At 35.4% G+C, this 144,179-nt stretch overlaps 3 protein-coding genes and 2 long non-coding RNA genes across 5 annotated transcripts; 3 read left to right on the top strand and 2 right to left on the bottom strand.

Moving 5' to 3' along the window:
- Nucleotides 1-46,601: 46,601 nt before the first annotated feature.
- On the top strand, nt 46,602-50,314 carry LOC149547962 (uncharacterized). Its single transcript, XM_089794212.1, has 3 exons — nt 46,602-46,807; nt 46,900-46,996; nt 50,198-50,314. The coding sequence occupies exons 1-3, from the start codon at nt 46,602-46,604 to the stop codon at nt 50,312-50,314; spliced, it is 420 nt and encodes a 139-aa protein (XP_089650338.1).
- Nucleotides 50,315-52,107: 1,793 nt separating this feature from the next.
- Nucleotides 52,108-52,426, top strand: LOC149547961 (uncharacterized). The gene is made up of 2 exons (XR_016354436.1): nt 52,108-52,220; nt 52,348-52,426. It is a non-coding gene; the product is annotated as an uncharacterized LOC149547961 (long non-coding RNA).
- Nucleotides 52,427-52,546: 120 nt separating this feature from the next.
- Nucleotides 52,547-52,986, top strand: LOC149547960 (uncharacterized). The gene is made up of 2 exons (XR_016354435.1): nt 52,547-52,621; nt 52,749-52,986. It is a non-coding gene; the product is annotated as an uncharacterized LOC149547960 (long non-coding RNA).
- A 38,331-nt stretch (nt 52,987-91,317) lies between these two features.
- On the bottom strand, nt 91,318-92,785 carry LOC149547959 (uncharacterized). Its single transcript, XM_089794820.1, has 2 exons — nt 92,403-92,785; nt 91,318-92,317 (listed from the first exon to the last, which is right to left on the bottom strand). Exons 1-2 carry the CDS (start codon nt 92,676-92,678, stop codon nt 91,607-91,609), a joined length of 987 nt encoding a protein of 328 aa, XP_089650946.1. The 5' UTR covers nt 92,679-92,785; the 3' UTR covers nt 91,318-91,606.
- Nucleotides 92,786-93,530: 745 nt separating this feature from the next.
- LOC149547958 (uncharacterized) lies at nt 93,531-139,466 on the bottom strand. The gene is made up of 11 exons (XM_089794211.1): nt 138,739-139,466; nt 98,718-99,082; nt 96,222-98,603; nt 96,064-96,129; nt 95,850-95,968; nt 95,370-95,639; nt 95,192-95,284; nt 94,406-95,092; nt 93,916-94,312; nt 93,740-93,814; nt 93,531-93,613 (listed from the first exon to the last, which is right to left on the bottom strand). The coding sequence occupies exons 1-11, from the start codon at nt 139,464-139,466 to the stop codon at nt 93,531-93,533; spliced, it is 5,265 nt and encodes a 1,754-aa protein (XP_089650337.1).
- Between the last annotated feature and the right edge of the window lie 4,713 nt (nt 139,467-144,179).

The following is a 144,179-nucleotide window of genomic DNA, read 5'->3' as shown; positions in this document are numbered from 1 at the left end:
ACAAGCAGTCAAAGTCAATAGACCAATCCATCTCTACCATTTTTAGTGCTTGTGGGGAACAATAGGTGGCAATTGGGTCCAAAACCCATATATCTCATTTGTCCACCCATTCAGTTGACTCACAGTCATCACAATTTTCTTCTACACATGATGGACAATAGCATGCCATTTTTTGTGTGTGGATACTCCATGAACCTACATCAGAGCTTCTAAAAGAGTGTAACTCGCTAGATCTTGTTAGTGTGCAACAATCCTGATATGGTGCAATATTAGTATTATCTATTAACCAAAAAAATCTACGAATCGTAGACTCACCTTCCTTACCTGGACCCATTGTAGCGTTACACCATTGGACGATGGATTTTGCATCTATTAATATTGCTCCATCTTTGTACTTTAGTTCTTCACAAGCCAAGGCTCTTTTAATGCATGCGCCTACACCATCATGCTCTCCCTTGCCATGACCAGCCTCTATGAAATTCTACATATATTGAATTCTACACAACTTATGCATCCTGCACAGCCAATAGAACATCCATGCATTGTTGAATTGAGATGTGCAATTGTCTGACCAAATAATGTGCTGACGATATGTTATGCCCTTGTTAGCCAAATCTCCATAAAATAGTTGAAAAAAATCATGTACGAACTCCATAGAATGTGATCAATCATCGCTGATGTAAAAATGGTACTCCTTCAAAATCTTCCTGTCATCCTTTGTACTTGTAGGTGAATGCATGAATGTTATGTAAACAAATATGGAAACCTGTTGAGAAGTATAATACTTTGCTTGCAACTCATTTTGTAGTTGTAGTGTGTAGTTCTCTACGAAATCTACAACCAAAACAATGGTATCCAATGGAAACATATCCTTGCACAACTTAAATTGCAAATCCATCCATCGAGCTCTATGGGTATGCTTTGCATACTCGTAAATAATCTTTTCACAAAAAATCTTCATGAACTCATACACTGGAATCTTTTCAATGACTAAATCACATTTTTTACCATGTTTCTCATATTTTAGAGCATATGTCACTATCTTAAATTTTTTGTAATCTACTATTTCATTTCCAATTGCATGTGTACTATCCATATCTTGACAAGTTGATAAAAGTTACAAAGAACCAAAAAATAAGCATGTACCATCCAAGCATGATGTCTTGTAAAATTGTTGGCCATCCCCTATTTCACATAAAATGTTGGATATGAATTCCCTTGAAGATTTTGGTGGCTCATTCATGTCACAATCCTGCAAAACAAATTGAGAATGCAAAAATACACATATATGCCTAAAAACATCAAAATGGTTAAAAAATTCAATATGTATCCTACAACAAAAAGTTGTGCATGTGTGATTTATCTTCACATAAAAAGGTTTACCCATCTCAAAAAATCTTTGACTTATTCGAATTTGAGGATACATACCAATAAATTTTGCAAAAAATTGTGTCTGATTTGAGTCCAAAAAATGTTTCGCATGTGGGTTGCAATTTTGGCTACCAATCCTCCTTCTTACAACATCTCTTTGATTAGGGGAAACACGTGTGATATTTTTTCAAAAAATTTCGATCAATGATTTCAAGGCTTCACTAATTTCTTTATCCTTTCACGATAGTTTACCAGTAAATGTCCATAACTCATTTTTTGTTGGATCTTCCAATCTCTCACACATTAGCATGGCTCTCCTTAGAGTACCTCTACCAATTTTTAATGTTTTGCTTCTCTTTCTCATGAGTCAAGCTTTCTTCATTTGGCTACTTACTATTCTCAATGTAAGTACTCATCTTGTGATATTACTATCTTTGGTGCATGATTTAGAACCCACTTTGTCATAAGCACTCATTAGATTCTTTACAATGCTTTTTCTATTTGAATCGTCCATTGTTATTAGCCCAAGAATCTTCATGATAGGCCTAAATTTCAAATTCTTCATCATTTCAACAAATAATTGGCATTGACCTATAATATTTAATTCTTCAAAAAATAATCTCCACATACAATTAACTTTTCTTTGACAAGTACACTTTCCAATCTTGTCAGGCATTGATTTCAAAATGTTAGTATTAATATCAATCAAATATTTTGGTGTTCTAAAATGAACTCTAGAAGGTGATTTAATCTCTTCAATTCTCTCAAAATTTTGAACATCAATATAAAGTTGAGTGTATTGCGTACCTTGAACCAAAGATGATGTGCCTTGGCAATAAGATGTAAAAAATGGAATATCACCTATTTGATGTGTTGATGTTGTGTTTTCAACATGACATGATGGAGTGTGTATATCGTCGGATCTACAAATCAGTTTCTCTTCAACATGAGAGGATGATATGAGTTCAACATTGGAAGATGGTGTAGCGGACGATATGACTCCAACATTGGAAGATGGTGTAGCTTCACAATTCAATTGTCTTCTTGAGCGTAACAGTCTCATTTGTTCTCTTTGTTTCTTTGTTCTAGTGGTTCTTGATCCTCTTCGAAAGTCAATTCTTCATTATTTCTTTGCAATTTTCTTTGTTCTCATTTAATCTCTTTTAATTGTCAAATCTCTCTCCCTATCTTCATTTGTTTGAGTTTTTGGTTTCTTCCTTGACATGATGATGATTTCTACATGTCAAATTATTCAAACATCTGAATTACTTAAAATGTGTAAATTAAAAATTATTCAAATACATATAAAAATTATAATTATTTGAATGAATACACAATATATATCAAATGACTTGTCAAATTTCTAACCATTTCAAAATAACATTTCATTTAAACATACAATTTTCAATGAATTCACTATATATTAAATAACATGTCAAATTATAATCAAATTTGTATCTATATATCGACAAAAAATATTTAAAATGGATTGCACTAACCTTTTCTATACAAGGAATATTCAAAAAGTCTTCAAATTGCGTATCCAATGAATGAATTTGATGTTTGCTAGCTTCAAAAAGTGTTGAAATAGTGTTTTCTACTTTGAAACACGTGATTTCTATCAGAATAATAGAGTGCACAACATACCAAAAGCAGAGAATGGATGAAATGGGTCCCAAAGTTGCTTTTTGACCATTTTTAGGTGATTTCATATAGTGCATATGCACTATGTGAAAACACATCACTCTCCATCCTCCCTACTCTCTATCCTCTCTACTCTCTCTCTCCCTACTCTCTCTCCCCTCGCCTATCCCCTACTCTCTCTCTCTCCCTACTCTCTCTTCCATCCCCTACACTCTCTCTCCCCCCTCTCCCATCCCCTACTCTCTCTCTCTCCCTCTCCCTCTCTCCCACTGCCTACTCTCTCTACATCTCTCACCCTCTCTCCTCTCCCATCCCCTACTCTTTAGATCTCTCACACACACTCCCAATCTCCCTCTCCCACTTCCTACTATCTCTCTCTCTCCCGCATCCCCCTACTCTCTCCCATCGCCTACTCTCTCTCACATCTGCTACTCTCTCTCTCTCCTATCCCCTAAACTCTCTTTTTTATAGATACACACTCCCATCACCCCTCTCTCTCCCCCTCTCCCACTCCCTCTCCCATCACCTACTATCTCCCTCTCTACTCTCTCTCTCCCCCATCCCCTACTCTTACTCTCTCTCTCCAATCCCCAACTCTCTCTCACACTCTCTCCCATCCCCTACTCTCTCTCTCACTCTCTCTCATCCTTTCACTTTGTCTCTCTCATCCCATACTCTCTCTCTCTCTGCCACCTCCTACTCTCTCTCACACTCTTTTCCATCCATTTACTCTGTCTCTCTCATCCCATACTCTCTCTCTGCCACCTCCTACTCTCTCTCACACTCTCTCTCATCCCTTACTCTCTCTCTTTCACAGACACACACACACATTTCCATCCCCCCTCTCTCTTCTCTCCCATCCCCTACTCTCTAGATTTGTCACACACACTCCCATCCCCCTCTCTCTACTCTCTCTCACACTCTCTCCCATCCCCTACTCTCACTCTCTCTCTCCCATCCTAGTCTCTCTCTCTGCCACCTCCTACTCTCTCTCACACTCTCTCCCATCCCCTACTCTCTCTTACTCACACTCCCGTCTGCCCTTCTCTCCTCTCCCACCACCTAATCTCTCTCTCCCATCTGCTACTCTCTCTCTCTCTCTCTCTCTCTCTCTCTGGCTACTCTCTCTCCCCTCTCCCATCCCCTAAACTCTCTCTTTTGTAGATACACAGTCCCATCCCCCTCTCTCTCTCCCCTCTCCCATCCCTTACTCTCTAGATCTATCACACACACTCCCATCCCTCTCTCTCCTCCTCTCCCACTCCCTCTCCCACTGCCTACTATCTATTTATCTCAAGTTATCTCTCTCCCTCTCTACTCTCTCTCTCCCATCCCCTACTCTTTCTCTCTCTCATTCCCAACTCTCTCTTACACCCTCCCATCCCCTACCCTCTCTCTCACACTCTCTCTCCCATCCTTTTACTCTATCTCTCCCATCTTGTACTCTCTCTCTCTCTGTGCCACCCCCTACTCTCTCTCTCTCACTCTCCCATCCTTTCACTCTATCTCTCCCATCCTGTACTCTCTCTCTGCCACCCCCTACTCTCTCTCACACTATCACACTCTCTCTCTTTTACAGACACACATACACACACACACTCCCATTGCCCTCTCTCTCTCTCTCTCTCCCATCCCCTAGTCTCTAGATTTTTCGCACACACTCCCATTCCCCTATCTCTATCTCCCTCTCCCTACTCTCTCTCACACTCTCTCCCATCCCATAGTCTCTCTCACACACTCTCCTTTCCTTTACTCTCACTCTCTCCCTCTCCCACTGCCTACTCTCTATCCTACATCCCCTACTCTCTCTCCCCTCTCCCATCCCCTACTCTCTCTTTCATAGACACAAACACTCTTATCCCCCCACTCTCTTCTCTCCCATCCCCTATTCTCTAGATCTATCACACACACTCCCATCCCCCGTATCTCTCTCCCTCTCCCTCTCCCACTCCCTCTCCTACCACCTACTATCTCTCTCTCAAGTTCTCTCTCTCCCTCTCTACTCTTTCTCTCTCTCCCATCCCCTACTCTCTCTCACACTCCCATCCCCTAATCTCACTCTCTCTCTCCCATCTCGTACGAGCTCTCTCTGCCACCACATACTCTCTCTCACACTCTCTCCCATCCCCTACTCTGTCTCTCTTACACACATTCCCATTCCCCTCTTCTCTCCCTCTCCCACTGCCTACTCTCTCTCCCCCATCCCCTACTCTCTCCCCCCCCTCTCACATACCTTACTCTCTCTCTTTCATAGACACACACACTCCCATTCCCCCTCTCTCTCTCCTCTCCCATCCCCTACTCTCTAGATTTGTCACACACACTCCCATCCCCCCTCTCTCTCCCTCTCCCACTCCCTCTTGCACTGCCTACTATCTCTCTCTCTCTCTCTCAAGCACTCTCTCTCCCTCTCTACTTTCTCTCTCCCATCCCCTACTCTCACTCTCTCTCTTCCATCCCCTACTCTCTCTCACACTCTCTCCCATCCCCTTATCTCTCTCTCTCTCTCTCTCTCTCTCTCTCTCTCTCTCTCTCTCTGTACAAGCTCTCTCTACCACCTCCTACTCTCCCTCAAACTCTCACACTCTCTCCCATCCCCTACTCTATCTCTCTTATACACATTCTTGGTATTCCCACCCCGCTCTCTCTCTTGCACTCCCTCTCCCACTGCCTACTCTCTCCCATCCCCTACTCTATCTCTCTTACACACTTCCATTCCCCCTCTCTCTCTCCCTCTCGCTCCCTCTCCCACCACCTTCTCTCTCTCTCTCTCTCTCTCTCTCTCTCTCTCTCTCTCTCTCTCTCTCTCTCTCTCTCTCTCTCTCTCTCTCTCTCTCTCTCTCCTACTTTCTCTCTTACACACACTCCCATCCCCCCTCTCTCTCCCTCTCCCACTCCCTCTACCATTTCCTACTCTCTTTCTCTCCCATCCCCTACTCTCTCTATCTCTCTCTCCCCTCTCTCATTCCCTACTCTCTCTCTTTCACACACACACCCATCCCCCCTCTCTCCTCTCTCATTTCCTACTTTGTCTCTCACTTTCTCTCCCTCTCCCACTACCTACTCTCTCTCTACTCTTTCTCTCTCCCATCCCCTACTCTCTCTCACACTCCCATCCCCTAATCTCACTCTCTCTCTCCCATCTCGTACGAGCTCTCTCTGCCACCACATACTCTCTCTCACACTCTCTCCCATCCCCTACTCTATCTCTCTTACACACATTCCCATTCCCCTCTTCTCTCCCTCTCCCACTGCCTACTCTCTCTCCCCCATCCCCTACTCTCTCTCCCCCCTCTCACATACCTTACTCTCTCTCTTTCATAGACACACACACTCCCATTCCCCCTCTCTCTCTCCTCTCCCATCCCCTACTCTCTAGATTTGTCACACACACTCCCATCCCCCCTCTCTCTCCCTCTCCCACTCCCTCTTGCACTGCCTACTATCTCTCTCTCTCTCTCTCAAGCACTCTCTCTCCCTCTCTACTTTCTCTCTCCCATCCCCTACTCTCACTCTCTCTCTTCCATCCCCTACTCTCTCTCACACTCTCTCCCATCCCCTTATCTCTCTCTCTCTCTCTCTGTACAAGCTCTCTCTGCCACCTCCTACTCTCCCTCAAACTCTCACACTCTCTCCTATCCCCTACTCTATCTCTCTTATACACATTCTTGGTATCCCCACCCCCCTCTCTCTCTTGCACTCCCTCTCCCACTGCCTACTCTCTCCCATCCCCTACTCTATCTCTCTTACACACTTCCATTCCCCCTCTCTCTCTCCCTCTCGCTCCCTCTCCCACCACCTTCTCTCTCTCTCTCTCTCTCTCTCCCATCTCCTACTTTCTCTCTTACACACACTCCCATCCCCCCTCTCTCTCCCTCTCCCACTCCCTCTACCATTTCCTACTCTCTTTCTCTCCCATCCCCTACTCTCTCTATCTCTCTCTCCCCTCTCTCATTCCCTACTCTCTCTCTTTCACACACACACCCATCCCCCCTCTCTCCTCTCTCATTTCCTACTTTGTCTCTCACTTTCTCTCCCTCTCCCACTACCTACTCTCTCTCTCTCTCTCTCTCTCTCTCTCTCTCTCTCTCTCTCTCTCACTACCCACATTTTCACACTCTCTCCTATCCCCTACTCTCTCTCTCTCTTTCTCTCTTACACACATTTCCATCCCCCCTCTCTCTCTCTCCCTCTCCCACTCCCTCTCCCATCACCTACTCTCTCTTCCATCCCCTACTCTCTCTTGATCTACTCTGTCTTTCCCCTCTCCCATTCCCTACTCTCTCTCTTTCACACACATGCACTCCCATCCTCCTCTCTCTCACTCTTCCTCTCACACTCTGTCTCCCATCACTTACTCTCTCTCTCCCCCATCCCCTACTCTTAATCTCTCTCTCCTAACCTATACTCTCTCTCACACTTCCTCTCTCTCACATCCCCTACTTTCAATCTCACTCCCCCATCCCGTACTCTCTCTTTTCCACCCCTACTCTCTCTCGCACTTCCTCTCTCTCACATCTTGTACTCTCTCTGCCACCCCTACTCTCCCATCATGTACTATCTTTGCCACCCCTACTCTTTCTCATTTCCTCTCTCCCATCCTATACTCTCTCCCCTCTCCCATCCCCTACTTTCTCTATATCTCTTTCTCTCTCTCACACACACATAGCCATTCCTCCCCCCCAACTCTCTCTTGCACTTAGTTTGCAATTTAGGTTTTAATAGTATGCGCACACTATAGCGCACATGCACTATTGCAAATTTAAATGCTTGTAATAGCGCGTGTGTGCTATAGGGTGCACACACTATTGAAAGCTTTGTATTAAAATCAAGCCTAAGGCTTGGTTTTACCTTGGAGATCCAACCCAAAGGTTTGGAGTTTATAAATAGGTCTGAGATGTGTTTTCCAACAAACATACCAAAAAATGATTGATTTTTCTTGTGTGCTCCCCTTCAAGATTCCTCATGGTTGGGTATCGATAAGATCAGGTTACATAGCATTATAGGTGTCTGTGTTAGCTATCTAACCATATAATTTATTTTTAATTTGAATTATTTCAAGCCTTTCATCTATAATTTCTTTTGAATGTATGTTCATTTTTTGTCAAAAACCACCATGTACTAATTGGGCTATAGATTTTAGCTCGTTCATCAAATTTTGCAACAACTTAGTTTTTTAGAAACTAGACTCCATTCTACACACTTTGAAAAAAATAAATAAATTTTAGATTAGTTTTCAATTATTTCTAGAGGTGGAGCACACAAATATTTCACGTTTTTGGGATGTGTCTAGTTAAAAAATTCATTTTAAAAAATACACTATAAAATTACCCAAAAAATCTGGTATAAACTACATAGTGTTAAGTAACTTTTGACCAGAGCGATTATAGAATTTCAAAAAAAAAAGTTGAAATTTTAGGGGGGCCACACTTTGTACTATGTTATGTTTTTTTGGAATAAATAGTAACACTTTTTGAGGCCCCCTTTTTTGAGGACCTAAAACTAAACCATTTTGAAAAAAAATTAGTAGTATAGAAACTAGATTCAAAGGACTACGACTTTTTTTTTTGTCATATCTTAAAATTTTGAGTGTAACTATCTTCAAATTCTTGTTGAAGTTCAAAATTTGCAGATTTCAGGAAAAAGGTGTCCACTTATACCCCCCTTTTGGCACCACAACTTGGTGCACTTACCCTTGATTAAAGATGTTGTATTTGTAATCACCTAAAAATGGTCATCTAGACTATTAGCCCCCTTTTCAACATTTTGGCTAAATTAATTTAATCACTTACCTAAGCCAAATTGCTAATAATCAATTTATTTGATTATAACCTATAGTTTGACTAAGCTATCCTAAGTTCATTATTTGATTAAAAGAACATGTCCCCTTTTAATTAAATAAAAGACCCCATTCTTCTAACCCACTTAAAGTGCACACATAAAGTCCTTTTTCTATTTTGCAATTAAAAGAAAAGGCTTTGTGACTTTTGTCTTATATGACAAGTCAACTTATATTCTATTGGTTGACTTGTGTGTGCACATGGATCACTCCTCTTTTCAAATTCCACCATTGATCATCCACCATCTTTATCTTGATCTCTACTGTCCATACGACTTTAAAAGGGAGAGAGCTTTCCCCCTCAAAGGATCCATCCTCATTTTGAATATTGTTATGTTGCAGGTTTTCTAATAGGTTTCTTTGGAGATTTGTGGAGAACTTCTATTTCTTGTCTACATTCTCTCATACCATGGCATTTTAGCTTAGATTCATGTTGCATGTTAGTTTAGCTTCTATTTTGCAATAATCTATCTCACATAGCTTAATATTTGGATTGTAACACTCTCATCCATGCTTAGAATAGCTACACTTTTCATATTCATTCTAGCTTAATCTTTAGTTGCATTGCATTCTTGAGGAACTCCTTGGGATATTTGCATTCTTGCATCTTGTCTTTGGAATCTCCCATTGCATGGTTTACTAGCAAGAAGAGTATCTCTAAGGCTCATCTGAGAGCTTTCTTATTCTTGAAATATACTCTCTTACACTCCATGGATAGGGAGCTCTAAGCCGGCATTCGAACATTTCAAACTCATGGAATCATTTGGATAAAAGGGTTTAGAGTGGGACACAATCGAGTGTACATTTTTGGCGCCCACCGTGGGGCTTGAATCAAGTTTCTAGCTCCATTTGCTTTCATTTCTTATCTCTAATTTTTTACAGTAGCATATTGGATCTAATCAAGTGCTTTTGTAGAATTATCACTTTGGTTTTAAGGCCAACCCATAAGTAGATTGGTTTGAAGGCCAAAAACTTAGTTGATTTAAAGATTTGATCATATCTTTTAAACCGCTTGGAGTTTGGTTCTAAAATTTTTTTGCAGGTTGAATATGTGTCCAACATGTCTCAGTCCAATTTTCAGAGCATTTTGACATGAATTGCGAAAGTTATGATATTTTCTTTGTTTTTCATAAAAAGTCATTTCTGGTCGCACATCAGCATCATTTTTAGAAAAACTTATGTTTTTGGAAAGGTTTTTCAATTGTAATTTGAGTTCTTTCTTTGTGTTTTGAATTTTGAGGTCGTATTAAGGATCAAAAATTTGATTTGATAAATTTGGCCTATTTTGACAAAATTGGTCTCTAGGGCACAAATGAGGAGATTTTTTTGAATTTCTTATATTTTTGAAAAGCTCTCTAGTTTTTAGCAGGGGTCTATTCTTTGAATTTCTCTTTTTAGATCCAAAATCATAGCAAACAAGTCCAATCTTATTGACTAGGTCAAAATCAAAGAGTAAAAATGAGAGCATTTGTGATTAACTTGCACTTCCTTTGCATGCACTTGGTTGGAAGATAAATTGGATTTTTGAGGCAAATAACCACTTTTTATTGCATATTTTTATGTTATTTCACACTAACTTTTGGTTCTAACAAATTGTGATTGCAGGTTGCCATCCTTGTGAAAAAAATTGAAACATTGCACAAAAAGAACGCATGTCAAAGCTTCAAATGCACAAGGGCTACTAATGATTGTTTGCAGGGCTGCCCAACGCATAAAAACTTAATTTTGCTTGTTCTTTACTTTAAATGTGTGATATATACTAGTTGTTTATTTTTAGGCACATTAAAACTTACAATTGGGATCTTTTGGTGATAGGAGAGTATGCTCTTCACCCTTGTGGTGAATCAGAAATCTTGACTTATCATTTGGTTTCAAGAGTAAAAGGCAACTAAATCTTCTTGGTGTGTTTGGGAGAAAATGATTGGAATAGGAGAGTATGCTCTTCACCCTTGTGGTGAACCAAAAATCTTGACTTCCGAAAGTTGATCCACTTTGTTGAGTTAGAATCCTTTAGAGGGCCTGCTCTTGGACAACCTAAGAGGAACGACCCAAGTGGGAACAAGCCGATTACCTAGCTCTTCCAACCCACTATAAACTCAAGGCTACCAAGGACACAAAAATTTGGTAGATGTAATGTTTTTCTTTGCCTAGTGTGATCGCCTATGGGATTTCGACCATAGGGAGATCACTAGGCAAGAATGCTTAAGGTACTCTTGTGATCGTGAGATCGGTTACTCATCGGAAGGTGAGGTGTCTCATAATTGGGATCAAGAGGAACACTATGAACGAAAGCCCTATCTAAACACCCTAAGTTAGTAACTACCCTTTTTAGCCACTCAACTTCTTGGTGCAAAGATCGATCCTAGTGGACTACCCGGATCACCTCAAGATTTTACACTCACCATATGTGTTCCCTTGGTTGTGCTTATGGCACTTCCATGACAAAGCCAATATCTATTGTGGAAAACCACTTGGTGTGAGGCAAAGGAGCATCAAGCATGGGCCAAGTTGTTGAGTAATGAACCATGACTTCTAGGTAGATATTGCTTGATGTGTTCTCGAATGTGTTAAACCTGTGAAAATTTTTTGAACATACACATGATGACAGTTCTAGGAATTTCTTTTAAGACCTCACATATGCTTGTATCATGCAAGGTTGCTTTGTCCCTTGCTTGATTGTTCGAAGACTACTCCATGTGTCACTATCTTGCTTGGAAATAAATTGCTTTTTGAACATCAAACTTGCTATGCTATCAACTATTGTTAAACTTTGTCAACCAAGTCAAAACATCAAATGCAAACATTTTTTTGTGTTGCTTGCTAAGGGGAGTCTCATCATTTGATTTTTATTTTTTATGTCTCTAGTTCCTGAACATGCTTAAAGTGACTATTTGGTCTTGGTGCTCTTGGTCTTTCTATCTTTATGGTCTATGTCCACTTGCTAGTTATATTTTTGCTGCAATGGTTGCCTTGATTTCTTGACTACACTCTTGGGTTGGAGAGTTGTTCACTTGTCACCCTGCTTGCTCTATCTATTTGGCTATTTGGGCATCTTGCCTAGCTATTGACTTGAGTCATTGATGTCGTAAGTTTCTTGGGCATATTGTTTGACAAGTCACTTTAATCTGTCTCTACTATCTTGGCAAGTGAACACTCTACCTCCTATAGTTTCAACATCAAGTTATCTTCTAGACTATTTTATGCTTGGCTTTGCATCTAAAACTATGGGATCTAAACCTTGTGCTACCAAACTTCAACCGAATCTAGGTGATCATGATATCCTCCATGTCACTAAAGAGTTTCAAGATCTATATGTGCAATACAAAGAACTAGAAGAGACAAATGATCTTTCTTACCTTCATCTCTCTACGCGCATGACATAAATGAAGTCTAAACTTGAGAAAAGGTTAGAGGAGAAGATTGCATCATTACATGAATCTTCCTTAAGGTCTTTACATGCATGTGAGTCACCTTCTTTGAGGTCATCCTCTTCTTCTAGGTCTACATGCTCTACTTCAAGACATCAAATGTCTTCATCTTCTAGATCTAAAGACCTTTGTAGAGAACAAGCACTTGAGCCTATGCCAAAATTTCATGATGGACCTATCTTTGACGAAGATAATGATGAAGACATGAACGCATGCTATTCACTTGAGAAACAACAAGAAGATCCTAGACATATTTTTGAGAAGACTTTTACTCCCTTGGAACATTCTTATGATGACATTTTGCAAACACTTCTTGAAACTAAGCTCATCATGCTGCCTAAGTCTAGCTCCTATGGAAATCCTTTCTTGGATGCTTATTGTGCTTATCATCAATCTAATGACCATGCTACTTTTGATTGTATAGAGCTGAAACATAAAATCCAAGACCTCATTGATGATGAGATTGTTGATCTTGGAACCTCTAGTGACTCATGTGGTGAAGATACTTCTCTTGAGCAATATTACATTAATGAACCTATGTCTATTAGCGGCTCCATTACATCTTCCACTTCTTCCAACACTCATGCATCTCCCAACACTTCAAAGCTTTCCAACATGCCTCTATCAAAAAAGGAACCTAATGCTTTCGACATTGACTACGTGTATCCTCAAGGGCTACCTCTAAAAGAAACTCAAGCTAACCTTTACTTGGTTGCAAACCTTTTTCATGCTACTAATCCTAAACATCCTCAACCTTCATGCACTACTATGCCTAATCCAAGCACTACTCCATTCACTCTTAATTCTCCCTTGTCCTTAGAAGTGGCTCCATATCAAGAGGACTCTCAAAAAGAAAAAGCTATAAATGTCAAGAAAGATCAAGATCAAGCACCCTTTCATCTCTTTCAAGATTTCCCCCCTCCATATCCTATATCTTGTCCACCTCCTAAGTGTGATGAAGATACCACTTCCATTATCTACCTTGAGCTTACTAAAAATTATGAGAAAAGTTCTCTTCATATGCTATCCAAAGCTATTTGTCAAGATCAAAGCATCCCCTCATGTTATACTTCTCCACATCCACTTCAAGATTGTGCTCAAGCTTCAAGTGCTTCTATTAAAAATTTTATTCCTATCAAAGGTACTCATGAGTCTATTGATGGATTTGACCATGTTGCTCACTCTAAAGATGTTGATATCCCTTCCCACTATCCCTTTGCATCTTCTAAATCTATCCTTGGTCCTTATCCATCTAAGCTAAAGCATTCAAACCTTACATCCATATTGGGGCCTTATGTTCCTCCGTCTCCTACATTCACTCCTAGCTCATTCCCTAGCGCTCCTATAATACCTCGAGATCAACAAAGACACTCATCCTTGATGACTTTTCACCCATCTATACATTTAAACCAATCATATCAGCCTTATTCATCCACAAATCCCAATTCCTTTAGAAGTGAGAACAAACATAAGAATCCATTGAAAAATGAAGATCACTATGTCCCATCTAATCGACATGTGAATGCTAAGAAGGAAAATGCACAAAAGAGACTACAAAGGTCCACTATTAAGAGAGCTAAATCAAAGCAAATGTGGGTTCCTAAATCCATCATTGAAGAAATGCACTCTCAAGCACCCAAAGAACAAGGAAAATCTAAAGCTATGTGGATTCCCAAGTCTCTTTTAAAAGACTTGAATATTGAAAATACTTCAAAGTTGACATTCAAGCTTCCAAAGGCTTCCATTCTATCTCCTTCCAAAAATCTTTCTAAAAATATTCCAAAGCCTTCCACTCCACTTTTTTCCAAATCTCTTCTACCACCTCATACATCTAAACCTCAAGCTACTTCATCCATGATTCCTCCATCATTCCAATACCCTTCAAGGTGTGTGAAAATGTTGATCTTGTACAATATTTCAACTACCCTCATGAAATCCTCTAAAGCTTACACTAACTTTCTATACATGAACTATTATCCTCCATATACTCTTCCTACTACCATATCTCTTTCATCACCCTATCAACATCTTTGAGCATACCTTTCTATGGTCTTGGCTTATCATGACTTATCTTTTCTATAGGAGCACTATCTACATTCAAACAGCTTGAGCTCTTTCTAAAAATTCAAAAAAAAATAGAAAAAGAAATAAAAGCAAAAAATAAATAAAAACAAAAATGCGCCTTGGTGAAAACCACTTCTTGTGGCACCTTGGTAGCAAAAGTAAAGAAAAATAAATTCATCCTATGGTGAAAACTACTTCTTGTGGCACCTTGGATAAGTACCATGATGAAAACCTAGCAAACAGGCGTCATGTGTAATTCTTCCACCATCCATCTATCCCCTCTTCTCTCTTTGATCTTGACAATGTTGAGCTATCTTTGCATATTGGCTATCTTATCCATGAGAGTTTCTATTGTGCTCTTCCATTCACTCATAGCCTCTATCTTGAGCTTTATTCTTATTGCTCTATCCCATTTCTATACTATCTAGTTTACCCCTTGGTCTTGATCACGATAAATAAAAATGGTTCTTAGGTCTCTTGACATGTCTACTCTTTTGGACTACACGCTTTCATGCTATCTTACTCATTAGCTTCCATCGCTTATCTTATATGCTATCGCACTTGTTGGCTTCACCACTTATCCTACATGCTATCTTTCTCATTACTTCCATTGCTTATCCAAAACATGCTTCATATGACTATTTCACCTCTTTCCCTAGCTTGGGTACTCTTGAGGAGTCAGTCCTTGAGGATCACTTCCACTTGCTTCACATTCCTTTCTTATGCATCTTTTCTTATCTATCGGCTTGTTTCTCCATCGTGTCTTATACCTTGCTAGACATTGGGAGAAAATGATGTGATCTTGCTTGAGAACTAGTGATCTCTAAATTATTCTAAAAAATCCAAAAAATCACATATGATCTTGAAAAAAATCCTAAAAATAAAAAAAATGTCCTGAAAAAAAGATCTTCTTAGTGAAAACCTAGCAATAGGCACTTTGATGTATCACCAAAAAATTGAAAAAAATCCTAAAAAAATTTGTCAAGTGGTGAAAATTTGGAAACAGGTGCTACTTGAGACCCTTGCACCTCTGTCTATCAGTCTCAATCACCTATTTTGCTACACATTTCCTAGCTTGGAATTGTTTCTTGTCCTCATCTTGGGGGCACAACTACTTAGCCTATTGAGGTATTCTTGTGCATTAGGGTTTCTTTGACAACTCACAAAATAGTGTTTCTCAACACTACCCCCACCCACTTTGACATCAAGTGTTTCTCAACACTTTTCAGATAGTTTACCTACAGTCTCTGATATTGTGATATTTCTCACTATCAGAATCAAGTCTTGAAGAAATGGCCAAGTGACTTACACACACACACTTTAACACTTAAATGACTGAGTTGTGTTGACCTTTATCTACTTTGTGTGCTGTCTATGATGATTTCTTTGCCATATGTTCCCTCCCTAATAGTCTTTTGAGGATGTCATTAACTAGAAGACTGGGGGCATGGGACATATTTTCTTGATTTCTGCTTGTGGGTATACTTTGTTTGTCTATAGTGTTGTAAGCATTTATGCTTGTCCTATTCAACATTTTGACTTACAAATGTATCATCCTTGACTATTTTGCAATACCGCACTCAGGGTTTATCCTAGCACTTATGCTTTGTTACAGGTGTAATCTTGCTAAATTAAACTTAGAGAATCTAATCGCGTAGTTATCTTGACTTACATGTCTTTGATGCTTAGATTGGATTTCCACATACCTATTTGATATCGATCATATTCATATCCTCATAGTTATACTAGTGATGGTTGTATGATCTCATGATGTCCCTAATAAATGCTCAATGATGAAATTAAGAGTCTAAATGCTATACACTTCTTGTTGGTAAACCACTTTTCATATTAGCTTGAATTTTAGGTTCATTTTCTAGCTTAGTCTTGCATTCTTGCATATGGGGAGAGCTCTCTCTTCATCTTTTTGTGGACATATCAGCTAACTCCTTTCATGTATTTCTTTATTTTCTTCTTGTTCATGTCTTTTCACCTTCTTAATCTTTCACTTCATCTCTTTTCTATCTTATCATCAAATTATATAAATTTTTGACCTCTTAAATAATTTCAACGTCCTAGATTCATTTTCGAGATCAAAATCCAAATTCGAGTTCATCTTGATGGTCAAAATTGTCTTTTAAAATTTTACTTTCTTCTGAGCAGTTAGCTGACCTTTTGAGGTCTAATCTCTGAATCATCACTGGGGCATCTTCATTTATTCATGTCTTCATCATTTCCATACTTCATATCTACTTCAATTCACTGTTTCATGTCTAAAATCACCTTTCTACTTGTTTTGACCTAATTTTGATGCTATATCCTTCAAGGTCAACTCTAGTCAAACTGGGGCATTTTATCAATTTTTTTATAGACATTCTTGGGTTCTAATCATCTATCTGTCATCTTGGACATTGCTATATTCTAATTTTCTCATGTCTAGCCAGTTTTTGCATCCCCTTACCTCATTTCAATTTCGATCCCGAGGGGGTAGAAATACTCTATTGCTGATTGTTACAGCTATCTATTTCTTAGGAGCATTTGTTTGACCTTATCACTTGCTCTTGATCTATTCACTTTGCTAGGTGTTAGAATTCTTTTCGGATCCTAACATCATCTTCCTAGTGTTCAGTACTACCGCTATCAGGCTATGCATTCAGGACTTGCTATTTATTTCTGCATTTCATTTTTTAAAATCAGATATCTATATCTATCACCACCTACTTGGCTTTCTATTTTCTTTGACGTAATGTGTTCCCAGATCGATCACACATTATTCAAAGAGGGGAAAATGTAATCACCTAAAAATGGTCATCTAGACTATTAGCCCCCTTTTCAACATTTTGGCTAAATTAATTTAATCACTTACCTAAGCCAAATTGCTAATAATCAATTTATTTGATTATAACCTATAGTTTGACTATGCTATCCTATGTTCATTATTTGATTAAAAGAACATGTCCCCTTTTAATTAAATAAAAGACCCCATTCTTCTAACCCACTTAAAGTGCACACATAAAGTCCTTTTTCTATTTTGCAATTAAAAGAAAAGGCTTTGTGACTTTTGTCTTATATGACAAGTCAACTTATATTCTATTGGTTGACTTGTGTGTGCACATGGATCACTCCTCTTTTCAAATTCCACCGTTGATCATCCACCATCTTCATCTTGATCTCTACCATCCATATGACTTTAAAAGGGAGAGAGCTTTCCCCCTTAAAGGATCCATCCTCATTTTGAATATTGTTATGTTGCAGGTTTTCTAACAGGTTTCTTTGGAGCTTTGGGGAGAACTTCTATTTCTTGTTTACATTCTCTCATACCATGGCATTTTAGCTTAGATTCATGTTGCATGTTAGTTTAGCTTCTATTTTGCAATAATCTATCTCACATAGCTTAATATTTGGATTGTAACACTCTCATCCATGCTTAGAATAGCTGCACTTTTCATATTCATTCTAGCTTAATCTTTAGTTTCATTGCATTCTTGAGGAACTCCTTGGGATATTTGCATTCTTGCATCTTGTCTTTGGAATCTCCCATTGCATGGTTTACTAGCAAGAAGAGTATCTCTAAGGCTCATCTGAGAGCTTTCTTATTCTTGAAATATACTCTCTTGCACTCCGTGGATAGGGAGCTCTAAGTCGGCATTCGAACATTCCAAACTCATGGAATCGTTTGGATAGAAGGATTTAGAGTGGGACACAATCGAGTGTACAGTATTATAATTCAAATTTATGAAATAAAAAATGCATGTGCACTCAATTTTTTATCATAATAATTTTAACCATATCTCCAAATTTTCATAGATATTCAAGTTTAGGTTATCTTGAGGAAAAAAAAGTCAACTTTTGAAACCTTTTTTAATCCCTTATTTTCAAGCTTTTATCCAAACTAGTTTTTAAATCATTTACAAGAATCTTAATCTTTTATCATGAGATATGTTGTCCAAGGTCTAATATGATGGCTAAATAATTTTTTATTAATGTTTTTACTAAGGTTCAAACAACCTTTGAGTTTTTATGATTTTGGTCCTTATGCCTTAAGAAATTCAATGTGCTTGCATATTTAAAAGTTCAAGTTGACATTGTTAGAGTTCATATCTATGACTTAGTGCTCAAATGCTTGTTGGGCTAGTATACCCATGGGAATTGTACCCCTAACAAGATATTGAGCTGGTGGATTAGGAATATTCATGTTAATATGATATCTTCACCTGAGATGGGATCCCTCTTTTGCAACCTTAGGTAAATTGGGCTAGACTAAAAATTCCATAATGACCAATTACAAAGAAGAGAAATAAATTGAATTTTATCCTCAAAACTAAAAATTTAATATCACATATTTTCCCTTGTTCGTCATTGATTCTGAGAGATAAATGGATTTACTCTAACCCTTGAGCAATAAGAGAACATTTGACAGTAGACCAATTTGTAAATGCCCCAAGATAAAGAGACTTTGAAATATCCATTACTATGTGGGAGAGGATGATGTAGTTGAACCTTAGAAAATTGAGTAATAAGCCACGAGATTAGAACCTAACTTTCACGATTGCTTCTTGTGCTTCAAATATAAGCAACTAGAGATCAACTCTCTCATTTGGTATCAAAGCATGTTTATTGAATCTAGTTAAAGATTGAAAAAACTTACAGTAGGGAATTGTGAATTATGGTCTTTGGTGAATGATCAATTATATCAAATACAACTCATGTGCATACTCCATTTTGACTATTATTATTCTAGGGGCAACATAACATTCTTAACTTTACAATTAGATCATTTAGAACCATGGGTATGATGGCACTGATGACTAAGTTCTAGGTAGATACAAAAGAATTAAAATGGATAGACAATGTTGTGAACCTTGAATGAACTTCTTGTATAATATCTTTCTTCTCTCTGTTAACATATTTAATAGAAGTAGATCTAGGTACCTCTCTTTGTTTTCAAGCTAAGTTAGTGTGGACATGTATATATAATTGGTCTTAAGAAAGTGTAAATATGTAGGAGTTTGAAATTAGGGTTAGTATTAGAAATTAGGGTTACAATAATCAAGTTAGGGTTAGAAATTAAGGTTAGAGTTTGAGTTAGGGTTAAAGGGTTACATGGTTAGAGTTATCTTTTAGCCCGGTTATAGTTAGTTTTAGGGTTATGTCTAGACATTGTTTATGTTTTCTTATGATCAAGTTAATGTTGTTATGTATTTATACATATATAATCTTTACATGTTCTTATATGATGTACATTCTTTATGTTTGTATATAATCAAGTTATGTTCTTATAATTTAATTTTATTAATTAAATGTTGTAACATGTATTCTTTAGGTCATACGTTCTTTATATGTTCTGATGTATGTATGTATGTTATATTCTTACCTATACAAATTAATGTACATTCTTATATATGTATAATTTAGGATCTCCCCTTAAGACATGTCATTGAATCTAGTTAATTATATACTTAGATTAAGGCATTAAGAATGATAACATATACATAAACATGAAAATTGAAAACATACATGTGTCTACATTTAACATGAACATATTTACATGTACATTTATAAAATAAAATATACATTAATCTACATTCTTATGTATAATTTAGGATCTCCCCTTAAGACATGTCATTAAATATAGTTAATTACACTTAGTTATAAGACATTACGATCAATAACATATGTACATATAAAAATGTGAATATTGAAAACATGTACATGTCTACTTTTAACCATGAACAAATATACATACGTCTATGTTCAAAATAAAAAAATACATTTTAATCTACATTCTTATGTATAATTTAGGATCTGGACCCTTAAGACATGTCATTTAATTACACTTAGATTAAGACACTAATATGAATTTGACATATACATAAACATGAATATTGAAAACATACATGTCTACATTTAACATGAAAATATATACCTATATCTATGAAATAAAATATGTATATTTTAATTTGCATTCATATGTATAATTCAGGATCTCCCCTTAAGATGTATGCCATTAAATATAGTTAATTACACAGTTTAGATTAATGCATAAAGATGAATAACATATACATAAACATGAATAAGGCATTAAGATGAATAACATATATAGAAACATGAATAAAACATATACGTAAACATAAAAGATTAAGATGTATTAAAAAATCAATAACATGTACATTAACATTAATAAATTTATATGAATATTGAAAATATTTTTCTAAATTTTATTTTCTACACTATTTTTTTTTAATATTTTTAAATATTTTTCTAATGTTTTCTAATTTTCAAGACTAATATTTTTTAAAATATTTTCTAATATTTTCTAATGTTTAAATCCTAATTTATTTTCTCGTAGTTTTCTAATATTAAATTCTAAACTATTTTTTAAAAATATATTTTCTAATATTTAAATGTAATGTTTTTTCTAATGTTTTTCTAAATTTTTTTTCTAATGTTATATTATTATAAATTTTCTAATGTTTTTCTAATTTTTTTCTAAATTTTTTATTTTTATAAATTTTCTAATGTTTTTCTAAATTTTTTTTCTAAAATTTATATTATTATAAATTTTCTAATGTTTTTCTAATATTTTTTCTAAATTTGTTTTCTAAATTTTATATTATTATAAATTTTCTAATATTTTTCTAATGTTTTTCTGAATTTTTTTTCTAAAATTTATATTATTATAAAAAATTTAATGTTTTTCTAATTTTTTTTCTAATTTTTTTTTCTAAATTTTATATTATTATAAATTTTCTAATGTTTTTCTTATATTTTTTCTAATGTTTTCTAAAAAAAAAATTTAATGTTTTTTATAATGTTTTTCTAATGATTTCTAAATTTATTTTCTAATGTTTTCGAAATTAATATAATTAAGTTTAACATAAATAAACAATAAAAATATTAAATTAGCATTAAAATATGCTTTTAAAATATTTAAAACATTAAAAGCATTAAAATATGCTTTGAAAACATTAAAAAATGCTTTGAAAAATTCAAAAATGCTTTAAAAACATTAAAAACGTAAAAAACATTAAAATAATAATATATAGACATACTTGAAGACAAGAATCTGAAGGAAAATGATGGGGTGACATTGACAAAAAGCACATGTTCACTCCAACCTTTGCTTGAATAGTGAACGCCATAAGAAATGAACAAAACGAATAAAAATAACATTTTAAAACACCAAAAGTCGACGTTTCATATGTTCGCAATGAACATATTTATTACTAATGTTTGCTACAAACATACGTAATCATTGTTAAATATGTTTGTTGTCAACACAATTTAAAATGATGTTTGTAGCAAACATATTAAGTATGTTCGCTGCAAACATATGGTAAACTTGATTTTGCATTTTGCAATTTTTTTCTGTTTTTGTTCGTCCCACTAAAGTGGAACCCATTATTGTGGGTTCACCCTGTAGTGAAAGAGATAAGTTAGGAAGGAAGAGAGAAAAGGGGGAGTGGGTAAAAGTTAAGAGGTGGATATAGATAGTAATTAGTGTGAAGAGATGATTTGATGGGAGGAGAGATGGGTGAAGGAGAGAAGGGGAAGGGAAAAGATGAGGTAGAAAGTGAGAAAAATGATAAGGATTTTAGGTGGACAAATAAATATGGTAATTAGGGCATAAAATTTATAGATATGAGAGAGAGAGAGAGAGAGAGAGAGAGAGAGAGAGAGAGAGAGAGAGAGAGAGAGAGAGAGAGAGAGAGAGAGAGTAGGGGTAAAATGTGATTATAGGAAGAGGAGAAAGATACATGAGTGAGTGGGATAGATATGATGTTGATTGAGAATACAATAATTAGGGTGTGGAATATATGCAGATGGTAATGTGGTGTGTGTGTGTGTGTGTGTGTGTGTGTGTGAGAGAGAGAGAGAGAGAGAGAGAGAGATTACAACATGGTAAAAGATGGATGACCTATGGTGAAAGAGATTAGTTAGGAGGAAAGAGAGAAAAGGGGGAGTGGGTTAAAGCTAAGAGGTAGATATAGATAGTTATAGTGAGAAGATATTATTTGATGGGAGGAGAGATAGGTGAAAGAGAGAAGGGGAACAAGAAAGATGAGGTAGAGAGTGAGAGAGATGATAATGAAGGATATTAGGTGGACAAAGAAATATGGAAACTGGGGCGTAAAATCTATAGATACAGTGATGGAGAGAGAGAGAGAGAGAGAGAGAGAGAGAGAGAGAGAGAGAGAGAGAGAGAGAGAGAGAGAGAGAGAGAGAGAGAGAGAGAGAGAGAGATGGTACAAAATGGAAGAGATTAGTTAGGAGGAGAGAGATAAAAGGTGGAATGGGTGAATATTATGAGGTAGAAATTGATAGTAATTAGTGGGAAGAGATGATTCAAGATGGGAGGAGAGAAAGGCGAAGAAGGGAAGGGGAAGAGAAATGATGACGTAGAGAGTAAGAGAGATGATAAGGATATGAGGTGGAGAAAGAAATAGGGTAATTGGGGCATAAAATATATAAATATGTTGATGGAGAGATAGAGAGAGAGAGAGAGAGAGAGAGAGAGAGAGAGAGATGGTGAGAGAGTATGATAATTGCTATGTTTTGTTTATGAAAACCATGCATTCAATCCAGAAAGAACCCTAGCATAATCGAACCTAGTTCCCTCTCACATAGAAATAAAATTACTCTTAAGTACTAAAATAAAATCTTTCTCTACACTTAACTAAAAATTAAACATAACCCTAAACTAAACTATATTGAATGCAAACCCTAATAAAACCAAAAAATAAATCATAACACAAAACAAAATTAAAACCTATTGATAAACAAAATAAAGCCCAACGCTTATAAGTCTTAATATTAATACTAGACAAAATTCAATAAGAGTCCCTAGGATTAAATAATTTTGAAATCTAACATTAAACCCAATCATACCCTATTTCTTAGCTTAATTCAACATAGTCCTACATGAAGCCAACTTAAAGTCATAATCATAAATGAAAATGAAGTATAACCCTTTTCATAATTGAATATTAAGACAAACTATAACCTAAACTTAACCATCAAGCCAAATATAGCATTAAAAAAATACCATATTATACCCTAACTTTAAACCAAATCTTATCATAACATAAGCATAAATTATATTATATGATAATTTGTAAAATTTAATTCTTGGTACTTACCCATCCGATGTTATTAGTCTTATTATAATTGAAATGTTAATAAAAAAATATAATCAATACATCATAATAGATATTAACATTATTAATATATACAACTTGTAAATATATTTTATTTTATTTCTAAATAGATCTATATAAAAATAAATAGTTAATTTAAATTGAATTTATATCTGTTATTATAACTATTATAGATATCTTAAACAAATCTATCTAAAGAAATGTCGATAGATATCCACTACAAAATTATTAAAATTTAATTTACTACAACCACAACTATTATATTTCCCTTATCTCTATTTTTTTTCACTAACTTTAGCTTTTTATTTTAATTTCTCAAAAAAATTGATGATATATATATATATATATATATTTTAAGAAATATTTAATGTGATGTTTATTAAAATATTTTTAAAAGTATATTTTGATTATAATAAAATTTAAAATTTTGACATGTAGATGGTTGTCAAATTTAATCTAGCAAGATAAAAGTTAATATTAACACACTCACACCATCCCACTCTACCTTTCTAACACATTAATAATTTATACAATAATTTATATTCTATTTATTTTTATTATCTATAATTTTTATATTTTTTATTCTACACATTTTTATACTTATTATTAATCTTATTCAAAACAATTATTGTATGTAATAAAAAAACTTATTTTTATTAAAAATTTATATACGTAATTTAATTATTCTCTATAGTTTAATATCTATATTTTTAATTTATATAGTTTACTTTTACTTTTTAAAAATATTGTTTTCTTAAATTATATTTTATATTAAATTTTTAAAATAAATTATTATAATTTATATTTGACAATGTATATTATATTTTTTAATATTGGTGTTAATTTTGATGTGGCCACTATTTAAAATGTGAAGCTCTCTATATAATTTATGCATGTTTTTATTTTTATTATTTTCATAAGTCTCAACCTAACATAAAATTTAATTTTTGATGATCAAAAGCTTGAAACCATCAAAAGGAGCTTCCATGTGATGCAATTTTTAATTTTTAATTATCTTTATGAATATCTAAGATGTTACAAAAATGTAAGCTCATATACTTCTACAAAATTGGATGTCTCATAAAAGCACACTTATTTGTAAATAAATCACAATTTTCTAATCCAAAACTCATTGACCCATGTTTGTTTGACTCAAAAACTACACAATAATTGTGATCACAATTTGACTTGATGTAAAATTTAGAAATATCTCTTATTTATCATAAGACATGACTGTAATTTTATAACACAAATTTCAAATCAATATTTTTCCATTTTTAAAACATTTTTCAAAGATTTGGCAGTTATTTTGAGCACTCTTTGACAAACCTAGATTGGTTCCTACTTTCAATATGGGTGCTTATATATTAGTGGGTCATCTGTAGCTTTCAAAAATTTCCATACTTCATATTAAAAAATGGGACAAGGAGGATAGTCGCGTCCATCAAAAACTACAATAAAGATGGCAACGGCTATCCAGGCAATTTGTCCAACTACCTAGATGCCCCATCCTCATGCCATCTGATGCATGGCATCCTGCCTCCTATAGGCATCCTACGGCCATACTCTGATAGAGCATGACAGAGGGAAGTGCGTGGACCGCTTTGATAGCTAGTGTGGTCCCAGTTCCTTTCGTCGTCCGTCTCCATTTAGAGAGTTTTAATTATTCAACATTTAAACAAATCCCACCCAAAGGTACGGTGAAGATAGATAGATAGATAGATAAAAATTTAACGTCTACGAGGCTAAAAATAGCCTATGGGACAGCAAGACAACTCAAGCAGACTTAAGTAGCACTGTTCGCTTCTTGTGCAAGATGATGATGAGTCCACCCAATTGCTCAATGTACTCTTCATTGAATAGGTTATGCCAAAAACTGTCACATATAGTATCTGCAAATTTATCTCTGCTACTTTTGTAGGCCTCACATTCTAAAATAAAGTGTTGTTCAGTTTCCACTTTCCCAGAATTGCAGAATCTGCAAATTCTTCTTCCCAAGCCTCCTCTATGGGACAGCAAGACAACTCAAGCAGACTTAAGTAGCATTGTTCGCTTCTTGTGTAGGATGATGATGAGTCCACCCAATTGCTCAATGTACTCTTCGTTGAATAGGTTATGTCAAAAATGCCCGTGAGCCGGCCGTGACCTTTTGTTCTTTATTGGATTTCATACGTATATGCTCCCTAGCCATCAGAGAGTAATCTTGCCACTCGAATCAGGTTTTCCTTGGAGTTTTGAATATGAAGCGCTACCAACATAATTTCGTTTCGTGGGTTTTTTTTCCTACAATTGATGGTTTCTGTTTATGAGAATGAGTTCTGCAGTGGGAACAATGAGAACTTCAGACCAGGTTATGGACATCCATCGATTCGTAATGGAAATGCCTCGTTAATGTAAAATGTGGGCATCAAAGCATGGGATCTGTTTGAAATAATTTGTCAAAGGAAATGTCATCTCGTCCAATGCGATATTTTCCATATTCACAAGATATGCACAAAATACATTTGTTGAGGAGGATTCATAACTTTTCAATCGAATTTAAATGACAGATTACACAATCTTTCACAACAATATCTCCGCTGCACAAAAATTAGAGCTTTGGTGGATTTCCCTTACAGGTATATAATATAAAATATTATTGCTTTCAAATAAATTTTAATTTAAATATGAGTACCCATTTAGAATAAAATCAGAGCTTTGGAACAACATGTGGATTTCCCGTACAGTTATATAATATAAAATATTATTGCTTTCAGATAAATTTTAATTGAAATATGAGTACCCATTTAGAATTTTATAATTTTTAAGTGTTAATGTAAGTTAATGTATAGATTTAAGTAAGTTAATTTAATTTTTATATTTGAGTTTTTCATTATTAGTCCTTGCCTTATAGGCAGGAGACTGTAGTTTTCGCCTAGTTTATGCTACTACTTTTTTGTGGAAAAATCTCAAAACATTAATGAATATTACATGTTTATCCCCAAAATGCATATTTTCTATATTTTAATGCTATTTTTTAATTGGTTATGGCAAATTTTGCTAATGGTTCTAAATAATTTAATTTTTTTTTAAAAATTGATTAATATTATTTCATCCATGTTTACTATCTATTCAAAGTAAGACTGTCTTAAATGAAAGTGGTGCATCATGCAACCGCCAAATTGGCCATTCCCCAAAATTTGTGATTCATCATTAATATGTTGAATTCTGTAACCAAAAAATATATAAAGATCAGGAAGGAGTTACTTTCTTCAATGTTGGCACTATATTGATTTAGGAGGCCAGATAACTATATTTGTTGAACTCCATAAGAGTTTATGATTTCATTTTATAATCTGTCCTCTCTAAAAAACTGTGTAACCTTTTTGTTTGTATTGTGCTTTCTATTATTGTATTTGCCGAAGGCACATACTATTGCAATCACTTGTGCATAACAAGTGATTAATTCTTCCTACTTCAACCAATGAAATGTAAGTATTTTTTATAGTTAAGTTAATCCTTTGATTTTTTCTAATGTTTATATGTCAAATCTAAATTTGTAAAATAATGAAAAATATTTTAATTTAGTTTGATTGGCTCATATTATTTGAGTCTTATAGGAGCAGATTTCTAGGAACCACTACCCATATTTAAGGATGAAATATATAAAATATGAAACACAAGACTTATATCAAACTCATAAAACTTATCAAATAAGTTTTTAGCTATAATAGTTACATATTATAAATTCAAAAAAACCTTTATGTTAGAAACTATTATTTGATATATGTATTTTGAATTATAATTGTTTTTAATTTTAATAATTTAAAGATAAAAATTCTAACATTACACTTATATAATAATTTTTTTAAATTATAATTTTTTTTAGAAATTATTATTCTTCAAATATTTAAATATGTGTGAAGATAGTTTTTTTTAATCTTAAAACATATTGATTAAATTATATTAAATTAACATCATTCACTATTAAATTTTTATTCTTAAACTATTATAACTTACCCCAACTCATTATTTTCTAACTATTAAATTTATAATCTTAAACTATTACAATTTTCGACAAATACAAGCCACTACATGGCACTTGTTGTTTTGGTTTTCTAAATAACCATATTGTAAATAATATATTTTTCTTGCTTTCCTAGGATACGAATTTTTCATTACTACATTCTGAGATTTCTGCCAGTCATACCAGGTTTGAAGAGTTAACACCAAATTTTGTGCACAGATTAATGTTTCTGCTAATTTGACTAGGTTATCTTCATCATGTTAAAAACTGAGTGAGGCATCTTTCATGGGAAAAAGGGTTTCTATTTTTTTGATGACTTATATTATTGATTTTTTATTTTTGGGTACCTTTTCAAATGTAATATGCCAAACTTTATACTTCATATGCTTTGGTTTTTTACTCTTAAGTTCTCATTTCTTGCCCAGCCCTACCTTGCATTTCAAATAGCTCATCTACGACAGCCTGTGCTCTTTTGGTGCCATCGACCATGAGCTTTCCTAATGACTCATCAAATCTATAAACCAAAGTGTTCCATTTGGTAAATATTTTTATAGAGCCATTGATCTGGTAGCTTTGTCTAGAGCCAATAAATCGAATCCCCTCTTTAGTGTAAGAATAGGACAACTGATGTTTATGCTAATAACAATCAGGGTCGTCAGAAATTTGACATGAGAAAGAAGTCCACATTCAATTACTCACTTGTAGTAGCGTATCAAAGTTATCAAGTTTTATCACTAATCTCGTCAATATGATAGTTCTATTTTTGTTTGAAATTTCCCTTGAAAAAATAAAGTGGTCATTATTATTCTATAAATGTATAATGATTGAAGAATTTGAGTAAGAGGACAACTGGAAGTATACCTGGGCTTATGTAGGCACGTAAACCGCTCTGAGGGTTTCGTTTGGTTGCTAGGTATGTCTTTTAGTTCTCATATTATTTAAAGATCCTTTTTATGATTTTTAGGTTTTAAGAGCTTTGCTTCCCCACACAATTGTAGCAGACAATACGTAATTTTCAGAAAGCATAGAAATATTCTTGTCTCATCAATCAGAGGTTCTTCCAGTTTGCAGTCACAAAAGGGGTGCGCTAGCTGGGCATGAGAGGACATGTTTGTGATATCTTTTCTTTTTCACAATCAATAACTCCTCTAAATAGAGGAAACAACTCACACCTACAGTTTCTAATCTTTGTATTGAAATTTGTTGACTTCGTAGGTGAGCTCTTTGTAGATTTTTGGGCAATATGATTGGAATTTTACAAAGCTCTTCCACTATGACTATATTCTTATAACAATGTAAGATACAAATACTTTCTCTTCTTTGTTTCTTATAGTTTTGCGAAGTTATGGCTTTACAAAACTTTCTTGCAAATATATTTGATTGACGAAGTTTTTTTTGCAAACTGCAGATGTATTGACTGTCCTAGAACTGGATGCAAGCAAGTTCACTGTGCATACTATTATTTTTTATAAATAGAAAAAATATTGGAAAACTACAAACTTATGTCTATATCTTTTGGCATTGAGGGTTTCAATGTATTTTGTGATGCTTCTTTTCTTCACACTTAAAATCTAAACATACATAAGATTATGCCAAGATGTAATAGCATAATCCAGATAAATTTTTGTATTTTAAAAACAGTTCCATTTCCAGGTGTTTTTTGTAAAGTTTTGAAAACAACTCCAAACAATGAATATATGTTCCCCTACACTTCTTTGTAGTATCTCTATTTTTTTTAGACCACTTCTTCCCTTTTTTTACTATATCTATCTCCATTAATTTATAAGAAGCTTGCAAATTAATATATATGAACTGCATGAAATCCGCACTGGAAATGACAGTGTACAACAACCCACTAAGAATATAAATTTTACTTAATATTTCTTGGAAATTCTGATGTACACAAGTTTCATTAAAACTATGTTTACAAGTTTTTTTGAAGGACCATCTCTTAGTTCTCCTCTCTGTGCTAGTGCTGCCACTTATCTATTTATACAAGCTGGGAGTGAAATGAAATGAAGAAATCTATCTATTGTCTCTTACTTGGTCGTGCCTCTCTTTCTTTTCCATCATGTTGTATGGTTATTACTCTTCTCTGTGCTTTGAAATATAGAAAAAAATTAGTTTACTCTTTATTTACTAATTAGTAGAAACTAGTGATTGACTTAGATATTATCAAATAGCTTCAATTAGCACATTGTGTTAAAAATTGCTGAGCAATCCATATTTAATCATTATTTGAAATTATTGACATAAATGAAGTTGTATTTCTCATGCATTTTCTTGCTCTTCTCTGATGTTTACCTTGTAGTTTTACTGATAAAAAAGCTATTGTTTAACATAGATGTGTGGCTCTTCAACTTTATAGGCCTCAATAAATCTGTACTTAATATTCATAGTAAAAATTCAATTTGGTTTCTCAACCAATAAACAAAAAATCCCCAGCTCGCATATATGACAGATTATATGATATTGTTTTTCCAATTTTACCCATCTTAGTAAAGCATATTTGCAAGTTTTATTCTAGCTATCATATATTGTATTACAACAGCTGCATTAAGAAATGTTCAATATTAATCATCTAGGTTAGCTATTGATTCATATGGACCCTCAGTGATAATACTGGAGGAACTGTTAAGATCACTGGTTTGAGTCACAAGATTTTTAGAAGGGCTGACACTTTTGATGAAGCTAGCAATATCACTGCTACCATGGGCAAGGGTAAATATGTTCTTTTTAGAACTTTCCTTGATCAAATGCATAGTTTTGTGATTTTATATACTATATGATCTGAAATTTGAGTCATTTTACAGGGCTTTGCAACTGGATCAGCTGCCTTGGTACCACCTGCATTGTTAATATATTGCTTCCCAAATCACAACATGAGATGACTGTATTTGTTGTTAATATCATTTACTAATTACCTTACATTGGCTTTTGCCTTTTGGCACACTGAATTCACTCTTTAGCCGTGCAAGTTCTTTCTTAGCTCTAACATATTACTTATCTTTGACGAGCACTCCTACTAGGGTAAGATCTCCATTCTTCTTTTTGAAAAAAGCCAGCGTTTATCACAAGCATTTTCAACACTGCTCCCCAATGGCCTAGAGGAGGGTCTAGAACTTTACAGTCTCTAACATGGCATTGTATTGGAGGAGGATATGCACCACTTTATGCAGGAGCATAAATAACTATTTTTCAAAGTTTCTTATGTGCTCCCCATCAATTCCTCACAAATTTATTCACAATCCTGTGTATCCAATTCATTTTTCAACACCAAACTGTCACTTCAAAATGAATAAAAAAGGATCAGAAATAATTTAAAGCCTTCCATGTTCTGAAGAGGCCTGAAAGGATCAACAACTTCCCCTAAATTCAAAAATTATAGAAACAATTTTAAGTTTCTTCAAGTTGATTGGGAACATCCAATTTAATGTCTCGGACAACTGAAACAATGCAATAAATAGTAACAAAATTTTAGTTTGAGAATGTAAAGAAATTGTAGGCATGAACACACCATCACCAATGATTATGCCTCCATAGAAAATTATAGAAAATAAAAGTACTAAAATGGAACACATATGTTTGGCCAATTAAGTACAGGCTTTACAAACTAGACACAAGTCATTTCAAAATATCTAAAACTTGGAAATAAACAATGGTCCAAAGTTAATAGAAGGTGAAAATGTTTATATTCATTTTCTTAAAAACAATCGTAAATACAACAGGGACTTACATGTTTTATGAAAAATGTTATATATTGGTTCTCAACTTTTCAAGAACTTTATGAACTTAGGATGGTTATGGGGCATATGCACCGAGTTGTGGTGCCAAAAAGGTGACAAGGAATTTTTTTTTTCCCTATTTTAAAAAGCGCATACGCGCTTTAAAAAAATAAAAAGTATATATGATGGGCTGCAAACCCGCAGCCCATCATTTTCATCAGCATTTTCTTCTACTCCTACAGCGAGCAGCGCATACGCACTAGTACATTTTAGATCAAATTTTGACCTTTATTTTCGACCAATGCTCTTAAAATGCTTGATAAATAATTTATTTTTTGTTTTTATGCCCGAGTTGGTCAAAATTTCAACCAACTTGGGTTCACATAACTCATTTATGCCCGAGTTGGTTGAAATTTCGACCAACTCAGGTTCATCATATGAAAAAAAGGGAAAAACAAGTCGTCATTTTGCCGCCGGCCGAAGGAGGGTTTGTCTGCATGTGCACCACGTGCGGGAGCTCTTTGAGGTGAGGTAAGTCCATGTTGTTACCTGATCTGGTAGCATATATGTTTTTTTTTAAAGTGATAGGCTGCATCGTTCATTAAAACCCTCAATATTTTCATGCTTTGGAGATATAGCACTGTATCATGCCAGATACTTTTAATGCTAGAATTTACATCGCTCAGTTTCTCAGTTCATACGAAGTGAATATATAAAGAGTTGGCCATATTTATATAACTTAATGTAATCTGATTTTTTATTTGCTCCGGACTATTTTTTAAAAGATTCCAAATAAGATACATCTTTCATTGCATTTGTTAGCTTTAATTCTTAAAAACCTCGCAAGTGGTCTGCCTGCTGCCTCTTAAGGCCATTAATTTGTGTTCTCTCTGTAATTTATGAAGAACGTCCTTTTGTTTTTAATGATCTGAAAGAAACGAAGGGAAAAGGAAATAAATTTGATAGGATTGTAAGGTTATGAGGCGTGGGAAAAGGTGGATCCCCTAATAAGTAGCATTCATTAGCTATTGATTGTGTATCTCCCATTACCAGAGGAAAGGAACCAATTTTTGACACCATTCCGCAATACATGCTATAGTTTGTTATTAAGGTTTACACCTACTCTATTCTTTACTCTTAACAATGAAAGTTTGACAACTAGTTTTACTCAATCATTTTAGTTTGGTTTTCAGACAAAAGGGAAAATAGTCATGGTTAATCTGGCACGAAAACAGGACAGAATGTTGGATCGGCTCTCAAGAAATAATTTCAAGGAGGTGAAGATATGAAGAAGATTATGATTGTAAGAAATACAAAAGCCCCATTGAAGAGTTGCTCACTGAAGGAATACAAGTTCTAGTGTATGAAATGGAGAAGCTCCTCAACAACACTAAATCTACTTATATTCAGGCAAGCAAGGCCATGGCTTCTACTCCTCTTGATTTAAAAGGAAGGAAAAATAGGATGTAAAATACATCTCAATGGGAAAATTTTCTCTATATTGTAGTACATGGTTATTTCCATTCTGCCATATATCTTTGGTCTTGACCTGACAATTAAAAGATTATGTTAACTACTTACCTAGATTCTTCTTGGAGGGACCAACCAAAGAAACTAGAGATTTGATGAAGAGCTCTCTTCCATTCCTCGATAGTGTTTTCATCCTGTCGCTCTAAATGGCTGCAATGCTTCTAGAATGCCTGAGCGAATGCACCTCATAAAACAGAGTATCAAACATCGTAGGGTTGCACGTCATAAAACAAGGGAATTATGAAGTCGTTCGATCTGCACATCCATGTTGCCTCTTCTAGATCCATTGGGGAACATTTTGAAAAATATTTAGGTTATGCGATGCCTATGCTTCAGAGGGCAACATTCATGCAAACAACATGCAATAACCATATTGGATTGGTGAGGCATCCTAAAAGAACATCTGCAATAGAAGCATGCTCACTTTCCTGCTTATGCAATCATTCTGACTTCAATGTCTATGATTGTATTGAGAGTATCGAAAATGCACTAAATGATTAGAAATGAGTCTTGGACTTGGCAAGGATAAACTAGCTTAGGACTTAGTAATGCTGAACCAACTCAAGACTTGGCAAGGCTAAGCCAACTCAGGACTTGAAAAAAATTCAACAAGACTAGCTAAAACTTGGTAGGACTCGACAAAAAACAAGTTTCTAGGAGTTTTATCTTAGATGATTTTCATGCACCACTAGGACTCGACCAAGGTCACTCAACTAAGAACATGTTAAGAGTTAGTGAGACTTGGCAAGTCTAGGAATTGTGCTTAAATGCATCTACAAGAAGTTAAAATAAAGAAGTAATAAGTTTTGTAGTTTCTAGGCCTTCATGAAGATAGATATGACAAAGTGTGGTGACATTAAGAATAAAATGAGGCAAGCATCTCGAATCAAGGTTACAGAAGCATTTTAGATCTACCAAAATCTCTATATAAACAATGGTACCCACACATATAAAGCAAACAAGACACTACAAAAATAAAATCCTCCCAAATTTCCACTCCTAGAAAGAACAATGTGACACACTTTTAAATTTATAAAAAATAGTGCTTAGTCTCAACTTATAATTTTTGTAAATACACATTCATCAACTAAGTGGGATCCATAAACCATGAGAACAATGATATTGAAGATGGTTGGGTCCAACTATGTTCCCATTTACAACATGTCAAAAGTATTGGAAGCCAATTTGAGGATGAAAAAATTCAAAGGGAGGTCCAAGCGATCTAGATGTGTCAACAATAAATATATCCTATAATGGATTGATTGCTCACCTCTTTGCCAAAAAGAGATGAGGAGAGAAACCTCTAGATTGAAAGACGATGAAACCTCTCCAAAGAAATGTCAATAGACTAGAAAATAAAAGTGACCTTAAAAACCAAGAACACCAATGCTTGGAGGACCCAAGGAGAATCTCCAAAGAGGAAGGAAATGTCAAAAAAGGATGAAGCATAATCACCTATATATTGAAACTTATATACAAACTAAGAGAGTTTGAAGATATTCTTGAGGCAAAGGAGGTGGGGTGGAAATTTTGGTTTAGATGGCACGTCAAGGGACCATCTATTTTCACTAAATCACATGTTAAAGCTTAATGGTTTGAACCCTCCTAATCCATGCCTAATAAGTAAACCCCAAGCAAGGATCTCAAACGTCTGCACCATTTAGTACCATGGTTATTCATTGCATTAAAAATCATTTGTTCAAAGAGATATCTTGGAAATGTACCAAAAAGCATGGACATTCTAGAATGGAGAATATGGTGTACCCATACAAAGACAAGACTTAAAAGCTAGTTTCCTTGAAAGAAAAGAACCAATGACTTGAAATCTCAATAAGGATAAGATGGTGCAAGATCATTTGGACCTTTTGTGCATTCCTACTAAACGTTGTTGCTAATCTGGTTGAATGTTTATATGTTCTCTTTGTTGCAATTTCTTGGGTTCTCTTTATTGTTGCAAGAACTATAATTGGATATTATCATTTCAAACTTCATGTCTACTTGCTCTTAATGGGATAGTTCTGCAAGCATAGCCTATGAACTACATGACCTTTGGCAACTATTATGATAGCAACAACTATACTATTGAGCATTTTAAAGAATGTTAGGCAATATTCTAACTGTTGACTATGAAGTTGGTATAGATAATAATATTTATTACCTACAATTATCTACAACTAATATTAGTGGAGGTTGAGTGTAGTTGTTGGCATCTGATCATATTGACCATGTATGTAGATGACTATACTATACATGATAAAAAGCATTGAAAAAGATGGGTTACTTTTGGTGGAATTATAAGCCAAGAATCCTGCCAAGGTAGATTAAAAATAAGAAAAGATAGAGGTAACACTGAAGGTAAACAGTGATATTATCAATTATGGTGTTGAAAGAACGACAAGGGTTGTTAGAAAAAGAAACTGAGGATGATGTTATTTGTTAACAGTATAGTACATAAAATAAGGGTACTAAAGTCTGGTGACCTTGTATGCTGGTTAAGTGCCAATAAATGTAGTTGCAACTAGATTCATGGATCACAACTTGTAATTAGAACTTGAGTTTTGAATACTTTTATGTTATGTTGATCTTGGTTGCTCAAATGAAACGCAAGTTATGAGTTATTTATATTCCTTCTTTATGTTAGAAGAGATTGTGTGTAAAGAGTTACTTGAAAGGTGGCCTTTCACTTAGTTTTTCTTTGATTGCATTAGAAGTGATGGGTCTGCATTGGGACCCCAATGTATCATAAATGAAATGTGGAAATAGCTTATCTTGTTTTTATTTACATTAGTAGAGCTGTCTACCTTATTTAAAGGACCGAAACTGGCGTTACATTTAAAGTCCTTGAGAATATCTCCAAGATGTCAGCAAAAACCCTACCAATAAAAAAAAAATTTCTTCCAATAGGAATTACTTTGGCACCCTGACATTATCAATTAAATGAACAACAATACACTGCTAAACTAGTGATTGAGGAGGAAATCAAGTTTTTGAAGTTACAATAAATCATCAATTGGAAGATACTCAACTATTTTAAATATACTAAAGCTTGCTCTTATCCTAGAGGCTACCCAAGCTACAAAAGTGGAACAATACAACCTTATAGCCAATGTAGCATGTCTTGTTAATTTTTGCCAATATTAATGGCTTTAAGGATAAAGCATCACTTTGTTGAGCTGAGAGTGAACACACTCAATTATTCCACCTAGAAAAAAATTAAAAACAATATTATCACACTAAAGGATCTAATCTATTCTAGGAAATTAAAAAATTCCCCAATTTGTGATCAAGCTAAATATCCCCAAATCCTTTCATAGACTCAATCCATAACCAATGAATAAAAGTTGAAACTTTTTGGGCATTTTGTTTCAATAAATTGGAAATGAAATGGCTAAATAGTTGCATATGCACAAAGTTACCATTGATGGGGAAATGAGACAATCTATCACCTTCTCTACAAGACTCCAACCAAGAGATCCTTTGAGTCCCTGTCCATTTATACTAAGATCAGAGAATCTATATATAGCTTTCCCTCTAGAGCTCCAACCAGAAGATCCCTTGAGCCCCTCATAGGAGAATCTATGTAAAACCTTGTATCAAGCCTAGGAACAAATGAAACATAATGGCATGCCAACAATTGGAGAAGGAATCAAATACTAAAACTGATTCATTCTTGTAGACTCGGCCTGAGTTTAAGACCCACCTTGATATCTTTAAATCCTTAGATCTGTGTAACCAACAATTCATAAACATTAAACTATGGGTTTTTTATTTCAATCAGTCAGCAATCAAGTGGATAGACTATTGCACCTACACTCCCACCTACAGAACTAAGCTTAATGGAGAAGTAGGACAATTTTTGCTTTCTTTGAAGAACTCAAAAAAGGATATGTCTAGGCCCAAATTCTGTTTATAATAATGTGGGAGAAACTATGTAGAACAATTCTTGAAACTAATGAATAAAAGAAGCAATACAACACCCAACAATTAAAAGAGGAATCAACCACAATAAACCATAAATTTTCTAATAATACTTTCTTGTTCACTACTGTATTCTTGAAACTTCTAAAGAGATCAAACACCTTGACCAAATTCTACAAATTTATAAAATAGATGTACAAAACCAATACAAAAAAATCTATTATCAGTTTTACACAGTAAGATGCAAATGGGGATATATAGAATACACCATTAAAAGATACAAATGTAGAACCAATGTGGGTTGATAGGAGATGTTGTCACATACATGCAGAATATCTCCACCAAACTAGAAAAATACAAGTCAGGTGATGCAAGCACAACTCCACTAATCTAAAAAAAACTAAGACACACGATGCAAGTACAACTAAATGAATGTTGTAATTCATAAATTGAGGAGTGATGATTGTGTGTTGATTTAATGTATTTGGAAGTGATGAATGGTAAATGATCATAAAAGAATTTCTTCTTTTATATATTATTCGTGGAAGGTTCAACACCTGTCATAAAAATTGAATCACCACTTTAAATTAATATGTTATTCCCCAACTTTATCTCCCTTGGATGCCCTCCTCAAACAAAACCTCTTCTTTATATCTTACAATGTAAGAGTCACTTCTGTTCACCACATGTGCCCCTTGCATTGGTCACAGCCTTTCACAATTACTACCCTTCAAATAAGGTCAAACTCTTCATCATTGTTGACCAAATGAAGGTACTTCCTTACTATCTTCCCCTCCCTTCTTCCATCAATCCTTCCTTAATTCCTATGCTCCCTTTATGCATATCAGAACTGTCTTATATCTTAGGCCAGAATTTACTATGGTTATCTTATGATTATCCAGTCTTCCATGCCTTCAAAAGAAGTCTTTCCCCGCTGTTTATATCTAAGTGAGCCTTTTAGACAATTTAGAAGCATTTTTCTACATTTAGTTTATCCTCATCCTCTTTTTATTAGTATTGTTGCATTTATTTTATGCATCTTCATTTATTTTGGGGATGATGTGACATGAATAGTGGATGTATATTATTTTGAATTTTACACGTGCGATCCGATAGATTTTATTACAGGCATTTCTGAATCTTTGTTTCAGCATAAAGAATGGTGAAAAAACTGGCAATGACTCTGACATCCCTCTTTGTTATCTAGCGATGGCAAAAATTGGAACCATTCTTAATGAGATTTACAAATTGAGCCAAGAATGGTCCAAGTGTCTACAAGTGGGTGCTATGAGTAGACTATGCAAATTCAGCTCTGTTTCCTTCCTTTTGCTGGTGTTCGGTGCAGGTTTGCATTAATTTAGAATACTGCACAGGTAGTGATTGATTGCTATCATTGAGATCCCCTCTCAAGTAATAAAGAACTGCACCAAGTTTTCTAGCATACATTTCCATCTACAAGTCACCTATGCCTTGTATAACTCTCAAAGGTTTTGGCATGTTAATTGTAGCCAATCTCTCTAAAATCTTACTTTAATTTGATCTTTCCATTAAGATTCCTTAACATATATAGTTAGAATGTACAAAATTCCTAACCTCTTAGCTGTAGCTCCCTAGAGACTATCAATTCTTTATTCTACTTTAAAACTTTCCATATGTGATCTTGAATCTTCTATAGTTATAGCATGCCCAAGAAGGTATTCATGTCTACATTTTTACTTTACATTCTTCTTGAAATATAAACATTAATAATTCTTCCTATAAGATAATCTTCAAAAAGACTAAACTTTTGAGCCTAGATAGTAACATACACAACCTAGAAATAATAAACCTTGAGAAAATTGTAATGACATCATTTACTAGTATGTTGCATATCCTTTTTGTTAATAAAAAATGGTAGTGCTAATCACCATAGTTTTTAAATAAGAAAACTGACTAAATACTCTAGAAGAAGAAACCATTGCATCAGTTGACAATAGGATGGACAAAACCAAAGAGACTGAATTTAATGTGAAAATAAAATATGTAAATGGAAAAAAAATCATCGGCTATAATATGAAACTATCTTAACAATGAGCTTTGAATTTTTGTGTCTCAAAAGTCAAAGCATATGAAAGTGATACTTTAACAGTCAAAGGACTCTACCAGTAACACAACTAAATTTTGTATGTTCTCTCTCCCTTCTAGCATGTAGCATGATGGTAGAAGATATTTCTTCTATTTAGAAAATTATAACACTTTCAACTATTTTATGAATTCTAAATTATCAGATCAAACTTACAAATGGACAAGATGTGGGGCAATTCCAAGTATAGTGACATTTGATCCATTGGAGCCAAGTTTTAAATTACAATTATACTTACCAAACTAATCCATGGACAAGAATCATTATAATTTATGAGATGATGTTCTTCAGCAGTTGTAATTAGAAGTTAAATTCATGTATCTCTAGGATTCGAATACCAAAGGAGGGAATCTTATTCCTTAGTAACCCCATGATCTAACATGACTTAAGTTCAAGTGGGATAGGATGAGAGGTTAACTTCATAGTTCTGAAATCCTTTGCCTAGGTACACTAGTTCAACTGTAGGAAAATCCTAAGATGTTGGATACACCTCTAGTCAAGGGTCACACCAAGATGACAAGAGTTGTAGGATTTGACTGATAAGGTGTAGGAATCTTACGCTAGTGGCATAGTAATAGAAATGGTTAAGTTTATCGTAGTGCCTATGTGGCAATATCGTGGTGCCTAAGTGGCATAGTAATTGTAATGTGCGCCAGTCACTTCCAGGAAACTTTACAATGCAGATCTTTACTAACATTTAAGTATACTATAAGTTGATCTCTTGTGATTGTAAAGGCTTTTGGTCTTTTTCAAAAGTTCCCCGAAGGATACAAAAATTGTTTTGTAATTGGAACCTTTAAACTTCTAAATCAAGTAACAAAAAAATGAGATTGATTGTTTCTGTCTGTTTATCCATTGTGTAATTTTATATGGAGTATTTGGTTTTCTTCATTATCTAGCAAGCACCACAAAATTTTTTAATGAATTAATGTCTTTGAATAAATGAATTAATGATGGTACTTCTGATTCTCCAGCTCTAGCTAAATCAATTCTAAAAACTCAAAAAAGGCAAATGGTTCTAATGCTGTAGCTATAAGTCTTACATTCAAAATCAACAACAAGGTTTCATACAGAATAGTACTAAAAGGTGTGTTTCTTTTTGGGGTTCAAGTTTCAAACTGCAAGTGCACATATTTGTATATTAAATTGGCACCTTTTATGCTCAAATGGTTGCTGATCTTTGTTTCATGGCTTTCTATTCCAGCACATAGTGCAATTGTGCTGAAAGCAGAAAGTATAGAAGATAAAACAGAGTGGGTTAGCAAAATTATGACCTTATTCAACCTTCAAAAGGTGTATCAATAGAAGGACCAATATTATTGTTGTCTTGATCTTATCCATTATTCTATACTAGGTATGTTTTTTTGGTAGAAGGGTGATACTGCACATTTTGCAAACATCTACGCCTTCTAGAAATTATAGGATCATTTTAGTTACATTTGAAAACATTAATCAAGAAAAACCATATGTGCAGATATAAACATTAATCACATGATGTCCAATTTATTTGTAGATATATTTTCTTGTGAAGAAAGACCACGCCTGACAATATGAACGCTGAACAAAATGAGACAATGGCTGCATTGTGGGCTCAGTTTCGAAGAAAACTTAATAAATGTTATTGTCCTTGCAAGAAGTGTAAAGGCTTAAAGACTCGAAGAATTCTAATCACAACAGCCCAGAGTCATTGTAGGCAACATGGTCATGTTGAAGGGGGCCACGATTTTTGTCCATTACTGAATGTGGATTTCCTACTGGAGGAAGATGGAGGTGTGAATATCCAAGCTGAGGATAACACTCTCATGGAAGAAGATGATAATGTGCTAGAGGACATGATTGAAGAAGATTGTATTGGGGCAGGTGATGAAGAGGCTCACAATGATGGTACTCGCGAATCTGATAATGATGATGAAGATGGTCTTGATATATCTTTGCTTGAAAAGGCACACGAGCCCTTATACGAAGGCTCCCAAACAAGTCTACTCTTGGCTATAGTGTTGTTGGTGAACTTAAAGGTTATGAATGGTATATCTAATGTAGCAATGTCACGTATGCTAAGGTATTTCATTTTTGTCATTTTCAATGTTAGCATACAATTACTATTCATTATATTAACAATGCATATTTGTTGTTGTAGGTTGATTAGTGAGTTTTTATTACCACCATCAAACATTTTGCCTCGTTCGTACCGAGAATTATCTAACATTATGGATTAGATTGGAATGAAGTATCAAACAATACATGCATGTCCTAATGATCACATTCTATATCATAATCAATATGAATTTGCAGCAAAATGCCCTGATTGTCATAGTAGTAGATATTGGTCAGATCAAATAACAAAAAAAGTGCCTCACAAGGTTCTTCGGTACATTCTCATTATTCCACGTCTTCAACGATTATTCAGGTGCGCTACCTTGGCACAATTTATGGATTACCATGCACGCAATAGAAGTCAGGATGACATTATGCGAATGCCTGCCGATGGTTTTGCATTTAAAGAGATAGAAGAAACATGGTCACACTTTAAAGAAGAACCTCGTAATTTGAAGCTTTCATTGGCAGCGGACGGTGTCAATCCATATGGAGATATGAGATTTGTTTACTCAGTGTGGCCTATTTTTGTTATTAATAATAACATTCCTCCTTGGATGTCCATAAAGAGGGAGCACATAATGTTGTCAATGATTGTGCCAGGTATTTTTATCATTTTATAGTTATCTAAATTAATTTATAAATAGCACATGAAAATGGTCATAATAATAATGTAATGTTTATGTTCATTCAATTGCTAGGTAAATACCAAGTGAAAGATATGAACGTGTATATTGAGCCCCTGATTGACGAGTTGTTGAAGTTATGGAATGGCATCACTATGTATGACATCTCTAGACCGATAGGACATCGACAATTTCAATTTCATGCAATGCTTGTATGGACAATACATGATGCCCCTGGGTTAACTCATTTTTGTGGTATGTTATATTGTTAATATCACATATTTTTGGTCTGTTATAATGCTTACACATTACTATCAAATGTTTAAGTTGCGCATGATAATTGTACATGATCCACTTCTACATGATCTTGTAGGTCTTCAGACAAAGGGAAAATTTGGATGTCCAGTTTGTGGTCCGAAGATGAAATCTCGTCATTCGAGAACTTTAAGAAAGCAGGTGTTTGATGAATTTAGACACTTTCTCCACAGTAATCATAGGTATCGAATTGCTGAAAAACATCTTTTCAATGGGAAAGAAGAGACATCATCAAGGCCACGAAGAATGACACCTCATTTATGGAAGTTGGAATATGATCGACTAAATTGTCGAGGTAATATCCAATTTTTCGTCCGAAGTTTAAAATTTGTATTTTGATATTGTCTTACAGTTACTAATGTTGTAATTGATGCTTGTGAAGGTCGTCAAGGCATCAATGACCAACTTCCTAGAGGAATGAAAAGTTATCCTACTCAATTTAGTAGGTTACCGTACTACAAGGATCTCCCAATTGCGCATTTGTTTGATACTATGCATATTGGAAAGAATGTAACAGAGATACTATGGAAAATGTTGGATGGAAGGCGTGATAGAGAACAAATTGCCAAAATTTGTACCGACATTCATGAATCCAATCATGCACTAAAAGCTTCCATTGAATCAAATAGCAATGGAGACTGCATAAATACAAGCGCCCTTCCTTGGTTATTAACGGAGCAACAAAGTGATGCATTAAAAGAAGTCATAAAAAAAACAAAATTTCCAACAGGGTTTGCTGCAAATATAAGCACTCTTCTATCAAAGAAAGGTGATTTTGGGCCTGGGTTGAAAACACATGATTGGCATACCTTCCTCAAGGTAAGTCATGTTCTCCATTTACAGTATATTTGTAAGATTGAATGTACTAACTATTGCATTATTTAATAATATATTGAAATGATCATTTTTAATGATTGCAGTTCGTCCTACCTCTATCCCTTCCACAACAGTTTGACAACAGTATTAAACAAGTTATATATGATCTTGGAAAATACACGAGGTTAGAAGTGTTTTTTCTTAGATTTGTAGATGTCTCTTAAATCTATTGTATAATTTTATTTGAAATCTCATTTATGTGGTTTTGTGTGTTGAATCTCTTTTAGGTGGTTATCATCTAAAGAAATTGACAAAAAAGACATAAAATACTGGAAGAAAAAAATTCCACAGCTTGTGTGAAATGCAAAATTGTTTACCTCCAACCTTTTTCAATGCTCAAGAACACTACCTCATACATCAAGTTGAGGAGATTGAATTGTGTGGACCTGTACAAGCTAGATCAATGTGGATGGTTGAGAGGCACTTGAAATTTATGAAGGGCTTGGTTCAACAAAGAGCACGTCCTGAGGGTTCTATGAGAGAGGGATATATGATATACCAGACCATGGTGTACATTACTGAATATCTTCCAAAGTTTGCAACAGATATCCATGTAGATCGCATTTGGGATCCCAACTCTAATGAAAAATTCGAAGGGGAGTACCTGAGGGGGAAAGGTAGATTGAGGAGGGTGACAGGTAATTATAAGTTTTTTTTTTTTGTAGTTTAATAATTATTATTCATTATCAATATATATAAGTTGTTTCTAACTAGTGTAATTGTCTTCCTTATAGTTGGTCGTGAGTGGGATGCACTGCACTTGTATATTGCAAACAATCTTGATTTGATGACAGTGTGGATTGAGCAGTCTCAAGAAAATGGTTGCTCATTAACATGGGATGGTGTTGTATCGTTGGTTAAAGAAGCTCATCGTAATGGAGATCCCAATGTTACAGAAATGGTACTTGATCTAATATATGGCTTAAGAGATACAAAGGTATGCATAAGATTAGTAATCATCACACATAAGTTTAATATCAACTCACAGATCGATGCAAATATTCTTGACATGTTTGAATAATTGCAGGTCAAACACCACAAAGCTATGTACTACCATGGCTATAAATTCCACACCAAAAAGTCAGATGAAACGAAGAAAACGTGTGATTCTGGGATAAGTGTTGTCTTCGCGGTCACCAATATTTCATCTAGAACTGACATACATCCTCAACGATCTGAAAATCGATACTATGGCATTTTGGATGATATACTTGAGTGTGACTTTAATTCATTCAAAATAGTTCTATTTGTCGTCAAATGCTTCAAGTTACGACTGAATCGAAATGATCCTGATAGGACTATTATTGAACATTATAGTGGATTTACTATGATTAATACAAGGTCATTTGAGCCAGTCGGAGATGAGCCCTATGTTCTTCCAAGCTAGTGCAAGCAAGTGTTTTATTTTGGTGTTCCATAGAAACTAGGTTGGTCATTTGTTGTTAGACATGACCCAAGAGGAAGGCCGGTAAAGTATAATGTGATCGAAGAAGAAGAAATTGAAGAAGCAGAAGAGGAAGTAAATGATTATTAGGAACAACAGTTACCCAGTGGTGAAGATGAAGAAGATGGTGATTATTTTGGTCATGCTGACAATAATGGTGATAATGATGATGACGATGTTGATGACGATCATGATCATGGCGATGATGGTGATGATGATGATGGTGATGAAGATGATGATGACGAAGATGAAGATGGTGATGATGATGATGATGATGATGATGACGACATGGATGAAGATCATGATGATCAATGAAATGTCCAGCTAGGATCAATGTCAACTATGATGGGGTTTTGTACGACCAAACTTTTCTTTGTAAACTATATGTGCACATATAAACATTAAGTAGAACATGTCAAAAAAAATTTAGATATACACATTAGTTACACTAAATTTTTAACTTAAGACAAATGATTTACATATACAATCTACTTTATTATTAATATTTTTTTTTGGTAAGTCTATTACTTTGATTTCGCTGTTGATTTCTAAGAGTTACTAATTTTTTTCATAGGGCGATATGGATGCACCATCTCAGACACCTTCAGTAGAGGTAAACATTAAATATTATAAATTTAAATGTTAATATAGAAACAAATGTCATATTATTATGTTATTTTCTTTATGGCTTTGGAGTTGTTTTGATGAAATTTTACTGATATTTAATGTCACAAATGATAGGAAAAAGCTAGAATGACTGCTAATCAAATGCGATCTGAAATACGAGCTTCATATCTACATAACATCGCCCTTAGTACTGAACCTGTGTTCATCACCCAGCAAATCAAGCAAAGATACACTGATGAACTTGTTAACATTATCATCGAGGGTGACAAAAGTGAGGAGAAAGAGGCACTGAGAATGGAATTGGGCCGTAGAATCCAATCTTTGCAGGTAAGCAGTAATTCGACTAAAGCAATAATAGAAGTTCAATAGATATGAATATTTTATACTATCTTATGGATCTTGATCTCTAATTTTATGTGTACTTGTATAGACATTTGTGCCATTTGTGACATCACATGGTGAACATGGTGATGGTCGTTGCGCACAACCTTCGTGTAAGTAGCACTTTGTTTTCATCAACATTATAACACTTACTTTTTTTTTGTGGACATTTCTAGCTAGTATCCGATTTGATCTTTATCCATTGCAAATGTCTTTGCTAACAATATTGTATTCCTCAGCTCATTATGATGTGCGAACTCCTCCTTCGGTTGTCGGTCCACTATTGCCTAGTGCATTGTCGGCAACAAGGGCCATGCAAACATCTTCATTTATGCCCACTAGAACTGGTAAAACCTTGTTTTGCTATATTTTGTAATGTATTTGTACAAGTTGATGAACAACAAAGTAGTATATCAGTGCTTAAATGATGTCTACAGAAGCTTGCATACACACAAACACATGCATACACACACCATGCATACATACATACATACATATATTGTACTACGTAGGCAAGATTTTGTGCTACTTTTTGAATTAATGTTTCAGATTCACATGGAAAAAACAGTCTAACCTTTGAATCCAAAAGTAAACTGAAACATCATTTAAAAAATATTTTTTAATTTTGTATTTTATGTTTCTCTACGATGTTTCTGTACAATGTATGTGCATAGATACTTTTATATTCTTGAACTGTCACTGTGATAACAGACCATGGACCATTGAAAGCTATCCTAAACATAGATGATTAAAAATCACACATTATCTTATCATAAACATAAACAACAATATATCATGAATTCTAAAAATATGGTATCTTTAATACACTATTTGATTATCCTGAATTAAATCCTTAATGGAATGGGAGGAAAAAACATTTTTTCTAGTCAATTTCTTCAATTTGATTATATCCATAAGTATGCTTTAATTCATTTGGTGTCTACTTTAATTGTCACGATGTTTCAGTTGATAGACTAGCAGAGAGCAGTACTGGTGAAGTTGATCCATTTCCTGGAGCAGTTCGTGTCATTAGTATTGGTTCATATGAAGGGACATTATTGCTGAATAAGAAAACTATGTTTCCGTTAAGAGAACGAAAGCTTCCAGGTGCTTTAAAATTGTTTTTATTTAAAGTGTAAAAAAAATCTATTTTTATATTACTCATTTTGGACTGATAAATCCTTTATGTTTTTGTAGGTAATAATGTTTTCTTTGAACATCTTTTTCATATGACATTGAGACTATTCGGACCCACCATACATAAAAGGTACATAGTTTCATATCATTTCTACATAATTTTTCTTTTCTTTCATTTACTGTAATATATTAAAGCTATTGATCTAACAATCTATTTGTTTTTAAAAAGGTGGAATTTAGAAACCATGGAATTAAAAAATCAGCTCATTGCATCTTTTGATGAGAAATTTGGAAAAGACATGTTTGACAATGGCCTACTTCTCAAAAGAGCAGCAAAGCATACAAAGACTGTGAGGGATCAATATAGAAGGGCTCTTAAGGATAACCCAAAGTACGACCGTCCAGCTATGATTCCACCAATGGAGTGGAATGAAATAGTAGAAGATGCAAAGGAGAAAAGGCAATCTGAAGATAGAGGTAATGAAGCAACACAAGGCAAAAAGAGGTATGTCATGATAGTATTAAGTACATTGTAATCATGCACTAATTATTCATATTTGTAAATATATAATCTAAGATGTTTGAAATTGTTCATAGATTGCAGGACACATCCGTGGCTACAAAAGCGAGAGTAGAAAAGTTTGGCCAACACAAACTTGGCTCTGGTGGCTATATGAATCTCCAGTCTCGAGTTGTAAGTAGGAGCAATGATATGAAATAATTTTTTTTAATATAATGTTGCAAACAATTTTGTTTAGTGAAACCATACATACAAAACTGATGATATTAAGCAAAAAATACAGGGCACAGAATTCAATGTGGAGGTCACAGATGAAGATAGAAAACTTGCCTTGAAGGAAGGTTATAAATTCATGGCTGCACGCCTACTCAAAGAATCTATAAGCCTTGCTCAAGAATCCAGTTCACCAAATGATATCTCACAGGTAATTTGGTTAGATGAAAAGTAAATGAAATTGAATAGTTGATCCTTTTCTTTTTTGGTATTAGTTTTGAACGTAAATTGACTACATAACAATGTGCATAACATTTTATTGCAGCCTTCATATCCTACCACAGAACATGCTCGTGACGAAGGCCATAATGTGCATTATAGTGGTGGAGGTATTAATTTGCTATTGGAAATTAATTATGCAATCAGAAATATGAAATGTTCTCCTTCCATTTATTGTCCAAGCATGCTCTTATCGAAACATATATTCTATGCTCATTGTGCAGATCTTTTAGAAAATGTATTGTTTAAAGACTGATATTAGTTTGTGAGCCATTACCACCAGGTCTTCAGATCGTTGAGGCTATTTTACTGTATGATTTGAAAATCCATAAGTATAGTTTTCATCACTGAAAGGTGTGTCTGTGTTGCTGCTCAATTCCATTGCAGTGTACATGAGATTTTGTTTGTTTGAGCTGAGACTTTTCTCTTGGCTATTTGTTGTTTATTAAATCATAGTAGTTTGCATTTCTTGTATTATGTATTTAGGGTATTCTTGAGCAATGAGAACCAGGTTTATAGATTGGCAAGGCAATTTATTATATGATTTGGATCATTCACATAGTTTTGTTCTTATTTCTCTAACACTACTTTAAAGATTATCTCTGGTTGCTGAAACATATTCATTATTTTAAAAGAGGGATTTTTAAGCTTTTGATCAGTAGTTGATAATGATTTCCAACTCTGTACTTTGATAAATCATTTGTTCTAACAAATCTCATAGAGTAAATATTTTGATATTGCTATCATGATTTAACTGTGTAGTATTTGAGTCAAATTTATTGACTCATATTTCATGTGCAGTGCTCAAAATGAATCCATCACTCATGATAATATTTTTTTGAATATTTCAGAGCATGTTGAACATCATGTCGAAGGAGTGGAACATGTTCCAAGTGTTCAACATGTTGACGTGGCAGCGGATCAAAATGTTAATGTACATGATGTGGCATTGTCAGGTAAGAAAAATGCATGTTATGTTGTACTAGTACTTAATTATAGACTGGTAACAGTTAAAAAAAGAAAAAGAGTATGCCAATTTATCCCGTTCACTTGTTCTTGCAATAGAGCCCCCTTTAGTGCAGCAGCCTCCTGCTCCTGCAAAGAGAAGGAGCCATCATAATTTGACATTACACGTGCTAGAAGAGGAGGAGAATGATGCAGATATGGATGCTCCTATGAGCACTTTTCTTAAGAGAGCTCATAAAAACAAAAAGAAGAAATGATGTTTTAAAAATCTTCTTTCAAAAACCTTGTTGGATAATGAAAGAACTTTGTTTTAAGTAATTATGTATGAATGATGCATATTAATACTGATTTTTATCTTATGTTAATGAATATTGTTGTCTTAATGAAGTCTTGATTAGTATTGTGTATTAATGAATTTTATATCATATTAATGAATGTTATGTGATTGTATTGATTGAATGTTATGGTTCATAAATGGATGAATGAATCAATGAAGTATGTAATTAGATGATAATGGGTACTTTAGATTGATGTTAGGGGGAGGGGGTGAGGCTAGACGAGCTTCCACCTTCACGTGGTTGGCCTTGTTAAGTAGAGAATATTATAGTATTCTTGAAACCAAGTGAAGCTCAAACTAACATAAAATGGTCACTTCGCATGTGGTAGGTCTATAATGATCCACGACTACTGCTGCCCATAACATGAATTTGTGAAATACATTTTGATATCACCAATTTCAACACTCTATTCGAAGCATAGGAGTGTCCTATAGTCTTAACATGAATTTTGAGTAATGCCTCAGTCCAAATTGCCTCAGAAGATGCTGGAAGAAGCCTGCACAAGTCTGAGACTATGAACTCTCCCCGCCTTGGCCAAGAAGAACTTGCCAACTCTCTACTATTATGGAAAACTACAGAGTGGTGTGGCTAGTCTGCAACCAACCAATAAGTTCACAATTAAAGGAGTGAGCCTTCCTTCACCAAGGATTGCCAAGCAACGATCTCAAATGTACCAATTTGATCAATGCTCCAATCCTTATTGAGAATCTTGTCCCAATCAATCTCTAGATGAAATAGGGACACAAAGTGACTAGTCAAATGGTGAATAACACCTAAACGTCTGAAACTTTCATCCTTATATCTTCCAAGGTCACTCCAGTGAATTCCAACCAGTTCCGTTGCTTCTTGTTGAGAAATCCCAACATTGACACTGAATCGAGATTGATCCCCAAGACCAATGCATCACATGAAGAAACTACATTCCCAAGTGCCATAACAAGCGCAATGCACTCTTACTCTATGATGCAGAGGTGGTGTGTGGTATCCATCTTCTTCATATGAGATAGCAAATCCATTCATTTAGCAACAACTCTTTACTCCAATGTCCCCTCAAGGACTTACCTTCCACGCTACCCCAAGTGCACTTAGAGTTTCCCAAACACCATAACTTTTTCCAAGGCTTCAACCTTCATTCTTCCTTTGTGAATCGTCTCCTCGTGGCCTTTCCACCATGTTCCACCCATCCATTCATTTTGGACAACTAATCTCTTACCCAACATTCATATCTAGCCTTAAAGCTAGTAGCCCTCACCAGTCACTAATTTGGATTTCTCTCCAATAGTTCCCAAACAACTACAGAAACTAAAACCTGATTAAGATACCCTTTTGGGATCTATGCATCCTCCCTAAGTTTCAATATCAACCCTTTTGGACCATACCCAAGATCCGATACCCCTAGCCATAGGCCTCATAACGTTTACATGAACAATGATGCTTTCACAATGATAGGTGATAGGTGACTACTAATAAGTAGGTGTTGGGAAGGCTTCTCGGAATATAGTGAAATAAGTATGATACTATAAGGCTAAGATATCGAGGTGTTTGGTTTTTGGGCGGATGCAAGGGTGTTGATGCGCAGATGCTTTTGGAGGAAGCGCATTCCCTGCCTGAGGATACATGCAGGATTCTTGGGAAAGCAGCCAGAGAGAATCAGGATAGCATCTGGGCGAATCTGCAGAGCATCGAGCTTGTTTGAGTGTCCAGTCACTTAAGTGACTTAATAAAACATGTGTTTAATTGTTTTTTAAATTATATTTTTTCTCCTTTTTGCCCCAAAACCATAAAATGGCCCTAATATAGGCCATTCATTGCTCATTTCTTTGCAGACATAAATTATAGAATATATATATATATATATAGACACACTTAAAATCCTCAAAAAAAAAAATCCTTGCATTATATATATAGATAGACGCACTTAAAATCCTCAAAAAAAAATCCCCGCATCCCTGCATCAAAACCAGCATTGACAACTTAGCTATAAGACATTGATTGCTCTGGCATCTAACCTCTGACAGAGGCCAAATCTGGAGTGACTTGAACTTAAGTCCTTCGACTTGCTGCTGAAGTGCTCTATTGAGCTATTAGCCAGCCTTCTATGGCCAGCCTATAATTGATCTGGTGTGTATTGCTTGGAGTGAATCTTCTTAGGCTACACCGGAGGTGCTTGGCCCTCCTAACCTTGCCTGACTCTGATACAATGTTGAACTTTCACAGACCAGCTGGGATTTGAACAACTGATCATCAGTCCAGCAGTTGCTTGTTTCCAATATACACATAGGACATTACCTGTCCCATCCAGATAGTTTTATAGGTGTTCCATCTCAAGACAGACTTTCTACACGTGCACTTATCTTATGCATTAAGCAAGATATGAGAGAACTGTGTTGGTGATAGAAAATTGGAAATCAAAAGCTTCATTCTTTCTAAAATTAAATTTGTGTGCGCCCAGGAGATTTGACAAATTTGATTATGTTACACGCCGTGCCGAATTTACTGGTAAATCTATCCAACAATAGAACATGTTGAGAAACATATTATTTGTTCAATGCTGCTAGTTTGATAGCTTGTGGTGCAAAGAATGTGGGGAAATTGGCATCTGTCTGACCCTTTAAATAGTTGGGATGCCTTGGCAGAAAAAGCACCAAAGAAAATGAGCTCATGGAAGCTTGATAAGTCTTTCCATATTTTCATGAAGTGAAATCTGTTCATTGGAGGACTTGATTCAAGGTCTAAACAAATGATTTTAAAAGATTCTATTTACTCCCGAAATCTGTTCCCTGCATATATTGAATGGCATGTATGGAAAATGCTTACAAGCCTGTTGATTTCATGTGGAATTGGAAGCTTCTGAGTGGAAATTGACTTGGGTGTAATCTTTATATAGTTTGAACTTTATATACTCTTTGCCATCAAGAAGAAAGCTTTATGTACTAATGACATATATGGTGTAGTTTTCTTCTGAGTGGAAATTGACTTGGTTGTAATCTTTTTCTTTATATTAAGCAAACAAATTGAACCAAGTAAGGGGTATTAATAATATACTTTTATCTTCACAAGTTTGCATCATTCATATTCACAGTTAGATTGGTGTTCAAGGAATGTGTACAGTGAACTGCAGCTTCTGTTTAAATTCCCAATTAAGTGTTTATTATTGTTGCTGCCATAATTAGAATGGTGCTTGAATATTTTATGGTTAACTGCTTAATCTGTTAGAATTCGAAACTAAATTATTACTAGTTGTGTTCACAGTTTGAAGAGAGTATACTGTGCTTAGATTAGTATTGACTTCTGTATACTAAACAGTTCTAAACTATTAAATCACCAGTTCTTGAGTTTCCCATCAGAACATTAATTGAAAGAGTGCACACTACTGAGATTAGTAATGAATCTCCACATTTAACTTTTGCTTTAACATGACTAGTTCATGCTCGTGTTTTTCAAGGTATTAATACTTCTTTGACCTTGTATTATGCTAATCTGTTGATAGGTGAACGTTCCAAAAACTAAGAAAACTTTCTGCAAAAACAAAGCATGCAGAAAGCACACTTTGCACAAGGTTACTCAATACAAGAAAGGCAAGGATAGTCTTGCAGCCCAGGGTGAGTCTTTCCTTTTGTATTATCTAGATATAAAAGCCAAAGTTTTTCTATTTTTATTTTTGCTTTTTTGTTTTATTTTGGGGTAAGACAGCGAAATTAGATCACTGGTTTTATTTCATTTTTTCAGGAAAACGTCGGTATGATCGAAAACAATCAGGCTATGGAGGCCAAACAAAACCTGTCTTTCACAAGAAAGTAAGCAGAACTTTATGACTACTAATATGATTTGCCTTTATAATATTATGATCTTCTAATGGTGGACTGTTCGACATATAAAGCCCTTAGATTAGTAAATTCACGATTCTGTTATTTTGCAAATGTTGTGGGCAAAAACAACAAAGAAGATTGTGTTGAGGTTGCAATGCCAGTCTTGTAAACATGTCTCACAGCATCCAATCAAGGTAAGTTGCTATGAGATTTTCTTTTTCAGTCTCAAATTGGTGTTTGATGGCAAAGAGTATATAAAGTTAAAACTACATTATTTTTACACATGAGTACATGCCTTTATCATATCTTTTTGTTTTGCAGCGATGCAAACACTTTGAGATTGGTGGAGATAAGAAGGGGAAGGGAACATCCCTCTTCTAGATGAGAGGTTATTTCTGCATTTGATTGAGTTGTTTACACTGTTTGTATCTGATACAAAAGCTTTTTGGAGTGTAGTAGTGAGTTACACGGAAGCAATCTATTGAAGATACTATTTAATTTTTAGTGAATTACACGGAAGCAATCTATTAAAGATGACTATTTAATTTTTAGTGAGTTACATGTGAGTAATGTTTTGATGCCAATTAAAAAACTTATAATTTATTTGCTTATGAGTTGTTTGGTTTGTCACTCTGATTAAAGTTCCTTTTTATGTATGGTAACTGAGGACTTGTGCATTTTGTGAGAGGTCTTCTTGTGGAAGTTGAAATTGGCAGTTGGCATATTCAATGTTTGAGTCAAACCGATAAAAATGAACATTTATCTTCCCTTGGACTAGTAATCCATTAATGACATAAAAAATTGCTTCTTCAGATTTTAACTCCACCTTCCACAGTGATCTGGTGAAAAATTGCTATTGATTTGGCTCAGACTATTTTTTCAGGCCATTGTGTCCTTACTTTAGACAATAGACTTGGTTGCACTTATCTAAGAATTCAACTATCAATAATTTTAATAATCAATGTTCTTGTTTTAACCATACTTTTCAGTGCACTCCAAACTACTGTAAATTAGCTTGCATGTGGCTTGGATTCACCACTTTCAATTATAAAACACGTTGACTTGAAAAAGCCACATTTTGCATTATCAAAACATTTTCTTATAACCGAGCTTGAGCAAGGCGCGTAGTGATCATAAACAATTGTGGTGAATTCTACCATTGAATTTGCTAGTCTCATTGAGAATATAAGGAGTTGAGGACAGATTAATTTTGTTTGTTGTATCGATTTCGAGCTATGGTAAGTTGGAGACTTTTAGATTACTGGATTGCCAAAAACTTAAGGAAAGAACTTTAAGCTGTTCATGTAAATGTTTCAAAAGTACAGTGCCTGTAAAAAAATATCTTTGGGCCTTCAAATGAATGAGGGTGTTCAAATGCAAGATCCCAAACCCCCTCAAAGTTACAACAGTGACTTCTTCTTCATTCAATGCCACAGGAGCCTGTGATTTTGAAAGAAAGTTTTCATCAGACGCTTCTTCAAGAATTGTCTTAGTTTCATTTCCTACTTCTCCTCCAAGCTAGTTGGCTTGATGGAAGTCCTTCCCTGCGACCTCTCTTACACTAAGTTTGCAGATTGGACAACATTATTGAGAAATGAAACTGTTTCTTCTTATTATGATTCTGTAATCTTGCATGGCAATAATTTCTTAGATGACTTCTCGTACTACCCAACAATGATTGCCTCATATGTTATGGTGATTTCTCAGTAGGTACAAATGCAATCAATCAAATCACAAGAAAGATGTTAATCAAGAGCTCCGGTTGATTTGATGCAAAGTTTATTACTTTATATCTCTCCTGGCAACCACCCAATCTACTCCAAATGATCAGCTGAGTCACATAGGTAGCATTCATATCGTGGCTGAGCTATCTACACCAAGCCACCATGAATCTTTATCTTCAATCTAGAGAAGTCAATTATTGCAGAGCTTTGTCATAGCATTGCACATCCACCCAGCAAGCCCAATCCCCCAATAGCATATAGATCCATCAAACCCAACGATACATCTCCAGCTCAGCACTGTCGTGTCATCCCTAAAGTCCATTCAACAAGTGCTTGGAAAGATGAGTATTTCTCTTAAATTTGCATCATCTGCAAGCATCTACCGTGTTCATTGCAAATCCTCATCTTTAAATAGGGAGTGCTCAGTATATTCTACTGCGCCTTGAAAGAAATCATCTCAATGTTGATTGTACTAGACATTTGATGTGCAGAATGTTCCCAGAACATTGTTTCAGCAGATTAAGCACATCATGTGACATTTCCTTGAAGCAACCATATTCAAGCATCATGTGATCCAAACTTTGATTAATCTGCAATGCCAGAACAAACATCAAACATTGACCACATTTGGTGCTGACTTGAGCACTGACATTAATCAACCATTGGCATTCTAACATTCCCAAGTCGTGGTGCCCATGAGCATTGACATCGAACACTCTCCAATATCTCTTCTTGGCATTGTCCATCTTATCTCCCTCCAACCTTCAGCATCATTGAAGTGCAAACAAGAATGTTGAACATGTTTTGCATCTATCACAACATTGATAATTGATTGCCTAACTCGCCTGAGTTTTGTAGTGTTCAGCAACCTGAACATAGATTGGGAGCTACAAGTGGTCCCAAAATGTGCCACAGATGCTAAGACATCCATGCGAAGAGTGAAGAAGCATTGTATATACATTCATGAGTGACATAGACTTCTGATTCATCATTGAAGCTTTCCATCCTATACTATGACCTACACAAGTACACGTCCAAACATTGATCTCACAACACTGTGCAGGAGATCTGAAACTTGGGACATGTGCTCTCACTTCCTTGTCTCACCACCTATGCTCCAAATATTCATAATAAGTTCAAGTTTATCAGCAATCCATTTTTTATTCAACTTTAGTCCTTCGAAAGACCCCTAAGATCGAGTGGCTCTCATATTGCAATTTTAAGAAGGTGTTGAAATACTTCCTCTAATGTTAATGCCCTTCTTCCATTATCACTTCATGAAGTTATTTTCATATAGGACAACTAGAATCCTTTTCACCTACCAATTGACTATCCTACTGTAACTTTTATGTCTCCCAGATTTTGCTCTGATACCAGCTAAAATGAGATAGTTGATTAAGATGATAAGTATTGTTCTGCAAATATGATGATCTTTGAACTGTAGGAAGTATGTCACATTTATTGATTTCAATGTGTATCTTCCCATCAGGAAAGCATATATATATTATATTCAATAGAAACTTTAGGATCGGTCATGGCTCTTAATTGTGAAAGGTCACGATTAGTTGGTGTTTAGTAACTCACTGAATCCAATATAATTGATCCATATACAAGATATTGAATATATATATTATGCACATGATTCAACTTACTTAGATATGAAGCTGGTATAGTTTCAGACTTGTTATGAAGATAATCTGACCGAAGCTGTCATATATCAACAGATATGAATATCACAACTAGCATAGATGTCACTTTCAACTTAATGTTCATAATTCTTCCTACATAAATGTCATTACAGTTTTTGTACTCACCCATTATGGTTCTTTATGAAATCAGTTTATTTGCATGCTTCTCAAGTCACCAATGCTGCTCATCAATAATTTATCGTGTAAGGCCAAATCCTATGAAATTTTACCCTTTGCCAAACTATATGATTGAAGATCAATGCTGGAGACAGCAACTTTTTAATAATTTCGTAGTATCAAAAGATTTCTACACATCTACATGTTTGTCAATTACGCACTCCACTTCTTTATCAATGGTATAGTTAGTTGATTAGTTGCTTCATCATTGATTTCTCTAAAGTTTATATACATGGTGTAGGGAAAGGGCTCTAACGAAATAGGATAAGTCAATGTTTTTGTTTAATATTGATGCTTGTCCAGTTTGAAAATCTCCTGCTTTGAATGGCATGGCTAATGATCATTGAATCGCCTTTCGCCTTTACATTGCATACACCAAGTTTTTAATATGCATTAAGACTGAGAAGGGGACATGTCCCTTTTTTGAGCTAAAAATATTATTATATTAGCAATTTAGTTAAGTTGACCAAAAGGTAACTATAATTGGAAAAACTATATTAAACCAGGTTGGCTTTCCTGCTTATTGGACTTACAAAGTAATGAAATGTGAAGTTATGTCATATTTCTTGGCTTAAGTCTGACTGGGTTATATGTTCATTATACAATTTAATCTTTCATATTATTATTTTGTGTGCTTTATTGATTATTACAATAGCATTTGGGTGCTTTTCCAATATTTTTGTTAGAAAAGTAGAGCACATAACAATTTGCTTGATGCATTGATGTCGTCTTTTCTTATTTTAGGAAGTTCAACCATCAACATCAGGAATTGGGCCATTTTTCAGTAGTGCCCTTAACTCTGCAAGTACAAAAAAAAATTTAGGCTATACACTTCCTTCAGTCAATGTAAAAGAAGAATCATTTGTAGAGCCTCTGATAGGTCAAGTCAATAGTCCAAGCACAAGCTTTAGTTGGTATAAAAGTAACAAAGCTGGAACAATCAACTTGGTGACATGACTTGGTGGGCTTGGCGAGCCGACCTGGCATGCGTACTTGAACAGTAGACTTGGTGAGCTGACTTAAAGAGTCAACTCGTTGAGGTGACTCGATGGGGGTGACTTGGTGGGCTGACCTGGAGAGTTGACCTAGGGTGGACTTGGTGAGAAAATTTAAAGAGTTGACTTGGTGAGCGTACTTGAATTGTCAGCTTGGCGAGCTGACTATGAGAGTCGGCTTGGCAAGATGATATGGTGAGTCGACTTAAAGTGGCAACTTGGTGGTGCAAGTTGGTGAGCTGACTTATCGAGGCCACTTGGTGAGGCGACTTCGCGAAGCAACTTGGTGAGTTGACCTACTAAGTGTACTTAAAGACTAACCTTGATGAGGTGCTTTGGTGGGGTGAATTGATGACAAAACTTGGCGTGCCAACCAAGTGAGTTTACATGGTGAGCGAGCTTAGAGAAGCAACTGTATGGGGCAACTTCGTAAGCACACTGAGTGAGCTCACTTGGTGGGGCAAGGTGGTAAAACCATTGGGTGAGTCGACTTCGTGAGCTGACTTAATGAGTCAACTCGTTGAGGTGACTGGGTGGGGGTGACTTGGTGAGCTGACCTGGAGAGTTGGCCTAGGGGGCGGACTTGGTGAGCGAACTTAGAGAGTCGACTTGGTGAGCGTACTTCAATTGTCAGCTTGGTGAGATGACTTGGCTGGGAGCCAGCTTGGCGATCTAACATGGTGAGTGGGCTTAAAGTGGCAACTTGGTGGGGCAAGTTGGCAAGCCGACTTAGCGAGGCCACTTAGAGATGTGATATGGCGAGCTGACTTGGGGAGTAAGCTCGATGAGCAGACCTAAAGATTGACCTTGTTGAGGCACTTTGGTGGGGTGACTTGATGACCGAACTCAAAGAGTCAACTTGGCGAGCATACTAGTGCATTTGGGTTCATTTTTCGACCTTCATTGATCAAATTTTCGACCAAATTTGACCAACCCATTGGTCAAAATTTATCTGGTCAAAATTTTGACCAACTCACTGGTAAAAATTTTTTCAGGCATTCTATAAAACAGTCACATGTCTTGCGTATGATATGACATTTTGCATGTATCCTGCACTCTCTCTCATCCGGCTAATGATGGATTACGTAGAGTGATCTGAAACCATGATGCTAAAAAACACACAATCAAATCCAAAATGAACATGCACTACAAATGGATTGTGGAAATCTAATATTGGTAAAATTGCATGCATGTCTACCAGGACAATCACAACTTAAACATATATTTGTCCTGGTAGACATTCATGCAAAATTAACAATATCAGATTTCCACAATCCATTTGTAATGCAAGTTCATTTCGGATTTGATTGTGTGTGTTTTTTAGCATCATGGTTTCAGATCACTCTCCGTAATCCATCATCAGTTGGATGAGAGAGTGCAGGATGCAAGCAAAATGTCATATCATACGCAAGACATGTGACTGTTTTATAGAATGCCTGAAAAAAATTTACACCTTTCTGTTGGTAGAAATTTCTACCTTCGTTGGTCAAAATTTTTGACCTTTATTGGTCGAAATTTCTACTTTTTTTTGGTTCAACTTCTTTCACCTTCGTTGGTCGAAATTTCTACCTTCATTGGTCGAAATTTTCGACCTTCACCAGTCAAAATTTTTGACCTTCATTGGTCAAAATTTCTACCTTGCTTGGTCGAAACTTTCGACCTTCATTGGTGGAAATTTCTACCTTTATTGGTCGAAATTTTGACCAATTCCTGTCAGAACTTGCAAATGGCAATTGAGGTTTTTCGACCAACGTATTGGTCAAAATTTTGACCAACATAAGGTTGGTCAAAATTTCGACCGAAAAAATTCCGACCAATGGGTTGGTTGAAGTTGGTCGAAGTTTGGTTGAAAATTGGGTCAAAATTTTGACCATTAATGGTCGAAAAATGTACTAGTGACGCGAGTTGAAGACTCAACATTTGCACCACCATTTACCAAAATACCTCCTCGTCAACGAAATCCAAGACCACAAGCGCACCCACGACGACGTCGTAAGTGATATAAACCTAAATTTGCATTGTTTGATATATTTTTCATATTGTTTTGTAAGTTTTTTATATTCTTTTGTAGGGTTTTTACAAATTTCATTTAGATTTGTTTATTTATTTGAATTTCAATTGATTTTTTATCAGGAAATGTTCATAATCAACCAGAAAATCCACAAGAACATCAAAACCCTCAAGAACCCCAAAACCAAAACCCTCCTCAAGAAGAAGAACAAATTCCACAACCCGAACCAATTGCAAGACCTCCACCAGGCACACAAGAAAATATAAGAAATGAAATAGAGAGAGGCAAAACTGAATTAGAAGGAATCATTGCTCGGTTGAAAGAATCCGGACAAACCAATCCAATGAGGGCTCAATTGGCATCATCCCTCGAATCCATTAACACTCAAATAGCCTCAGTTAGTGGTTAGTTAGATATTTGGCGAGCTAAGAGGGATGAACAAAAAAGATTTTATGCAAATAAATTATCATATGAAGATGTTAGAAAAAAGAAAATACCAAAAGGTAGTATATGTGCATTATTTAGAAAACTCGGTGAGAAAAATACTATTAGAGAGGGTACTAAATGATTCCCCATCCATTGGTGCATACATGATGCTATTAGAAATAATTTTTGGGATAGATGGTGGATGGTTTTTTATGCCCCTTCTTGCAACATTCACGAGGTCCCCATATATTTTTTGAAGAAATTATATTGTGAGTTTGTCCTTGGGGAGATCCCCAATTATTTTGATATGTTAGACTCCCAGGGTAGAGGTGGTGGGTCATCATTTGAGAGGCCAGGAGCACGTCATGACCCTAATGTAGTTAGGGCAGCCGTGGTCCATCCACAACGCGAGCATGTGATTATTCCTTCAGTTGTGAAGGAACATGTAGAGGCCAGCACTCTAGGGACCATTAATGCTTTGACACAGACCCTCATCCATTCCACAAGCCCATTAGTTGAGGGGGAGCTTTCTATATGTCGTGGTCACATGTGCACTTCATGCGGATCCCTATGCACATTTGGCACTCATGTCGAAGATGGTGCAGATGATGGGCTTGTCACCAATCAGTTCCTGAACGAGACATTTGACATTGACACACAGATAAATTACTAATTTGATCACATTTCATACGTATAGTGAATGATTAATTAATTAGGATTTATTGACATTGTTCAAAATTTAGGGTCAAAGTGTTCCTGGGCCTAGCAACGATCCTCCAGGCCCATTTTTTGTCCCTTCGACGAGTCCTGAGGTATGTATCAATTTAATCATTTTAATTAATACATATATTTATTACGTAATCATATTAAGGATTGACCAAAAAAAATATGCATGTGCATCAGTTCTCCACAGGACCCTCAACCTTTACCACAGACGTAGAGCCAAGACATCATACGAGGTTCACACAGGTACAGTTGTTTCATGTTAATTTAATTCATTTGATTATATTTATTCCATGTTTCATGTTAGATATAACATGTATTGTATGACATGCAGCTCATGATGTCGGACACACCTCCTCATCTGCGATAGTCTGTTGATAGTAGAGTGGTCGCAGCTGTGGCTAGCACACAGCCACTGACGGAGGTATGAAAGATTTTTCTTCATTTTAGTTGTTGTTTATAATAGTTAATCTCAAAATTTCTAATGTTATTTATAAGTGATTATATTTATTGAATTTTTGTAGGGTCTTGTCACGCCTGATCGTCCACGAGCATTTGAGGTGGACTTACAGAGTGACTATTTGTTGGCGGTAAGAAAATAATTAATTTTGTGAGTACATATATTTGATTTCAATGTATAATAAATATTGATTCATATCTACTTTCTTTGTATCAGTTGGACCTGGAGAAGAGCCTCAACAAGAGGTCAAGTGAGCGTGTCAAGAGGGCCCTGTCATCTCCACTGTCTCCCTCCACACGACGGCAGAGGACGTCGAGAGACTTGTTTCCTTCCCCTCGTGGGAAGGAAAAGATGTAGTTGAGATATTTGATACATATATATAGAGACTTGTTTCCTTCCCCATGTATATATATAGGCATCTGAGAGACATATTCTATACACATTTGATGTACGTATGACATTCTATATTTGATGTATGACATATTTGATGTATGACATTATTGGTTAATATATGATATGTTTGTTCATATACGACATTATTGGTTATCATAATATATTATGTGTTTGTTAATGTATATGACATTATTGGTTATCATTTTATATTATATGTTTGTTCATGTATGACGTTAAATTAGATATGTTTGTGTATGACATTAAATTAGATATGTGCATGTATGAAATTAAATTCAATTGCTAGAGAGTTGCCATTATGTCTACCAACTAGTAGATGTTCTTTTTTGCTTTATTAGTATTTCTCAAAAATTGCAAAGAAGCTATTTCTGGTGAATAGTTGTAAACAATTGTGATCATCGACTTCATGTACTCATGGCTTTGGCTGCGAACACTTGTAACTTTGGCTATAAGCATCCATGGCTTTGGCTATGTGCACTAGTGGCTTTGGCTGTGAGCATTTATGGCTTTGGTTGTAGGCACAATATAGCCTCAACTATAGGTTGTCTTTCTTGCTGCATGTCGAAATTACCTTCAAGAATATCATTAGTCTAAGATCATTACAATTAAAATACTATGACATAATACCTTGGAAATAATAGTCTTTAACCCATTACTTTATTTGTTAAAACATCATGTAGTATCGACTGTAGTCCTTCTACTCAAATATGTTTTAAAAAATACTTAGTATGGCAAAGAAATGTCTATGGAAAGCTTGTCAAATAGGATATTGAAGAACTAAATGTGGATAGTCATTAGTACCCATCAATAAGAACACAGACATCTTTCTCAAGCAAGCCATATGACATTAGCAAGTAATTTATAAATTTCCTTTGCAAATAACTAGAAGATGTTATGAATCTTAATACAGAGTTAATCACGAACTCATTATTCCATCTAAGAAGCATATATCACCCTAAGCCAATTAACCGACAGGATAAAAATTAATTCAATTTCAACAAAATTTTGAGTATAACAAGCATCTTAGGGATTCTTACAAGAATTAACACGATGTTCACAAGAGCATTACAAGTTCTTGTAATGCTATTTCACATATTGTAATCATATTCAGTTTTGAATGGCCATTTGTGTTACAAGCATAAATGTTCTTTAAGGTCTTTTAATTCTAGACATGAATTTTATTATGAAGTTTTTTTATGACAACCCACTCAATGCATATATTGTTGTTCCACATTATGCTAATTTGACTTTCATTGGTTGATTTGGGTCTAGACATGACGTTATTCACTACCTTTTTTATATATTATTTTTTTGTAGTGAGGTTCTGGCCTGAATGAATGTATTAATCATCGAAGTTGTGAACCTTGGTCGAGATCCTTACAAATATATTTTCAAATTGGACCTCAAATAGTTTTCTCAGTCACCCCCTATACACAGATACTGAAATTGTAGTTAATTACAAAATTAATACTGAATTAACACAAGTTTAATTAAGAAGTATTATGTTCCTCAATAGGCTAGATTATTATTGACCGGGAAGCTTTATCTTAGAGCAGTTGGTTTCCTAAATCTTTAGTGCAATGACAGTCTTATGGAATGTGGAATTAGGTCTACTAGCTAAGGAACATTCTTTAAAAGGTAGAGGAAACTCAAGACTCACGTGTTTCCAATCAATATAAATGTTTAAATCGCTTCTCTAATTTTTTCTATTTATGATCTTCTTAAAACTTAACTTTCTAAATGCATTGATGGGGAAATAAAGATCTTCTAGGAACTAAAGGCTAATCATGTTTAATACTTACAATTCTCTATTTTTATCTAATAATTTAAAAAAGATTGTACAAGTGTTTTGAAAGAGCAACACTTGTCACTAACATCATAAGAAGGAATATCCAAGGATACTTACCACTGATCCCCCACGACCAAATTCAAGAGAAAACAAAATTCCACTATTAAAGAGATAGTAACAATGATCATCCCTACTCTCTCCCTTATCACAAAATGATTACCATCAAAATTTGCATTTCCAATTGTGTCATGTGCGTTGAAGTGATAGTAACATTTTCACTCTCTTACCTAATGTCTCCCATTTCTGAAACTCCTGGGGAAGGGCAAGGCCATCTTCTCAGTACTTCAAAATACAACGAGTTCCATTTTTTCACATATTGATAATCGTTGACTTAAAGTATAGTCAAAGTATTGACAACCCATAGATATGCCCCGTCAAAGATCGCAGCCCTGTGGCATTTAGTGACCCTTAGGGACATTCTGGTTCAGCGTGCCTGAGAACGTTCGAGCACTGAAGGGGACAGGAAGAGGTTGGGGATAGGGTTTACCCGGCCACCCGGAGCTAACGGAGCAAACAGTTTGATCCCACGACGAAAGATGAGAGAGATTTAGCAGTTGGCAACTTTGTACTAGCCAACACTACAAGTTTCAGCATCACCCGAGATGGCATTGTAGAATGAAAACGAAATGTGATCTCCAAAAAGAGAGAGAGATTATTGTAGGTCTCTACAACACAGTCCTGTAGGAATTGGAATCTCATCCATATCTCACACGAGCTCCGAGATATGCCCCGTCAAAGATCGCAGCCCTGTGGCATTTAGTGACCCTTAGGGACATTTTGGTTCGGCATGCCTGAGAACGTTCAAGCATTGAAGGGGACAAGACAAGGTTGGGGATAGGGTTTACCCAGACACCCGGAGCTAATGGAGCAGACAGTTTGATCCCACAACGAAAGATGAGAGAGATTTGGCAGTTGGCAACTTTGTACTGGCCAACACTACAAGTTTCAGCATCACCCGAGATGGCGTTGTAAAATGAAAACGGAATGTGATCTCCAAAAAGCAAGAGAGATTATTGTAGGTCTCTGCAACATGGTCTTGTAGGAACTGGAATCGCATCCATACCTCTCACAAGCTCCGAGATATGCCCCATCAAAGATCGCAGCCCTATGGCATTTAGTGACCCTTAGGGACATTCTGGTTCAGTGTGCCTGAGAATGTTTGAGCACTGAAGGGAACAGGAAGAGGTTGGGGATAGGGTTTACCCGGCCACCCGGAGCTAATGGAGTAGACAGTTTGATCCCACGACGAAAGATGAGAGAGATTTGGCAGTTGGCAACTTTGTACTGGCCAACACTACAAGTTTCAGCATCACCCGAGATGGCATTGTAGAATGAAAACAGAATGTGATCTCCAAAAAGTGAGAGAGGTTATTGTAGGTCTCTACAACATGGTCTTGTAGGAATTGGAATCTCATCCATATCTTGCACGAGCTCCGAGATATGCCCCGTCAAAGATCGCAGCCCTGTGGCATTTAGTGACCCTTAGGGACATTCGGGTTCGGCGTGCTTGAGAACATTCAAGCATTGAAGGGGACAAGACAAGGTTGGGGATAGGGTTTACCCGGCCACCCGAAGCTAATGGAGCAGACAGTTTGATCCCACGATGAAAGATGAGAGAGATTTGGCAGTTGGCAACTTTGTACTGGCCAACACTACAAGTTTCAGCATCACCCAAGATGGCATTGTAAAATGAAAACAGAATGTGATCTCCAAAAAGAAAGAGAATTTATTGTAGGTCTTCGCAACACGGTCTTGTAGGAACTAGAATCGCATCCATACCTCGCACGAGCTCCGAGATATGCCTCGTCAAAGATCGCAACCCTATGGCATTTAGTGACCCTTGGGGACATTCCGGATTGGCGTGCCTGAGAACGTTCGAGCACTGAAGGGGATAGGAAGAGGTTGGGTATAGGGTTTACCCGGCCACCCAGAGCTAACGGAGCAGACAGTTCGATCCCACGACCAAAGGTGAGAGAGATTTGGCAGTTGGCAACTTTGTACTGGCCCACACTGCAAGTTTCAGCATCACCCGAGATGGCGTTGTAAAAAAAAAATGGAGTGTGATCTCCAAAAAGTGAGAGAGGTTATTTTAGGTCTCCACAACATGATTCTGTAGGAACTAGAATCACATCCATACCTCGCACGAGCTCCGAGATATGCCCCGTCAAAGATTGCAGCCCTATCACATTTAGTGACCCTTGGGGACATTCTGGATTGGCGTGCCTGAGAACGTTCGAGCACTAAAGGAGATAGGACGAGGTTGGGTATAGGGTTTACCCGGCCACACGGAGCTAACAGAGTAGACAGTTCGATCCCACGAGGAAAGGTAAGAGAGATTTGGCAGTTGGCAACTTTGTACTAGTCGGTATTGCAAGTTTCAGCATCACCCGAGATGGCGTCGTAAAATGAAAACGGAGTGTGATCTCCAAAAACTGAGAGAGGTTATTGTAGGTCTCCAAAAAGAGTGTTTAAAAATGCAAAAACAGTGGGAGGTCCTTTGTATGGTTTGGGAGTTTGACCGTTAAAACTAGAAATTGTCCTAGTAGTAAGTGCTGGTAACAGTTTTGAAATTTGATTGTTGAGTGTTGAGAAACCTCAAGTTTGGGATTTTTCTTGTTGGTTTGAGTCTATAATAACCATTTCCATCTGAAAAGTCGAGTGTTGAAACCATTTAAGAAGTATTTGCATAGTTTTCCCTAAAATTTGAGTGCATAAAAAGGGGTATGTGATTGCTCCCAAGGTGGATTTAGTGTTTTCTCCAAACAAGAGTTGAATTTTATGTTTGAAGTCATCTAATATAACCAAAGAGAAGGTGTTTGAACCATTTTGGGGTTCTAGAGACGTTGCAAAGTAAGAGTTCTAGAAAGCCCTAGGGTAAAGGGACTAGAAAGGAGGGTTTTGTAAAAACCATTGTAAAGTTGATCATGAGACCAAAAAAATAGAAGAATCCTTGCATTTGAGTCATTTCTTAAGACTTTCATGGGTCATGGGAGTTCCAAAAGTCAAGGGATTGTGAGTTGCTTTGTAAATGGCCTCAAACTAGGCCTAGTTGGCAGACTGAAATAGCCAGTTTTGAGTGATATTTTACAAAACAAGTGTAGTTTTTTTTGGATTATATTTTAGAGTGAGGAAAAGGGTATTTTAATCACCCAATAGTTTAGGAAGTTCTGTGGAAAATTTTGGAGAAAACAACAAATTAGTGACTGGCAAGGGCTAGTTGGAACAAGCCTAGAAGAGGCAAAATTGAGAAAGTGTAAGAGATGAGTTGCTGAGAGTGTGCAAGAAGTTGGAACATGTTAGATGAGATGTTTTGAGATGATCCAAGGTGTTGAGGCCATGATATGATGCCAAGGACGAGTTTTGGTACTTGCGTAGGGTGTTCCAACCAAGCTACAAATGCATAGGATAGGACCTTGTAAGGTACTTGCAAATTATGGTTCTAATGCCGACAAAATAGAACTCCCACCAAACTTGGAAATTTACCTTATCTTTAATGTCAAGGACTAAGTTCAATATAAAGGGCCTACATTCATAGAAGGACAAACAAAATCAAAGGTTGAAGAAGTCACTATCCCATTATAATCTCAGCCAAAAGCTGAAAAGGTTATGGATTCAAGAATCAAGAAGAAGACTTGTCATGGCACCTATATGGAGCATCTTATCAAATGGAAGGATCAACCAGAATCTGAAGTAACATGGATAGATGAGAGTGATTTTGGAAAGAAAGGTATTCCTACGAAATTCCTTCAGATTTATCCACCATGAGTTCTTTGTCACATGGGGAGAATGGTGCAAGAGCACCTAGTGAGTTTGAAAATTTTGGCCTAGTTGGGGCTCTAGACCTAGTAGGTCAAGTAAGAAAGAAAAGGACATCTATGATTTGGGTTGGTGAGTGGAGTCTTGTGATGATTAGGAGAGTTTGGAAATATCAAGTTGAGGACCATATAATAACCCTAGATATTGCATTGGGGTTTGTGCCCAATTTTTCCTGGTAGAGAGAAAATGCCTTCATTTGAATATTGGGGTGATTGAAGTTGACATAGTCAATTGGTGTGCATAGATCCTAGGGAAGGGGATAGTTGGGAGATATCCTCTTGGGAATAGGGTCAAGAAGAAACCCTATAGGATTAGAAGAAGTCATTGGTTAGTTTGGGCATTGTGGCCTAAACTAGCAGGGTGGGTCTCCTTACATTACTGTTGGTTAGAGAATTCCAATTTTTATTTGTTCAAGGCTAAGAGACATATAAAAAACTACATTTTCAATTATGATCTCAAGGCCTACATGGCAGTCCAAGTACATGGATGGATGATGAAATAATTATTCTTGAATTGGCTAGACCACTTTGTAAGAACAATTCCATGTGGGGTGGTTCTCTCAAAAAGGTGTCTTCTAGTATTTGATGATCATGGAATCCATATGACATGGAAAATAATTGATAAAGCAAAGAAGTTGGGCATAGATTGTGTGTCACTTGTAGCGTATACCATCTATAGGTGTCAATCATTGGATGTTAGTTTTTTCTCACCATTAAAATCTTACTTAAAACATATTTGGAATGTGTGGTTGGCTAGGAACCCTCAAATCAATATTGGTCATGAGGAGTTAGGAATGTTATCTAGCAAAGCCTCCAATTTGGCACTTACACCCGATAATATAATGAGTGGTTTCCATAGGATAGGGATATGGTTTTTGAATAGGGAGGTTTTAGTGAATGATATAGGCCCAAGAAAGTGCTTCATTGTTGAAGAGGATGGAAAATAGGGATCTAAACCACAACCCACAAGTAGTGGATCAGAAGAAACAACTACTATAGATGATGTAAATATTGATGAGTTGTAAAGCGAGGGGGAGGAAATCACTATTGAATCCTTCCTAAAAATCAATGGCTTATTAGATGAACCAATTAACACTTTGTTGAGGAGTTATGGACAAAATATGAAGGGACTAGGTACAATTGCACCTAAAAATACCCAACCAGAAAACTTGAACCAGCCAGTGGACTATTATAGGAGATAAAACCTTGAGCATACAACAAACATTGATATTAGATTAAGCTTGCTAATGCAAGATTCACAACCAGATTGGTTGTAGGAGGTTGTCACAAACCTTTGGTAACCAAATACTTGTGGGGATGAAAATGTTTCCCTTTTAATTCCATCCCCACCACATGTTGACCCCAAGGACGTCATCTAATGCTTTGCAAATGGTGGCAACCATGATGAAATAAATAGTTAACAATTTTTTGATACCCAGGCCCAAAATGACTATGATGGAGATGTTGATTTTATACATTACATGCCACTAGACAGAAAACAACATAGTGGTTTACCCAGTAGATTCCTATAGCTACCAAAGAAAAGGATACAAAATTCTAAGGAACAAGAGAGACTAAGAAGTTATTTGAGGCTAATGCACTTTACACAAAGGAAATATTCTGATATACCTTTACATGAAGAAATATTTGAGGCTAATGCCCAACATACCTCTTCTCCCATAGCATAAATCACATTCTGATATGTTCAATGCTCTAATCCCTAGATTAGGAAATATTCTTACTTAATAAGTGTAACCCCAAGCATTGTCACCATAGTTGGCAACAAATGGTGAGAGTCCCAATCAACTAGTGAAAAAAATGACTAAGTTGATGGAGCTGAATCCTACATTACACACATCTCCTAGTAGTGGACAGGAGGATGTTAGGATTGGGAGCATAGCACCTATTCCCTTTCCCAATTTTATGGACAATTGATGGGAACTCAAGTAGATGGGAGAAATTCCAATTTTTTTGAAGCGATAAAGTTTTGTGATGTATTTAGAATATCTAAGATAGACTTATTTTTTATGTGAACTAAACCATTCTTACATTACTATTTAAATGTATTTGTATTGTTATAATAGTTTGATTGTAGGTCATGGTGTACTACTAGCATACCTAAAATTTTAATTAATTTTTTTGGTACATTAAGTCGAGAGATATCTAATTTAAAATATGTAAAGTTTAGAAATATAAATAGTTCATCATAGAGATATTATAGAATTAATTTATTTTAAATAATAGAAATAATCATAACAAATAGATAGAAATAAAAAATAATAATTTTATACAAAAAGTTTTAATTTATTTTAAATAATTAAATAATAGAAACATCATAGAATTAATAATTCAATATAATCATAACAAATAGACACTAAACAATCCCAAATTCAAACATACGAAGGTCCAACTAGAATAATGACTTTAAATAACCAAATACCAAAGCCAAACAAAGGAAATGGGACTTTTACCTTAAATGAATAAATTACATGAAGAAGGGTGGCTGGTTGTTTGGAAAGCTACTTATTTTTCTTCTCTCCCTCCTGTCATCCAAGAGAACATGCAATGAAAGAAAAATATCGTCACAATAAGAAAATATGAAAAATATTGTTCTAGCTTTAAAAAAATTGGAGACATCAAAACATAAAATCTAGATTCTAAACAAATCAAAACATAAAATCTATGATTTAAACTAAATCTCATCACTTACACATCATAACAATACGGTCCACCTTAGTCATGTGGACAGTCTTGGGGAAGAGGTTGCAACAATGTATTTGGATCCAGTTGATCACTCTTTCTCTCTCTCCCTCTCTCTGTATTCAATCTAATGAGCCAACTAGATCTGCTCGACATTTTAATGTCTCAAGTATTGCCTCGTGGTCTGACTCGTGAACTTTTCAAAGATTCTTATTATGTGGTTTTCCACCATATTTTATCAAGTGGACATTTGATGCGACAACAAGATTTGAATAATGAAGAATCTTCCTCTCTGTTTGCCAATCCTCGAATAACCACAAGTTAGGGTTCTTCATAGAATATCGTCTAAGTCATGTGCCAGTTACAACCACCGCACCAACATGGTACTCTAAACATTCACCATCTATAACCGAGTGATCCAATTTTTGTTTGGTTTGAACACAACGACACAAATAATAATCTATCCCTTCTTCATTGTCTTCAAGTGCAATAACAGCAAAAACATGGCCTGCAGTGACAAATGTACAAAATGTGGTCATTAATTCAGAAAATACTTGCGTAAAAGTTATAAGTTACATATTGAAATTACAAAGATATATAAATATATATATATTACCAGGTTGCACTAGATCAGACAAGCGATCAAAGTCAATAGACGATTCCATCTGTACCATTTCCAGTGCTTGTGGGGGACGATAGGTGTCAATTGGATCCAAAACCCGTATATCCCATTTGTCCACCCATTCAGTCGACTCACAGTCATCCCAATTTTTCTCTGCACATGATGGACAATAGCATGCCATTTTTCGTGTGTGGATACTCCATGAACATGCATCAGAGCTTCTAAAAGAGTGCAACTCACTGGATCCTGTTAGTGTGCAACAATCCTGATATCGTGCAATGTTAGTATTATCTATCAACCAAAAAAATCTATGAACCATAGACTCACCTTCCTTACCTAGACCCATTATAGCGTTACACCACTGGACGATGAATTTTGCATCTGTCAATATTGCTCCATCTTTGTACTTTAGTTCTTCACAAGCTAAGGCTTTTTTGATGCATGCGCCTACACCATCGTGCTCTCCCTTTCCATGACCAGCCTCTGTGAAATTCCACATGTATTGAATTCTACACAACTTGTGCATCTTGCTCAACCAATAGAACATCTGTGCATTCTTGAATTGAGATGCACAATTGTCTGACCAAATAATGTGCTGACGATATGTGATGCCCCTGTTACCCAAATCTCCATAAAATAGTTGAAAACAACCATGTACGAACTTCGTAGAATGTGATCGATCATCGGTGATGTAAAAATGGTACTCCCTCAAAATCTTCCTGTCATCCTCTGTACTTGTAGGTGAATGCATGAATGTTATGTGAACAAATATGGAAACCTGTTGAGAAGTATAATACTTTGCTTGCACCTCATTTTGTGGTTGTAGTGTGTAGTTCTCTACGAAATCTACAACCAAAACAATGGTATCCAGTGGAAACGTATCCTTGCATAACTTGAATTGCAAATCCAGCCATCGAGCTCTATGGGTATGCCTTGCATACTTGTAAATAATGTTTTCACAAAAAATCTTCATGAACTCATACACTGAAATCTTTTCAATAACTAAATCGTATCTTTTACCATGTTTCCCATCTTTTAGAGCATATGTCACTGTCTTAAATTTTTCGTAATCTACTATTTCATTTCCAATTGCATGTGTACTATCCATATGTTGACAAGTTGATAAAAGTTGCAAAGAACCACAAAATAAGCACGTACCATCCAAGCATGATGTCTTGTAAAATTGTTGGCCGTCCCTTATTTCACATAAAATGTTGGATATGAATTCCCTTGAAGATCTTGGTGGCTCATTTATGTCACAATCCTGCAAAACAAACTGAGAATGCAAAATTACGCATATATGCCTAAAAACATCAAAATGGTTAGAAAATTCAATATGTATCCTACAACAACAAGTTGTGCGTGTGTGATTTATCTTCACATAAAAAGGTTTACCCATCTCAAAAAAACTTTGACTTATTCAAATTTGAGGATACATTCCAATAAATTTTGCAAAAAATTGTGTCTAAGTTGTGTCCAAAAAATGTTTCGCATGTGGCTCGCGATTTTGGCTACCAATCCTCCTTCTTACAACATCTCTTTGATTAGGGGAAACACGTGTGTTATTTTTCCAAAAATCTTCAATCAATGATTTCAAAGCTTCACTAATTTCTTTATCCTTTCGCGGTAGTCTACCGCTAAATGTCCATAACTCATTTTTTGTTGGATCTTCCAATCTCTCACGCCTTAGCATGGCTCTCCTTAGAGTACCTCTACCAATTTTTAATGTTTTGCTTGTCTTTCTCATGAGTTGAGCTTTCTTCATTTGGCTACTTACTATTGTCGATGTAAGTACTCGTCTTGCGATATTACTATCTTTGGTGCGTGATTTAGAACCCACTTTGTCATAAGCATTCATTAGATTCTTTACAATATTTTTTTCATTTGAATCATCCATCGTTCTTAGCCCAATAATCTTCATGATAGGCTTAAATTTTAAATTCTTCATCATTTCAACAAATAATTGGCATTGACCTGTAATATTTAATTCATCAAAAAATAATCTCCACATACGATTAACTTTTTTTTGACAAGTACGCTTGCTAATCTTGTCAGGCATTGATTTCAAAATGTTACTATCAATATCAATCAAATATTTTGGTCTTCTAAAACGAATTCTAGAAGGTGTTATAATCTCTTCAATTCTCTCAACATTTTGAATATCAACATAAGGTTGTGTGTATTGCGTACCTTGAACCGAAGATGATGTGCCTTGGCAATAAGATGCAAAAGATGGAATATCACCTACTTGATGTGTTGATGTTGTGCCTTCAACATGACATGATGGAGTGTGTATATCGTCGGATCTACAAATCGGTGTCTCTTCAACATGAGATGACGATATGACTTCAACATTGGAAGATGGTGTAGCGGACGATATGACTCCAACATTAGAAGATGGTGTAGCTTCACAATTCAATTGTCTTCTTGAGTGTAACAGTCTCATTCGTTCTCTTTGTCTTTCCAATTCTTCCTCTTTGTTTCTTGGTACCGGTGGTTCTTGATCCTCTTCGAAAGTCAATTCTTCATTATTGCTTTGCAATTTTCTTTGCTCACATAGTAATTTCATTTTATCTCTTTTAATTGCCAAATCTCTCTCCCTATCTTCATTTGTTTGTTTTTTGGTTTCTTCCTTGGCATGATGATGATTTCTACATGTCAAATTATTCAAACATTTGAATTACTTAAAATGTGTAAATTACAAATTATTCAAATACATATAAAAATTATAATTATTTAAATGAATACACAATATATATATAAAACAACTTGTCAAATTTCTAACCATTTCGAAATAACATTTCATTGAAACATACAAATTTCAATGAATTCACTATATATTAAACAACATGTCAAATTATAATCAAATTTGTATCTATATATCAACAAACAATATTTAAAATAGATTGCACTAACCTTTTCTATACAAGGAATATTCAAAAAGTCTTCAAATCGTGTATCCAATGATTGAATTTGGTGTTTGCTAGCTTCCAAAAGTGTTTGCCACCTTGAAATAGTGTTTGTTAGCTTGAAATAGTGTTTGCCACCTTGAAAGAGTGTTTGTTGTGTTGAAACCCGTGATTTCTGTCGGGATAACAAAGTGCAGAATAGAACAAAAGCAGAGAATGAATGAAATGGGCCCCAAAGTTGCTTTTTGACCATTTTTAGGTGATTTCACATAGTGCGTACACGCTATAGCGTGTACGCACTATAGCGCGTACGCACTATGTGAGAACACATCACTCTCCACCCTCCCTACTCTCTCTCTCTCTCCCTACTCTCTCTCTCTCTTCCTACTCTCTCTCCCCTCTCCCATCCCCTACACTCTCTCTCTCTCCCCTCTCCCATCCTTTACTCTCTCTCGCTCTCCCTCTCCCACCGCCTACTCTCTCTATCTCTCTCACCCTCTCTCCTCTCCCATCCCCTACTCTTTAGATCTCTCACACACACTCCCATCCTCCCTCTCCCACTTCTTACTCTCTCTCTCTCTCTCCCCCATCTCCCTACTCTCTCTCACACTCTCACATCTGCTACTCTCTCTCTCCCATCCCCTAAACTCTCTCTTTTACAGATACACACTCCCATCCCCCTCTCTCTCTCCTCTCCCATCCCCTACTCTCTACTCTCTCTCTCTTCCATCCCCTACTCTCTCTCACACACTCTCTCCCATCCCCTACTCTCACTCTCTCTCTCTCCCATCCCATTCTCTCTCACTGCCACCTCCTACTCTCTCTCACACTCTCTCCCATCCCCTACTCTCTCTTACACACACTCCCATCCGCCCCTCTCTCCCATCCACTACTCTCTCTTTCTTGGGCTGCTCTCTCTCTCTCTCTCCTCTCCCACCACCTACTACCTCTCTCTCTCTCCCTCTCTACTCTCTCTCTCCCATCCCCTACTCTTACTCTCTCTCTCTCTCCAATCCCCAACTCTCTCTCACACTCTCTCCCATCCCTAACTCTCTCTCTCTCACTCTCTCTCATCCTTTCACTCTGTCTCTCTCATCTTGTACTCTCTCTCTCTCTACCACCTCCTACTCTCTCTCACACTCTTTCCCATCCTTTCACTCTATCTCTCCCATCTCGTACTCTCTCTTTGCCACCCCCTACTCTCTCTCACACTCTCACACTCTCTCCCATCCCCTACTCTCTCTCTTTCATAGACACACACACACACACACACACACTCCCATCCCCCCTCTCTCTTCTCTCCCATCCCCTACTCTCTAGATTTGTCACATGCCTCCTATCCCCCTCTCTCTATCTCCCTCTCCCTACTCTCTCACACTCTCTCCCATCCCCTACTCTCACTCTCTCTTTCTCCCCCATCCCATTCTCTCTCTCTGCCACCTCCTACTCTCTCTCACACTCTCTCCCATCCCCTACTCTCTCTCTCTCTCTCTCTCACCCCCATCCTGTACAAGCTCTGTCTACCACCCCCTACTCTCTCTAAAACTCTCACACTCTCTCCCATCCCCTACTCTATCTCTCTTATACACATTCCCATTCCCCCCCTCTCTCTCTCACACACACTCCCTCTCCCATTGCCTACTCTCTCCCATCCCCAACTCTATCTCTCTTACACACTTCCATTCCCCCTCTCTCTCTCCCTCCCACTCCCTCTCCCATCACCTACTGTCTCTCTCTCTCTCTCACTCTCTCCCTCTCTCTCCCATCCCCTACTCTCACTCTCTCTCTTTGCCACTCGTACTCTCTCTCACACTCTCTCCCATCCCCTACTTTCTCTCTTACACACACTTCCATCCCCCCTCTCTCTCCCTCTCCCACTCCCTCTACCATTGCCTAATCTCTTTCTCTTCCATCCACCCTCTCTCTCCCTCTCCCACTCCCTCTGCCATTGCCTACTCTCTTTCTATCCCATCCCCTACTCTCTCTATCTCTCTCTCCCCTCTCTCATTCCCTACTCTCTCTCTTTCACACACACCCATCCCCCCTCTCTCCTCTCCCATCCTCTACTTTTTCTCTCACTCGCTCTCCCTCTCCCACTACCTACGCTCACTCTCTCTCTCTCTCTCTCTCTCTCTCTCTACTCTCTCTCTGCTACCCCCTACCCTCTCTCACATTTTCACACTCTCTCTCTTTCTCTCTTACACACATTTCCATCCCCCCTCTCTCTCTCCCTCTCCCACTCCCTCTCCCATCGCCTACTCTCTCTTCTATCCCCTACTCTCTCTTCCATCCCCTACTCTCTCTCAAGCTACTCTATCTTCCCCCTCTCCCATTCCCTACTCTCTCTCTTTCACACACATGCACTCCCATCCTCCTCTCTCTCGCTCTTCCTCTCCCACTCCATCTCCCACCACCTACTCTCTCTCTCCCCCATCCCCTACTCTCAATCTCTCTCTCCCAACTTGTACTCTCTCTCACACTTCCTCTCTCTCCCATCCCCTACTTTCAATCTCTCTCCCCCATCCTGTACTCTCTCTTTGCCACCTCTACTCTCTCTCTCACACTTCCTCTCTCTTGCATCTTGTACTCTCTTTGCCACCCCTACTCTCTCACATTTCTTCTATCTCCCATCCTATACTCTCTCTACCACCCCTACTCTTTCTCACTTCCTCTCTCCCCTCTCCCATCCCCTACTTTCTCTCTATCTCTCTCACACACACAAATAGCCATTCCCTCGCCCCACCCCCCCTAGCTCTCTCTTGGTTTTGGTTTGCAATTTAGGTCTCAATAGTGCGTGCGCACTATAGCGCATGCGCACTACCTCGAATTCAATAGCGTTTTAATAGCACGTGCGTGCTATAGGGCGCATGCGCTATTCAAAGCTTTGCATTAAAACCAAGCCTAAGGCTTGGTTTTGCCTTGGAGATCCAACCCAAAGGTTTGGAGTTTATAAACAGGTCTGAGACGTGTTTTCCAGCAAACATACAAAAAATAATTGATTTTTCTTGTGTGCTCCCCTTCAAGATTCCTCGTGGTTGGGTATCGATAAGATCAGGTTACATAACATTATAGGTCTCTACGTTAGCTATCTAACCATATAATTTATTTTTCATTTGAACTATTTTAAGTCTTTCATCTATAATTTCTTTTGAATGTATGTTCATTTTTTGTCAAAAACCACCATGTACTAATTGGGCTGTAGATTTTAGCTCATTCATCGAATTTTGTAACAACTTAGTTTTTAAGAAACTAGACTCCATTCTACACATTTTGAAAAAAAGAAGTTTTGATTTTAGATTAGTTTTCAATCATTTCTAGGGGGAGCACATAGATATTTCACGTTTTTGGGATGGTTCTAATTAAAAAATTCATTAAAAAAAATACACATTATAAAATTACCTGAAAAATATGGGATAAACTACATAGTGTTAGGTAACTTTTGACCGGAGCGATTAAAGAATTTCAAAAAAAAAGTTAAAATTTTAGGGGGGCCACACTTTGTACTATGTTATGTTTTTTTGGAATAAACAGTACCACTTTCTGTGGCCCCCTTTTTTGAGGACCTAAAACTAAACCATTTTGAAAAAAAATTAGTAGTTTAGAAACTAGATTCAAAGGACTACGACTTTTGTTTTTGTCATATCTTAAAATTTTGAGCGTAACTATCTTCAAATTCTTGTTGAAGTCCAGAATTTGCTGATTTCAAGAAAAAGGTGTCCACTTATACCCCCCTTTTGGCACCACAACTTTGTGCACTTACCCTATGTGTTAATCAATGTTTCCTATTATTCAATACAATGAACATCTTTGTAGGGAGCACTTGCAGCTTAAAACATATTGTTCTCAAAATTCCCTTCCTAATTTTATTTTAGTTTATGGCTCAACAATTATTTGTTTAGAAATAGTTCAAATCAATGGCTTACTATTTGATTATCTAACCAAAAGGCAAGGACTCTAGCTCTAGCAGAGCCCTTGTTAGGTATATTTTTAGAGTCAAATTTAATAATTTGATTTAGTTTTGTACTTACAAAATCATTTTTTGAATTTTGAATTGACATTTTTAATGTGTACTTTTCTTTTTTTATTCATTGGGACTATTTTTTCTTTATTCATTATAGAAATCAACAATATTTATAAATCATGGGCTTGTCCCTTTGGTGAAATGGTGGGGCTTCTTGCTTGTAGGGCCTACAACCAAGGTTCAAGTCCCCATAGGGCCATTCTCTATTGTGGATCTTAATTGAAAATGTTTTTCCATTGACCCTTGGTGAAATAATGGGGCTTCTTGCCTATAGTGCTTACAACCAAGGGTTAATAATTTTTAAAAATCAAAATTTTTTGAAATGAAGCTCCCACCCACGTCTCTGAAGCTCCCACTCTCGTCATTGTTGTCGCCTACACAGAATGTGGATGAGCCAGTTTTTCCTGTGTTGCCTCTACAAGGGCCTGTGCCTATTCCTGGCCCTGGCCTTGTCACCTCTGCTTTGTTATCGCCTTTTGCCCCAATCTTTGGGTTGCACGGCGGTGCCCTAACCTCTCCTCTGGTTGTTCCTGCTGGGTCTATGACTAAGGCTCGTAGATCTACCTTATCTTATGTGGATGTTGCTACCTACGAGGCTAATTTAGGTGGTCTAAACATGAGGTCAGGTTCCCAAGGCAGCTTTAGGGGTTCGAGTGCGTGGTTGGGGTCCAGAAATTTTGTGCCAGTTGTTGTTAGCAACTCATTGATTCTGGAGTTAGAACCAACCATTGTTGAGGATATTTTTGAACAGTTGGAAGATTTCTCCTCTTTGGTTGATATTTTCCACTTCAAGGGTTTTTGGCCCTCATTATTGGACTTGCATGCATGTATTGGTTGTGTATGGAAAACCTTTATTTTAGGTATAGCTAAGATATACCCTGTTGCCAGGGGGTTTTTTATTGTGTAGTTTAACTCAACTAAAGATAGAAATGCTATTCTTCGTCGAGGTTTCTCTTGGGGTAAGAAATTTCCCTTGATGGCTAAACCCTGGTTCAAGGATTTTGACCCATTGACGAAATCCTTTAACAAGCTCCCTTTGTGGGTCAGATTGTTGAATCTTCCCCTTCACCTTTGGGTGGATTCTGTTATGGAGGCAGTGGGGGAGGTCCTTGGGGATTTCTTGCTTGTAGATTCTGCTTCTTCCAATGTGTATCGCATCACTTATGCTCGGATCCTAGTTGAGGTTGACATTTCCAAGGGTCTCATAGCAATGATTTGTTTGGCTTCTCCGATTGGACCATGGGTCCAGTGTCTTGATTATGAAGGAATCCATTTCCGTTGCAGGAAGTGCCCCAAGACTGGTCACCTTGCTGCTCATTGCTCCTCTGAAAAATCTAGACCAAAAAATTCTCCTTCTTGGTGGAAGAATGCTTCGGATGATCACTACACTGTTCGCAAAGGCCCTACCATTGGGGATGGTGTCTCTTCTCTGGACTCTTAGGTGGCTGCCATGCCTACTATCCCAGATGGCTCTCCTGCTACATTGGAGCCCACCTTTATTCCACCCTTGTCTATGGATGCTTCCTCTATTGATGTTTCTTCGGTGGAGGTGGAGTTTGTACTTCTTACTCCCTCTCTCGCCCCAATTCTGGATGTTCCTCCTGGTCCTACTGGGGGCCAGGACCCTGTTCCCCTCCTGCCCTTGCCCTTGTATTGGACTTTCCTCCTGGTTCAATGGGCGTCCAGCTAGCTTCGAGCTCTTCTAGGGAGTTTGTTATTTTTTCGGATTCCCCTGGGCATTCTATTTCATCAGGGGATTGGACTGCTAAGGTAGACAAGGTGGAGGATGGTTGGACTACAGTGAAAAGAAAGAAATCTTGGCCATCTGCTCCTCCTTTAGAAATGAATCTTCGATCATGCAGGGGAGGCTCTAATTCAAAGGGAAAATCATGATGTATCTTGCCCTACCTCCTTGCTGGATCTTTTCTTATGGCTGGTGATAGACTTTTTTATCACCTTGGTTACCCTTAGTTTGGGGGGTGACCAGTTCTACGTTTGTTTGTTGTACCTTTGGTCTATGCACTCAATGAAAATCTTTAGTCTTGTACAGGGTTTCAGGCACCCTTCAAAACCTGTTTTACCTAATCAAAAACAATATTTATAAATCATTATTTCATTAAGAATTGTGTTCTCCTTATTCAAATATATAACAATATGTGCAAATTTTCAAAAAATATTAGACTATTTTCTTATAATAATACATATGATTTTGTTCTTCCATTTATTCTACCAATTCTAAGTGTTTGACTCTTTAGATCTCTTGTAATGGTAAAGAAAGAAAGGAATTGTGAACTATAGAATAGTAATGAATGTTTTTACATGTTAGTTTAAAGTAAGAAAAATAATAATATAAAGCAATAGCCTTAAAAATTTTGCACTTATTCACCTCAAATTGAAAAAATAAAGGTAATCAATTAATCAAATTTGAATTTTATATTTTAGAAAGGTATGAATCATGTTTGTGACTACAAATTAAAATGTGGGTGGGAAACAATCAACCTTCAATGAATAATGGATAGAAGAATGAACGTCTACTTATCTCTTCAAGAAATAAGAGGTGAGGTGATGCATTTGAGTGTGGATGTATAAGGAGAAGGTTGGGGCTAAGTATCAATTTTTATGTATTGCAATACATAAAGGCTAGGGAATCATGTCTAAATTTACACAAAATTACAACTAAGTGCAAGATCATGATAAAAAAAATAGAGTAACAACAAAAAATGTATTTGACATAAAAGCGTTAATAATGTAGATGAAAAATTCTTGAAGTTTATAGCTAAATTTTGAATTCTCCAAAGAAATATTTTTTGATCACATATGATTTAAGTGAGCGAAAATTCTAAATATTATCAAAAACATGAAAAATCACGTATTTAGTATTATCCTTTAAAAAATCACTTCCTTGGCCTATAAATTGATATTTATGTTTCAAAACTAAATTTAATTAAAAATATGATTTATTGATAAACTTCTAACAATTCTACAAATGTAATTTGTTCATAATTTGAATTTTAATATTGAATTATTAGTCTTACATGTAGTATGTCTATACCCTCAACAAATAATTTTTAGAAATATTATTAACTTTCAAACCATTTTCTCATTGAATTTAATTCCAAACTTGTTTCACATAATAAGTTTCACATAATAGGTTATGATGTCAATGATTTTTTAAAATATACATTATTTCACCAGATTAGGTTGTTTTAAATATAATTTTTAAATATCTTCTAAAAGATTAAAAATTGTTTAAGAATAATCATTTGTATAAAAAATATAAAAAACAATAGTGTTTTAAAGATGTTGTACACAAAATGTAAAGTCTAAATAAAATATAAACATCTAAAAATATGTGAAAAGTAGATAAATAAACTCACATATATATTATATAAATTTATTTGATTTTAGTATGTAAAAAATATAATTTTATATTTTAAATCTAATATATTATTTTATAAAAACATTTTTATGTTTTAATATTATTTAATTTACAATTTGATAAAATAACCAAAGTTATATTACATTTGCAATTCATAGAATTTAACATAAAGAAAAAATATAAAACTTAAAAAAATATAAATAAAAAAATTACAAATTTAAATAAACAAATAAAAGAAAATATTAAATTATGTGCACAAGGCAAAAACATTATAAATTTGTCACTTCAATGCTTTGCACTCTGCGCATATCTGACATACTTCCCTCTGTCACGCTCAGGTATGAGTACGGCCGCAGGACGCAGAATGGAATGAGGAAGCATGAGGATGGGGGGCATACCCAGGCAGGCGTGTCTAAATCCTAAACTAAAACGCATACCTTACCATGGTGTCATTTGTAGCTTTCGAAAATTCTCGTACTTTTTGAGTATGGTTCTACATTCGATAATGCTCTTCTTCGTACCCGCTTCATTTTGCAGACAACCATTGGTGCAGCACAAAACGGGGTGACATTTCGTATGGTGGCAAACATATCGCCTTAGTCACTCTGTACACTCCCCTCTCCAATTTTGGCACTAACAAACAAAAGCCAAGTTAAACCTGCAGTCATTAAGAAATACCGCCTGACATATTTCCCATTATGTTTGGGGATTTGAGATGAGGGTTTGGTAGGTTACTTGTAGGTTAACCCACTAATATATCAACGATTCTACACTGTCACATAACTAGTTGATTCAAGAGACCTTGTAAAGCTTAGGAATCAACCATTCTTCACGATTGACAAAGCTGACTCTCATCGAAATCAGAACAATTCTAGGCAACAAGGTCACTAGTGTCCACCTTGTCGTACTCCCTTTGGCAAAGCTGACTCTCATCCAAATCAGAACAATTATAGGCAACAAGGTCACTGGTGTCCACCTGTCCATGGCTTTGTAAAATTAAAGCTAAACAGCACCTCAAATGGTAACTTGGGTAGCTGCTTGATGAATTAGATATTTTGATTGACCACTAACTTATTTTTGTTTCCAACTGCAGTAACAATGAACCAGAGATCTCTGCCTAACCACATTATACATCTAGGTCAAGTATGTCCAGAGTGTTAGGTAGGAATCAGGGGTATATCCATTCTTGTTTATTGTATTGGCAGTTTAGTTCAATTGTTGTTGGTCTCCATCAGCTGTTGCTTCAGGGTAGCTGATTTTTTAACTATGCTATTTCATAATTCTAACCCAAAACCTCTTTTACCCATATAATAAAATCAATAAACCAGAAATTTCTGTCCTCCCTAAAAAAGAATGGCATCTCAAAGCTTCTTACTGAAACTGGTTCACAAAGTTGTTTTGAAGGTGTAATAAAGACTTGTGTCCCTAATTGGAAGCTCAATTTTGAGCCAACAAAAGCCCTGATCCTTGCAGGAAAATTCATAATTTTCTGATCCTTGCAAAGCAGTTCATAATTTCTTTTGTTCACACTTTTATGGAGAAAATCAAATCTGTTGACCTGCATGCAAACTTTCAAGTCCACTTGATGAACAAAAAGATAATTAGTCTTGTGCCCAGCATCTGAGATAACGAGAAGACTTCATTTGAAATCCCAATTGAAGAAAAAGAGGCCAGCATCTGCATCATAGAAACCACCTGTGGGGATGCTTTAATTAGCTAAAACAAAATATGTAACAACCACGTCAGTCACATGTACCAACCATGACAGTAACAGGTCAAACAATTTGAATGAGGAAGGTATTGACAAATTAACAAATGCATTAGTTAAAAAGGAAAATATTGATAAATCAACAAATGTTGTGTTGCATAAAAATGTAACTAAAGGAAAACACATTAAGCAACTAATGCACATTCCTACATTATCATGCAAAACTTCAAAATATGAAAGAAGACATGTAAATGAACAACATAAAACAAAAAAAGAGTATAAACTATCAAAATACCACTATGCAAACCTTATGAAATCATCAAGTGATTGATGATTTCACATTGTTGTGGGATGTGGTTGCTCACAAGTCCAGCAACATAACAATAAGGTAGATAGTGCTTCATGAAAATGAGGAGAGGGCTCTCCTTTTATAGGAAAATGGATGGCTGAGATTAATGCAAGATGGAGGGCTAAGATCCCTCAAGATTGATGAGGTGTCAATGAGGTGGAGGCCAAGTAGACTCCAGGTGGATTAGGGTTTTGACTATCCAAAGAGGGCAATATGCTCACACATGTGTGAGCAACCTTTGATGGTGACATGTCAATGACAGGTGTAAGAGGTGTGAGAAGCATGGCTTCTCACACGTGTGAGAGAACTTGATTCTCATGCAAGAGGACAAGTGTACAATATTTAATTCCTAGTGGGATTAGGAGGGAATTAATTAAGTAAATGACATACTTAATTAAAGTGAAAGGGATTAGATGCAAGTGGGAATTGGTTAGGATTTAAATAAACTTTAGTTTATTTAAATCAAGGTAAGGTAAACATAATTAAATAAATGTAAAATTTATTTAATTAAGGTAGGGGAATTAAATAAATAATGAATATTTATTTAATTGGCTAGGAACGGGTTTTGGACAAATTTAGGTGTCTACATTTTGTCCATCTTTGATATAGCATTAGTAATGTTATATCAAAGAAGAATAAAATATAGTGGCTGAAAGGATAAGACTAGTAGCATGATGCCCCAGTCATGAAAGGATGAGGAAGGATGACGAGGGTGGAGGGGTATGCCCCCTCGAGAGGACATGCGGGTTAGAAGAACACGGATGTTCTCTCGAAATGGAAGGAAGATGGAAGGGGGTTATGCTGCAATGGTGTGAACAACCTAAGTTTGATATTGTACTTAACACTATGCACCAAAGTATGAGGAACCAAGATGACAATGTGTCTAGTACGTGATAAAAAGGGGTCTAATACAACCATATGCCTTATGAAACCATGATATGGAAGACCATGATTCCTAGGACAATAGGATGCAAAGACCATGATACATGTAAAAAATGCTAATGCATACAAGTAATCAAGCAACCATGCACAAAAGACCAAAAGCAAACCACCATTTTGCCCCTAGTCAAGCTGAAAACCCATGAATGGATTGATTGATGATGATTGATTAAGGATGGCAAAGCTAATGCTAAGCGTAATGCACATCCAAGGATTGGGAAGGATTCATCCCATAATAATGATGTTTGAATTTAATAAATAGATTATCAGCTAATCGGGTAAAATTGATGAATTGATTAGGGATTGATGTACAAGATTGCAAAATTAGATTGATTGAATTAGTATTGATTGCATAGTTGATATATTTTTTGATTTTTTGATTTTATGGCGGATAGAAGAATGAACATGGATGAGAGTGGAAGAATAGATGTTGACAGGATGAAAAATGATGAGAGGAGAATAGATTTGATGTTAAAGAATTAGAAGAATTGAAAATTGATTGAATTAGAGGATAAATGAATTTGATTGAATTGAGGATGAAAGAATTAGATTGAATGTGATATGAACGAATAGAATGGATAGAAATGAATTGATTAGACGAATGTGTGAGAGAATGGATAAAATGAATGGATTGAATGAATGTGAGATAGAATGAATAGAATGGAACCAATGACAAGGGAGAGTCAAGGTATGGTAAATGGAGGAAAAACAACGTGAGGTGGTGGATGACAGGAATAGTGAAAGGATATGAGGGGCCAAATGATATGATATCAGAAAATACGGAACCAAGGACCATGTTTCAAAGGAGTACAAATGCCCCATACCAAGGATAGGAAAATGGAAGAAAAATGTGGTGGGAAAGGATGCATGAAAATGAAAGGATAGTGTAAAGGCTAGCATGTGCTCTTCTAAAGCATTATGAACATTTTGTTATTGTGCCTCTAGTATTGATCATGAGCATGGGTATGAAAGTGGAATGAAGAAGGGATATGTGAGGGAGGGTATGAAAAAGGGATAATGATATGAAGAGTATGAATGAAATGTGGGATATGAAGGGGATGAAATGGAAGGGATAATCAAGATCAAGGACATATGAACGACGAATGGAAGTATTTAGGAGTATGGAGGGCAAATGGATGAACTAATCATGAAAAGGATTATGGGATACAAGATATGGAGAAGGATGTCAAGATCAAATATATGGAAGAATTATGGAAGTATATAGGATAATGGATGGATGATGCGCAGGGGATATGGAAGGTAAGCATGAGTGGATGGAAGGAATAGGATAGTCAAGATCAAAGATGGAAGCAGAATATGAATGGTAGATGGAAGCATGCAAGATATGTACATAACTGTACTATGGCCAAAGCTTGCCCCCAGTGTAGAGTGCAAGTGGAAGAAGGAAAAGTTAATGGATGAATAAGCGGACGTGGAAGATTATGGATACATGATAGGAAAATGAAGGGAGGACTCGAGCATCTATTTATATGGATGGTATCCCTTGATATTCTTCTTTTTTAATTTTCAAGGAATTTTTACTATTCGCTCATAGATGTTGGTAGGATGGTGAATGGAGGAAAATGACTTATGAATGGGTGGGAGGAAGATATGGTTGATGGATACTAGGTTGGAAGACTTGTGAAGGAAGTGGAAAGATCTTCATTGGCACACACCTTGAAGGGTGATGGAAAGGAAGAAATTGTGGAGGATATGTAAGCTTGGATTTTGGGATATAGGCACCCAAAATGGAAGAAGGTGACAATGGATTTAGGATGGTGGATTTTGGGGCATAAGGACCCAAAATGGATGTTGAAGCCTTTGGATTAGCAGAATTAGATGCCATTTTGAATCTTTCTTTGAGATTCATTGCTACATTAATTAGCTTTGGTATCCACAAAATTTTTGCATTTTTGATTTTCAGCCTTTGTGGCCTTTTGATTTTGCTTTGGATCAGATTTTTCTTTTCTTGGACATGTCGTTTAGAGGGGACATGTTGATCCTTGGGCTTTTGTGGGTTTTTAGCTTTATTTTCTTTTTCTTTAGCATCCAATTTGTTTCCATTGGTCATAGTATGGGTGCATGAAGATGAATGGGATGGAGAGCGTATGGATGGTGAACATTGGCAGGAAGTCAAGGATGTGTGCCTTTGTTGATCTTTAGGAGCATGAGGGGATGAAGGGGAAAACATGGATATGGTAGATGGATGTATGCAAGGGCCCAAAATGGATGGAAGGGATGAAGGGTTTGGTGGTGGAATATAGGGATCTAAAAGGGATGGAAGATAAGGACCTAGAATGGACTTGGAAGATGAATGATGGGAAGCTTTAGGTTTGGATAAAGGAATTTTGGATTTCAAAGGAGTGGAAGGCATACCAACATCTTGAAAAATTGTTTCTTTAATGGGATACTTAGCATTTTCAACACAAGATGTGAGTCCAGGTATATGGGGTTCATGAGTGGATTGCATAGGTATGATAGGATCATGTGGAGGATTAGGATCATGAAGGGGATGATGAGGGCTAATAGGCTCGTGAGATGGAGTGGGATCATGAAAAGAAAATGAAGGGGTTCTTTGATCTTGACTTAGAAGAGGATTATGGAGTGGAATGCATGGATCGTGAGATGGAATAGGATCATGGAATGGAGTGGAGGGAATAGAACCATGAAATGGATTGATTTGATCTTGACATGGAGGAGAGCTAGTGGATGGAGTGGAAGGAGAATCTGCATGAAGTGGAGGATTGACGGAGGCTAACTCGTGAGATGGAATGGAGGGAGGAATGTGCATGGTACATGGAATGTCTTGATCTTGGTTAGGAAGGGAATCATGAGATGAACTAGGGGGGATAAATGGATCTTGAGGGATAGGGGAAGGATGGGATGGAGAAATGCTCGGATCTAGAGGAGAAGAGGAATCTATAGTGACATGCTTTGGAGGAAGAACTTTGGGTGATTGGCTCTCTTCATTTTGTATTATACATTTAGCCAAGAATTTACGTGAGAAAAACCCATTATGAGGTGGGGATGATTTTTTTGGAGGATTAGGATTGTGTGAAGGTGGAACTATGGTTAAGGGATTGCATGGAGGGTTGGGGGTGGATGGGACATGAGGACTATGATCTTCGAAACATGGGGGAAGAGGACACATGGCATGGAAGGTGGCCTCTTGTTGTTGTCTTGCCAAGAAATAATTCTTTAATTGTTCAATTTCCATGGCAAGGGTATTTGTGTTGGAGGAAATGTGTGAGCTAGGAATGGAATCGTATGTAGTGGAAGGGTAAGGAGGTGGATTTTCCTTGTCAAAGGTAGAGGAATAATGAACATGAGATGGATTAGATTTGGATATGAAGTGTGAAGGATGGATTTGATATGTAGGTTGAACGGGAGGTATAACTCCATATTGTCGTTGAAGATTGTCAACCATTTGATTAAGTAAATTCAAATCCATGGATGTTAGAAGAAGAGTGATGAAAGATTTGATGATGAAGGAATGAGATATGAACTTAGGACTAGGAGCGAATGTTGGACTTTGTGTTGATTTCATTTGAATTAGATTTGATTGAATTTGATTTGATATTGATATGATTGGATATGATATGGATAAGGGTTTGATTTGATTTGATAAAAACCCTATGATATTGCGAACAAGTGAATGTTAGATTTGAATGAAAGTCCAATGTTAGTGATAATGCTCCTATGACCAAAGTAGAAAGATGCAATGCAAAGTTGAATTAGAAGAAGATGAATGAAATTAGGAAGATGGATTATGGAGGAATATGCAAATGGATTGAATTAAGAATTGATTAGAAAGGAATGAATTTGACAAGGGATTGGATTAGAAGGATGATGATGTGGAGGATTGAATTAAGAATGCATTATGAGATTGGCAGAAGAAACTGAAGTTAGATGATGATGAATCATGACTAGGATGAAGATTAGGAATTAGACTGAATGACGAGGAAATGATTTGGACAAATGGAGATGATTAAGACGTGGAGGAATGGTTTGAATGATGAAGATGAGATGTATGAGGGTGATGACTCTGATAGAAAGAGGAAGTGACGTGGAATGATGTGGACAACTTGACTAAGGGGATTTGAACCAAGACTTGTTTTTGTTGTTTTTGAAATTTGTTTTTGATTTTTTTGGATTTTATGAACTTTTATGATTTTTTTGGATTTTTATGTTTTATGGTTTTTTATGGGTTTTTATGTTTTATGATGTTTTTGGATTTTTGCGTTTTATAATGTTTTTGGGTTTTTTAGGTTTAAGATGCAAAATATATACAATAAAATATGTACAAGGCAAGTTTAGATGGTGTTTGTCCCCTTCGAATGGGGAGGTTTTTGAACATTCAAGCACGTAGAACACACCAACAAACCTATAAGGTTGCAACTAGGATATACAAGGTTCAACTAGAGGGCATCTTCGATATACACAAGGTACGTGAGGCCCAAATCTGTAGATGAAATAAAATACTACCACATAGCCGGGGGGGGGACGGTAACCCAAATCTCCTCCTTCACTTCCCAAAGGTATAAAGTTCTTTGGGGCTTAGCCAAGACTGACAATATTTTACTTCCAAGAGAGGTGTCTTTCGATTCACCTCCTGATTTTTATACTCCGCCAGAACGCTGGAGTTGAGGTCATCCCAAGGGGTGATGAAATCCCCAAGCAGGCCTCCTAAAAAGAAAAACAAGACCATTTATTTCTTGTGCACCCAAGATCACCCGAAGGCGCGAGGGGAGAGAATACGTAAGTGGCCTTGGGGTTCAAAAAGACACGCGTTCGTTCTCAAATGAAACTTTAAGTTATGTAATCTACTTGAAGACACACGTGTTTAAAGCATACAATGTTCTTTCCAATTTGAAAACGTGGTCAACGTAAATGAAATGCGAATTCGTCAACAAGAAAGTAAATCGAGCATGTACATAAGCAAAATTGCTGAAAATGATATCAATTTCCCTTAAGGCATTCAAGATTGTGTGATTTCGTTTTAAGCACCAATGCCAAATGTTGTCTAGCCTAGGCATACATGTCCATTCCCTTAAGGCATTCAAGATTGAATTTGATTATTTTAACGTTTAACCATGCATTCAAAGATGAGTGTTTAAGCATACACGTTCATTTCAAAACAAAATTAAGGCAAAAAATTGCAAGCAATATGAGCAGTGAGAAAAATATCCCTGCAAAAAGATAAGTTAGTGCATCAAAACTATGAAACAACCCTGCAATGAAAAGGTTAGCACAAAGTTTGGACTTTGACAGAAAAAACAGAGACCTAAACTACATCAAAATTTCATGAAACCAATATCATCATGACGGGCTCGGACTCAGGTTTTCGGCAATATTTTGTTTTTAAAAAACGGAGCTCGTATGCTCAAGTTATGAGCAAAAACGTGAAGGCTGCTCCTTATGGCTTATAAAGCATGTGGACTGCTGATGCAGTGCTGACATCAGTGACCTGCGAGGTTAAATTTCGACGGTTAGGAGAACGTCAAGCAAATTTTTTTTTTGTTTTGTGATGTTTTTTGCCTGAAAAGATAAATGGAAATTTAGATTGTATATTAAAAAAAAAGATAAATTTTATTGTGTAAAAAAAAAAGATGAAGATATAAGTACTAATGACAAAAATAAAGAATTTTGTTTTTAAACAAGGGTGGCAGGAGGGTTTGAAATGGCATAGTCTGGGAGCGGAGGTGGCTCAGCCAAGGATGGGAGTTGTGGGTGAGCACAGAGAGGTGGCGGCGTGGCCGCAGGGTTTTGTGGAGCGAGGAAACGCAGAGCCGCGTCGTGGAAGTGACGGTCGCGGGCGTAGAGGCAGCTAAGAGGCGTAGCAGCGGAAGGAGCAGAGCGGAGGTCGAAGTGGAGTTGCGGGGAGGAGCAGCTCGGCCGGCGGGGGACAGAGATGGCAGAGGCAGTGGCTGCAGGGTAGCCGCGGAGGAAGTCGCAGGAGTTACAGGCGCACAGGAGTTTTCGAGCGGCGGAGCGAGCAGAGGGGGTAGCGGGCAGTGGCTGCTTCGGGCCGCGGCTGCGGCGGACAAAGTGGCGAGGCTCGGCGGAGGGGTGGCCGTAGGGTAGCCGCGGAGGAAGTTGCAAGAGTTACAGACACGTAGGAGTTTCCGAGCGGCGGAGCGAGCAGAGGGGGTAGCGGGCGGCGGACGAAGCAGCGAAGCTCGGCGGAGGGGTGGCCACGACAGTGGCATCGCGGGCGGTGGCGGGAATCTTCGGTGGCGCGAGGGTTGGAGAGGATTTTCGTCGGGGGCGCAGAAATTGCAGCGGGCCGCAGCCGCAGGGGCAGCACTCGCAAGCGCCGCCACTGGTGGCGCCTGCAGGAGGCTGAACCTGCAAAAAAAATGCAGGTTAAATTTTTTGTTTTTTTTTTGTGTTTTAAAATTTTATTTTATTTTTTTTTTTAGATTTTTTTTTTTTTTAATAAATTTTTTGACTTTTGATTTTTAAAATTTTTTTTTTTGTTTTTTTGAATTTAATTTATATATATATATAAAATCAACAAACAATGCTAACCCCCCATTTTTTTAAATTTTTTTTTTTAAATTTTTGATTTTTAACTAATCTAACCCCCTTATATTTAATTTAAACTAACATATATGAAACAAAATAAGACCCCCCTCTTACTTTTTTTTAAATTTTCCTAATAACGAAGAGGATATTCAATGTATATGTACTCTAAAATTTGAAAACAAAGCAATAAGCAAGATATAAAGTGTTTTATGTCAAAAAACTTCCCTTAGGTCCTCCAAATGCAATGATGGGCTCCTTGACTTGATTAAAGGCTCCTCATGAAACTTGATCTCCAAATGCAAGCTTTCAACCTACAAACTTGAAAACTCACAAAACACTCAAAAACACATTAGATCGTTAGTTTGAACCCATGAAGTGGCTCCCACCGGGCGTGCCAAAAATGTAACTAAAAGAAAACACATTAAGCAACTAATGCACATTCCTACATTATTATGCAAAACCTCAAAATATGAAAGAAGACATGTAAATGAACAACATAAAACAAAAAAAGAGTATAAACTATCAAAATACCACTATGCAAACCTCATGAAATCATCAAGTGATTGATGATTTCACATTGTTGTGGAATGTGATTGCTCACAAGTCCAGCAGCATAACAATAAGGTAGATAGTGCTTCATGAAAATGAGGAGAGGGCTCTCGTTTTATAGGAAAATGGATGGCTGAGATTGAATGCAAGATGGAGGGCTAAGATCTCTCAGGATTGATGAGGTGTCAATGAGGTGGAGGCCAAGTAGACTCCAGGTGGATTAGGGTTTTGACTATCCAAAGGGGGCAATATGCTCACACATGTGTGAGCAACCTTAGATGGTGACATGTCAATGACAGGTGTAAGAGGTGTGAGAAACATAGCTTCTCACACGTGTGAGACAACTTGATTCTCATGCAAGAGGACAAGTGTGCAATATTTAATTCCTAGTGGGATTAGGAGGGAATTAATTAAGTAAATGACATATTTAATTAAAGTGAAAGGGATTAGATGCAAGTGGGAATTGGTTAGGATTTAAATAAACCTTGGTTTATTTAAATCAAGGTAAGGCAAACATAATTAAATAAATGTACAATTTATTTAATTAAGGTAGGGGAATTAAATAAATAATGAATATTTATTTAATTGGCTAGGAACGGGTTTTGGACAAATTTAGGTGTCTACAAATGTATTATTTAAAAATTGTGTTTTAACTATAGAGGAAACTCTGTAGTTGAGCACGTTCAGGCTGGAGTAGTACTGGGATGGGTAACCTCTCGGATAGTCCCCGTGCTTCACCCCTGTGAGCATCACCTAGATCCAATGAGTTTGACTCAAAATCACAAAGATAGCAATATCACAATCATATTTTCCACAAGAAAAGTAAATCATGGATACAAGAGCAAGTAAACAGGAGAAATCCATGTACAACTATGAAGAACAATTAGCAACAATATTTTCCAAGGCATTAGCAAAATAGATATTTGAACATTTAAGGCAAAAGTCTGGCCATTGTAAATACTGAAACAAATAATGATAGAAATCAAGGGGAGTGTGGAGCTCCGAGTGGTTTCTCCCACAGAACTGATAATAACGTATAAGTACTTCTAATCAGCAAAATTGCTATTCTTAGCATATATAATCTTAGCCTCTCGAATTTTGTAGGACCACTCTCACAAGAGACAACTCTAACCAGTTAAAATACGGAAACAAAAAGCTGCAACTTTAAATCTGTTTTCTTCTGCCTTTGTTCGCCTTCATTCCTGTGGATGCAATGGCCATGGGAGATCCCCCGCTTCACAGTAAAATCTAAACCTCTGAAAAGCTTGTATGCCCGCCATAGACACATCATATCTGTCCAATGCTGATTTCAGTCTCTCCCAACTTCTTAACTTAAACTTCTTTTCCTCGGCCTTCTTTTCATTCTTGTTGACCTCATGGGATTCCACCTGCTCTTTCAGCAGGTTTACTTCTTTCATAAGAGCATCCAACTGCTGCTTCGTTTCCTCCTTTATTTCTTTCTTGAGGGCATCTAGTTCCATCAACAATGATTTCTCTAATTTATCATTTTTTTCTTTCACAATTTTGATGAAGTCCTCTGGTCCTGCCACTTCACTGTTTTTAGGAGAATCTCCACCTTTCATGACATCATCAGTTACTGATATCATTTCGTCATCGACAGCTTCCTTCAATTTCATGCACTCTATGTTGCTGCTTTCAGGAACCTCTGCATTTTCAGAATCTTTACCATTCTTCTCTTTGACATCTACTTCTGGTTTCTCTGTTGGTGGTTCGTTATTTGTATCGCTTCGATTACAAGGTTTCGCAGCTACCTTTTCGCTCTTTTTGCTTTCTTTCTTTATGCAGTGCTCAACGATCGCTCGTAGCGACGGTCCAATGGGCCCTGATTCTGAATTTGATTCTGACTCCGGTTTATAGGTTTTGAGAAGATCAATTTCATTCCATCTCTGCTAAAAAAGGTGAGCGGAGTTCATGAGCTTCATTGGAATCAAATGGTTTTATATATGTATATAAATAAACTTATGCATGTACCTTTACAAGAATATTTATGTTGTCCTCAAATTCCCAGCAGATGAATATCCAAGTAATCAACTGTACTTGCCATCCATCCAAATGCTTGGTTTCATTGTTTATGATGAAAATGTTCCAGACCAGTCGATGGTAGGTAAGCAAGCGCTTCCACTCTCGAGGCAACTTTCGGAAATTTGTAGCCATCCTTTGAAAGTGGCAAAATGTCTCTCGCTCTCCTTCACTGTATCTTAGAAACAGCAACTCCCTTATAGGAATTACGGGATTTGACTCTCTCATACCTTTGTCACCTGCTTTGCATTAGTAGGCGCAATTATTATTAAGGAAAGCAGTGTGAATTGCAAAGATTAAAATTATAATTGTAAAGCAGATTTGATATCAGAATATTGTAAATCTGAACGAGCATACTTGTTCCATTTGTGCCCTGAATTCCTTCAAATGGTTGTTTTTTTGTTAATTATTGTTAGTTGAACAGCTGTTATTTCTGATTCGAAAATAGCAGTAGTATTTATGGGTAGCTTGGACAGTTGTTCGTCCTTATCTAAGTATAGCAACATTAGTTATGGGTAGTTTGGACAGCTGTTTGTCCACTTGCCAAGAATTAGTAAATGGTTGTTGCAAGGATAATTATTTACTGATTTTAGTGATTCCTTTTTGGACATCTTGCAACCAATTCTATAATTGGTTGTCGAGTTGTCTTAATATCAGCCGTTGGTTTGATTTAATTTAGGCCGTTGGTTTACCAACAGGAGTAGTATAAAAGGAGGTCAGGGGGCATTTGGAGAACGATAAGTTTTGGAGAAACGTTTGTAATGTTAGCAAAGGCGCAGTGTTAGCGTGGGGATAGCAGTGGGGAATATCAGCGAGAGAAATTAGGAGGTTGTCAAAGTTCTGCCAGTAAGAGGCAAGGAATTTTGTATCTCTTGATTTGCTGAAGTTTAATATAATTTCTCATTTGTAGAACTGGTTTTCCTTTAGGGATTTTTCTAGGGACAATTTGTCCGAAAATATTGTGTTCATTGTGTTGCGCATTTCTTTCCATATTTTATAAGTGAAGTTGCAGTTGTGTTATTTTTCGATATTAGCTGGGAATTTATTTTCAGCAGTTTAATAATCGTTTATGATAGAAGATTAATAATCAGTGACTGCAATAATTGATTTTTCACATTTTTCAAGTGCACCGTCAAGTGGTTTTACCGAGCTACTAGCTTCTCCTAATAAAAAAGTAGTGTCTATCAGTTGCTCCGTTTACAACATTCAAAAAATACAAAGGAAACATATCCTACATTGATATCAGAATATTTTAAAAACTTGTGGACATAATTGAATTCCATCTATACCTTGAATATCTATGGCAGTTTCTTCTGCTGGTTTCATTTGTGATGGATTGTCTTCTGGTTCTGCTGAGTTATTGGCTTCTTGAGGAAGTACAAAGCAATTGCAGTCAGGTGCTCTGATTAAAACATTAAGAAATCGCAAAGCATATAGAAATCGTTACTTTTATTTCATCTCTTACCTGAAATAGGACTAGTCACTGACCCAAGCATTTCTTCAAGAATATCACTTTCCAAATATCCCTTTGATCGTTCTAATGGAGAAAAGAGAGCATTGTATGCTGCATCTATTTCTGGTACAACGGAATCAGCTTCTGAATCAGAAAGCCCTCCAGTATTTAGTTTTTGGAACACTCCCAAATGCCTATCCAAGAAATTCTTAGATTGGACTTCACTGGGGTCGGGGAGGTCTAATGGCAGTTGTATTATCTTTTGTAAATACTTGTCTGCTAATTTGGTATCTTTTAAAGATTTATCTCCGTGTCTTTTCAGTATTGCCCGTTGGATCAGTCCCTTATCCATTCCCAGAACTACGCTGATTTCGCAGACAGCTAGTACAAGATTAATTGCCGACAAAACCTGCGTCCCATTAATTTTTTTTTATCTTAATACATTGTCAATGGCATAGGCTCTTAATTTTTTGGGTTGAAATTAAATTTGTAATAAATTCACCTGAAGAATGACGGATTCCTGGCATCGATCGAGATCGTCAACAAATACAATTGTTCTAAGATCGGCACTGGGTATCCAACTGGCTATGTTCTCTCCACTGTATGAAATAAAGCAAGACGCAGGCCCTGTTATGAAATCCCATATGTAGGAAGCAGCGGAGCATAAGGAATAAGGTTTTCTGCTGATTTCCTTTTGCAAGAAAGTAATATCTGCGATTACCCGATCCTGATATCCAAGATTTGCAGAGTGGTCTGGAAGTTTCATATAATTCATTAATTGAGTACTCACTGGATGCACAGTGCTCATCACTTTCTTTACCAGAGTCCATACCATGATGACCACGGTTAGAGGAAAAGATGCGTATTTTAGCTGCAATGATTCCTTGACCTCGTATCTATCCAGCAGCAGCCATAAGATCCAGGTAAACGAGGCTGCCAATAGAACCGCGAGCAGGCATGGGAACACAATTTCAATCAAGATGGCCTCTTTCTGCTTTCTCCAAGTGTTTCTCACACATGTGCTCAACCATTGGGCATCTGTCATTATTCCTTCCATTCCCTTTGTAATTTCCACTGCTATGCCCGCCAGCGCTTCTGATTCGTTCCTATATCTCCAAGCGTTATATCGGACTGTTAATATAGCAGGCACCTCAATTTCGGACACTGATTGTTGACCCTTCACTTTAAACTGAGTATAAAAAGTGAGAAACAGTTAACAATAGAAAATTACTACCACGGATAACAACAAATGACAACACTGAAACGTTTCTTAAACTAAGATGTTTACCATGCCACTGCTACCCATAGCAGCTAGTGACTTAAATATATGATGATGCTTAGACTTGTACTCATTCAAAAATTCTGGAAGCGAGTCTCCTTCCTAGTTAACAACCACATTTAACACAGGGTTAGCAGAGATGGTTGAAGAAGAGGAGAAATATTACTTTATAAATTTACAAATTTACCTTATTTGGTTTGTCTTCTACTGTAGATTTTATCCATCTCCAACATTCAACTATCTTGTTCTTTAGAATCTGAAAACAATTAGTCTTTAATTTCGCATCACGGAGCAATAGTTCTACACTTTTTTGAATCTGGCGGTATTTCTTTCTGCCCTTATCGGTATGCTCTAAAATTTGAAAACCGGGAAATCTTGAACTTGTCGTTTGAGAACTTGGCATTTCAGATGGCAATAACGCCAATTGTGCAGCTGTCTTCAACAAAACGCCCTCTGTCTGTATTGATTGAAAAAAAATTAGATGATGATGCACTTTCTTTCATTTTAATGTTGGATTCCTGAGTGTGATTCGAAATGATAATGTATTTCAGAAAATTATCTAAAGTTTATAATAGATTGTAGAAATAGATTGTCGAATGAAGTACGTTAGGCTAAACATAAAAATTGAGTAAGAAATAAAAATTCAAATCTATGATTTTGAATTTACCTGCACCATTAGGCTTGATTTTCCCATACCCCAGCTGCCGGAAATGCCCACCGTAATAGGAGGTTTTAGATAAGGGTTTAGAAGCAACGCGGCAAGACCATGTGCAAAATCACTTCTTCCTGTAAAATTAGGGATAGACACTGTAATTAAGCATGCTCAAAGAGTATATCTCAGTATCGTTTTTAGTTAGAAAAGAAAACGGGTTATATTTTACCCAGATTATCGGATATAGTCGGCGTATCATTTCCCTGCTCTGCAATACTTTTAATTTGCTTGCAAACTGCAAACAAGCAGGCGCATAATAATAATATAATATTGGCCTCATAAATATATCATTAAGCTGTAAACAAAATCTGAAGTTTATTGGAATACCTGTGTCAACATTACGTCGTTCATCCTTTCCAGTTAAAGAATCTCTCCAGATCGTATCTTTAATGTCGTCGATTTGAGCACCCCTAGTAAGCAATTCTTTGGTCATCTGAACATCACCTACACATGCAGCTATTCTTAACAGATTGTTTTCCTTCGCTGCTGTTTCAGTGAAATGTTGCTTCTGTTGTAAAAGAAAGTCTAGGAGAGGGGAATCCCTGAGATGTTGGTCTGCAGTGCCTAGCCCAGCAGCGAAAGCCCACAGTAAAAGCAATCTTTTTTCATCAGATCCACATTTCATTAACAACAAATTGGCAACTTCTTTTCCATGCTCTCCAGTTAATTCTGATTGCACTAAATAGTGGAATACCGTTCGGCCATCACAATCTCTCTCGAGAAGGGGATGAGCTCCCCAGTGCAACAAAACTTTTATGATATCCGCGTGTCCCCCTTTTGCGGCTTTATGAAGCGCTGTTTGTCCAAACACATCTGTTGAACTCACATAAGCTTTAGGCTTCTTTGACTTTCTCAAAAGTAGATCAGCTATGTGCATTCTGCCCTCTGAAGCGGCCACATGCAGTGGTGTGAGGCCGCTGTGGTCAACAATGGAATCAACATAATTTGTATTCCAAAATAGCAATCTCGGACAGAGATCATCGTGGCCTGCTTTAACTGCTTCGAAGAGAGCTATTCGCCCATCGCTATCTTCTTTTTGTAGAATGTCTTCATTCATTATATAAAGCAAATTACAGAGGTCTCCATGTCCTTTCATGGCTGCAACGTGGAGAGCCGTTTTACCCATATCATCTTGTTTGGTGACCCAATTCTTCTTCTCCTCCTCGCTTTTACATTTCTCGAGCAATGATTCAGATAACTTACGTGCCTTGTATGCATCTTGACACATAGAGGCGTAATGCAAAGTAGTTTGGCCCTGCTCATCGCAGGCAAGTGGATCTGCTCCGCTCTCCAAGAGTTTATTCACAACTTCTGTATTTCCTTGAGAGGTAAACTCACGCAGGAGCTTTGCAGAATCCACCTTATTAATAAATGTGTCCAGCGCTTGTTGAGAAACTGACAATAGCTTCACCATCAACTTTATGTTGTTTTTCTTGACCACCATATCCAGAGGACTCACCCCATCCTTGTCTTTCCAAGTAACCATCTTCGCCCAATCTTGAGAACTCCGCACTGTATCACTGTCGCCTTCCCCAATGAGCACATCGACAGTATCTTCACACCCTCTCTTAACTGCGTAGTGGAGGGGGAGGCGGCCTCTGTTGTCTGCAACATCGGGCCTTCCCCCGTATTCAACAATCATTTTACACATCCTTGGGTCAGCCTTATATCCATCACACGCCCAATGAAGAGCAGTCATTCCGTCTTCGTTTGCTGCATTGGCGAACTGCTCTTTTGAATCACATTTGTCGAAAAGACTCCTCACGATTTCCATATTATTGCTCCATGATATAGCATAATACAGAGCCATATTCTGTTGGTCTGGGCCAAGGTTCGCTTGTGGCTGTGCGCCCCACTCTAATACCCTTTTCACCACCGCACTGACCTTATCCCGCGCTGCATAAATTAGAATCTTGTTGAGAACGTCGTGATTTGTAGCTTTGTCGCAGTAGGCGAAGGATGTCTTTCTCAGGGTATCATTAAAACGTTGCCTCTGATCACTTGCTGCATCCTTGCATGCCTGTCTAAATATCATTCCCCTCTCAGATCCTACATATGTGGAGAGATGAAAGAGTATGGCGGTGGACATAATGAAATCCCTTCGGCTTCGTGTCTGACACCCTTCATTCTTCCATTCTTCCATCAGTAAACAAAGACTCTTATTTACTATGAGCATTAGAGAAAAGCAAGAGATGATGTGCCACAAAAAATTCCAGATATCATCTGATGTGTCTCCGCCTTGAGAGGCAAATTCCCGAAACCAATTCACTTTAGAATATTCCTCATCCTCACTTACATATGTGCTCCTACGTTCTATATGATTAAGAAAAGTTTTCCCCAGGATCTTCTTATCGTCCTGACTGAACTTGTCCCAACAAGACTTTCCTATGCTAACCATCACTTCTTTGACTGACTCTCGAGATAAATTCTTCCTTGTCGCTTTCAAACTGGCAAGTTGCTCTTCTCCAAGTATTCTGCCCATACGACATATCACTCTGTTCATCTCTGCAAATGTAGTTCTACCGCTGAAAGGTATGTTGCCCTGTCTGACATCTAGTGAGTTAAAAAGCTCTTTTTTCTCCCATAAGTTGAAGAGCCAGTATACAACTTCGTAATTCCAGTCTTCAGCGCACAAAAGTAATGCGACTCCTCTTCCCTTGTCGGTCAGGGAAACACCTTCATAAATGCACCCCGCATTATCTAAGTTACCTGAACAACATTTTGTAATGCTAGTTGAGTGCACCAGGCACCAATACACTCACCTATCGCTTACATCTGAAGTTTCAAAGAGAGTATATAAGCCAGGCAAAGAAAAGGACATACCCGAGCTATATCTCGCTGATGGCTGGACTGGTACAAGAAGCATGTGTCCCAAGCAGCTTCTGAAGTCATCAGACATTTGGAAGTGATAGCCAGGGCCGCTTATCCAGCCGTCGAGAAGACGAGCTCTCTCCCATTGCTGGAGAATGCCCTGCTGCTTAATCATCTCAAGGTTGTGAGATGCTTCCTGCAAAGTCGCCAAACGCCAGCCTGGTTCAGTAGAGTAGTTCCTCTCAACTTTCTTCATAATGCAAGGCACGGCTTCTATCTCAGTAGCCATCCTGAGCTTAGCCATACAATTCTGAGCTTCCAGTGTTTTAATGGCAAATGCTCCACGCCTAATGATTCTTCTGATTGGAAAAGAAGAGCTAACAAGTGCAGGAATTCGAATAAACAGCAGTATTTGAGACCCAAATTGGGCTCAAATATCACAATCTCATAATAAATTCACTTTTTAAGTTGTAGACCACAGTTAGGTGAAGCAATTATGAATAATCGGTGAAACAGTAAAAGTAGAAGCTTGCTTGTGGAAATGATCTGTTCAGTTCTTTTGTTTAGGCTGATAGTGGATAGTAGATAATTAATTCATCTTCTAACCTCCTTCCATAAATTAATTATCTTACATATCTTTGATGATCTAGAAAGGATGGGTCCCAACATCAATTCTTGTTAGGTACCCATTTACAACTAGTGACCACATTTCATTTCCCCTCATCAAGTGGAAGGCCCTCCTATGTAGTGTTTCTATTATTGCTGCTATTGATGAGACCATATGAGGTTGTCGGGAGTTGTCCAAACATAACACTTGTTTTTCCACATAAACCAGTCTGATATGAAACATAAATGAGGGTGCGGGGAAAGAGGAGCTAATGGCAGTCATCCTACAAGAGAAATCTAACAAAGTCTTGATTCATCCATGCCAAATTTCATTTCAAATCACCAATTTCATTTGATATTAGGTTTAAGAGTGAGAATAAAGAAAATTAAGTGACACAGTGGTACAGTGTGTCATCGATATCAAGGTTAGTACGCTTTTTTCGCTATTCTCTATTTGTGACTAGGTGATTTCTTGAGTGAAAAGCAAATGAACATCACATCTTCAGTGCGCTCAGCCATATAAGATACATTGCACCATCACATGTTTACCTTACTTCTACAAAAAGAAAAGTAACTAGCAATTGTACCTTGGTGTGCAATGGATACGTCAAAGAGGTATGTAAGATTAAGACTAAAGAGGGAATTTTTTCCTCTATTGTTTGTATGCATTTGTGTAATATGCTGAAAAAGTAAACATTTCCCAATTGTTATTATGTATGCAATGAAAGTCTTGATGGATAAGCAACATCTTTAATTTAACCATCCATCTATTTACATAGATCCAAACATGAGTGAAACATAACCTCTGAAGGACACAATCATGTGTCATTATCAATAGGCTTGTGTTTGCAATAAGGAGGGAGAGAGAGAGAGAGAGAGCGGGGGGGGGGTTAAGGAGATAAAGAAGGAGAAGTATTGAAACATTTGTTTATTTTTCATTAGTTAACTTGTCATTACACAAAAGTATTTTGAACACAAGAATTTATTTACTTATAATTCTTTTTTTATCACAAATGTCTATATCTCGTTCCAACAGTCCCATATGTGTACCATCTTTTTAGTACTAATGATGGACGTCCACTGTTGTAAAGGTCTCATTTTGATAGAGGCTAGGAGTATGCATGAAAAATATTTGTATTGATATCTTATTGGATGCATGTGGATATAATAAAGGTACAAGTAACAGAAAATGATTTAAGAACATTCAAAATTAGAACAACGTTGTCGGTGGATGAGAATGGTGAGTGGAAATGGTGTGTTAATGTTTCATCTTAGAAATGAAAGATAAAGAGCAGAAAAAAAAAATGAATGCTAAGACACAACTATTTATCTTGGGAAAGCCCTCCAACTTAAGGGAAGAAAACCCAGTGCCACAGTAAAATTATTTTATTGATGAAAAAGTAGAAGTTTAAAATACAATATGCCCAAATATAAGGCTCAAGCTAAAGTAATATTCATGAAAAAGAGATGTCTATCTCTATCACACTTTAATTCCTCCTAAAGAATATATAAAATTGCCGAGACCCTTCACTATCTTGTAGTTACAAAGTCAAGACCCCTCTGTTGTGTTACCTTTTCGTTGGCTTAACTCTTCGTTGTCTACACATAGTCTCTTCACTAGCCATTATTAAAAATTCTTCACGATCTCTCTCTCCCACCACCTACTCTCTCTCTCTCTCTCTCTCTCTCTCTCTCTCTCCCATCCCCTACTCTCTGTGTGCCACCTCCTACTCTCTCTCTTACACTTCCTCTCTCTCCCATCCCCTACTCTCTCTCTCCCCTCTCCCATCCCCTACTCTCTCTCTCTCTCTCTCTCTCTCTCTCTCTCTCTCACACACACACACACACACACACACACTCCCATCCCCACCTCTCCTCTCTCTCTTGCTCTCGCTTTTCCTCTCTCCTTCCAAATTTAGGTCTTAATAGTGCATGCGCACTAAAGCACGTACACACTAATGTGTGCAAGTGCTATTAAGATCAAAATTTAAAAATCCTTTGAATAGTGCATATGCACTATAGTGTGCACGCGCTATTCAAAGCTTTACATTCTACCAAGCCTAAGGCTTGATTTTTCCTTGGGGATCCAACCCAAAGGTTTGGAGTCTCTAAACTAGTTTGAGATGTGTTTTGCTGCAAACATACAAAAAATGATTGATTTTTCTTGTGTGCTCTCCTTCAAGTTTCCTTGTGGTTGAGCATCGATAAAATTAGGTTACATGACATTGTAGGTCTCTATGTTAGTATATAACCATATAATTTATTTTTTATTTGAACTATTTCAAGCCTTTCAACTATAATTTATTTTGAATGTATGTCCATTTTTTGTCAAATACCAACATGTACTAATTGGGCTGCAGATTTTAGCTCGTTCATCAAATTTTGCAACAACTTAATTTTATAGAAACTAGATTCCATTCTACACACTTTGAAAAAAATAAGTTTTGATTTTAGATTAGTTTTCAATCATTTCTAGGTGGAGCACACAAATATTTCACGTTTTTGGGATGTGTCCAATTAAAAAATTAATTTAAAAAAATACGCATTATAAAATTACTCAAAAAATCTGAGATAAACTACACAGTGTTAGGTAACTTTTGACTAGAGCAATTAAAGAATTTCAAAAAAAAAGTTAAAATTTTAAAGGGGCCACACTTTGTATTGTGGTATGTTTTTTTTGAATAAATAGTGCCACTTTCTGTGGCCCCCTTTTTTGAGGACCTAAAACTGAACCATTTTGAAAAAAAATTAGTATTTTAGAAACTAGATTCAAAGGACTACTACTTTTTTTTTTGTCATATCTTAAAATTTTGAGTGCAACTATCTTCAAATTCTTCTTGAAGTTCAGAAATTGCTGATTTTAGAAAAAAGGTGTCCACTTATACCCCCCTTTTGGCACCACAACTTGGTGCACTTACCCTCTAAGGAAAGTAACCACCGCAATACCATACCCTTGGCAATTTCTAATCACCCCTCCACTACTCGTAGCTCCCGGGTTACCTTTAGCCGCACCATAAAATTAAGCTTTATGCCAACCCTCTAAGGGTAAAGACCATTGACATTCCTTTCTTCTTTTCTAAGTGTCATTGCTACTTCAAGTATCTCTTGAAAATGAGTTAGATCCTTTGCATCCCATATAATTCTCCAATAGGGCATTTAGAATTTTACCAGATACAATTTTAGCTAGAAGGCAGGCATCCCTAAAGATACAAATATTGTGTTCCTTCCATATTCCCAACCAAAGTGATGTAGAGCCCATTTGCTGATGGCTTGGAGTCCAAATTCCTTCTAAGAGTCATCCCACTACCTGAAGTATTCAATGGTCGAGGTAGGAGCACCCCAGCTCATCCCAAAAACTTGGTTGAAAATAGACCACACCTCTCTGGTCAAGGAGCAATGGATAAACAAGTGGTCCACAGACTCTGCCTTGTTTTTGCACAGAACACATGTATTTGGAATAAGAAGACCTCTTTTGCTTAGATTGTCTATTGTGAGAATCTTGTTCTAGAGTAAAAGCCAAAAGAAAATGTTGATTTTAGAGATAAGGCTAGGGAACCAAGCCTTAGCCCAGTCTAGTCTGAATCCTACCTCACAAGAGCTTGGTACCCTGAAGCCACCAAGTATATTCCATTAGAAGTGTTCTCCCAAACAAGTTGGTCCTGATCCTCATTCAAAACCACTGAGTGAAGAATAGCCATCAGAGGTTTGAGGTCCCCAGATATTAAAGAAAGGTCTCTCCAATCCTGACCATGTCTATAGTCACTAACAAATCTTCCATACCTCTGAACACAAATATTTTTCCATCTTTCATATTCAAGAATATTGTGAAGAGGCCCTTGGATCAACTAGTTATCTCGCCAGAAAATGTTATTATGCAAATATTGTAACATTTATCTATATGGTTGTTTATATGCATGAAAATTAATGTTGAATTTGTTTTATCAATTATATTTTTTTTTAAAGAAGGCATGACACATGCGATCACATACACACAAGAACTCTAATATATCAAAACTATTTTTTTTTCTTTATTTAGGTAGCTTTCTATTTCATATAACATTAATAATGACTTCCTATCCTTTTTGGATTATTATGAAGCTAAAAATAATATTTCAAACAATACTAAACAATTGATATGCATAATTTTAGTTTATGGAAATGACATATTTAGTGTTCTATTTCATTTGTCTAACCGGTCTATTTTCCTATTTATATTTTTTATAGCAAAGAAGAAATATCTTTTCAATTTTTGGATTTCATAGTAATAGTATTGAATTCATCTAAATGCATATTTATTTTAGTAGCTAATTATATATAAATACGTTTTTATGAATATTTTCAACGTAAAGATTATTCATATTGATGAATTTGTAGACATAAGAATATTCAAATTATAAAATTACATCTAGAAAAACTTTCATAAGTTGTTCAATAGATAAATAGAGAAATGACTAAACTTGAAAAATATAGACTTGGTAGAGTCTTTGTGATAAATCAATCCAATATTGATGGAATCCATCAGCCTAACCAATGATTTATATTAATTCTTTTTTCTTTCTTATTACCAAATTTCTTAGCTCTTGTTGCAATTAGTATTTTTTTAATTTTTGACTAGAAAGACCTTGTGTATTTTTTACATTAAAAATATATGTTACAAAAATAGAAACCTATTCCAAATGTGTTTATTTTTTTGATGAAAATAATTAACCTCTACGATGCCTATTAAACATGATATTATTTCCAAACTGATTGAAAATTCATCCTTCATAATAAGTTGATCTCCAATATGGTCTACAATGATAAGATAATAGTCCCTTTTTAGCAGATGAAGAGACTTACTTGCAACAAGGGATTATCTTCCTGAGTAGTATTAGAATGTTTTGATAATATATTTTATTAGAATGGCCAATTTTTTGCAAGCCACAAAAATGGTTGTGATGTAAGTTAAACTGGCTACTGCAAAATTCATCTTCATATGTTGTTTTTATTAAGAAAAATGGTAGCATAAGTGTGTAATAGATGAACTATATAAACAAATAAGAGTAAATGACATAGCAATAAACAAAGCAAGTGTAAGATCAAAGAAAATTGAGACAATATGGGAATACTTTTTACATTCAAGCTCTTCATACAAGATTACATTCTTTCATGAGGTACATTGGATGTATAAAATAAAAGAATAATAAACATGGTGCCAAAAACTAATTTGAAATACAATTCTAGGTGACATCATCTAGAAGCTTCAAGAATTCAAACATCATAATAAATGCTTCATCTGTCAATGTAAATCTTTGACACATGCAACTAACATAGCATGAATCGATGGAATCAATAAATTATTACTTCATTTTCTTTATAGATATGTAACTTTCTCCCACTTGAAGCTAATGAAGAACACTCAACCAGAACTATAGACATCGAATTACTTAATCTCTACATATCTCATGCTTTTCTCTTGGAAAAATATTTTGAGCATATTAGGGGTGAGTGCACCAAGATGGTGTGCAAAAAAGTGGCTAGCTTTCAAAAAAAAAACTTTTCATAATGTGATCGCTTAATTAAATTTTAAAAAACTAGGCTTATCAAAGTTGAGCCTTTTCTAAGACAAAAATAATAATTAAAAAACATTTATTTTTACAAAACATGGTCACGTTTTGTAAAGAAAAAAGTGTTTTCAAAACACAATTGCATTTTGAGTATCATACAAAAATACAAACTCGCGGTGTGTGCCTTTTTTGCCTAAAAATGCATTTGAAGGAGATAAGAGGAATGAAAAATATCAAAACCTGAGTGCATAATCTTTGTAATTTCATTTTATTTCCATTTTGACCAATTTGAAAATATGTCACATCGTCAAATGGGTAAGAATTTTTCTTTTTAATTTCAATTGGGTAGGGTTTGTTGAAGTTATTTAAGTTTTCTTTAATTAATTTGATGTTAGATTCGGGAAATAATCCCCAGCCACGAAATAAATATTAAATACCTCTTTGAACACGAGAAAGTCTTGATAATGTTGCAAACGATCAAGAAGAAAACTCTCAAAATATTTTCCCACAACAATAAAGACCTTTGCAAAACCCAAATCCATTACCAAACCTAAATGCAAACCCTCCAAATCCTCTAATAGATCATGTAGATGCAACACAAGAGGACCTTATAAATTTCCTCCGACAAAATAGTGCCCAAATACATGTATTGGTTAAAAGGTTGAGGTCTGCTAGTCTTGTGCACCACTCATCCCTTGTCACTACCTTAGAAAGAGCAAACTCTAGTGTGAATGAGGTGTCTAGGGAGGTTAAAACATGGGGTTCACAAAAGAATAGATGTCATTCATTTTATGTTGATGATTTCCATATGATTGGGTGAAAAAAAGGGGATACTTAAAGATAACGTATGCTCCATTTTCATTGACCTTATTACTAGTAACTCCCTAGAAATAACTACAAATTGGTTTCCTATACATTGGTGTGTTTATAATAGTATGAGAGATGCATTTTAGGATAGGTGGTATATGGTCTTTAACTAGCCACCCTATAATACTTGGGAGGTTTCTTTATATTTTCTAAGAAAGTTGTATTGTGAATTTATCCTCTATGAGAAACCAAAATTACTTTAACATCTATTAGTTCTAGGGTAGAGGGAGAGGCTATGTGCAAGATAGAGTTGGGGGCCATAGGCTGGTAGAGCAGCAACATAGGAGGCATCTAGCTAAAAAATAGCATAGTTCATCTTGCATTCATACTAGTAGTAAAGGAGTCTATGGATTTAAAGACCCTTTAGGTAGCTACATCATTGGTTGATGTTATTATTGAGCATGGCACATAATAAGTCAAAGAAGAGGGTCGATTAACACATGTACCACCTCCATTATCATCAAATGCTCCATATGGATTAGCCAAACCCATTGAGCATATGTACCATAATTGTTAATGCATATGTTATGTCAGTGCCCAAATCAATACATTGGAAATCCTATGAACTTGCCCTCTCAATTTTGGGAACTCCAATTAGACTTGGTCAATGAACAAGAGTAATTAATTAAGATCCTACTCCCCTACACTTCAATCTCTACAAGACCTAGGCAAGTGAACTTATTCCTCAACCCTAATCTATTTGTTGGAGGAATTTTATAATAGATAATAGTATATGTAAATTGATTGGTTGCTTATGATGGCAAGTGTTTCTCAAGAGTGACCAAATTACAACTTGAATGAGTGTTTTGAATATTTGAATTTCTTATTTATGAATAATTTAAAGTAAAAAAGGTGTGAAGTTGTGAATTATGAATATTCTTTATAGAACAAATGAACTTTGCAACTATCAGTATTCCCTAAATTATGAAATAATCTCCAGACCAACCCTTCATCCAAAATTAGGAAGATAGAGTCAATTCTTGATTGAGCCTTCAAATAGAACTCTGTGAAATAGTGAATAACACGGTCTACTACCTTATATATTAAAAAAAAAATTGTAACTTACCAACCTAAGTCTAATTGAATTTAATTTTATAGAGAAAACCAACTAGAGAGCGGCTATATAGACAACACTTTGTATATAATTTTTGATGATTGAAGATTAACACTGCAACTCAACATTTATTCAAATGGTAGCAATTGATTGAGAATCAATAATTACAAAGGGCTAACTTAATCAAAGGTCAAATGAACTTACAATCCTCAACCTAGACAAAAAAGAGAGTCTTCGTATTAATTTCAAAAAATGGATACAAATAATTTGTGCATTAGTTTCATTGCCATTTTCAATCATCTTCAAAATATTAGATATTCATATCAATAATCAATATGTTTTTGTATCCTTTATATCTTATTTCCTTTGATATTTATAGAAGAGAATTTAGTTTTGGAATGAAAGAGTGTACCCCTTCAAATATAAATGTTCCTTAATTGATACCTAATCCAAAATACTATTTTTATAAAAAAATACTTTAATCTACAAGTACTTTTCATACTCATGATTGCTAATTATTTAATAAATAAATCTTGTACATAAAATAAATTATCTAGATCCCTTCATTTAAAATAAACCAAGGCCTTACATTTTCGTTTGTTTGGAATGGTTTGTAGTCCTTATCTAGATCCCTTCATTTAAAATAAATAATTTTGTCAAAACAATCAAAGATATAACTAGTAAATATATTTTGAAAAAAAAAACCTCATTTGATAAAGATAATCCTAATTTATTTTAGGGTAAAAGCTTTCAAAAGTATTCTTTTAAAAAATATCCAATGACTTTTTATAATGTTATGCTTCAAAACATTTTGTTGGGATAAAATTATCCTACTTTATTTTTAAATATATTAGAAAGAACTCAATCCTTAATTAATTTATCAAGAATATGAAAGGTGTTTCCCTCTTCATCTTCATAGTTAGTAAAATTAAATTTGTCATTTCTATATCTAAAATAATATTTTCGATAATTTGTAAAAGATACTTCTTCTTATAAAAAAAATCAATTATTATACCTTTTCACAATTATGAAAATATTTTTTCAAGATAAAAAATATATCCATGAACTTCATAATTTAAAGAATGAAGCTCCTTCAATTAAATTTATTGTATCCTATGGGAATTTTTATAAGGAATATCAATCATTTTAAGAGTATTACCAAAAATATATTTCATCTTTATTATTTAAATGTTATCTATTTTATATATAGCTGAAATCATAAATGGCCAAATATTTCCTTTTAATAAAGATTTTAGCTATTTCCCAACCACCAAAATGTAGGTCAGCAAAATGGAGAATATTGTCACTTCACAATCCTTTAAAATTCCTTTTGCGATTTGAGGATAAATGTTTATATTTCAAGTGTTTTATTTATTATATTTTGCAATTCTTTTGGTATCATCCTCATTACTCACTCATCTTTATTTGTTCCATAGAATGATTCAAAAGACAATATGGTCATGCAAAAATTTGATGCCACCCATTTTACTTCTTTCCACTTCTCTATTTTAAAATAGATAACTAATGCACTATGATTCTTGGGAGGGAGGAGCAAATTGCATTACCAAACTCACTTTGAGGTCTCCAATTACTTCTATTGTACTAGGTATTATTAGTCCCCACCTATATAATAAGCAGGAACTAATGTTTTCAGTAGACTATCACAATTAAATATTTCAAAAATACATATATAATATTTTAGGGTTTAAAGTGATTTATTTTAATATATACACTAAATGTTAATTTCTTAGTGGTTAAAATTATTTTTTGAACTCAAAAAGTAAGAAAAATATATGTCAACTTCATTCTAGTAGCTTCTCCCAATTCCCTGACCATGTCATCATCAAAACCCATTGAAGCACAAACCCAAAAAAGAAAAGATTATTCCCCTTCTCTATTACCGTCACCTACACTGTAAGGCCCCTTTTGTTTGCTGGAATTAACCTAGAATAGGGAAATGGGAATAGGAAAATTGGAATAAATCTATTCCAATTTTGGCCCAAAATGAGAATAAATCGAATTCTAATTTTTTTTTGGAATTTGATTTATTCTCATTTTGAGCTAAAATTGGAATAGATTTATTCCAATTTTCCTATTCTTGTTTCCCTATTCCAGGTTAATTCTAGCAAACAAACGAGACTTAAGTCTCCTTCTCATTCCATTTTGTTCCCATTCATATCCATATTCGTGTCCCTACAACTACAACCATGATTATGTCTGCCAATGAAACCAAAAAAAATTATACATAGTCCATATATATGCCATTTCAATTTGTCACCATCTCAATTGGTGTCAAAAATTATTTGTTTATTTCGTGATGTTTTTGTGGGAGATGGCACTGATGCAATACCGATTAGTGGATATAAAGTCATGTTCTTTCCGCTTGGCCCTATAAATAAATCTCCTACAAAAGAAGTATGATGGGGAAAAATTATGTTAGAGGCACTATACCTATGGTAGTGTTTAGTATTTTTTTTCATGTTTGTCAAACGAGTTAATATGTATCCTTTTCTTCAAATGTATTTTAAGTGGCCAATTGTATCATCTTTAATGAATATTATACTCAAAGACATAAACACGCCAAGTTTTTGGGTCCATATGTTAAGCATCAATTTGTGGATAAATGTAACTCATTCTAGATCAAGTTCACATTATAATCCACATCATAACTTATAATGAGTTGTTTCTGGGTACAAAGGCTATCATCTAAAGATCCAATTGATGATTATCTAGTTCTAAGAATGGACAAAGTCCAACACTAATATCATTTAGTGGTCTATTTTCATAGTCACTTAAATTAGACTTCTATTTTACTCCTTAAATTAGTGAAAAATATTTATTTTTATTCTTTATATAAATAAAGAATATTTTGCATATATATAATAATCATTTAAATTAGACTTTTATTTTACCCCTTAAATTAGTGAAAAATATTTGTTTTTATTCTTTATATAAATAAAGAATATTATATATATTCTTTATATATATATATATCATTATTTATAAAAACAATTACAATTCTAGTTCTTTAGATCTTAATCTTAAGATTATTTTCTAATACTAATGACATAATAAGAATAATTCTAGTCTTAATCTTAAAATAACCTATTTAATACCAAACTAGGAAAATTGATTAAAATAGATGTCTCTTCTTAAATTAAAATTTTGCCATTACATATTTACATTTTCAGTAAAAATCTTTACTATTCTTAATCCTATCCCTATCCATGCCCTAATACTAACCCTAATTCTAATCTTAACTATTCCTAATCATGTCCTTGTTCCTAACCTTAATCTTAACTAGACTTTTATTTTTACATATTTGCTCATATCCCTCTCCCTAACCCTACTGCTCTTAATTAGGCTTTGGCTCTCACATGTTTATTCCTAATCTTGATCCAAACCCTATGTAGACTTATGTCTCCCATATTTATTATTTACTACAAACATTTTAGATTTTACCCTAATTTTAATCATAATCATGATAGTTTCTATATTTCTTCTTCTCTTAACATATCAAACATAGACTCTAACATATTAATCCCAACCTAATCCTAATCAAATTCCTACCCTAATCAATCATGAACTAATACCCTTAACTCTAATTAGCTTCATAACAAAATGTATTTAAAATATTTTCCTCTATTCTTTATTTTCTCTAGAAATATCAAACGGTGAATCATAAATTCTACACACTAACAAGAGCTCTAAGAGAGCTTTAGTCCCTGCCTTTTGCAAGGGTTAAAAGGTAGATGTGACATGTTATTGTTATGTGCATGTAGTTTTCATTAGTTCATTAATAAACCAATCTATAAGATTTTCACATATGATTTACATGTTTCTTCCATCAATATGATTTACATTGAGACAACTTTCTAGGCTATTGTCGTTGCTAGAGTCAATCTTCAAGAGCATAGATCATATCTTGACTTCTTTAAGTTTTAATGGTATTTACATTAACTATGTTTGATTTTAATAATGCAGTACAAATAAGGATCTAATTGATTTCAAGAATATTCCAAACATTTGTAATAATAAGTCTAGTATATGTTTGACGATATAGAAATAGATATTCTTTCTTGAATGAGATTTATGATACCAATCAAATTATTTTTAATATTACAAATGTATTCATAATACTTAATTAATAAATCTACTTGCAATTATATAGAACAATATATAAATTAATTTTGTATTAATATTTTTAAATATAAATATATATGACTATACTTTTAACTACTATACAAGATAAATATTAAATTCTGATTTGTAATATTATTAACATAAATAATCTTTATTATTAGCAAAATTTATTAATCAAATTATATTCAATACCTATAATAAATCTAGTAAGAAATAATATTCTTAAAAACTAATAAATTAATTTAAGTGTATTTGTATTTAATTAATTTAATTTATGTAAGTGGTCTCCTGAATTAATTTTATTAATATAATTATGATATAAGAACATGAAAAGGCACAAAATAAATATGATAACTATAAATTATCCATAATATAACATAATAATAGTAAATCATCAATAATTTTATTTGGCATCAAGAATTGTTGAACAATAACCAGCTTTCTTAATTATGATATTATTATGCAATATTACTCTACCTTTAGCTTAAAAATATTCCTGCTTGATATACTATTTTCTAATATTGGAAATTGGGATAAGGGTGAAAAGCCTTACATTTTGATACAGTAGAATTGTAGTCTGACAGAAAGAAGTTTCTAGTAAGATATGACAAACAATATCATTTACTTGTGAGAAGATTGCTGTCAAATGAAATATTTGGCTAATGTTTGAAGGCACTTGTAAACTATTCATGGACGGCACATTAGATCATGGAAGCCTAGATGCTCCTCAGGAAGCTTTGTGAATGATTGTGCACCCTTTTTTCCTATTTTCTGAGGTTTAAAAAAAAATTACCATCACCAAAAATGGTAATAGCCAATAAGAATTGCAGAATTAGTGAATATAAATGTAATTTGAAAATATATATTTGAAAAAATTAATTGTGTGCCCTCACTGAAAACATTAGTACCCTGCCTTATAGATAAGGCAGGGACTAATAACACGAGCTCTTGTTGAAAAATGCCAATCGTTAATAAGAGTAATAGCTTATTTCAATGAGCATACTTTGATAGTAAAATTATTTAAAGTATTGACATAATGGTTTAGAATTCAATCCTTGTAAACATGTAACTCCCAAGCATCTTTGTAATTTGTGTGTTTGCACTCATTCGACGAATGTTGTGCTAAATGTATTTGGTTATATATAATAAGTGGAATCCATGACAAAGAATGCAAGGAAAAATAAGATGTGACAATATTTTGGGCAGATTCCCGTACGTTGGGTATGTTGCTAAACACAATGATTTTAATATATGTAAAATATATATATTTTTTTAGCATAGGCCAATTCATCACTTGTTGCATTCGTCATCTATGTACAAATTTGTATTTTACCAAGTCTTGGCTTGTGCTGTGGTCTATGATTTTTAGCATACGTGTACATTATGGAGGATCAAAGAACATATGGAGCATATGTGGACTTTTAACGCATACATGATCAATATTTTTGTGTGTACAGCTCCTATTACTCAATGATCAACCACTGGTACTTCTTGACCCAATATTGGGTGGTAGTTTAATTCCCTGTGATTGATTGAAGGATGGGGAAGAACTACATTCCATGTATCCCATACACGCTGGCCAATTTTCTTTGTATCACAAGTTTTGCATATTTCAACCAATAATATTTAGCTACCTTCCCTATGTTTAGTAGATTGTTAGGTTAGAGTAAAGTCTAATTCTTCTTTTATTAGTTCCTACTTATACATAGGCAAGGAACTAATGTTCCAAGTAGTGGTCCAAATTAATTTTTACATCTACAATTAGCAAGTTTCTAAAGTTGAAAAATTCAATTATTTTTTAATTAATTTTGAATCACTAGTTTTTATTTTCTGATTGGTTAGGAGAAATTTTCCCAAGGGTAAAAATAACTTCTCTAGACAAAAATTAGATAAATAGATCTCTCAAAGTTCTCAAAGTTCTAGAATTCTCCATAGGCATCACTTCAAAATCTGATTGCACACCTATAGGCAAAAGCTTGCAGTGCAAATATGAGCACAAGAAGAAAATTGGAAGATTCCTCGAAAGACCTCCTTATGGAGAAATTTACATGTTGACACACTACAAAACAACGGCTTAAGAAGAATGGTGCTTCCGGTTTCCTACGTCAACTAACTTTCTTTCATCAACAATATCAACTCCCATCAATAACATATGACTTTTGGTCTATAATTGTCATCTTCTAGAATTTCTATGTCTCTATACATCTATAACCTCACATTTCATTACACAATTTTATCAACTCATAACACAGCAAATGAAAAACTCCTAATTTCACTTACTTTCCCTGCAAATTTATTGTAGAGGATCTACCATACAAGCAATCCTCCCTAATCCCAATGGTGCATCTATAACTCATGCAACTATCTTAATAACTCAACAAGCATACCGCCCCAAACCCTCCAATACAACATCAAAATATCTCAAAGAACCCCCTTTCCTGAGTTCTACCTTTAAAACAACAATTCAGACCAAAAAACAACACATCTAGACAATTTACAAAATCACTAAACACGTACACTCCACTACCCAAATTTAGAACCTTCATCGTACAAATCCCTAGTCTTTCCCTTTTGAGAAATTGTAACCAACTCAAACATCACTCACTTCATAGATCTATTCATTCTTCCCTCAATTTCCACCCAAAAACTCATCATTTTCTAGTTGGAAAGCTTTGAAAATGGACAAAAATAAAAGAATCAATGAAGGCTGTCAATGACCAAAATAAATTGAGTAGTAAAGCAAAAATAATTCCACCATACCGTCATATCTATACATTTTTCCATTCACGTGATGCTTTCCTAGGGCTTTCTTCCCAACCAATTTTTTCTACTGTCTTCTTTTTCTAACTTTTTTGACATACAATAAATGTATCTTTATCTTATTCGCCCTCTCCCTTTTTCAGTATTTTTTAGTTGGGAAACATTATTATAAGCCCACCAAATTTGCTATAGACCAATCAGAAAATGCAAATTAATATTATTTAATTGATTTTAAAAATCTAGCTTGTGAGACTTTAGACTATTGCATTTGATTATTTTCTAGAGTTTTAAAATTATTTACTCTCTTTTATGTTGTCAAATGATCAATGAAGCGATTTGAAAATACAATCAACATAGTATTTAATATCTTGTGGCTACAAAATCTTTTTGGTTCTTATGGGAATGTTGTTTAAAATCTAGTTTTCTATTATATTTGCTTTCACAAGATTATGCAATGACAATGTTTCATTCCTAAGTCTTAATTAGAGAGCAATTGTTTACAGGACCACATGGAGCATCTATCTCCAAGTGTTTAAAATAGTTTTATTAATGTGCCTTGAATATAAAGATCTAGGTTTGTTCACTACATTACAATATGGAAGTAATATAAAGATCTACTACATTAGAATATGGAAGTAATTATTATTCAGTTAATCAAAACAAATCATCCAAGATACCATAGTAGCCATGGGGTTTAATGCAATGGCAATCACGTGCCGGAGGAATTGGGTTGATCTCAATGAAGATATTAAGTCATTGATAATCAAGGAAAGAGGCAGGAATAATATATGATGATGACTATAAATTTTAAAAGTAGGCCCAAATTTGGCAATATGATGATAATGTTTGCTAAATTTAATAATGGCTTTTTAGAAATAAAGGGAAGATGTGGCGAAAAAATGGTAATTGGAGTGATTATGAAATAAGAGAAATGTCATTTCATAATTATGGTAACCCATTGCGAGTTTCAAATTACTTCCCAATTGGAAGTAAGAAAGATATCATTAATCAGGTTGTTAGAAAACATCGGGGTGTGATAATTATGATTTTTTACATTCACGAATCCCATAATAATCTTGCATGGGATTTTGGAGCTCATCAAGCACGAGTCTACAAATTTTATTTGCTTGTTGTTAAAGCATTTAAGGCGGAGAGTAGTTGCAAAGAGATTGTTGTTAAGAAAATTCATATGCGTATTACTAAAGAAGGGGAGCCGAAAATTGGTGAAATAGAGATGGGCGGGGACTTGAATAGGCTGGAACCCATGAAAATTGAGAATTTTAAAGATAGGATGGCCACCTAGTTTCTTCTAAAGGAAGGGGATTTTTTTCCCTACATGTAGTTGATGGCGGGTTACGACGAGAACTGCACGCTCTAGTTTGTTAATTGATGGAATGATAAAAAGGTCACCATTAATGGAATCACCTTCCAAGTCATTGAGGAAGTGATTGCCATGGCGACTAGCCTTTGAATGAAGGGAAAAAAATAGAGAAAGGAAACCAAAATTACTAATGAGGCCAATATGAATAGCTTCTTTACGAAAGATGAGGAGCTGATTCGTTACAAAGGAGGGTTTAAAAGAGACAAGTTGCCTGCCCCATGGGATGATGTGTGCCTGGTCCTTATGAAGTATCTGACACTGGAGGGAAGGTTCAGTGTCTACTATTACTATCATTTCCCTTTATTAAATCATTTTAGGAATAGGGATTTCATTTCTAGCCCTTTTTATCTTCTGCATTCTCTTGAGAATATGGTTGCTGATGTTAGAGAAAATAGGAGTAAAGGTTTAAATTTTACCATAATTCATCAAGGTTTAATCTTCTGCCTCTATCAGTTTCACCTTGCCCTATGCCTCCCTAGGGTGGTGGTGGTGGATAACCAACGCCACTACTAGAATTCACCCCCGAGCTCCAGTACATGCACTAAAATTCACACCCCCCAACACTCCCCTAATAGGGAAAAACAGAAAAAGAAAAAACCTGATATAACAGTGGAACAAAAGGGAAACAAGAAGATAAAAATTGAAAAACTGGTTGAGATTGATGGAGAGGATTCGAAGGAGGAGATCGAGGGTAAGGCTAGTAGGAGATCTGGTAGGCTTGCACAATCTTAGGCTAGGTGCAAACAAAAATCCATCAGAGATCCGGTTGAGGAGGTTGAGGAAGATAGTTCAGATAACAATAATGAAGGAAGGGAGGAGGAAGATAATTCCAATTCCAAGAAGGATGATGGAAAGGAGGAGGGGGAGAAAAGTTTTAACTCAGTGGATAATGCTCAGACCTAGGCATCTGCCCATAATGCTATGAATACAGAGATCACCCATGTGTCTACCAGCTTTTCCCTCAAACCCATTACCTTTTGTGAAGAGAGCAGCAAGATGGACACTTCCCCCATAACTATTTCATCCCCGATTAAGGATAATTCTAAGGTTTCCTCTAACCCAAGGGTTTTGCAGGATGACATCTAGGTTTAGAAAGCTAAGGAGGAAGCATTAAAGGTGGAAGTGGGGACTAAGGTGCTGGAGGAACAGTATGCTAAATTGGAAAAGAGGGTTAAAACTTTGGAGGAGGGGTTTTTTACCTTCTCCAAATTTGGCCTCAAAGTCACACATGCTACAACCACCTACCCTTCAGTTGCTGGCATAGGAAAAGAAGGACATGGGTATGGATATGGAAGACCACAAGTTGCTCTTTAAATTCCCTACTAATGACTAGGCTAGGATCCTATTGGATGTGGAGGGGAAGGGGAAAAAAGAAAATTAATTTTTTTAGCTTACTGGGATCCTTGGATCCAAGACTTTTCATGTTTTACTTTTGGTTAAGGTTTTGTTGGTATACATTTGTAATTAAGACTCAGGTTGGCCTGTTTTGCCAATTTTGGTTATTTTGAACTTTCGTAGTTTGCTAGTTATCTCTATTTGGTTTTAGCTTAGTTGCTCTTAAACTCTATTGGTTTGCAAACATTTGGAACTATGTTGATGTTTAGTTAGTCTTTTGTCTGCTGGTGGTTTCTGCTGGTAATGTGCTAGTTATCAGCTTTTTGCTTGTATGGGTCAACCCCCTTGTTTTGGTCGCTTTTAATTTCAAAACCAATATTTTACAAGACAACATAGAATCACTTTTTAAGGAGACAAAGAATAATATTATTAAAATTTCATGTAGTGATTATCTATTGTCATTAATTGTAAATTTAATATGATTATTAATTATTGCATATGATAAAGAATAAATAAATTATAATATTAATCATTAAAATTGGAGTGAGCTATTTTGTTTTGTTTTCATAATTAAGATTAAGAAAATGTGGGGTGAATTACATAACAATTGTTGAATTTGACTCCTTTCTAATTGCTCAAATAACATCAAAGCCGAAACATCAACACAAGATCTCTACTTTAACCCCAATACAAATAAAATAATTTTCATATGTTTATTTTCTATTATTTGGCTTATACTAATATTTAACCATTAACATGCATAATAACCCTCTTTCACACTCCCCGCATACTATTTACCATATCTATCATTACATGATCTTTCTTTAACCATAGAGAAAATCTTGAGTCTTTATTAACAAGAGGCAGGAACTCTAGCTCACCAAAGCTCTTGTTTGAAAGAGGAATGGATATCTCATTAATAGTGATTTTGGCAAAGCCTTTTCATAGAGGAGAGTAATAGGCCAATTTGAAGGTCAAGCTTGCAAATGGAGAGGCTATTTATAGCCCAAAAAAAGTGTTAATCACTTGTATCTTAAGTCGGTGGTTTTCTATAGTGGAGATTGTAAGGGGATGTTGATTTACAAGATGAAACTCTAAGAGTATGAGTCTATGTAGAAAGTTGGGTACACATAGGTGTGGCATAGGTGAGGTCATATGTCAATCAAAGGGGTGTTGGAAATGATTGAAAAGATCATGAGGGAGATTGTTTGAAATGATTGAAGAGATCATACATAAAAAGTAATGGAACTGGTAAAGAATGTTCTCAATCATTTTTTTGTCATTGATGTCAAACTAGCTACTTGCAGGAATGACAATTGCTTTAGTGATCCAAATACTATCAATTGGTTGATTGACAAGAAGGAGGCAATCAATAAGATGTAACTAGAACACCTAGAGAAAGGTTGAAGTTATGATGTTACAATGAAGTACAAAGATCAGCTAAGCCATTGATGAAATAGTGTATTGATGACATACTCTAAGACACAGAGAATGGGCACACTAAAACACACCAAAGATGTAAGGTTTTAGCTAAGTCATTTGTAAAGTCTAACTAAGTTTATTAGAGAGAGAGAGGCGAGCAAGCTAGTTAGTGCCGAACAGATTCCTAATCGAACCAAGAAAGTTCAACTTCAGTATGTGCCAAGTGAAGATCAGATGCCGAGCAGGATTCAAGTGTCGAGTAACACAGAAAGTGCCAAGTGAAGATTAGATACTGAGAAGGATTCAAGTGCCGAGTAACATAGAAAGTTTCGAGTGAGATCAGATGCCGAGCAGGATACAAGTGCCAAGTAACACAGAGGTGTCGAGCATCAGTAAACAAATAATGTCGAGTTGGTGCATTATCTCAAAGATCAAAGATTCACCAGATCTTAGCCCACAAGCTTGTTATCTAGAATTTTGTGAGTCAAATAGAAGATAAGAGTAATGAGCTGGTGGTACAAAACACCATGTAAAACATTTTTGGAGAATACAACCGAACTTTAGATGAAGTTTCTAGATAAGAGCAAGATATGGGGTAGATACATTATACCCTACCTAATCTACCTGAAACCCTAAAGTTGGAGAGGGAGAATTGAACGAGTAAGGCAATCCAGATTTCTATTTAAGGAGTCATAAGGCTATGAAGCAAAGAGAGGAGTAGGTCAAGCATGAAAGCATAAATTGCTAAAGGAGGTGCTAAGGAGTAAGAGAGAATAGTTACTCTACTTCAACAGATGACCACAGATATGGTTGCATTGGTATGATGAGTAAGAAGACTCAAGGAGAGGAAGCTTGAGATGACAAGTTGTTTGAACTAAAGTGATTAAAGCCAAGCAAAAGGATTGAACTGAAGTGTGATCTAAAATCTGCAAGATATGTTGTAAGTTGTATCAGATCAAAAAGCCATTATTGTTATTGTCTAGCAATTGTAACAGTTAGTTTAAATCCTATGGACTTAGGTTGGTTTAATAGCCGTGTTGTAAATCCTTTAACAAGGTGACATTCCAAGAGAATGTTCTAAAGTCCTTTGACCAGGCCCATTCCTAACAATATGGTGAAATCCTCTAACAAGGTCACATTTAATAGTGTGTTGTAAGCCTTTAACAGGGCAGGCTTTTAATAGGGCATCACTTTAGAAGAGTGAGAATTAAGTAGCATGTTACTGGTGGTTTTTCTCAAATTGGGTTTCCACGTAAATCACTGTGTCATGTGTTGATCTTCCATGTTTTATCCCTGCATGTTGATTTGTTGTAACTTGCTAAGATGATTGATTTAAGCTTGGATGGATGAAAAGTTTATGTGCTCACTATAATTTGAGAAAAAGTATTATTAGGGCATTTAGACCTTGGATAACTGATTCGCACCCCCCCCCCCCCCCCCCCCCCCTCTCAGTTTTTATAAAGAATTCTAACAATTGGTATCAGAGCTTTGTTGCTAACTTAGTTTAAAGGGGCTAGAAGCAGAAAAAGATCAAAATGCCTAAGAAAGAAATTCCCAAGCTCAACAAAGACAACTTTGTTGCATGGAAAAGTTTGATGAAGCTACATCTTGGATCCATAGGAGATTATGCCCAAAATTCAATTATTACTGAACATGTTGATCCAACTGGTACTCTTACTGCAGAAGATTTGAAAAACAAATAGGAACACAATCAGACAATGCTGGAGATTACTTCAGCACTCAACTATGCTAAATTCGATGATATCAAAGGATGTGACACTACATTCAAAATGTGGAAAGCCCTATCAGACATCTATGGAGGAGATCAGAATGTCCAAAGAGCAAAAAGAGAAAGCCTTACAGGAAAGTTTGATGATATGAAAATGGAGGAAAGTGAGAATGCTACTCAATATGGCGCTAGAATAAAGGAAGTGGTAAGTGAAATAAGATGTTTGAGTGGTCAATTGGATGAAGATACTGTTAATAGTGAGTTCTTAAGAACTTTTCTCCCTATCTATGCTATTAGAGTATCAAAAATCCAAGAATTAAGATGTGTACCAGGAAACAATCTAAGTTTTGAAGGTATAGTGGGTAGACTCATTGCATTTGAGTTATCTAACTTTGACAACTACAGACCTAAGAATGTTGAATCTGCTTTCAAGGCCAAGCTATCACTGAAAGATGCTAAACATGTGAAATCAAAGAAAGGAAGAAAAATGAAATATGTATCCAATGACAGTAGCACTGATGAGGAAGATGTGGAACAATTGGAAGCATTACTAGCTAGAAGATTTCACAGAGGCAAAGGGAAATTCAAAGGTAAGATGCCTATCATTTGTTTCAATTGCAATGAAGTAGGACATATTTCTGCAAGGTGTACATAGAAAAAGGATTACAAGGAAGGCAACAAGTACAAATACATAAGAGAAGATGATAAGAGAGATTACAAAGATAAAGGCAAGAAGTGCTATATTGTTGAAGAGAACTCTGATGATAATGATGATGAAGTTTTTTATGTAGCCATGAAGGACCAATTTGATGAAGAAGAACCTACAGCACTAGTAACATGTATGAACAAGAATGTCAGTTGGATCATAGACAGTGGATGCTCACATCACATGACAGGAGACAAAAGTAAGTTTGTTAACTTTACACAGTATGATGGAAATAGTGTTAGATTTGTTAATGATGCTCCATGTCAAATAAAAGGAAAAGGCTCCATTAAGCTTATAGAAAAAATTTCATGTGATAATGCATACTATGTTGAAGGACTAAACTACAATTTGTTGAGTGTCTCATAGTTGGGCAATGTAGGATACAAAGTAGAATTTGGAAACAAAACTGCAAAAATCTATGATACTAATGGTGAATTGATAGGAAAAGGAGATCAAACAAGAAGTAATCTATTTTACCTTGATATGGATGGTGTTTCTTGTTTTGTTGCAAAATTTGATGATGAATGGTTATGGCATAGAAGGCTATGTCGTGTCAACTTTGACAATCTGGTCAATATCAATAAAATAAAGAAAGTCAAAGGTTTACCTAAACTGAAGAAGCCTGACAATATCATGTGCAAACAATGTCAGCTAAGAGAGATGACAAAGTCATGTTTCAAAAGTAAAAACTATACATCTAAAGACGTACTTGAGTTAGTCCATACTGACATATGTGGTCCAATGGAATTACAAAGCTACAAAAGAGATGAATATATAATGTTCTTTGTTGATGAATATTCCAGGATGGTGACTGTTATGTTCTTAAAGAAAAAATTTGATGCTTTTCAAATGTTTAAGTGGTATGTGGCTAGAGTTGAAAAGGAAATAGGAAAGAGTTTGAAAAGTCTGAGATCAAACAGAGGTGGTGAATTCACATCAAATAAATTTGAGATATTTTGTAATGACAAAGGAATCAAGAGACAAATGTCAACTCCTAGAACTCCCCCACAGAATGGAATTGCTGAAAGAAGAAATAGATCTGTGATTGACTGTGCCAGAACATTAATGATGGAAAAGACTGCTGCTTTAAAATACTGAAGAGAAGCTGTAAGTGTAGTTGTTCATACACTGAACCGAGTACAAGTCAAGAAAGGTACAAATACAACACCTTTTGAATTATGGTATGGTCACTCACCCAATGTAAAATATTTTAAAGTATTTGGTTGCAAATGCTTTATCCTTAAAGATGCTAGAAATGGAAAATTTGATGCAAAAAGTGATGAAGGCATATTCCTTGGTTACTCCACTAGAAGTAAAGCATATAAGTGTTTGAATACTAACACTAACAATATTTTGGAAAGTGCAAATGTAAACTTTGATGAGCATATAGAAGTCCAAGTTAAAGAACCAAAGAGAATGAATGAATATAGAACCTTTGTGTATTCTCATGAAGGAATGCCTGTTGACGAGGATGTTGTCAATCAAATTGGGATTCAACAACAAATTTTAGTTTCAACCGAATCACAACCAGTGAATGCCAAGTTACATTCAGAAGTCGAGTTGCAGAATGAAGAAAATGCACAATCTGATCCTGAAGTTAGTACACATGAAAGAGATGAAGAACAACCTGACAACTTAGTACATAGTGACCCTGAATCTGAAAGATCAAACATGGAAACAAGGACAGAACCAAGATTGTCCAAATATGTAAAAAGGCATCACCCTGCTAAATAGATAATTGGTGACAAAGATGCAAGACCAATGACAAGGAATAGACTAAGACATGAATCATGTCTGATCAGCAAAATTGAACCTAAGACAATATATGGTGCATTACAAGATGATGACTGGTATAAAGCTATGGAAGAAGAGATTGATCAAATAAAGAAGAACAAAACCTAGAGTTTGGTTCCCAAACCAGTTAACAAGAATGTGATTGGCACCAAGTGGGTATTCAAAAACAAGCTAGATGAGAATGGTGAGATTACTAGAAACAAAGCTAGACTAGTATGCAAGGGTTATGCTCAAGAAGAAGGATTAGACTATGGGGAAACATTCGCCCCTGTTGCTAGAATGGAAGGAGTAAGAACTTTACTTGCATATGCTGCATATAAAGGTTTTAAAGTCTATCAAATGGATGTAAAGTCTGCTTTTTTAAATGGTATATTGGAAGATGAAGTCTATATTGAACAACCAAAGGAATTTGTTGATGAGAACAATAGGGATATGGTTTGTAAATTACATAAAGCACTCTATGGTCTGAAACAAGCACCTGGAGCATGGTATGAGAGACTTCACAAATATCTAGTGCATATAGGATTTGAAAGAACTGATGATAATAGCAATATGTACATCAAATCAGAAGTAGGTAAGGATATTATTATATCTGAAATATTTGTGGATGACATAGTTATTGGAGGAAAGAAAGTACTTTGCAAAGGCTTTTCTAACAAAATGAAACATGAGTTTGAGATGTCTACGTTTGGAGAGATCAAATTTTTTGTTGGTTTGCAAGTACATCAACTAAAACATGGTATATTTGTGACACAATCAAAGTACATCAAAGAGATACTTAAAACATTTGGATTGGAGGAATCCAAACCAGTTAGCACACCAATGGCAATAGGAAATAAGCTATCCAAAAATGATGTATCAGCTAAAGTCAATCAAACAATGTACAAATCCATGATTTGAAAACTACAATATATTGTACATAGCAAACCAGACATAGCATTAGCGGTTGGAATAGTGGCTAGATTCTCTGCTAACCCCAAAGAAAATCATCTCATAGCAGTAAAAATAATAATGAGGTATCTTAAAGGAACTGATAACTTTGGTCTATATTACAAAAAGAATGAGAATTTTGAGCTCAATGCATATACAGATGCAGATTGGGGAGGCAACATTGATGACAGAAAAAGCACAAGTGGAGGTGCATTATTTTTAGGTAAAAGGCTAGTTACTTGGACTAGCAAGAAACAAACATGCACATCCCAGTCCACTGCAGAATCAAAATATGTGGCAGCAGCAGTCAATTGCACAAACATTGTGTGGCTCACACATCTATTGAAAGGAATGAAGGAAGAGGTAACCAAACCTGTGATATTCTATTGTGATAATACAAGTGCTATAAACATATCCAAGAATCTAGTAATGCATGCAAAAATCAAGCATATTGCAATCAAGTATCACTATGTCAGAGAATTGGTAGAAGACAAACAAGTGAAATTGGAGTACATTCATACAAAGGAACAAACTGTAGATATCTTCACAAAACTATTGCCCAAGGATGCTTACGAATATCTTAGAGGCAAGTTGGGGGTAATGCCCCTAACTCAAGCAATGTAAAGCAACAAGGAAGCTGCCCTGCATCAACAGGAACAAATCATTGAAATATCAGAAGAATGATGCAGAGGATGACAATAGGGGTAGAAACTCCAAATCAGTCAAAAGCATGGTGACAGAGGGAGAAGACATCAGAACCAAAGCATATATTTTGCATGATAAAGATGCTACATCTTTGGCATTTATGTCAAAGAGGGAGATATAGGCAGAAAATGATCAATTCAAAGCAAGAGGTAGATAGATATGAAAGAGGGAGATATATGAGATCAGTAGTAAAGATGCAAAAATCAAGAAAGAAGCAGAAAATGTATATAATTTTGGTGGTAACTAAGTTGATGAATTGATCAGTTTGGTTTGCCATCAATGCCAAAGAGGGAGATTGTTGGAAATGATTGAAAAGATCATGAGGGAGATTGTTGGAAATGATTGAAGAGATCATACATAAAAAGTAATGGAACTGGTAAAGAATGTTCTCAATCATTTTTTTGTCATTGATGTCAAACTTGCTATTTGCAGAAATGACAATTGCTTTAGTGATCCAAATACTATCAATTGGTTGATTGACAAGGAGGCAATCAATAAGATGTAACTAGAACACCTAGAGAAAGGTTGAAGTTATGATGTTACAATGAAGTACAAAGATCAGCTAAGCCATTGATGAAACAGTGTATTGATGACATACTCTAAGACATAGAGAATGGGCACACTAAAACACACCAAAGATGTAAGGTTTTAGCTAAATCATTTGTAAAGTATAACTAAGTTTATTAGAGAGAGAGGCGAGGAAGCTAGTTAGTGCCGAACAAATTCCTAATCGAGCTGAGAAAGTTCAACTTTAGTATGTGCCAAGTGAAGATCAGATGCCAAGCAAGATTCAAGTGCCGAGTGAAGATCAGATGCTGAGCAGGATTCAAGTGCTGAGTAACACAGAAACTGTTGAGTGAAGATCAGATGTCGAGTAGGATACAAGTGCCGAGTAACACGGAGGTGTCGAGCATCAGTAAACCAATAGCGCTGAGTTTCTACATTATCTCAAAGATCAAAGATTCGCTAGATACGAGCCGACAAGGTTGTTATCTAGAATTCTGTGAATCAAATAGAAGATAAGAGTAATGAGCTGGTGGCATAGAACACCATGTAAAAAAAATTTGGAGAATACAACTGGACTTTAGATGAAGTTTCTAGATAAGAGCAAGATATGGGGTAGATACATTATACCCTACCTAATCTACCTAAAACCCTAAAGTTGGAGAGGGAGAATCGAGCGGGTAAGGCAATCCAGATTTCTATTTAAGGAGTCATAAGGCTACAAAGCAAAGAGAGGAGTAGGTCAAGCATGAAAGCATAAAGTGCTAAAGGAGGTGCTAAGGAGTAAGAGAGAATAGTTACTCTGCTTCAATAGATGACCACAAATATGGTTGCATTGGTATGATGAGTAAGAAGACTGAAGGAGACGAAGCTTGAGATGACAAGTTGTCAGAGCTGAAGTGATTAAAGCCAAGAAAAAGGGTTGAACTGAAGTGTGATATGAAATCTGCAAGATATGTTGTAAGTTGTATCAGATCAAAAAGCCATTATTGTTACTCTCTAGCAATTATAACAGTTAGTTTAAATCCTATGGACTTAGGTTGGTTTAATAGCTATGTTGTAAATCTTTTAACAAGGTGACATTCCAAGAGAATGTTCTAAAGTCCTTTGACCAGGCCCATTCTTAATAGTATGGTGAAATCCTCTAACAAGGTCACATTTAACAGTGTGTTGTAAGCCTTTAAAAGGGCAGGCTTTTAACAGGGCATCACTTTAGAAGAGTGAGAATTAAGTAGCATGTTATTGGTGGTTTTTCCCAAATTGGGTTTCCACGTAAATCACTGTGTCATGTGTTGATCTTGCATGTTTTATCCCTGCATGTTGATTTTCTGTAACTTGCTAAGATGATTGATTTAAGCTTGGATGGATGAAAAGTTTGTGTGCTCACTATAATTTGAGAAAAAGTATTATTAGGGCATTTAGACCTTGGATAATTGATTCACACCCCCCCCCTCCCCGCCTCTCAGTTATTGTAAAGAATTCTAACAAGGGGTATCCAATGGGGCTATGTCATGTGTTGGTCATTTATACTTATGCCATAGGATTTTATCATTGGACAAATCAGAGGTGTATCCAATGCGATTATGCTACGTGATGTTTGCACTAGCATGATTGTGGTGTAGGCAAGGCATGGCACCAAGCTAAGGTGTAAACTTAGGTATGTGTTATGTGATGTTCCCACTAGCATGGTTGTGGTGTAGGCAAGGCATGGCATTGAGCCAAGGTGTAAACTTGGGGTTGTGCTATGTGATGTTCCCACTACCATGGTTGTGGTGTAAGTGAGGCATGACATTGAGCTGAGGTGTAAACTTGGGGTTTTGATTATTGATGTTCCCACTAGCATGGTTATGGTGTAGGCGAGGCATGGCATCGGGATGAGGTGTAATCATGAAGGGTAAGTGTCAATGTGCATCAAGGGTGGCTTAGGTAGTCAACCTCTCTCAACAGGGATGAAGAAGAGTAGTCCTTCCCTCTAGTCTTAGGATGAGATAGAGGTGACACATAGTTTTAGGAGTGAAGAAGAGTAAATTTTCCTTATCATATCTTGGTGAGGTTTGGTGACAAATGCAAGGCTTGTGGTTCCCTATCTTAGTGAAGTGGAGTAGCAGAGCCAATGTTAGTGATGACTCAATGGGAGATGTCTAAGGTCTAAAAGTTAGGGAAATGGAGCACCTAGTCCTATGGAAGGAGGCAAATGATTTGTTTGAGTAGGAATATTGGGGCTTATGGTGAGCTATTTGGGGAAGTGTTACAGAGCCGATTATCTATGAAGGATGGTTCAAAGGAGTGTTTCACTAAGTGCACATCTAGATTACTTGGTGATTTGGGATTTTCATTGGGATAAGGTATCTCAAGGGTCATGGGGGTCTAATATGGAAATTAGGTTATAGTTTGGGGGTAGTACTCAAGGTGAGCCAAGCCATGAGGTAGATCCATGTCAAGTGACTAATGAGGTAGTTGTATGTCATGACTTGAAGGGTTGAGTCATGATTGATAGAAATAAGTAAAGGATTATGATGCATGATTGAAAGGGTGAAGTGATTCATAGGTGAAACCATGGTGGTGTAGCCAAGTTGGAAATGGAGTACAACATCCAAGGGATTAGGTGGATTATGAAGCTAAGGGAATGTTGCCCCAGGTGTGCATTTCAAAGGAATCCATGGCTAAAATTGTGTGTATGCTTAAAGGGTTGGTTTGAGTGCAGTGGATGCATAAGGAACAAGGCATTTGCTAATAGGGTGTGTAGACATAAACATGGTGTCGAGGAAGTCAGGGTTTATTGTTTGGCTAAGGTAGTCAATAGTTCCAGGGAGGAATAGGTTGGGCTTCAAGGTTCATGAAGATTTGGGGGAGACCAAAAAGGGATGGTAAGCCGTGGAAACATTGGACGTGCTATCATAGCATGTGAGGTTGAAATTAAGGACTCAAGGGATGTTCCTAGGCACTTTGGTAGTGTTCAGTATGCTTTAATGGTATGTGTAGTGAGCAAGGGAGGACTCAATGGTCTAAGTCACTTAGGTTGGAAGCATTGTTCAATAAGGGAGTCATGGTGAATCTTGATGCAGTGGTGCAATGCATTGATTTGACAACATGCACAATTGACTAAGGCAAGCTATGGGATTTCTAGGAATTCAAGAAGTGGCAGAATGGTTTTTAAGGTTGATCAAGAGACTCAAGGAGTTAAGATCACATGTGGCTAGTGTTGGAGTAAGGTATTCTTATGGGGGATGTCAAGGCAAAGACATGAAGGGCTTAAGTAAGGGGTTCATCATGGGTTGAATAGGAGTAGAGCTTGGAGCTTGAGGATGTGTGCATGGTGCAGGCAAAGGAGTTAGAACCATGGTGGTTTGGCATGCACTTCTATTTTGTAGGGGTGTATGTTAGGTAATCAGATGGGTGGGAACTTGGTGAAGATTGGGGGTAAGGTGTAGTCTAGGTGAATGATAACAAATGGACCAGACAGAGAGTCACTAGTAGTGATCACCAGTGTTGCATGTGGTTGGAGATTCTAAGGGAGAAGGTTCATCCTAGGCGTGAGCTAAATCCAACCCTATGATAAATACCCTATGCCAAGATAGATTCACACGCCAAGTTTAGTTTGGAGTCTAATTTGGATGCTTTGCAAAGTCCCTAAATCATTCTATGTGCAAGCAAGATTGTATATCAATGTCCAAAGTCTCTTAGATAATTTGCAATGCACTAAGTAGTACATGTATTACAATGTCACTAATATATTTTGACATATATCCCAAAATCATAGATTCGAGCAAAAGATATAATCATGAATAAAACTCCCTCGTATTAATTTGGCAATAAAGCTTTAAAATATTTTAATTAATGATGCATGCAATTCTCATGGATTCCATTCCACTATATTGGAAATTGGATTTATATTTTTACATCTTATATATTTCACAAATATATCCCCCTTCAAATTTTATTTAAATATTTTGAGATATATTTGAGAAAAATAAACTACTTTTACTTGGACCGCTTTTAATATTTTATGGCTCAACCACTTATTCCATTTCATATGAGAACATTTAATACAATTTTAGAAAGAACACTTAATGCATCATTTAGCAAAGTATTAAATTCAAACTCACAGAGGCATGTAGAAATCAAAGGGAATATTATGTACCTTAACTAGCTTCCTTCTTGTTATTTTTATAGCTAAGTCAAAATAATGTAACTTTCAAAAATCTTATTAGATTAAATAGATTCCTACTCGAAAAGGATTTAAGATACTTATCTATTTAGGCTGAAAAAATCATAAGAATTGAATGATGAACTTTCTACCTGCAAAAATATAATTCATAAAATTTATAGTTTGTATTAGCATAGGAAAGTATTAAATGAAGTCCTAGAGTCTTAAGAGTCTACACAAATCATTGTATAATACAAGAAATTATGAGGATGAATTATTTAACCAAGGGATTAGATGAAAATAACCCTTCAAATAAAATTCAATAGGAATGACCTTGGGAAAAATAAAAAATGAAGTCACGAGGGAATGTAAATTGGCGCCAAGGTATACGTCTAGATACAATTAATGTGAATGACTCATTAGTTTGGCATGAAAACTTATCATTTGGTATTTTTTTTTCTTAAAGATAGTCATTTTGTCATTATTTCTCTACCGTTCATTGAGAATTTGAGCTTTGAAAAATAAGATTTTAAAGCTCTAAGATTTTGCACAAGGGCGTAGTTTGATGCATATGAGTAATTGTCTTGACATAATGGCTCAATGAGAGGATGATACATGTTATTCAATTATGAAAATTTTAATAAGTGAATATAGTTTTTTTGAGAAAAATGTATATGAAATAGCTTTAGGAAACATAACAAACAATATTGTATAAATTTGCAAATTCATAAAGAGGTATTTGAATATGCATAAAATATAGTGAAATAACTATTTTGACATATGAAATCTAAAGAGTGAAAAAATTTGGGTCTAGGAATGTGTACCTAGAGTGATTTGCATTTGGAAATACATACGTACCTAGAGATAGACCATCTAACTTCTAGGAGTTCAAAATAGAAAAGCATACCCGATCCTAATTATATAAAGAGATTTTCTTCTTGGTCATGGCTCTAGAACTTTGAATTTGCAAAAAATTAGGGTTCCACCATGTTCCATGGTAGATATTAAAGTGAATGAGGATGGTTCGACATCCCATTCATGTACATATTGTGGGAGTAGATTTCATGCATTCATTATTGAGGATGTGGCCCTCACAAATGACCTATTGATGATGTTATTTTTTAGAAGGTAGATACAAGTATGTTTATTTTTATTTTGACATTTTGTTAACTAATCACTTAAATATTATAAAATTAAATAATTTTGTATTTATAGAAAAAAATGAATTGATATATGAATAATTTGCATTACAGGGTGCAATATGTTATACTACGAGCACACAATAAAGTGTTTGTCTGAGAAGACATGCATGGGTAGCTTCCATGCCTTAAGTAAAAAAAAATATTCATGAAAATAGAACAATTTTTTTGTGTCAATATATCTTTTGTTAATATGTATATTTATTTGGTGTTTTATAGGCTTGTAAGGGGTTCAGATGTTTGAATTTGATGATGTGACACTTTCTACCATTGACTTTTTCCTAGAGAGCTTTGTGGTATCATATTGTTCACAGCTCTTATTTACAATTTTAATTGAACCCATGTGTTATCATATTCAATTCTCTTATGTTAATTTTTTTGCTGATAAGGTACCTCACCTAGCTCCACGACACCAAGACAAACACAAATTTTCAAGAATACCCAAAGTAAAAAAGGTAATTTAAAATAATTTAAGTTTATTTGTTGAAATGTATTATGATTAATAATGCACATGCATATTGATGTATGTGCCTATCTGATTTTGTTTGTATATAGAAACAATTGGGTTTTATTGAATGAATTAATGTATTGGATGTTCATGTTGATGTTCAAGAGTGGAAAGAGGTAACATTGTTATATATGCTTTTGATTGCATTCTTGTTTGTTCAAAATATCTTAGAACTTGTTTATTTTATGACTATGATATATGATATGATTTTCATATAGGAAATGGTAATAGTGACCTCATCAATGACAACGCCTTCTAAGAGTATAGGGAATATCTGGGCTTCAGTATGTATTTTTTCTATATATGTTAAACATATGGGTTCAGATATGAGTACATGCATTTTTACTTTTTACTATTTGTCATCAACTTTGGGTTATTGACTTATGTTAATCATCTTTTACCTATTACAACTCTCTTTGGTACCTCATGCAAATCCTTTAACATTCCATTTTGTTAGGAGTCTTGATTGTCGAAGAGGAGATCTAGCACAAAAAAGGCAAGATTTTTCCATATCTTCTTAGTTTAAACCCTTTTGTTAGCTCATTTTAGATTGCTTTTGATATGTTTGTAGTTAGGAATCAATAATGCTTTCCTCTATGATTATAACATCTTTTATTGCCTACTATACAAGAAAATATTGTAACTAATTCATCAGTGGTTGTGCCTCTTACCAACATAGGAGATCCATCTAACAATTTTGTATGCATTTAGTTTTTGGTCCATGCATTTTCAATTTTATATTAAAGGACACTTCTAGATCCTCTGTATGTGATATCAAGCAATCCATGCTGCCCCATTGTAAAGATTTTCTAACATTAGAGCTAGTTTGAGGTAGAAATCATTTATGTTTGCTACTAGAATTGTAGCATCTTTGTCGATTCTTAATTAATGATACCTTCTACAAATTAAATAAGTTTTGTCTCTTGGATGGGTTTTTTGAACATCTATTCTACACTTGGTGGTAATAATACAAATTATTGTACAATTTTTAGAGAAATTTAAAATGATACTTTTTTAAAAATAAAACTCAAGAGTCATGAATATTTAATGACTGAGATGTTAATTTTGGATTTAGTATGTATCTTTATTGTATCTTAAGAATGGACAGAATCATACAATGCATCATTTTCTTATGTGATAATGATTTTCTTTCTTCCTTAAACTTGGAGAGAAATCGTATGCTTTTTGTATGGTCTAAACAAGACTTGAGTGTGCTATCCTATTGGTTTCTTGTTGTGTTTGCATTCTAACTATTTTAAATTTGATGTTTTGACATCAGTCTATTACTATTGTGGAAAATATACCATTTTTCTGTTGTGTTCAAAGCATTGCAAATCATGTTAAAAGTGCTTTTGGTGTACATCTTCATTAAAATTTTGTTTTTAAAAAAAATAATTAATTTAAATATAGTAAAAGTAATAGGATGCTGAAGATTCCTTTATTTATCATGTCCTTAATGACTTATTTGATTTATGTTTAGATATATTATGGGTTGTTTATTTAATAGAAGACTAAATATTCATTTCTTTACTATGCATTTTATGATGCTTGATTTCTGTTTAGATATATTATGGGTGGCTTATTTAATAGGTATGTTGTTACCTCAAGTCATCTGATTAATAATGTCTTTTAGTGCTCTCTTTTTATTTTAGTTATTCAAGATTGTCACATTATGGTGATCATTCTCCTCATCAGTGAGATGAAATTACTTGCTTACAAGTTATCATAGGCAATAAATTAATAATTAATGTGACTTGTCCTTTTCAATACTAGTTTCTTATAGTCTCATCAAATTCAAAGAATGATTAGCAATAAGTATCTTGTTTATGTTCTAGAGGATAACACCCAAGTTTTAGTTGTTCTTTTCACTAACATCAAATGGAGTAATTTTTATAAGTGTATTTTAAATTTTCATGTTTAGATGGTTACCAAGTTTGGTAAACTGTGGACATTATTTTATGAGCCTCACCTAATATGGGAGTAACAGAGGATGTGTTGAAGTAGGTGAGAAATTTAAATAAGAATTGTAAAATCACAAAATATTCGCTATATGACTACTCTAGTGATTTAGTACAAATTTAAAATTTTAAAATATGTTTTTTTTACTTTGGAGAATGCATTTGAATTTGTAGTGTATGTCTCATTTTTTAGAATTGCTTCCCTATGTCATTATTTTTGGTCTCATGTTTACTTTGACAATTTTTGGCATTATTCTTTAAAGGGTACTAACTCAATGGAAGAGCACCTACTTTACAAGTAGGGAGATGGTAGTTTCACTAGTACATTTGCATCCATTTTTCTGCCAAATTTTTTGACCAAAGCTATGAATCCTCTTTAGTTTTTGTTTTCATTCCTGTGTTGGTCGCAAAAAATATAAATTTTCCCACTCATTTCAACCAATACATAATATCCAAGTTGAAAATATCTAAGCTATTCCCAAGTTGGTCAAAAACTTGGGTCATAATACAATTTCAACTAAAAAAATTTAGATAAATTCAATGCTTGAGATGAGAAACACATAATAGATCAGTGCGCATTTATTGAACTTTGGTGAGTGATTTCACAAGATTTCTTAGCATGATTTTGTGGGATAGGGTTTTCCCAACAAGTTTTATGCCATGAATAATTGCTTAGTTTAACATTATTCATTTGTGAATTTTTTTTTGTAGGTGGTCATGCATCATGGTATTCCTCTAGATGTGGTGGAGAATGCAAGAAAAGCGGCAAGAGTCGGCTTCTTTGAACTTCCTATTGAAGACAAGTTGAAATAGGGTTGAGAGGAAGGAAAAAGAGATCAGATTGCTAGTTATGGACATATAGAGGGCTTCAGAGGGTAGAATACTGATTGGGTGGATTTACTCTATGCCTTCCTTACTCCTGATTCTCTCAAAGCTCCCCATCTTTGGCCCTTAATGCCCACAGACTATAGGTTAGCCAAAAGTTCAAACTAACAATTCATGAGGGTATTAAAGATTTTCATAATACGATAGTTAGATATGATAAGTGTATTTAGATTATAGGTTAGATAAAAGTTCAAGATAATAATTTATGATGGTATTGAATATTTTAAGATTTTGGTGATTGCGTATACTCTATGGGAGTCAGTCTATCTAAAGGGAAAACGTTGGTAGGAAGCTACATCTTTTCCTTGGCACAGACATTTGGAAATCAATAGGACAATAAACCTAGATTGGCAAAGGGAAAATAAACATATATATCTATATCAAGTCAAAACCATAACCATTAAACTCTCTTTGAGACTTGATATCAATTTTTTCATTTGCAAGATGTTGATTAATGTTTGATAGAGACTTTTCTATAAGCATATCTTCTACTTAATTTATGGTCATATAAGCATTAATTGTCTCATTTTCAAGGGAGATCCTATTTATATTATTAGCTCTAGCATTATTTTTTATTACGTTTGGTATATTCTTTGCACTTTCATTAATCTTTGGAAAAGGCGAAACAAAGATATAAGACCATGACTCTCACCCTTATTAGGTCAGTGTTTCCTTCAAGGTTGTTTCTCATGATACCTTCATATATCATATTCTTAACTATCATATTTCAACTAGGCATGTCAAGTATCTTCATTTTATTGTATAATTCTTTGACCTATAACTGAATCACTCTTTATGGTTTGTAATATGTTCTTCACGGTGATTATCTAGAGGTTCTCCAATCTCTACTATTACTAGGACTTTCATCACATGTTTTTTTCCTGAGTCTTGATATTTGCACCCTAAAATTTTTGTTAGAATATTTTTCTCAACTTCATTATATAACAAACCTAACTTGTAGGTACTAACAAACAACTCTTGCTTATATTAGTATTTAGTCATATACGATGCACTCTCAATGGCACCACTACTTGTAAGTCTGCCACATCCCCTAAACATGATCTGCCACTGTCACAAATCTTCTTTTTGATGGATGTTAATTGATTATTCTTTTTTACCTTGTCAAAGATTATACAAAACCTTAGTAGGTTATTATCTACCTATTGAATGATCTCCTTCACTGACACTCAATCATAGTGCTTGCTGCTATTGTAAATCAATGCATCATATTACAAAAGTCTATGACTTATTTTTCTATATTGTTTCATGGTATTAACAGCATAACGACTACTCTTTATAGATTTCATGCACTAGTACTGATTAGATGGTCACCATTATCATTAGTTGATAATCTTTTCAACCTTTATGATTGTTTGGCCCTATAGGTCAAGCTTGTGTTGAGATGACTGTCATGTAATGATCCTCTCAGCCTCTGATTATTTGGCCTATAGGTGATCCTTGTTTTGAGATATGACTGTCATAAATGTTGTTTTTGTGTTGCCTTCCAAATTGTTGCTCCTATAGCATTTACGAATCAGTGTTTTGGCATGTTGTTCACTTGATACATCTTTTTCTCAAGAAAATTTGTTTCTTAGTTGTGACCTTGATTGAAAAAAATGATGGGGCTCTTAAATTTTTCTCATAGCTTTGAATCTCTATTCCTTTCACCTCCATCGCTCCTCACTTGCATGGTGTTTTCTGTTTGTATTGTGCTCTAGCAATCCTTCACAACTTCTTGTTGACTACTCCCTTATAGTGGTTTTACCTTTGATGGTCTTCCCAATGAAACACTTTAAGACTACATAAGGTTATTAAGAACAATTCTGCCATCTTTTTTGGTCATTCATGTCTACCCCTTTAAATAACTACCTTGATGCTTCACTAACCATTGTCCTTTACATGCTACTACTCGTTGATTTGGATTAAAGTTAATTCATACTGTTAACATACCTTCAACACTATCATAATAGTGTAGTTATCATTTGTTCATCATTGTTATGTATACATCCCTTTTACAACCTTTGCATGCTCACCATGCCATTCTTCAATACTATTAGAAGGACCTCATTGGTCTGTCACATCATGACAATTTCCTTTGAGCTCATGGAAAGATTTGAGACCTCAATCTTCATAGTGCATCTTTTTCTATTACATAATAGACCTCTCTATTTTTTCATGTCCTCATAATGGTGGCCCCCATGATTGCTCTGATGGATACCTCTACTTTGTCTTGCATATCCCAATCCACTACTCTTAATTTCAATAGCAATATCTTTCTTTTAGGATTACTAATTAATGTTTCATCATTTTAAAGCACTATTCTTGTCTCAAATAATTATCATTTTGTAAAAAATCACCATGTTAATAATATTTAATCTATATTAGAAATCAACAATTTCTTTGGTGACAGTTTATCCACTTTGTCAATTCTAAAATGCTCCCTTGGTTGTCATACTAATTGGTCTTCATCAATTGTCTCATTGTCCTCTATCGTTGTCCTATGACTATCCATTTTGATCTAAATGATCTTCACACTTGGTCTTAGGAAGAAAAACACCCTTAAGTTGCTATTTTTATGGATAAATCATATTTGTTATTTAAGTCCTCAAAATGATAATATGAACAAGGAGAAACTCCAAGATTTTGGTTCCCAGATTTGCACCAAATATGCCTTTGTGAAATAACATTTCACCCTAAACACTATTCTTTGGTACCTTTAAAGTGGGTCTTAGTGCATTAAGCAGTTAAACACTTGATTAAACACATGCAACAACATTCATAGCTTATTTATATTTTTCCTGTTAGTTGGAAAATTCATGTTGTTATTAGAGCTATAGAATTCTGTAACATCGGGAATAACAGAATCAGATAGACTAGCACAATATTTGCTAAGGTCAAACTTTGTACTTTTTGAACCTTCCTTGATAGGGTTCATTCCATGAATACCATCTTTTAACAAATACTCAAAAATGTTCATAGCTATAGCCAGTTTTTACCAAAATGAATGATCCCATCCAATTGTGTTTTATACTAAAACATTTTGATACCTTATAGAATTTGCAAGACCATTACTCAAATTCTTGATCATTTTTGTTATGTACGTGGCTGAGGCAGTCCATTGTACATTATAGGATTACCCATTATCATAGATGATTATTCCCATGTTGGCTAAAGATAGCAAAGGAGAGGTGTCATTAATATTTTATATATCTACCTTAACCATAGGTTTTGCAAATGCCTCCTTTTTTTCTTGTTGATATTGCATGCAAGAAACCTTTCTGCTAGTAAGAGTATCCAGACAATTTATTATCTTGAAATAATAAACCAAAGAGCTACACATCTATTGAAGTTTTTTTGTAGACTCTCATTTTTTCTGGAATCCTTTTGAAACTATCTTGGGAAACCTTTTAGTATTATAGTACTATACTAGCATGTTGGTAAACAGATTGTTCTTTCCAATGTAACTCTTACATGCCCGAACTTGTGAGAAACAATTTGATACCAACAGTTGGATAATCTATCATGAGATTGATAGATTTCCTCTAAATTGAAAGGTATAGCTCCCTTATCAATAATATTCAATGAATTTGTTTGTTCCTAAACTAATTGGGTATGTTCTTAACTCGAGAACAGAAGAGGAAAACCAAGCCAGCCCTAGATAGAACTAACTCGGGCAGATTTTAACTCCTAAATCTAGCCAATGCCAAGAATCCACAACTCCTATGACTTCTTGATATCGGTAATGCAATATGGATGAAAATTATGTGAATGCAATGAAGAAATTAAGATTTAATATTTAGATTTATGCAATAGGAATACGTGCAAATACTCTGATCTACAACACATTCATTATTTGACGCAAGATGGAAGATAATGTCCAAAACTGAACACAACAATACTCTGATTGAATATATTCAGAAAATAATACTCAAATTCTCTGATTTGAAGCAAAACTCTTCTTTGTTTTGAACACAACAAATACAATGCTCTGATTTTTATTTGCCTGCAACTCTGGCCAAATCTATTACAGAAATCAATGCATGAAATGAAATGCATAAAATAAACTACTGTCTTCCCTCTACTCTAGCAATACCTACTCTTGCAGAATAGAAGCCCCTCTCAATGGAAAAGGTTTTACAATAAATACATTCTCCAGCAACCGTTTGGTTTCTTCCAGTGACTTTTCAATTCTGTAACTGATCTTGTCTCTTCAACTTCTCATATTTTTCCTTTTGAAAACTGATATGCTTATTAACTTTTTAAGTTAATAATGATAGATATTAACATATTTAAATTATATGTTAACAATTGACATTTAAAAATGTTAAATCAATATCAAAATCTTTCCTTCATTGAGTGGACAGAAAAATAGATAGTTCTGCCAAGTAAAAATGAGCCATTTTTCGTGGGGCATATCTTTTTATTCCACCGTTGGATTGAGCTCATTTTTGGATATGTTCTTCCAAACTTAGTTATCTTCATCTTGACCAAAGCGATCGGAAAAATAATCAATGAGTAAAAAGATATGAATTTCTGAACTCTGCTCTATATGACTGCTACAAAATCAGAATTAATAAAATAAAATTTCCAGCCATTGTTCTTTCAATGCTCTATAATCCATGTCTTCAATCTGCAACAATGTTATCTTCAATGCTTACAATGTTGATTCTCTGCTAAAATTTGGGAGAAATTCTCTAGAATTCTTATAGCGGAAATCTGACTTTTGTCTTCTCCCTTTGGTGGAAAATTCAACTTTGACTGCGAAAGTCGCAGTGGAAAATGAATTTTCCATTTTCATGTAGTGGGCACAATTTTGATGTAGATTGATTTACAAATTATTTTTCTGGAGTAATCTTGATGCTAGACCCCATATACCTTCATCTTGGATTGAGATTTGCCTTTTCTCTCCTCATGTGAAAAATTGGACTTTGCCTGCGAAAGTCGTAGTGAAAAATGAATTTTTCGCTGTGCATTTTTTTTTTTGTTGGAAAATGAAATATTTGCTTCTCCAATGGAAAATTAGAAAATAACTACGAAAGGCAAAGCAAAAAATGAGTTTTCCACTACACTTCATTTTTCCTTTGGTGGAAAATCCCAAGTTGGCTTCTCCATTGTGAAAAATTCAAAAAAAGTGCTTCTCCATGGAAAATTAGAAAATGACTGCGAAAGGCGCAATGGAAAATGAGTTTTCCACTACACTTCATTTTTCCTTTGGTGGAAAATCCCAAGTTGACTTCTCCATTGCGAAAAATTAGAAAAGTGCTTCTCCATGGTGGAAAATTAGAAAAGTGCTACGAAAGTCACAGTAGAAAATGAGTTTTCCACTACACTTCATTTTTCCTTTGGTGGAAAATCCCAAGTTGGCTTCTCCATTGTGGAAAATTAGAAAAGTGCTTCTCCATGGTGGAAAAATGAACTTTGGCTTCTATTTGCTTCCACATTTGTATATTTGGACCCAGAAATAATTCAATCCTTCATAGAAACTTTGTTAAGCATACTAGGAACAATTTTTGGGAAATTCTTTATGGGAGGCAGCTTTAAAAGTTTTTTTAAAATGGTGTACTAAAAGTGCACCTATAGCTGGCTCTGAATGGGGATTGTGTGCTACAAAGGCATAAAGAATCCAGAATCTCTAGCAAAAGACAAGTGCCTATCCATTGGGTTACAGTGTCTAAGGACAAAGAAGACCATCAAAGAATTGCTTACTAGGAGGGCGGAGGGGAGTAAGGCAAAACCAAAACTAAGAAAGCAGGGAACACTAAGCTACACACACCAAAACTGTGGAAACAAAAGCTTATTTACAAATACAGGTGAGGAGACCTCACCAAAAAAAAGCAAGCAAGAAGAAACTCACACATGGCCATTAACTGGAAGGGAGAAGTATGAACCTTTCTGGAAAAGAAAATTATGCTCCAGCAAGTTAAACCAAAAACATTTCCCCTTGGCAACTTCATCATAATCAAAACTGAATCTAGAGGTACGCTGAAAATATGTCGCCCAAAAATCTCTTCCAAACAACCATCCTTCATCATATATTTCTGTTTCATCTGTGCCTTCTTGCACATTACTTCTTGCACCATTAATCATTTTATGTGAGGAAGAAAGGTATAAAGATTTTGAATCTGGTACAAGAACACACTCACCTTCATCTCTTTCTACAACATCATTTTTAATAGAGATTCCAACATCTGAAACAATATTGAAAAATTCAGGATACTCAAATGGTTCTGAAAATGATGTTCCATCATATGCACCTTTATCACAGTCGGTTTGAATAGAACTTTTAGATTTCAAATCCAGGCTGAAGTAAAATGATTCTTCATCACACATAGGGTCAATCTGGACTGAAGTAACTTCATCCTTTCTAGTAGCTATCAAGTTTGAAAACTTTCTATCCAAATTCAAAACTTCAATACTTGAATCGGTTGTAGAAGAAGACTTACATTTGGCAGGCATGAAGACTCGATTAGCTTCTATTTCATGGCAAATAAAAATATAATCTAGTTCTTTGTCCTCCCCATGATGTTGCAACACTTTGTCAGTCAAAGAGAATCTCTTCTCAAACTTTGTTCTTGCAACCATTTCTTCAATCATATTTTCAGATTTGGTAAAATGATTATCAACACATGCTCCAGCCTTTTTGTCAACACAAATTTCTTCAAGAAAATTCAGAGTTGTATTATCTTTGAAATAAAATCATTCCAACATAGAATCATCATCAACTTGTGTAGGTTTAAAATCACTTTTACAAATATCTTCTTCAAAATTAAAAGTTTCATATTCCACTTGCTTACAAACCAAAGGATGATTTTCAAAAGAAACTTTATGTAAAAGATGATCATCATTTTCATCAAATCTGAAACTTGTAACCTTAGGAACAAAAGAAACCATAGACAAATCCTCATTTTCTATTTCACTTACCATTTCCTAGCCGCTATCAAGAGTATCTTTGCCCATTGAAATTTGTGCCTTTGGAAGTTGGGGTATTTCTTGTTCTCCAAGAACTGAACAATTAACTGACATTGGTTCTTGATTTACTGGTTTTTCTTCAAGCACTTTTGCTGAAACATAACTCCCCTTTCTTTGGTCTTGGAGATTAAAGTACCGCTAGTATACACACTTTAACAACATAGTGGATTGATGATCTTCGGAGAGACTTAATCTCTTCTTTTCAACTTCAACAATGCTTTGTTTAAATGTAGTCCAAAGAAATTGTAAATTGAAATCACTTTCAACGTCTATCTCTTTGAATGTGGGTTTTCTTCTGGTTTTCTTTCTTGGTTGAACCTCTTGTTCGCTCAGGACCGAAAAATTATAGGAGATGTGATGGTGCAAAACTTCTGCAATCTCATCATTATCTACCTTCAATTCTTTTCTTAGCTGCAACACCCTTTCTCTACAATGGTGCAATAACTTTGATTTTACTTCTAGCTCCTTTAATTTGTGATACCTAGCACAAACACTTCTCCATAAAAGGATTGGTGCATGATCTTCTTCAATGCTCAAATTCATTTTTCTCCCACGAGTAATGCTTTCTCTAAAAGCATCAAACAAATCACGCAATACTAGATCATGTGTTTGATGAAGTTCAATCAAAGCAGGATTTGGCCTTCTTCCTTTCACAACTTTAATAGGCATGGTCTTTGAATAATAGAGTCGCCAATCTCCTGTAAGTAGAGATAATAATAATTTTGAAAATGAAAGCACTGGACTCTTCAACCAAAAATGATGAGAATCAAAATAGAGTCGCCAATCTCAAGTAGAGATAATGATAAAAATTGAGGAAGTAAAACTTCAGCACTAATCTTCTTTTCCGCTTCCCCAGTGGAGTCACCAAAAATCTGTTGGTAAACAGATTGTTCTTTCCAATGTAACTCTTACATACCCGAACCTGTGAGAAACAATTTGATACCAAAAGTTGGATAATCTATCATGAGATTGATAGATTTCCTCTAAATTGAAAGGTATAGCTCCCTTACCAATGATATTCAATGAATTTGTTTGTTCCTAAACTAATTGGGGACATTCTTAACCCAAGAACAAAAGAGAAAAACCAAGCCAACCCTAGACAGAACTAACTCAAACAGATTTTAACTCCTAAATCTAGCCAATGCTAAGAATCCACAACTCCTATGACTTCTTGATATCGGTAATGCAATATGGATGAAAATTATGTGAATGCAATGAAGAAATTAAGATTTAATATTCAGATTTATGCAATAAGAATACGTGCAAATACTCTGATCTACAACACATTCATTATTTGACGCAAGATGCAAGATAATGTCCAAAACTGAATACAACAATACTTTGATTGAATATATTCAGAAAATAATACTCAAATTCTCTGATTTGAAGCAAAACTCTTCTTTTTTTTTAACACAACAAATACAATGCTCTGATTTTTATTTGCCTGCAACTCTGGCCAAATATATTACAGAAATCAATGCATGAAATGAAATGCATAAAATAAACTACTGTCTTCCCTCTACTCTAGCAATACCTACTCTTGCAGAAAAGAAGCCCCTCTCAATGGAAAAGGTTTTACAATAAATACATTCTCCAGCAACTATTTGGTTTCTTCCAGTGACTTTTCAATTCTGTAACTGATCTTGTCTCTTCAACTTCTCATATTTTTCCTTTTGAAAACTGATATGCTTATTAACTATTAAAGTTAATAATGATAGATATTAACATATTTAAATTATATGTTAACAATTGACATTTAAAAATGTTAAATCAATATCAAAATCTTTCCTTCATTGAGTGGACAGAAAAATAGATAGTTCTGCCAAGTAAATAAGAGCCATTTTTCGTGGGGCATATCTTTTTATTCCACCGTTGGATTGAGCTCATTTTTGGATATGTTCTTCCAAACTTAGTTATCTTCTTCCTAACCAGAGCGATCGGAAAAATAATCAATGAGTAGAAAAATATGAATTTTTTAATTTTGCTCTATATGACTGCTACAAAATCAGAATTAATAAAATAAAATTTCCAGCCATTGTTCTTTCAATGCTCTATAATCCATGTCTTCAATCTGCAACAATGTTATCTTCAATGCTTACAATGTTAATTCTCTGCTAAAATTTGGGAGAAATTCTTTGGAATTCTTATAGCGAAAATTTGACTTTTGTCTTCTCCCTTTGGTGGAAAATTCAACTTTGACTGCGAAAGTCGCAGTGGAAAATGAATTTTCCATTTTCATGTAGTGGGCACAATTTTGATGTAGATTGATTCACAAATTATTTTTCTGGAGTAATCTTGATGCTAGACCCCATATACCTTCATCTTGGATTGAGATTTGCCTTTTCTCTCCTCATGTGGAAAATTGGACTTTACCTGCAAAAGTCGTAGTGGAAAATGAATTTTTCGCTATGCATTTTGCTTTTTGCTGGAAAATGAATTTATATTTGCTTCTCCAATGGAAAATTAGAAAAATTACTACGAAAGGCGAAGCAGAAAATGAGTTTTCCACTACACTTCATTTTTCCTTTGGTGGAAAATCGCAAGTTGGCTTCTCCATTGTGGAAAATTCAAAAAAAGTGCTTCTCCATGGAAAATTAGAAAATGACTGCGAAAGGCGCAGTGGAAAATGAATTTTCCACTACACTTCATTTTTCCTTTGGTGGAAAATCCCAAGTTGACTTCTCCATTGCGGAAAATTAGAAAAGTGCTTCTCCATGGTGGAAAATTAGAAAAGTGCTACGAAAGTCACAATAGAAAATGAGTTTTCCACTACACTTTATTTTTCTTTTGGTGGAAAATCCCAAGTTGACTTCTCCATTGTGGAAAATTAGAAAAGTGCTTCTCCATGGTGGAAAAATGAATTTTGGCTTCCATTTGCTTCACATTTGTATATTTGGACCCAGAAATAATTCAATCCTTTATAGAAACTTTGTTAAGCATACTGGGAACATTTTTTGGGAAATTCTTTATGGGAGGCAACTTCAAAAGTTTTTTTAAAATGGTGTACTAAAAGTGCACCTACATAGCAGTAAAATTTGATCAATATTTTCATGCATTTGATAAACATATTTAAGTTTATGTAGCTCCCATTTTTTGTGTTTTTTATACACAATAAATTTATTAAGTAACTCATTTGAGCATGCCACAACTTGAAATTATTATTGTTCTTGTGAAGTTGGAGTTCCTATAAGGAATATGTGTTCTTCTTTCTCACTTCCCACTAGATCAAAAGCCACAACTTGCTTTACCATCACACAAATGCTATAGTGAGAGCTATTGCTATGTTCATTAGCATTGGCAAAACCAATTTCTCTAGAATTTCTCTCACTTTGCAAAACTTTCCATACTTTACATTATGTGCATTTGTGCTCTAGCAAGTCCAAGAACATGATGAACACCTTCAGCTCCATATTTTATCTCAAGCTTCTTAACAATTTTCCATTGTTGAGATGGGGATTCCTGTACAATTTTTTGTACTCTTATTTTTAATATTCTATCTTTAGCAATCATTGCCTTTGTATTCATCAAAACAAGTGGACTATTTGAACCTATATATACATATATATCTAATTCTAACAAGATTTTATGATCTCATATGAACACATAAAAACACTTATTCCAAGAGGCCCATTGGTAAATACTATCTTTGCAAAATAAGGTCCAAAAAGTAATCTCCTATGGGAAGGTCATTGATAATATAGCAAAAATCTCCATAATGAGTAGATTGGTAGATCTAACACATAGCCTTCCAAGCTAACAATAAGGTTCCATTGCTAACACCATCATCCTTAGTTAGGCATGTTCCCACTTATGCAATTTCAAACAAATCACTACATTTGATGGCAACAATAAAAGATAAAGTGTGACAGTCTCTTAGCCTTTAATTGTTTTGTATTTTACCTTCTAAGGTCTTCAAGATCTATTTCTACTCATTGTGCATTAATGTCTTTTAGACACTCATTCCATGATTTATGACTTAAAAACCTATACCACATTTAGTTTGATAAGAATGTTGTTTCTTAACTTTATAACTTATTATACTTAACAATCAAACCATCCAAAACTTTTCATTAATACAATAATGGGATATTTTCTTTCCAAGAAGCATTGTCACCTAAACATTACCACATTTGCAAAGAAAGGGGGATCCATCTGCATGAAACACATTAGTGTAGACAAAGTCTAGTTGAGGTCAATAACACCATCATTGGGTGTGAATAAAGCATAGTTCAAAGATACCTAGTGAAGGTTATCCATCTAGGTACAATACCATGAAGAGCAATTTTGTTTCACCAAAAGAAAATGCTACCATGGACTTCAAGAAAA

This window comes from Cupressus sempervirens, chromosome 7, assembly GCF_028749045.1.
Source record: "Cupressus sempervirens isolate cs-2001-9-10 chromosome 7, ASM2874904v1, whole genome shotgun sequence".
NCBI lineage: Eukaryota > Viridiplantae > Streptophyta > Pinopsida > Cupressales > Cupressaceae > Cupressus > Cupressus sempervirens.
This window is presented reverse-complemented; position numbering and strand designations above follow the sequence as displayed.

Bases quoted from the DNA above. Each gene is read 5' to 3' on its own strand.
- LOC149547962 (XM_089794212.1), top strand. From the start codon at position 46,602: ATGTTTGACAATGGCCTACTTCTCAAAAGAGCAGCAAAGCATACAAAG. The intron at 46,808-46,899 runs GTATGTCATGAT...AATTGTTCATAG, and splicing joins GCAACACAAGGCAAAAAGAG to ATTGCAGGACACATCCGTGG. The intron at 46,997-50,197 runs GTAAGTAGGAGC...GTTGATGCGCAG, and splicing joins TGAATCTCCAGTCTCGAGTT to ATGCTTTTGGAGGAAGCGCA.
- LOC149547959 (XM_089794820.1), bottom strand. From the start codon at position 92,678: ATGAGAGAGTCAAATCCCGTAATTCCTATAAGGGAGTTGCTGTTTCTA. The intron at 92,318-92,402 runs GTACATGCATAA...CTTTTTTAGCAG, and splicing joins ACATAAATATTCTTGTAAAG to AGATGGAATGAAATTGATCT.
- LOC149547958 (XM_089794211.1), bottom strand. From the start codon at position 139,466: ATGGTTGCAAGAACAAAGTTTGAGAAGAGATTCTCTTTGACTGACAAA. The intron at 95,969-96,063 runs GTAAAATATAAC...CTAATTTTACAG, and splicing joins GACTATATCCGATAATCTGG to GAAGAAGTGATTTTGCACAT. The intron at 93,815-93,915 runs GTAAGAGATGAA...TTCCTCAAGAAG, and splicing joins AGTGACTAGTCCTATTTCAG to CCAATAACTCAGCAGAACCA.